Genomic DNA, 141,809 nt, shown 5'->3' on the forward strand with positions numbered 1-141,809 from the left:
ATGTTTATTTTATTTGAAACAACAGGAACAGGATAAAAATCCAAGTGTGAATACATTCTACTGGCATAGTTACATCGGTTTAACTAAAAGAAATTTTTTTGGATGAGTGGGTCCAACTTTTGAGGTGCAGACAAGACCCATTTTACTTGGGGCCTTATCTCACCATTATTTGGTCATAAATCCAGAGTAACTCCACTTAGGTCAATGTCAGAGCAGAATCAGGCCCAATAAAACAGTTTTGGTGGAGGAGATGGTATAAAGTTATATTTAATATTTTAACTTGATTTTTAAAATCAGTCTTGAATGGGCCGTGTGCTATAAATTATTGACCTCAAGCCTGGAGATTTTTCCAAGAGCCAGCTTTTTATTTTGGAATGTGTTTTGATTATTTGTGAGTGAAACAAGGAGAGTGGGCAACTGCTTTGGAAATAATACTTTATGGCCCATGACAATGGTGTATGGCATTTGATTTTCCCCCTAGCCTATTACTGGTTTCCTAAATCCCTTGCTTGCTATTTCTGTTAATACTACTTCTTAAACTGTATTATTTCAGGGGCTGTGGGGGAGGCAAGGGCACCTGGAGTAAATTATGCCTGCCCACAAGTACAATTTACTCCAGATCTGCCCAAACCCTAGGTTGTGTGTATGTTTTTCCAAAAAAACAAAACATGCTGTATTTTTTTGGCTTTTCTCTTTTCTGCTTTCACATTTAGCTAGATTTGGAAAAAGCACTTCCCCAATCCCCTTGTGTATACAATGCTAACCATAGTCAATTTCCATGTATTTAAGCAGTCTGTATCTCACAATAAGGGTTTTTATATTTATTTTTATTTAATTTGGGGGCTAGTTTAGTGAAATGGAAAAGCTATGTACATGATTCATTCCTTCAAGACCTAAGATTGCGCATTACTGAATCTTTTAAAAAATAGTTTTTTGGTAACCCCAGTATTTTCTCCTCCTTCTTCCTCCTCCTCTGCCCGTGCCAGTTCTCACTCCTTTGAGAGTAAGGAGACTCCCTAATTTTGGATTCATTTTGAAGCCTTTTAAAGAAACCTCTCTCCTGAGAAAATAATTGAAATGAGATATTTTCAACCCTCACTCCAAACTGTTGGGAAATCTTCATTCAAATGGTGGCAACAGGAGAAGTAACCTGAACTTAATGGGGTATTTTTTTAAATAATCTTTAGCCTATTTTTCAGAATTTGGGTTATTGGCCTGGAATATCCCAAGTGTGTTATTTTTCTAATAATGTTTTTTATTATTTCAATTTTTTGTAGCACTCCTGTACCTCAGAATCAGGCCTTGCACCTACTAAAAGGTGTTTTCCAGCTCTGCCACCCAACTCATCCTTGTGCTTTTTTTCATTACCCTCTGCAACATTCCATCTTTAACCCTATTTTTTTCTTGTTCCACAAACTGAGCGATTGCATTGGAATATCCCCAAGGCTGATTTTTCAAATAACTTTTTTTTATGGCAAAGATTCTCTGTGTGCAACATGTTTGGCTGTTTGGACAGGCAGCCCCGAAGCATCCCTGAACTTTCTGTTCCCACTCTTGCTCTCTACTCCCCCCCACCCCGTCCCCCCAGTCCTCCTTGCATTTTTTATTTTTATGAAAGGATGTCATTAAGGCTTTTGTTTGAACTGTTTTTGTTTAAGAACTTTTCTCACAATCCTATTTTTTGTTGAGGAATCTGCTCCCTTTGCCCAGCTGTGTCCCTCTCCCTCCAGCTGTGTTGATCTAACTCTCAGCTCCAGACAGCCTGGCGCCAGCCTTGTGAACGTCATGCATTCACACAGGGATGCGTGGCCAAGGCAACCTTTCCGCCGCCATAGCCACCGAACTGGAACCGCACAGCCCAGCCAATGAGAGGCCGGGGAGGTGCTTCAGCGTTCGAAGGGGCGTGGCCTCGCTGGGTAGAATATAGAGCCTTGAGTAGCAAAGTTAGCTTAGTTTCTGGGAATGTGCTAACATTTTTGCATAAGGCTGTTTCCTTTTTTTTTTCTCAACTACAATTTGGTGGGGCTGGATCGTTTCTGGCCTTTTCTGGGAACTGATTCCCATTGAAAGCCAAGAATCAGAATCTTATTATCACTCACAATTTAGGCCAGTTGGGGAGTCATGAAGTCAGTTCTTTTGGCTCAACGCAGCGTTCTGTCTCCCCCCCACACACACACACATTCCCCCCCGGAAAGCTTTGGAGTGCCACGATTTTTATGTTGAGAATGACCTGTGCAGTGTGTGTTTTATTAATATAAATGGGTGGGTTTAGAACTGTGCTTTTTCCTGAGTGCAAACTTTTAACAACAAGTCCCATAAAGCTCATGATAGTGACTGGTGTCTCAGGCTCTTTTTATTCAGCTGGATTTATTTGTAAAGGGAGAAAGTCAGGGAACAGCATCCCCTCCCAAACGATCTTTTCTCCAATTCTAAACGATCACTTCTCAGCCACACAACAATCCCTTCCTCCACCCTTCCCCATTCCCTTTGACTGGTTAGTTGCTTACATCTATTGCAATTTGCATCAGTTCTGTAACTTTGAGGATTTTTCTGTGGCTTGCTTCTCTAGGAATTTCTCACATAAATGGGTGCCAAATGTGCCCATGAGAAGTTTTGTTAAGATCAAACCTTTAATAAACTGAACAAAATAGGGAGATGTCAGGATAAGAAACAGAGTAAAAGTTCTGGTTCTCATCATGTATTTTGGAGTAGGAGAAAAGGAGACTAGGACTGATGATTGGAAGACTGAGATGGCAGTTGCCTGTAGTCAATGTATCATACTGACCTAACCTCAAGCTGTTAGACACTGGACTTCAGGGGATTTTCTTAGGGCTCCATAATCTTGAGGATTCCTGGCAGCATTGCATGCGTGAAAGTGATTTAGAATAGAAGAGAGGACAGAGATATATGCCCAAGCAAATTACAAGGAAGACAGTTCTTCTCCAGTGGTCATCTGGATTCACTTTCTGAACAAGGGCTGGGCTCAAATCCTGTCCCAAATCTTTTGGGACCGGCATTTCTGTTCCCTTATTCACAATCATAACAAGAAAAAAAACTGGTGAAGCAATCTCACTGGAGCCCTGCTTGAGGAAGGCATTTAAGCACATGCTTAACTTTAAGTTTGTGCTTATATCCAATTTTTTGCTTTTAATTGTTTGTGCTTGTGGGCCTGGGACAAATTTATTAATCAATGGATTTTAAAGCCCGGGGGGGGGGGGGGAATTAGAGCAGCTGGTTAAGAAATAAGCAGTGGTTTCTTAAATATGCTGTTGAATTCTGTTCTCAATGGATCCCATTTTTCATCTGACCATAGGCAAAACAACTGGCATGCAATATGTCCCAGGGGTGGGGAAAATAACATATGGAGCTAGATTCACATGCAACACTGGTAGGTTTGGCTACATCTACACAAGTAACATTTGGTAATTATGCTCACATGTTAAGGTCCCGATTCATCAAAGCATTTATGCACATGCTTAAGCCCATCCCTATACAGCATAGGGCTTTGGCCCATTGAAATGATGAAAGGTCTAGGGAACATGACCTGTGAAGGAAGACTGAAAGAATTGGGCTTGTTTAGTTTGGAAAGGAGAAGACTGAGAGGGGACATGAGAGCGGTTTTCAGGTATCTAAAAGGGTGTCTCAGGGAGGAGGGAGAAAAATTGTTCTCCTTAGCCTCTGAGGATAGGACAAGAAGCAATGGGTTTAAACTGTAGCAAGGGAGATTTAAGTTGGACATCCGGAAAAACTTCCTGTCAGGGTGATTAAACACTGGAATAAGTTGCCTGGGGATGTTGTGGAATCTCCATCCCTGGAGATATTTAGAAGCAGGTTAGATAGACATCTCTCAGGGATGGTCTAGATGGTACTGGGTCCGGCCATGAGGGCAGAGGACTGGACTCAATGATCTCTCAAGGTCCCTTCCAGTTCTAGTGTTCTGTGATTCTATGAAATAAATGGGTTTAAAGCACATGCTGTGCTGAATAGTGATGGATTAGTAAATCAGGCCCTAAATGCCAGAAAGCAAATTAGTAGCTGAGCAAGGCACAGAACCCAGGTGATCTGACAGTCAGTCTTGGACTGTTACTGGGCAATGCTACCGGTGTAAATAAGGTATTTGACATCTTTTAGGATATCTGTCACAACAACCTACTGCTTCCTCTAATCATAAGGTGATCTGGAGAAACTAACACTTAAAAAGTCTCGGTCAGCATCAACAGGCCTGTCTTGCACTACTGTATTTTTTAATCAAAATTGCCCTGGGAGCTTTTGCAATCTTTCAACCTGACAGAGCATCTTAAATTCCAGAATCAAAACCAACCAGAAGTCCTGTGGCACCTTAGGGACTCAGGGTATGTCTACACTACCACCCTAGTTCGAACTAGGGTGGTTAATGTAGGCAACTGGAGTTGCAAATGAAGCCCAGGATTTGAATTTCCCGGGCTTCATTTGCATATTGCCGGGTGCCGCCATTTTTAAATGCCGGCTAGTTCGGACTCTGTGCCTGCGGCTACACGCGGCACGGACTAGGTAGTTCGGATTAGGCTTCCTATTCCGAACTACCTGTACCTCGAACGAGGTGTACAGGTAGTTCGGAATAGGAAGCCTAATCCGAACTACCTAGTCCGTGCCGTGTGTAGCCGCGGGCACGGAGTCCGAACTAGCTGGCATTTAAAAATGGCGGCGCCCGGCAATATGCAAATGAAGCCCGGGAAATTCAAATCCCGGGCTTCATTTGCAACTCCGGTTGCCTACATTAACCACCCTAGTTCGAACTAGGGTGGTAGTGCAGACAGACCCTAACAGATTTATTAGGACATAACCTTTGGTGGGTAAAACACGAAGGTGCCACAGGACTCCTCATTGTTTTTGCAGATCCAGACTGCCACGGCGACCCCTCTGAGCCTGAAATCCCAGGGTTCTCTACCAGTTGTTCTAAGAGCACAATCAACTCGAGCAGGCTGGTGCTGCATGGGTGCTGCACCCACGATGCTCATTTCCCAGTCAGCTCAGGCCATGGGAACTTTTCCATTGTTGGATCGAGCCCTGAGAGAAGTGTCTCTTTTGCTTTCTTTGCCAAGGAGGACGTTAGTTCATGTTTCGACCCGGTTGCTTCATGCAGCCTTTCTTTGGAAAACCAGAGTGAAGGAAGAAGCCAGGAGCAATGCTTGGGGAGTGATTATTCTTATACTCACTGGCTAATAATTTGCATAGAGGATATCGTCCACCCAGACCAGGCTCCATGTGGTGTGATTGCTGCTGCCATGGCTAGTCTTGCAGGGCAGAGAGGAATGGATTCTTCTCTCAGCTGCCTGGGCATAAATCCAGAGTAACTCCACTCAGGGGCAGATGACAGTTTTGCGGGGCCCAGGGCAGCACAATATCGTGGGGCCCCCCCTTTGGAGAAAAAATAGAAAAAAGGGGTCCCCCCCCATGCCCACTCCTCCAGTAGCCCCACACTGATCATGTGAGCTACCCCGTCCTCATCCCCTCTCCTAACACCTCCCTCTACACATCTGCCCTCTCTCTCTTCTGGTGCTGGTCCCTCCCCTGCAGGTGTCTGCCCTTCTGCTTCACCCCCAGAATCCCCTGGCACCTGCACCTTCCCTTACCCCTGCATCCTCCTGGTGCCTCCCCCTTCCCTCATTGCCCCTGCGCCCTTTGCCCTGTTTTTCCCTGATGCCCACCCCCTCACCACCCTCTGCCCCCATGCTTTCACACATGCCTTGCTCCATCCCTGCCTTCCTCATGCCCACCCTTCCTTTCAAGCCCTCCCCCCTGTAGCCCTCAATGCCCTTACCCTCTCCTCTCCCAGCATCACCCTGTCCCCCTTCCCACTGACACCTCCTCTCCTGCCCTTTTCCTCATTGTCTGCACTTGGCCCCCTGGCATTTGTCTCTCCTCCCCTTTCTTCTCCTGACCTGCCCCCCTCCACTGAGCACAAGCCCCTTCCTCTGCCATTCACCTTCTGCCTTCCAGTGTGCAGGGCAGCTGCGACCCCGGCCCAGGCTCCAGGCCACGTGCCGAACCGAGCAGTGCAACGCTGGGCTGCGTGGTTTTGAAGTCCCTGGCCGTGACGCCACGCCACGCCCAGGCGTCTCCCCTCTCAGCTGTTGCACGGCGTTTCAGCACACCGCACATGCGCTCCCTCGGCCCCACGTGGCCCGTACTGGCCAGCGCTGGGGATTTTCGAAAGTGCGGGGCTGCAGCGCCCCGCCACAATCCCCCGCCTCCTCCAGCAGCCGCCAGCTGACCCTTTAGCGGACGGCCCACCGGGAAATTCCCGGTATCCTGCTGGGCCAATCCGTCCCTGGCGCTGGCGCGGGGCCTATTGAAGCGCGGGGTCCGGGACAGCCGCCCCGCTCGCCCTGCCCTATATCTGCCGCTGACTCCACTTTGTGTAACTGACAGAGGGCCTTTCATCACCCGCCTGGCTACGATTACATTGTTTAAACAAATGTGTTGCAATGGTAGAAAAAAAATGTGTGTGTCTCAAAACTGTAGGTACTGGGGGTACTTATAATTTATTTTTTTAAAGGGGTACTTTATAAAAACAAAGGTTGAGAAACACTGTTCTGCAGCACCTTAGAGACTACTGAAACATGTAGATGGATCGTGAGCTTTCTTGGGCACAACCCACTTCTTCAGATGAATGGAGTTATTAAAAGTCCAGTTTCTGAATAAATAGGGGATGGGGGGGAGAGAAGGAAAAAGAAGGCAAAAAATAAAAAAGGGGGGAAAGAAATAGTCAATTAGAGTGTCCATGCTGCACTATTTCTATCTTCTTTTTTTCCCTTCTTTTTCCTTCTCTCCCCATCCCCCATCCCCTGTTTATTTAGAAACTGGACCTTTAATAACTCCATTTATCTGAAGAAGTAGGTTGTGCCCATGAAAGCTCATGATCCCATCTCCAGGTTGTGCTGGTCTCTAAGGTGCTGCAAGACTAGTTGTTGTGTTTTAAGTTTTTCCCGTTACAGACTAACTCGGTTCCCCCTCTGAAGCTCAAGGAAATGTAGTTTTTCAAATCCAAGAACTGACCAACCTATGGGACTCATTGATACACCCAAGAACGAGCTGAGGAGGATTAATAAAATCACTCAGGATTTCCATAGGCAAGAAGAGCTCCATCCACAATAGGATATCTATTTATAAGAGTATAAGCATTCAGATTTTACAGCATGAGCCAACCATGGACTGGCATTAGGGAGGTATTTCCCATATGGAAAGAAGGTTGCAAAATTGTGTCTGTGGATTTCACATGTTCCTCTAAAGCAGGGTCACCAAGTCTTCCTGAATTGTCAAAATGAGTCCCCATCTGGAAAAGGTTGGGAACCGCTGCTCTAAAGCATCTGGTACCCACCACTGCCAATGATGGGATATTGATATGGATGGATATTGATTTGGGAATTCAGATTTTCCTAGTTCAGCAGGTCCACTCCTGTGGCTAGTTCCACAGGGTGCAGGGACAATCATAACAGAAGATATTTGTGGCGGCTGGAATGGGAAGTCAGACTTACATTTCAGAGCCTACAGCAAGGTTTGGTTCAGATTCTGTTCAAGGGATGAGCCAAAGCTTGCGGGGAAAAAGACGTCTTATGTTTCTAAATCCATTTGTCTTTCCCAAACCAAAGCAGCTTTGGCAAGTGGGAAAGGCACAGGACGCCAAGTTGAGAATAGTTCTAGTCCTACCAATAAGTGGCTGTGTGAGCCTGCCCGAGTCACTCCATAGTCCCATGCCCTCAGTTTCCCCCAAGGGATAACAATACTGGCCTAACTCCCAGGGATGCTGAGAGTCTTAACTCACAACTAGTCACAGTCAACTTGTAGAACTGCTTGACAGAGGATGGTGTGAAGGTCAAGACTATAACAGGGTTCAAAAAGGAACAAGACAAGTTCATGGAGGATAGGCCCATCAGTAGCTATTAGACGGGATGAGAAGGGTTGGTGGCCCTAGTCTCTATCGCCAGAAGCTGGGAATGGGTGACAAATCAATTGACGATCCCTTTTCTCTTCATTCCCTCTGGGGCACCTGCTATTGGCCACTGTAGGCAGACAGGACACTGGGCTAGATGGACCTTTGCCCTGACCCAGTCTGGCAGTTCTTATTGCTAATATGAGCATGCCCAGAGAATGCCACAGGCAGACAAAGCACAGTGTCCATAACAAATGTCCTTCATGTGACAAACCCCAACATTGCCTAGAGATTCCAACCAAGGCTGAGGCCCCATCCTGCCACATACTCTACAGACAGGTTGCAAGAGACAGTCCCCATCCCAGGGAGCTCACAACCCATCCAGACAAGACAGACTAAGGAGTGTATCCGAGGTCACACTGCAGGCCAGCGGACAAGTTAGGAGCAGATGCCAGGTCTCCTGGGAGCCCGAAGGGTGCTGTAGCCATTCTGCCACATTGCCTTGAACAGGAGACACAAGTACAGGATGCTCCTTTCCCTTCCTGTTTCCTCGTCAGAGATACATTGGAACGGAGCAGCAAAGGCTGCCCTTGCCTGATGGCAGCCTGCCCTTGGCTTGGTTTGCCAAGCCCCCCGGTTCCTTTGAGAAAGGTTGGGCCTGATGCTCTGCACAATTACACTGGTGAATCCTTCCTGGCGTGAGCGGCGTTCCTCTCTGCTTGCTCCTGTGTGAGTGAGAGGTGAATCTAGCCCTGCGCCTGCCTTGGTGATTTATGTTCCTGCCTTAAAGCCTTCCTGTGTCGCTGTCAGTGCCTGTCATCAGCCCCCACGCTTTGCCCCACTCAGCTTCTTTGTCCTCAGACAACGTGTGGACCCCGCAAGAAGCCAACAAACACCCAGGCCAGATAAAAGATAACCGGCCGGGGATAGAGATCTCTGGAGTCTGTTAGTGGGCGGTGTCCTCCTCGCAACCTGCCGCAGTGTAAACACCCTGTGGCACCAGGCAGGGTTTACCTGTTCTCGGATAGCTCAGGTGGCTGGGAGCAGGGTCAGCTTTTCACGTGGAGGTCATCGCTCCAAATCTGGCTCAGGTTAGTACGGATGGAAATTGGACGCCGGTGGCCTGTGTGCTAAGAGTTGGGGGGCCCAGATCCCAGCAGATCAGGCTATGTCACACAAGCTGCCAAGCTGCCTCCCCCCCCTCCACCTCCACTGTAGCTGGACAAAGGACTGAATGGGCTGATCCATCCAGTGCTCTCTCTTCTCCCTTAGGGGTGGTCCATGAGGGAGCACAGGCAGCTTTGATTGCTGCTGTGAATCAACAATGGGCAACTTTGGTCTCTTAGCTTTACAAAGGACACAGAAGATCTGGGCTCACCTGTCCCCATCTACCACAAACAGCCACAGGAACCCCAGGTCTGTGTCAGCCCCCAGCGCTGAGAAACCCAGAGCAGCCTGGCCAGGTACAGGCGGTTTCAAGAAAGCCCCAGCAGGCAGATTGTTCAGAGAGGGGATTAATCCCTAGCAGATATGTCCCCAAGCACACACCCCCTCTCCTCCCACTACTGCTGTGACCTGTACAGAACTAGAGGCGTGGACAATCCAGGGACACAGAGCCCAATTCTCTTCCTATTTACTAGGGTCACTGAGAGCAGAATCACGGCCATTGGCTAAACCAGAGTGACTCCTGATTTACCCAGGGTGAGCCATGTAAGAATCAGACCCACACGGTGCCTGTGTGCGTACCTGGGGCTTGATGTAGCTATGCAGTCTCCTAACTTCAACTGATTTCAGTTAGCTCATTTTCACACAGGGTTGTCTCTTGCTGCCTTTGTTGGGTTTCCAGGTGAAGGAGGAAAGCCAGGAACAAGAATTGGGGCATGGTTGTTCTTAGCTCACTGGCTAATGACTTGCATGGGGTGTCTCCGACTCCACCCAGACTAGGCTCCGTTCAGTGAGTGCTGCTGCCAGGACCAGCCTTGCGGACACAGAACACAGAGGTATGGATTCTTCTCTCAGCTGCCTGGGTGTAAATCTGGAGGAACCCCACTCTGGGTAACAGACAGCAGAACCCGGCACAGGGACACCACGCAACGCAGCCAGCAGAGCTTATCCAATCTCCCATGGCCAACCTGTGTCCAAAGGAAGCCAAACGCCGCCCGGTAGCCTCTGCAAATGGAGGTAAAGCCGACCTGGCTCCCTGCTGAGTGCAGCCCTGGCACATTAAGAGCCTTGTCCTGGACGGACGCTTCCTTTAGAAATAAGGCAGCCTGGCCTAGTGGGAAAGCTACAAGACTGAGACTCAGGAGGGATGGGCCCAGTTTGCTGCGCTGCAGTTTTGGGCTGGCTGAGTTTGGGCAACTTTCCGGGAGGTTAGGAGCCTCCTAGCTAATCAGCAGTGCCATGCTGTGTCATTTTGGGACGTGAGGACAGGCACGATGTACACAAGCCACGAGAAGTCATTCTTCTGCTCTACTGCATCCTCATTAGGCCTCAGCTGGAGTGTTGGCTCCAGAGCTGAGTGCCACACTTCAGGAAAGATGCGGAGAAACTGGAGAGGGTCCCGAGAAGAGCACCACAAATGGTGGAAGGTCTAACGCATGACCTGCGAGGGAAGACTGAATGAATTAGGCTTGTTTAGTCTGGAGAAGAGAAGACTGAGAGGGGACCTGGCAGCAGCTTTCAAAGTTTATAAAACGTTGTGACAAGGAGCAGGTAGACAAATGGTTCTTTTTCACCTCTGAGGATAGGACAAGAAGCAATGGACTTAAATTGCAGCAAGGGAGGCTTAGGTTGGACATTAGGAAAAACTTCCTAACTGTCAGGATGGTTAAACACTGGAATAAATTGCCTAGGGAGGTTGTGGAATCTCCATCTCTGGAGATATTTAAGAGCAGGTTAGACAGACACCTGTCAGGGATGGTCTAGTGGTGGGGAAACCTGTATCCAACTGGGGTTCCACCTGTGGCCCAGGGACCCCCGTTCTGCCTCCCTTTCCCAGGGGCCTCTCATGCACTGGGGCACCGGAGCCCCACACCCTCTACTCCTCCCAGCACTTTCGGCACCCGCAAATCACATGCTTCACGCTCTGTCCCGTTCCTCCTGTCTCTCCCAGGGCTTGAACAGCCACAAACAGCTGATTTGCAGCATTCCAGCTGGGGGCGGGGGGACAGGACGGAGCACGAATCATGTGATTTGTGTGCTCCAAAAGTGGTGGGAGCACAGGAGAGGAGTAGAAAGTGTGGGGCTTCAGTGCCCCAGAGCACGAGAGACATATGGAGGGGTCAGGAGGGCTACAGGTGGAACCCCAGTGGGTTGCCTGTTGCTGTGGTCCACTGCGGGGAAGGGGGCCACTCTTGTGATCCACTCTGTCTTTTTGCTTGCCCATTGATGGCCTAGATAATACTTAGTCCTGCCATGAGCTCTGGGGACAGGACTAGACGGCCTCTTGATGTTCCTTCCAGTCCAACAAGTCTAGACCTTTTTGGATCTGGCTTAAGTGTTTTGCAGGAAGTTGGAGAGAGGGGTAAAGGGTCGCCTCTTCGTGGCAAGTTTTTTGGAAAATGTCTGTCCTCAGCTGCACATTGGTGCATTCCACAAGCAAAGACCATGGGCCTAACCCGCCAGCCCCTTACAGACTGGCCTCATTCACCTCACAGGAAGGAGGAGTCCTTCTGGGAGTAAGTGTTGCAGGCTCTGTCCCTTTGCTCTTTAGAGATGTCTTCATCTGCCACGGAAGGTCTCCAGCATGGAGATGAAATGCAGGAAGTGTGTGGAAATCCCGTCCTCTCCTCTTCCACCTCCAACTCCCATTTCCTCCCAACCTCCCCGTAATGGGGTGAAGCTAAGAGGGGGACCCACTGATAATGGCGAGGGAGGGGGAGCGATCAAAGTCACAGCTGATTCCTGTTTGTCAGTTCCAGGAAACAGAATAAGGAAGATGCAGAGGGCTGGAATTCAGGCCTCTCAAGGTACCTCCCAGTTACCAGGTTAGCTTGTAATCTCTACAAGGCAAGATCCATCTCCTTGTTCTGTGTTTGTACAGTACCTAGCACCTTGGAGTACTGGCCTAAGGTGGCAACTACTAGACCCCAGGAACAAGGGATAGGCAGGGTCTGATCTGTCAGCTGGCCACAGCTTTTGATTGTGGATTGTTATTTTATCCTTGCAAATTCCTAACAGACAGTGGTGGGAAAGCTGGGAGCATCATGCAGCCTGAACCTGGAACCTGTGCAGGATCACTCCACAGTTTTCTCCAGACCTTTGCCCAGTCTAGTTTCAAAGGACTGATTATTAACTGCTACGTCTGCTACACATTCTCCGAGAAGCCTTGTTGTCCCTGCCGTGGGCCAAGAATCTGGCAGCAGCAGGGACAAGGGCCGGAATAATTCAACAGACCACATTGCTCACGGGACCAGTAAAGCCAGGGATCATGTCCCCAGCAGGTGAACTGGCATCTGCTCTGCCAGACAGCCTGGTTTGTGTTGAGGGCAGCTGCTCTCTGTTTGCAGCCGCGAAAACCCAGCCCCAACTCTGCTTCTTTCCTCTGTTGCATTCTATGAATTGTTGCCCTCCGGGGCAAAAGACCCTTGGGGGGAATGCAAGGCGAGCAATAGAAGATGGGTAGCATTGGGATTCAGATCTAGGGGCAATAAAACAAGGACCTAACAGGTCCATAGCTAGAGAAAAACAGATGATAGTCCCCTTCCTACAGGAGCCAGTCCTGCTTCTATTGCATGTATTACAGAAGCGCCTAGAAGTCCCAGCCGTCACATCGATCAGGTTCTGTCATGTAGTGAGACGATCCCTGCCCCAAAGAGCATACAGCCGATAGAACTTCAAGAGAATGGATGGGGAAACTGAGGCACGAAGCAGCCATGTGACTCGATCACACAGGAGGTCAGTTTCAGAGCTGGGATGAAAACACTGGTGTCCTGACAGGTCCCGGTTCACTAGACCACACAGCTTCCCTGGGTCAGAGGTTTTCCTCTCCTGAAAAGAACTCCAGTCATCTTTTCTCACATGCACCTGAGGCCAGGTCTGCACTACAGGAGAAAGACTAGCGCTAAGATCTGCAACTCCAGCTTTGAGAACAGCGTAGCTGGAGTTATTGATTGAATTTCTCTGGCGTCCTCGCTACAGGAGGTTGGGGGGTGGAGGGAAGGGAACACTCCCGTCAATTTCCCTCTCTCTTCTCCACTTGGTGGAGTACCCAGCCGATTTAGCGGGTCTCACAAGGGCAGGGTAGAACCCCTGAAGTATTCACAGAGCGACCATGCCGTTAGTGTCTGAGCACATCACAATCTTCAGCATGTGTATCGCCGCCCCTGTGAGCAGGTCTGGGCTGTTCTCCTCATTGGACCAATAGGTGCAGAGGGACAGAGGCTGAGCAACTTGCCCACAGTCCCACAGGTTAGTCCCCCAGGCACTGGCACCCTCCTTCCTCACTGGACAAATGTCTCATTCTCAATCAGTAGTTGCTCCGAGTGCCTGCGACCCCCTTGGCATGTGAAGCCCTGTGCCTGTGCGTGCATTTGTGTGGGGACAGGCTGGCACGCACAGTGAGGGGGGTGTTAGTGCACACATTCACTCCTGCGCTATGCACGTGGCCATGGGGTTCACGTCTTTGCTGTGCACATTGTGTTCTCGGCCACAGGCTTGCATGGGCTCGCATACGAACAGGGCTGCAGGGATGTACGCCGATGTGTGCACGAGCCCCTGTGCAACTCACACGTTCATTACATGCCCTGCTCTGTGTGCACACGTCTTTAGTGCACGTGCATTTGTGGGGGGATTGTCGTGTCTATTTTGGGGCCTACATCCGTCCATACAAGCATGCATGAGCACAGGGCTGGCTCGAGCCATTCCTGCGTCCCGGGCAGCAGGCGTGCGACACATGCGTGGCTCCGCCCCCGGGCGCACGACGCATGCGTGGCTCCGCCCCTGGGCGCACGACGCATATGTGGCTCCGCCCCCGGGCGCACGACGCATGCGTGGCTCCGCCCCCAGGCGCACGACGCATGCACGGCCTCGCCCCCTCAGCGCGTTGCGCACCTTACAGCTGTAGTCGGGTGCACGGAGCCTGATGGCAGCTCTAAGGGGCGCCTCGTGGCCCCCAGACCTGGGTGCGTGGCGCCTGATGGCAGTTCTAAGGGGTGCTGCTCAGCGCCCCTTACAGCTGCCATGAGGCGCCCCCCATAGGATGGCGCCCCAGGCAACTGCCCGGCTAGCCCCCCCCCCTTAATCCGGCCCTGCATGAGCATGTGAGAGGGCTGGCGTTGGGGTTGGAACCGCAGACCCTCAGTACTGAAAGCAAAAAGAGACTAGACTGTTTGAACTAAGGGAGTAGCTCCTCTAGCTGACAGCTGTAGTAGCTGCTTATCTTTTTGTGTGAACCAGGTACTAGCCAGCGTATGGAGACAGAGGCCCACACTCTCCTAGGTAGAGAGCCTCAGAGGGGTCATGTTAGGCTGTAACTTTACAAACAAGTAGCCCTGTGGCACCTTATCGACTACAAATATATCTAGAGTCTCACGAGCTCATCATCTGAGGAGCGGGCTTTATCCACGAAAGCTCATGGTACCGGATGTTTTTGTGAGTCCCTCAGGTACCACAGGACCACTCCTTGTTCTCCTAGGTAGGTGAGCTCAGCCTAAAAGCACTGTGTCTAGCCCTGAAACTAAGAATCAAGAGAACTGGCTTCCGGCCCCCGTTCTGCTGTGTGACCTTGAACAAGGCCTCGTCCCCTCTCCTGGCCTCGGATGCTCTTTTTCCAAGCGGGGACAACACCCCTTCCGGTTCGCCAGCCTTTGCCCATTTACGTGGCAGGCCAGAGCCTGGCAGTTTGTGCGTACAGTACAGCACCTAGCGCAGCGGGGTCCTGATCTCAACAAAAGCCCCCTGCTGCCACTATGCGAGCCCAACAGCCCATGCTGCCTGTGTGCTGCAGCACCTCCTCTAGCTGCTCCCAAAGCAAGGGGTTAACAGTTCTAATCCGAGAGGGCTTTTTCCTCCCCCCTCCACTCCCCTCCTTTCTCTGCACAGAAATGCTGTTCCCCCCCCCAGATTCCAACATCGGCCCTGCTGTGCTTGCAAGCTGAACCCAGGTGCTGGGGCCAGGCCATTGAAAACAATACCAGAAGCACTTGCAAAAGGGTGGGAGAGCTGGAGGCCTGGCGTCAGCTTGTCTGCCTCTCTCCTCTCGCCCTCCCTCCCTTGCTCTCTGCTGGCTGTGCAGCTGCAGGACACACAATCAAGCTATCAACATTCACCATGCATAATTAGCAATCAGGACCCTCGGCTCCTTTCACAGCAGCTTTGCTCTCTCGCCCCCCCAACAAAAGCGGCTTTATTTTGTAACAACAGATTAAAGAGCAGAGTGAAAAACAGCGTCTCCAGTCATTGGGCAGGGAGTGTGTGTGCGAGAGCAGGGGGGCCCACAGGGAAAATCACGAGTGGCTTTGGAGCCTTTGATTGCCTGTGTGTGGGAAAGAGGAAGGAATGCAGCTCAGAACCATATTGCCAGGGCTGAGCATGGGGCGAGGCGGGGGGAGAAGCTGGGCTGCTCTGCCGAGGCACGGAGCTTCCCAGGGGGAGCCGACGGGGTCCCCGGGCTGGCGGAGGAGCCCGGTGCTGGGACAGGTTGATGCCTGCGGAAGGCGCCCCGAGGCACAGGGAAGGGAAATCCATCAGCCAGGCCCGAAATAGAACAGCACGGGGTGTGGTGATCCTTCCTGACGCAGGCCCCAGTGTGGGAACCTCTGCTCTCGCCTGCCCCTCTCTTCTCCCACCGGGCAAACTCGTCCCCAGAGCCCCCGCTGCTGCCAAACGAGGGGTGGCAATTTGGGGGTGCAGGCCCTCCGTCGCAAGCCAGGGCGGGAGGCTGAGGGGGGGTAATCAAAGACCAGGCCTGAGGCTTCCTGCAAAAGGCTGCACCCAAGCAGTGGTGCCAGCTCCCATGAGTCTTGTGATAACTGGTTTTCCGTAAAGCCCCAGCCCCTGGAGTCAAGTGGAGAAGAGGGGATTTCAGCCTCATTCTTACAGCGTTTCTAGCTCTCCTGGCTGTGGAGAAAGCTCCTAAATAGGATCCCAAGGCAGCCTCCAGGCTCAAAAAGCACAAGGCAAATAAACGGGGCATCAAATCTTTTATCTTTACATCATTTCATGATTTTTGAGGCCAGGCGTGTGGTTTTCAGTGAGCCAGACTCCTGGGTTTTGAACATTTGGGGTTGGCGATGCTGCACCAGAATGCACGGCTGGTTATCCAAGGCCATGGTGTGCAACCTTTTTTCAACCACGACCCCCATAGACTCGTGTCGCAACCCCCAAGATAATCTGAGCGGCGCAGCACTTAGATCCGAGTGGCCAAGGGCTGGGCCTGGCCATTGGCGGCCCCGCGGCGCTTAGATCCGGCCAGCCAGGGGCTGGGCCTCCCCAGGAAGTCATCGGTGACCCCCCTGGGTTGCGCACCACTGATCCAAGGTATGGGCCAGCAGATGGACCTCGGGGCTTCAGGCATCTCTGGGTGTGAACTGAACTGTGTGCAAAACAAGGGTGTGAAAGGTTAACGGGTTACCTGGCAAGCATTAACCCTACTGGCACAGTTACAGGGTGACTGCTAACTGGGGGGCTGGGCTGAGGAGCAGCTCCCCGCCTGCCCAGGGCATGGCAGGGCCAGAACAGCCTCCTGTCTGCAGCGAGCAGGCTGGCAGGACCCCCAGTGGCAGGACCCCCTGCCTGGAGCTGCCCGTGCCAGGAGTTAACAAATTAAACAATTACAATTAAATGGGTTAACTAACTAACATTTTGCGGGGGTATTTCCATGCCTAGTACAAAGCAGTACATTAGAGAGGAGCAGGGGGAGCACAGCCCCCCCCCCCCCCAGTTTGCTTTATCCAGATTGCCCCCAAGTGACTCCTAAGACAGGCAGCCCAAGAGGAGGGGGTGATCGCTTTCAGCAGCACAAGGTGGATGGTGAGGTGGACAGATCTTACTAGTGCTTATGTGTGAACCCCATTCATGGGAGCCCCGCAGCTCCAGCTCCCTGCTGTGCAAGGCCTTCCTAGATCAAGAGAGAGAGAAGTAGCCTGGGGCACAACCCCTTCACTGCTGGGAATTTAACTAGTCCTGGGCTGCCCTCCATGTTCCTCCTGGAAACACCCTGCATGGAGGGCATGTTGTAGGGTCAGCTGATTTCTCACCTTTGACCCCGTGTGCACAGGGGGAGGAAAAACACGCTGGCCAGGGGTTGGATTGGGCTGACTCGCGTCAGCTTGGTGAGTAGCGATGTGAAATTGCGTTTAATCAGCTAATCAAGTAGTCGATGGAATTTCCATCGACTACTCGATTAGTCAATAACGGAAGAAACTGCACAGCTGTAGTGTCTAAGACCAGGCATGAGATGGGAATCAGCTGATTCCTAGCTCACGTCCGGTCCTCCCGCTACACCTCTGCCTCCCCTGCCCCCACACAGAGACGGTGCTGGGGGGAACTGGCTTTTAAACCAGCTCCCGCTCCCCCTGCCCCTTGCTGCCTCTCTCTGCTAGAGGCAGCAAGGGGGGGAAGCGACTAGCTAAGTGACTACTCGACTACATCCCTATTGGCAAGTCATGACTTGTTTCTTTGGGCAGTGCAGGAGCTGCTGTAGGATATCTGCTGTGCTTGACAACATTGAAGTCTGTAGCCACCGTTCCGGTTGCAGAGAAAAGCCCCCACCCCGTTAGTCCAGAGTAGAGAGAGGCGGTGATGCCTGCTTGAGTCTGTGCTGTGAATCACTCCAGTTTAGCCACGTTCACTCTGAACACTAATGACAACCATGTAAATGCTGTTTTCCCTTTTGTCAAAGTAAGGGCTAGTCACATTCTGCACAATCTGCTGCGGGTGGCAGCTGGCCTCAGCCAGGTGTGTAGGCAGGGTTTGGGACAGGGCAGCTGCTTTTTATTGTCTGCGACTGTCTCCTCGCTGGTCCTCAGCCTGGGTGAAATGATTCTCAATCCCGTTTCTAGGGTACAGATTTGTCCCTTTTTTGGACCAGCCCCATCATGACTGAGCCTCTTGGTGGCAGTTTCAGCCCAAGGCCAAGTGCTGACCTGGCCTCTCGCCCACTGCAGTGATCCATCAAGGACAGGGTTGGATCACGCTGGCCAGAGAAGAGGTTCTGGGAATCGTATCTGGCTGGCAGCTGTGCCCAAACCTGGAAGTCAGGCCACAATTATCAGCACCAGCAAGTACAAGAGAAAGACAAAGGGGCAGGGTATTAAATAGTTTCTGGTGGAGACAGCACAGAACGCAGCTGATTTGGGAGGTAGAATTGTACCAATCCAGCCCTGCAGCCATCACCCCACATATCCTCTGCGGTGCGGGTGAGACTGTGTGGGCACACTGCTGCCCTCTACTGACTGGAATCAGACTCACTCAGCTGTGTGTCATAGACTCAAAGCTGCGAGTGGGGCGTTAGCTCTGGTGGCAGGGGTCTTTCTTTCGGAGCATGGGAGGAGGCGAGTTCCAGTCCCACTGTTGGTGCAGTCCCTCCGAGGGCATCCCTGTTTGGAACGGGGATGCTGGGAACCAGAGAGGGCCTCACCCATTTCTCTAGGCAAGACCTACACGGGGTGCACTCATTGGTTGGTTTTTCAAATGTGATTGGAGCAGCAATGGGCCTCAGTTTTATCAGCCCATGCCGGTGTCCCCGGCACCTAGCAAAGCCAGCCGACGCAGGAGGGTTACAGGATGCGTGAGAGCCAGCAGCGAATGGCCACACCTGTACTGACCTGCCACTAACCTTCATGAATTCTTGTGACTTAGGCCCATAGTAACTCAGGACCCGATTCTGACAGGTCTCCAGTCCCCGCAGTTCGCTTTGCCTTCCCCTGAGACAAGCACCCGGGACTCAGCACCTTCTCTCTGCTTTCCTGGAATCTCTGTCAATGTTGCCTATGTTGCAATTTCCGATCATCGAGTTAGAGAGGAAGCCAAACACCAGGTGTTTGCTCGGCCCCTCGTTCCAACCTGCACTGTGGAGCTGTTCTTTTGCCTCTAGGCTGCAAGCGATAGGGACGGAGTGGGCACAAGTCGGGATCCTTGGGTTCTTCGCGGTGCAGTTAGTTTGCTCTGTGCCTCAGTTTACCTCATCCATTATTAATTTCTTTCTTTAGGGAAGTATTTTACAATGTACCTAGTGCTTGCCAAACATCAAGAAGGCTGATGCGTGTTCTCAGTGGCTCACAAGCTAAGGACAGATTAGACTGTAACAGCTAGAGGACCCCCACCTGAGGTTAGGTACTGTACAAACATACAATACCTGCTCCTTGCTCCTAAGGGGGAAAAAAACTGGGGCTGGTGGTAAAGTGTGTCTGCATAAAGAGTGCTCAATGTGGAAGTGTTACCTAGTGGGTAGGGTACCAGACTAGGCGCTAGAACTGGGCACTGCTCTCAGCAGCTAAGGCAAGTCACTTCCCTTCTCTGTGCCTCAGTTTCCCCTTTCACTCTCGAGCTTCTGCTTAGATTGTAAGCCTTTTAGGGCAGGCTGCCTCAGAGTCTGTGTGTACAGTGTACCGGAGGTCTGCTCTCAGCGGGGCTCCAGGTGTTACAGCATGGAACTGGTATTTCATCAGCACCATTCCTACCACCGGAGTCGGGTGAGAAAGGGGGGGTGTTACCACGGCTGAAAAGGAAGTAAAGGTTTTATAGCAAACCCTGGGCATCCTGAATGCCCTCCCCCACCACAGCCCCCAAATCCAAACGGCCACGGGGCGAAGCGAGCCGGATGTGAAAGGCTCAGGCACGGGAACGGCTGGCACCAGGCAGTGTTTCACAGTGGCCTCTGGGGAGCTGCCTGTCATGGCCTCGGTGCACCCGCTGGGACCTTCTGGTCCAGAAGGGAGCCCAAGGAAAAGCTGCCGTTAGTGACATGCAGGGGGAACCTTAAGGGAGCCCAGCGGCGCTTGTGGCTAAAGCTGTCTCTGCAAACCTCCCCTCTCTCTAGCCAGGCTTTGCAGGAGATCAGAAGGTGGGGCGGGGCGGGCGGGGAGGGGGGCAGAGCGAGAGTGATAAGCAAATGTTCGCAGCTGGTGGCCGATTTTCCCAGAGTCCGTTGTTGGGACTCCCTGACAGCTGCTTCCTGTAGCCTGCTATCTCACGCGCTCATCTTGGAGGATGTGGTACCAGCAGCCCAGACCCTGCCTTCTAAACGCTCTGTTTCCTGCACCGGGACACTGGCCTGCACCTCCTTTCTCACGCCCTGCCCGATGGACAGCTGGACTCCTTGGGCCCGCCACACGGGAGCGGCCTGAAGAGACAACCAGGGACTCCCATCTCCTTCCTGAGATCCTCCGCCTAGAATGCCCTTTGGCGTCTTCCTGCGCGGCTGCCCTCAGAGAAAACGGCTGCATTTAGCCTTGACCTCCCGGGCTGGGCTGCTCTGTAGTACACAATGGGGGCGGCTGGTTAGTAGAACGCAGCGAGCGCGGCACCTTCTCATCCATGCGCCCCCTGGCTGATGATTAACCAGCCCATTGGGAGCATCATGTCACGGCATTTCCTTACTGCTCTCTTTTTATCGGACTGGCCCATGCCCACTTCTGGTTTGTTATTGTAGGGTTGCTCAGAGGTGGTTGATGAGCGGCTGTGCGCACACACACACACACGCACACACACACAGTGCAACCCAAACTGTTCTGTTGTGTAAGGCTAGGCACAGGCTGGTTTATTATTGTAGGGTTGCCTGCTAGTGCCCACTGACACACACACACACACACACACACACGGTGCAACCCAAACTGTTCTGTTGCGTAAGGCTAGGCGCAGGCTGATTTATTATTGTAGGGTTGCCTGCTAGTGCCCACTGACACACACACACACGGTGCAACCCAAACTGTTCTGTTGCGTAAGGCTAGGCACAGGCTGATTTATTATTGTAGGGTTGCCTGCTAGCGCCCACTGACACACACACACACACACACACACACACACACACACACACACACGGTGCAACCCAAACTGTTCTGTTGCGTAAGGCTAGGCACAGGCTGATTTATTATTGTAGGGTTGCCTGCTAGCGCCCACTGCCTCACGCCGGTTTTGTTATGTGACAGCGGACGGAGCTGACGCCGTCCCATCTTCGGGAACACAGACTCCCGGAACAGTCCTGCGCAAGACCAAGAGAGAGGAACCAGCCAGACGCCCCACTGAGCGACCCCTTTGCTGCCTGTTGCCTGCTCTCCCGGTGGGTGGAGGAAGGGAAGAGCCAAGCAGCCTGCCGGGGCCAGGGCCAGCGTGACGACAACTCCCAAGGCTGAGCGGCCAAGCAGAGCCTGGGCGATGGGGCGCCTGCTGCCCTGGGTGGGGATGGGGAGAAGAGAGCAGCTGCCATCACAAGCCCCTGGCACGGGAGCCCTTCCATCACCCAGCCCAGCTAACGCATCCAAGAGAGGTCATGCTGAACTCGCGCCCTCAGCCCCATTGCCCTCCCCCAACTCTACAGGAGCCCTGGCCCTCAGACCCATAGCAGGGCCTGGGGGCTGCAGGGCAGGGTAGGAGGAGAACAGTGCAGTGGTGGAACCACAGAGCTGAGAGCCAGATTCTATCCCCAGGACACCGGGCAAGCCCCATCATCGCTTGGTGCCTCAGTTTCCCCAGTTGTGCAGTGGGGATAATAGTGACCTGAGAGGGGCTGTGGGGAGGCAGCTTCACTAGTGCACACAAAGCACACGGTGAGTCCCCCTCCCTTGCCACGGAAAGGGCAGGAATGGCCGGGGAGGTTATCAGAGATGCAGACTTGGAGGGAACTGGAGTCCCACACCCACCTGTGGGGCTGCGCTTTGCCAGCAAGGCGCAGGGATCGCAGGAGGAGGAGCTAGGGACACTCCCCCGGATGCCTAACATGGAGGAAGGCCCGGAGGGAACAGAGTGGCCTGGAAAGTCTCGCGTCCCTTCCGGCAAGGCCTGGCATTGCAGTGGCTCTGCCCCACCCCATCTTCGGGGCTGGCAGTCGGGAATGGCTCCCCAGTTCTGCCCCAGCTGTGGGGCTCAGCAGCCCAAACCAGCCACTCCCAACACATGAAAAGGGGCCGAAGGGGAGACCTTTCCCCCCGGGCTCCTGCGCAGCCGCCTCTCCCGAAGGCCAAGGCAAACCCCAGGCCAACTCTACCCCCTTCCTGGGCTCCACTCCCTGCAGGGCCCCCACTGCCTTTCCACAGGGCCACTGACCCTCCGGCATTCTTCCCTGGAGCCCTCCTCCTTGCCAGCCTGCTCCTGGACAGCCTGTCTCTGAGGCTCCCCTTCCTGGCCCCTGCCCCCAGCTGAGCTCTCCCAGCCCTTAGGGCCATCACCCCTCTCCTCTCCAGCAAGGGACGGCACCATCTCACCACCAGCTGATCAGGATCAGCTCCCAGAACAGCTGATCTGTGGCAGAGGAGGGTGATTTTCCTTAAAGGGCCAGCCCGTCGGCATGGTCCCATGTGCCATGTCCTGGGGAAACGGTGCTGCTCCAAACCGCTCCTGCGCTTGGTGTGTCCCACGGCTGCTGGAGCCCAGATCTCCCCATGGCAGCACGGTTTCTGGGCCAGCCCGCTGGCCCCCTCTCTTGGTTCTAGCTCATAGCAGCGGACCCCGGGGGCGGGAGGCTGAGCACAGAAAAGCTAGGCCAGGTGAGATTTGGGAAAGTAAGTCGGGGAGGGGGAGGAAAACAGAAATGGGGTAAAGGGGCAGCAGCCTCCAAACACGCAGCCCCAGGTCTTCAGCACAGGCAAGCGACTCGCCTAATGGCTGTGCCCCACATCTTTGGCCTCGGGAGCCCACGTGTGTGTCTGCACGCAGAGGCTTGCGCATGTGTATTTGTGTGTGCAAGTATGGTTGTGTACATATGTGTGCTTGTGGATGGGTCCATGGGTGGGTGCGGTGTGCACATGTAGTTATGGGACGTGTGTGCGTGTGCAAATGTGAGCGTGGGTGAGTGCTTGCTTCAATGTGGGCGTGTGAGTACATCCAGCTCTGTTCATGTGTGGGCAGGCTTGCGTTTGCTTGTATTGCCAGGGCCCCTGATGTGCCGCACCAATGTGTGTGGGAATGCAGGGGCCTAAAGACGTGTGTTTGCATGTGTCATTGTTGGGGCATGTTCCAGTGTGTGCATGTGGCTGCCTGGGCATGCCAAGATATTTGTGCATGCGTCAACATTCAGCACATGCTTTCGCAAGCTTGCAGGAAGGGTTGTGATTGTGTGTATGTGAGTGTGGGGGGGGTACATGTGCACTTGTAAATGTGTGTGGGCATGTCACTGTGTGTTAGTGCACATGGATTTCAGTGTCTATGACCATGTGCATTCATGCATGTGTGTGCATATGAAAGCACCAGTGGGGTGGACTGTGTTTGTGCATGTGTGTGCATGGGTGTGTGAGTGCACGAGTGAGCGAGAGACAATTCAATCTACTGTTAATCAGCGTCGCTGTTATTTATTCCTTACACGGGTTTCATTGTGAGGAGAAAGAGAAAACAGTGTGCCCTGCAGGTGTGTGCCTCTTAGCCTCAGCGAGTCTATTTCCAGCTCCTCACCGGAGGTCACGCACAGGTGCTGGGCCACTGGTGACTCAGAAGAACGAAGCTGCCGGTGCCATGGCTCCGGCTGCACACACCTCTGCACTTCCTCCCATAAGATCCTCCGAGGGGCCAGCGCAGATGGCCGGTAGCTAACGAGCAGCAGCCCCCTTCCTGCACAGGGCGGGCGTAAATGAGATCCTGGTGCAACGGCCTCTTGTGACTGGCCCGTGCTGCCCCTGATCAGGTTTGCGAGTCTCACGGGTTACGTCTACACTGCGGAAGAGACTTCAGGGCGCCAGCGCCGAGGCCAGCTCAGATGCCTCCAGTTTCTTGCAGTGTCGAGGTTTTGACTCAGGGTGGAGTCCAGATTCTAACACACACACACACACACACACGGCTCTCAGCAGCCCGAGTCTATTGTCTCCACCTCAGTTTTAGAGCCTGGCCGCCCAACCCGGGGAGCCTAAGTCAGCTGATCTGGGCCAGCTGTGGTCCTGCCAATGGTCCTATCCCAGCACAAACATGTCCACTGGCTTAAAGGCCAGACGGGACCATCGTGATCACCTGGTCTGACTTTGTGCGTGTCCCAGGCCACAGAACATCACCTCCCTCATTCCTGTAACAGGCCCCTAACCTCTGGTTGCGTCCCTGATGTCCTCAAATCTTGAGTTACAGACTTCAGGTGACAGAGAACCCAGCGGCTGCATCTAGATTGGCATGATTTTCTGGAAATGCTTTTAACGGAAAAGTTTTCCGTTAAAAGAATTTTCGGAACAGAGCGTCTAGATTGGCACGGACGTTTTTCTGCAAAAGCACTCCTCACCGGAGGTCACGCACAGGTGCTGGGCCACTGGTGACTCAGAAGAACGAAGCTGCCGGTGCCATGGACGTTTTTCTGCAAAAGCACTTTTTGTGGAAAAGCGTCCGTGCCAATCTAGACACACTTTTCCGCAAAAACGCCCCGATCGTCATTTTCGCGATTGGGGCTTTTGTGCGGAAAACAAATCTGAGCTGTCTACACTGGCCCTTTTGCGCAAAGGGGACTTTTGCCTGAACGGGAGCAGCACAGTATTTCCACAAGAAGCACCGATTTCTTACAGTAGGAAGCCAGTGCTTTTGCGGAAATTCAAGCGGCCAGTGTAGACAGCTGGCAAGTTTTTCCGGAAAAGCGGCTGATTTTCCGGAAAAACTGGCCAGTCTAGACACAGCCAGCATGTATTGTACAATCAGCAAGTGCCCCTTGCTGCAGGAGAAAGTGACTCCCTCCCTCCCCCCAGGGTCTCTGCCAGTCTGACCCGGGGGAAAATTCCTTCCTAATCCCAAATATGGCAAATCCATTAGTCCCAGAGCATGTGGGCGAGCCCCCCAGTGTCGTGCCGGCCACGCCAAGCGCTCACTGCTGTCAGACTGCAGAGCTGTCCATCCAGCCAGGGGCGGCCGGTGACTATAGGCAGACTCGGCCGCCGCCTAGGGCGCCAGCTGCGGCAACCTGCCTCGGGCTGCTCCTGCATCCAGCCAAAGGGCGTTGGCTGCAGCTGGTCTCACAGCTCAGGCCAGGTTTGCAGCCGGGTTCTAAGGAACTGGGGGGTCTTGCTAGCTGGCGGCTACGTGCCAGAGAGCAGGACCATTGAGCACTTGTCTGGTGCTTCCATGAATGTTGGCACCGTGGCTGAGACGCCCCCCAGCCAGCACAGCGCAAGAGCAGGGCATTATGTGGTTAGAGCCACCCCGTGCGCGTCACCGTTACGCATTGGCCACGAATACCAACCTTGTATCAGCACAGGGCCCTCCCCAGAGCCAGGGGCCCTGGCAACACTGCTGAGAAGAGAGATGAGGAGCTTTCAAGCAGTCTGTGGGGAACAGATCCCGGATTGCAAATATGGGCCGGGGAGGTGACATGATTTCCCCAGGGTCCTAGAAGGAGCCAGAGTCAGACTCAAGAACTGCCAACCCCAAAGTGCTGGCCAGACAACGCTCGGGTTTCTCACGCCCACCACTGCAGCTTAGGTGCAGACACGCCCCTAGCAGCCCCCCCTCCCCCAGCAAATGCCCGTTTTCCTGGTCCTGCTGGACTGGAAGGGGCAAGCGTCCCTGTCATAGAGTCCCATTCAGAAATGCAGGAAGCTCCATCCTCCACTAGGGCTTTTGCCAGGTGAGAACGCTCCCACCCCAACAGGCACTGCTCAGCGCACGGATCCTAGCACGGTCCTGGCCCAGATCCAGCGCGGCATGACTGGGTGGCTCTTGCTCTCGAAACAAAGCCAATCCTTGAACTGACTGGGCTGGAGATGAACGCAGCGGCATCACAGCCGGGATGAAATTGGCCTCAGGGGCCTGCTACCTAGAGCCAGCCACATGAGAGCCAAACCCCAGCTCCCAGGCCTACAGGAACTGTTCTCCCTCCAACTAGTGCTAGAGAAGGACCCGGTGCGTGGTCCAGGAGAGGGCAGCATGGTGCGCACGCACACTCACAATTTCTCTAGACCATTACACAAAAAGAAACACAATGCCTGAAAATACAACGCCACTGATGGCGGGAAACATCCTCTGGACACAAATCCCAGGACACGTTTTTTCCTGCACGTTCATCCGAGCTCCCCCAACCCCTTCCAGATCCTGCGAGCGCTGTTACTGCTCGGGAATAGGTGCCTTTTCTCATCTGTCGGTGGAAAAACATTCACTTTTATCTCAGCATTTATCAGCCTCTAATAACCTACTTTATTTTTAGATAAGGTGAAAGCCAATAATCTGCCATCTTGAGAGTATTTTCCACTCACATCTGCATTTGTACAATTTGGCTTCCTGTGGTGGTTAAGATGCTTTTTCAAACTAACCTGAATTGTTATTTCTTTCACTCGTCAGAAAGCCCTTGAAACACACATAGATCTCTATAAATAAGAACAGAGAGAGAGAGAGAGAGAGAGACACCTCAGCCCTTTCGCCGGGCCCTGAAAAACCCCAACCACCTTCAAAGGCGACCCCTCTTTCTCAGAACGCATCAGATAATGAAGCCACGGGCTGGGAAATGGGTATTTCAGATTTGAAGGCTGGGAGGCGCTTAGAAATGAAGTGAAAGGTACCAGGTCCTGTGAGTAGGACCTAGAAAGAAACTAAGGGATGGTTTTGGAAAACCGGGCTGGGGGCAGGGCCCTGTCGCCTCTGTGGCTTTTTATAGCAAACAGAGCTCTTGTAGCCATGTGTTTCTGGCAAGGAAGCTGAGGCACCGAGTGATGAAAGTGAATCAGTCAGGAATGGCCCCTCCTGATGCTCCCCACGCACACACACTCACACACGCACAACTGCCATCAGGTCCAACACGCGCCTGTCGCAGCAGCCCGTGCCGAGCGGTGGGAGCAGTGCGAGAGGACTCACTCTGTAGCCAGGTCTGGAGCTGAACCAGCATCCTAGATGTGGGTTGTGCTCCCAATGTGGCTGGGATGCCCAGGCCGCCTGACCCCCCATCCCTGCTCCCTCCTCCCGTGCACAGCGTCAGCTGCCCAGCCAGCAGCCTCTGCAGCCAGCTGCCAACCCACACCCAGCTTCCTCTCTGACACAAAGTTTCCATTCTCCAACAGCAGGTGACAGGTGAAAGCAATCGCGCTGTGCGTGTGTGTGTTTCTGTGTGTGTGTGTTTCTGTGTGTGTGTGTTTCTGTGTGTGTGTGTGTGTGTGTGTCTTTGTGTGTTTGTCCATTACAAATACGCCTCCCCAGGCAAATCACTTCCTGCACCCACAGTGTCTTCACTCCAGTACAATCTCCTCTCCCCAAACCTCTCCCATGCCCCGTGCCCCAGGACTGTCTCCCCCCAAGTAGGACAGTGGGAAGCAGCACGTGCTTGGGAACTGGCCCTTAGCTGAGGGGCTCTGCCCCGCCCAACACGCCCTTCCCCTTGGCAATAGCCGGTCCCCGAATGCCCTGTTCCAGGGCAGTGCTGGCTCCCATGTGACCCACCTCCCCTGCTCCCCCTGGGGCCCCGCCGTGACTCAGGCCTGGAGCTTTGGGCAAGGGCCAGAATCACACGCGTCTGCCCCTTTGTGCTTGGGATTCAGCACCCAGGGGCTTCGCCCATCTCAACGGCACGTCCCCAGCGGACGCGTCGGAGCCACCTCCCGCCCCGGGGGAGCAGTCCGGGAAACACGCTGCGTTCGGAGCTGCTCACGGCCAGGCCTTCAGCTCCATGCATTGCGGTTAACGCCCACGGAGGGTCTGGCCCCACAAGTCCTCCCCCGCCAGTCCCTTGTCCGGGCAGCACCTGACCCCTGTGCTGCCCATTGCTGAGGGCGAAGACAAGAAAGGCAGGCGCAGCCTTGCAATGCGCGGTGATCGGGGGCAAGGCATTGGCCTGGGAATCAGGCCACCTGGAGTCTATTTCTGGCTCTGCCACTGCCTTGCTGCATGGCCTTGGACATGTCTCTTTCCCTCTGTGTGTGAGACAGAACGGTCCCCACCCACCTTTGCAGAGGTCTTGCAGATCTCCTGCAAGGTTCCAGCCAGGCCTCCACATGGGCCTCGGCACACCGGCAGGAGGCTTTCTTGGTGCGGCGTGGCTGGAGAGGAGCAGCAGACTGACATGGGAACAGCAAACTGGCAAATGGCAGCCCAGGGGCATTGGTGAGCCACTGATGGGCATGTGCTGAACAGCCGGGCAGCCCGCCCTGAGGACCTCGCTTGAGGCTGAACCAGGTGGTGGCTGCCCTGCAAGAAGGCTGTAGCCCTGGGGGATCTGCTGGGAGGATGATGCTGCAGGACCGGAGGGCCGGGGGCCCTTGGCTGTTGTGTCCTGGGGCTAGAGCTTGCTCCAGAGAGCAGCACTCACCGTAAGCACATTCAGGCTCTGCTGGGCGGTGCGGGAGGAGGGGAGTTTAGGGCTTGGACGATTGAGGGGGATGATGGAACTGGAGCAATTTAACCCTGGCTCTATTAAACAAACGGCACAAGGGCAAGCAGCCTCCTCCAGAGCAGGCCAAGCCCAGGGCAGCCTGCCAGAGGCGGGAGAGAGGGATCCCATTGTGTAGCAGGGCGGGGCAGGGGGGAGAAGGGTGCAGATGCAAATACACCACAGGCTGCAATGAAGAGAACCCAGACTTGCCCCCCTCCACCACCCGGGTTCCCTGGAGGAGCCAGAGCTCAGGGATTTAGCTCAGCAACATACGGGACAGGGCTGCTAAAATGTGTTTGTGTTGGTCACCGTGCACCCGCTGCCGTGGGCTGGGGATGCACAGTCCCAAGCACGAGGGTTTCCAAGCGGGAGCTGGTGCGCGCGGGGAGTCAGCTTTTAAGGCCCGGCTCACCCGCTAACCGCTTCCCCGTTTTCACTCTCGCTTCCCTGCAGGGGGGATGTAGATTTGGAGAGGAGCTTTGGGCTCCTGCTGCGCCGGGAGCCTGGCTCTCCTCCTACCCACACTGCCGCTGTGCCCCAGACTCCCCTGAGCAGCAGCTGATGTGAGCAGGCTCCAGACGCAGGAGAGTGACCAAGGTGGGCTTTGCAAACGGGTAAGCATAGTGGTTACACGTTTCCACGCAGCGGGGCAGGCGGGAACTGACCGTGAGCACCAGCTCCTGCCTCCCCCTCCCCCTCCACAGGAGCTGGTACGTGCAGGGAGCCAGCTTGAAAACGGGCTGCCTGCATGTACCGGCTCCCGCCTCCTCCTCCTGCTGCCTGCGTCGGAGGTGGGGGGGGGAGGCAGGTGGATTCACGGCAGCCAACACGCAGGAGGAGCCAGCTTAAAAGCCAGCTCCCCATGGGCACTGGCTCCCGCCTCTGCCACCCTTCCTACCTCTGAATCAGAGGCAGCAAAGGGGGTGGGGTCATGTAACCATTAGGATTAATCAATGAGCCCAGGCTTATCGGTTAATCATGTAAACATAAAACCATAGAACCATAGAGCTGGAAGAGACCTCGGGAGTCATCAAGTCCAGCCCCCTGCACTAGGCAGGACCAGTCCCAACTAAATCAACCCAGCTGGGGCTTTGTCCAGCCAGGATTTAAACACCTCTAGGGATGGAGATTCCACCCCCTCCCTAGGGAACCCATCCCAGAGCTTCACCACCCTCCTAGGGAAATAGTTTTTCCTAATATCCAACCTGGACCTCCCCCACTGCAACTTGAGACCATTGCTCCTTGTTCTGCCATCCATCGCCACTGAGAACAGCCTCTCTCCATCCTCTTTGGAACCTCCCTTCAGGAAGTTGAAGGCTGCTATCAAATCCCCCCTCACTCTTCTCTTCTGCAGACTAAACAAACCCAAATCCCTCAGTGTCTCCTCATAGGTCATGTGCTCCAGCCCCTCATCATTTTGGTCGCCCTCCACTGGACCCTTTCCAATGCATCCACATCCTTTCTCTAGTGGGGGGGCCCGGAACCGGACGAAATTCTCCAGATAAACAGGTACACGCTAACCTCCCTACTCCTAGGCGTGTGGTGGGAAGGGTGCCCGGAGTGCAGGTGTGAGCGGGGGTGGGGGATGGGGCCAAAGAGGGCTGCAGAGGGGAGAAGAGCTGAGCTGGAGGGGGTCTGAGCGTCCGTGGGGCCCTCACCTGATGCGCAGAGGCCCCTTTGCCTGGCCAGAGGTGGAGTGGGAAGGCTGCTGTCAGGGCCTGGCCTGTGATTGCCTTTGGGTCCGGGCGAGTGGGGCTAGCAATGGGAGGGGGAGATGCATGGGGGCCCTCAGCCAGATGGCAAAGGGGGGGAGCCCATTACCAGCCAACTAATCAGCCCCCAGGCTAGCCAGGCACCACACAGTGGGGATAATCCCCTGCCACATGGGTTTTTAATGAGCTGGAAAGGAGCAAACACAGATGAGTCCTCAGTGGACAATCAGGGCTGGGGAGACATCCCTGTCTGAGGAGTCCCGCTTGCCCAGGGCTTGTTCAACCCACAATGGGCCATCACGTTCCAGAGGCTCCTTGCTATTCCCCTGGCATGCCCAGCGGGGCCGATTCGCCCTGCAGGCCCAGTCTCAGGAGGGTCAGGGTTGCAGGTGTGAGCACAGCAGGCAAGAGGCACTCGGCTCTTGCAGGCCTGGAAAGACCCTGAACTAAAGAGGCCAGAGGCTCTGAGGCGCCCCTTGCTTACAGCAGTGTGACGCCGAACGGCACGGTGCCCCACGGCATCCCTCCTGGCGGACAGGGGAGCACGGCCTCAGCCCCACGTGTTTCATTGCCACCTCTCTACAACACGGCCAAGAGGCGGCAGCCAAAGATCAGGGCCCGGATGTGCTCGGTGCTGCGTAGATACATAGCGCAAGGCCGGTGCCCCTGCCCTCACTATCCAGACGGGACAGAGCAAGGGAGAATCTCCCTCCTCTTAGCTAGACAGGGAACTGAGGCAGAGTGAGATGGAGAGGCCCACAGGACCCACGCAAGGTTTCATAGATTCATAGACTAGAAGGGCCCTGCAGTTGGGACGGAAGAATCCCAAGCAGTGTTACAGGCTGGGGACCAACCAGCTAAGTAGTAGTTCTCTAGAAAAGGACCTGGGGGTTACAGTGGATGAGAAGCTGAACATGAGTCAACAGTGTGTCCTTGTAGCCAAGAAGGCTAATGGCATATTAGGGTACATTAAGAGGAGCATTGCCAGCAGATCCAGAGATGTCATTATTCCCCTTTATTCGGCTCTGGTGAGGCCACATCTGGAGTATTGTGTCCAGTTCTGGGCCCCCCACTACAAAAAGGATGTGGACGCATTGGAAAGGGTCCAGCGGAGGGCAACCAAAATGATTAGGGGGCGGGAGCACATGATCTATGAGGAGAGACTGAGGGAGTTGGGTCTGTTTAGTCTGCGGAAGAGAAGAGCGAGGGGGGATTTGATAGCAGCCTTCAACTTCCTGAAGGGAGGTTCCAAAGAGGATGGAGAGAGGCTGTTCACAGTAGTGACGGATGGCAGAACAAGGAGCAATGGTCTCAAGTTGTGGTGGGAGAGGTCCAGGCTGGATATTAGGAAAAACTATTTCCCTAGGAGGGTGGTGAAGCACTGGAATGGGTTACCTAGGGAGGTAGTGGAGTCTCCATCCCTAGAGGTATTTAAGTCTTGGCTTGACAAAGCCCTGGCCGGGTTGATTTATTTGGGATTGGTCCTGATTTATTTGGGGCTGGACTTGACCTTCTGAGGTCTCTTCCAGCTCTATGGGTCTATGGTTCTATGATTCTAGAAGGGCCCATTGTGACCAACCAGCCAGACCGCCTGCCTGGCACAGGCCAGAGAATTTTCCTCAGACTCGATCATGCCTTGTAGAAAGAGACCTAATCTCCTTTTAAAGTCTCAATCCCCGGCACCTCCCTCAGCCCTGGGTCCAGTGATTCCCTGCCTGTCCTGCCAGGAAATGGCATGTTCGTTTCAAGGCTGAATGCAGCAAACTTTGACTTCAGCCGTTGCATCGTGTTCTGCAAAAGGGAGAAGCCCCTGCTCTCAGCTGTGCTCTGCCTCGTGTCGGTCCCTAGGACGCTATTATTTGTACCCCAGTCACCCTGGCAAAAACCAGGACCTCCTTGCGCCACACCCAGTAGAACTCACAGCCTGAGACAAAGGAGATCCGGGTGTTTGGAGAGGGATCCATGTGCAGGCCTGTGTCTGCCTCCTGTCCCTGCTGATCAGCATGGGAAGGAGAGAATGGTGGAAAGGGAGAGAGCGGATGTAGCTGGCTGGCTACCACATCGCCCTCCCTTACAGCCCTCTGGACACTGCCCTCCAGAGATGACTTGACAACCCTGGACAGCAATGAGGCAGCGGGTGTGCTGTGACCTGAGGCGGCCCGAAGCGGGCTGCCGGCAGCTGGCACCCCAGGCGGAATGCGCCATCGGCGCCCCCGCCTCCACAGCCCTCAATGGCGTGACGTCATCTTTGGGTGCCCCATTTAACGAGGCGCCCTAGGCAACGGCCGAGTCGGCCTATACGCACAAGCCACCCCTGGCTGTGACCGCTGTGCAGAATGCTCTTCCTAACGATCTCACTGTTTCCTTGGTCTCCTCCCGTCTGTCGTGTCCCCTGGATGTCTCTCCTCCTAGCCTTAGACAGAAGCTGTTTGGGGTCTTTTCCATTTGTGTTTGTCCAGCACCTAGCACCATCCCTGACTGGGACCCTTTAGCGTTACTGCAATACGAATAAATAATAATAGATCAGCTGTCAAAAAGAGGGATTCCTCACCCCAAAAAACACGGGCCTGGTTCTCAGTTACACTCAGGGTACATTACACTGGACTGGTCGGATAAAGAGGCATTAGTGTCCGCCAGCCAGACTTAATTCATAGGAACCCAATAGGGTGCTATCGATTAAAAAATGCACAAAAAAGGGGGAAATGTGGTGCTTTAATTCCACAACTGACCTCACTCAGAGCCAGGGTGTGTGTATGCCTTTGATGTAGTGTGTGTGTGCACGTGCGCGTCTGTGTGTATGGGGGGGACAGTGCTACTAGGTGTACAGATGCATGTTTGAGCATCTGGGGATGGGCACATCTCATGGTGTGTGCACTACTGTCTGGCTAGGCACGTGTGTGTGTTACTATGTGTATGAGGGTGTGTATTACTGTCAGTACATGCCTCTGTGTGCACGCGTGTGTCTGTGTTGATTTTTACTGTTCCTATGTGTGTACAATTTGCTGGCCATCTGTACTAGGCTGGGAAGAGGTGTGTGCCCATATTATTGTTTGTACAGGGAGGTGCGTGTCTATGTTACTGTCCATTTTTCCAGTGGTGTGGCTCACGGGGTGGGGTGTGAGTACAGCATGTGTGTTCCTCTGTATTTGTGCTCTTACTGCAACCAGCATGCAGCTGAGCCCAGGACCGCGTTGGCTTTGGGGGCACAGACCTTTGCCCAGTTGTTCCCAAGACCCTTCAGGTATTTCATCCCCTCCCTCCCTTTCTAGGTAAGCGCTGGGCTGGGTATAACCCACAAGGGAGAAGCCTTTGGCAGCTTTCTGCAGATGAAGCATCCCTCATTAAAAACAGCCTCAGGCCGCCACTCTAGGCCTGATCCCTAGCTGCTGCACCACAATCCAATCCCCGCCTGGCCTGCAGCCGCCTCGTCCCTCCCGCCATGGCTCTCGCCGAAGGGAAGACCACAAATCGGTTTTGGATGGGCGAAGGGGGAACAATTCAGGCCGAGACCCAGCAAGTTCTTGGGGCAGACGCTGAACCCCCTCTTGCAGGAGCCGGCCCCCCGGCTGCCCTCTTGGGAAGTGCTCGCCTTGCCCCAAAAGTGACCCCCCCCCAATAAGAAATGGAACAGTGTGTCAGGGGAGCAGGGGGCAAATAAAGCCCCGACTTTTTGTTTGACAGCCATTGAAACGAATGGGCTGGGATTGTGCTGAGCCGGCTGGGAACCGCGTTGCCGAAGGGAGAGGGGAGTTGAGAACTTCCACCTGGAAATGAGGAACCCAGCTGGCCCTGACATTCCGGCATCCTCATGACTCCAGCGAGTCTGCCCTGCCATCTGGAACACGTATCAAAGACAGCGGAGGCTCCCGCCAGATTGTCGCCCTCCGAGGGGGTCTGGGCCAGGCTCTCACCCCCACCCTGACCCCAGCGCAATAGCCCCTCCCCCCTCCTCACAGTGACTTCCCCCTTTTGCTGTGCATATGGAGAGGCCTTTACGCTGGTGCCCAGGCAGGCTCCCAGGAGGACTGTGTGTGGAGGGGCCACTGGGCTGCCAGTCCAGTTGCTGGGAGCCTCCTCCCAGGCATGGATATGTCACCTAGAAAAAGCACTGCTGAATGAACATGTGGGGTTGGCACAGAGGTGGGGTTTGGTTAACGCTGATTTTACTTCCTGAGCAAGGCAGTGTCAATCCCAAAGCACTTTCAAAGGAAGCCACTATAATTATCCCTGTTTTACAGATAGAGAAACTGAGGCACAGTGCAAGGCAGTGACTAGCCTGAGGTCACTGGGAAAAACCGAGAACAGGCACCAAGTCACAATCCAGTGCTCTGTGTAGCAGGCCACAATAATACACAGAGGAGCAACTCCCTGGAGCAGCAGTTCGGCTCTTTGCCCGCTGGTATTCCCTGGAGCAGATAACTGCATTCCCCTCACTTGCACACCCCTCCAGCCCACCACTGTTCACCACAGGTCACTATTCTAGCCAATGAGGCAGGAATTTTCACGGAAGCAGCAAATGTAAAGCAACTAGAAGAGAACATCTGCAGAAGGTGGATTTTTTTTTAACCTCGTAAATCACAGAAATCGTAGAAATGTAGGGCAGCAGGGGACCTCAAGGGGCCATCTAGTTCAGTGTTTCTCAACCTTTTTTTATAAAGTACCCCTTTAAAAAAAACTAAATTATAAGTACCCCCAGTACCTACACTTTTCAGCCACACAAATTTTTTTCTCCCATTGCAACACATTTGTTTAAACAACTTAATCATAGCCAGGCGGGCGATGAAATTTTTGGGTGTAAAAAGTACAAAAATAATAAAGCGCTGTAAAACTTAAAACAAAAATTCAGTTTTCTCCAAATTTCAGATGCGTTGACGTGCCCCCCAGACTGCTCTCGAGTACCCCAAGGGTACTCATGCCATTGGTTGAGAAACACTGATCTAGTCCATAAGAGCATTTGCATTTGCATCCTAGACTTATGTGCATCATCTCCCAGGATAGAGAAGATGCTGTGAGGCCTCCATGTCTAACAGCATAATGGGAATACTGAGTGACTGCAATTAGCCCCATACTGGGAATCACCATTACGCTTTCACCTAATTACAAGGACAAGAGGCCACTGGATGAAACTGAAGGGCAGCGCCCTTTTAAAAAGAGCCAATACATGCTTTATTTTACACAGTGTACATTTATCCTGCGGAACTCATGGCCACAAGGTCTCATTCAAGCCAAGAATTTTTCAGGATACAATAAAGACTCAGGCATGTCTATGGCCGAATGAGAAAATCCAGTTACGTTTGGTAGGATGGAAATGTCTATGGGATATAAAGGCGCATTGTTTCAGGGCACGAACCACCCACTCAGTGACGGAGATCAGGAAAAGTTCCCCAGGGGCAAGCTACTATTGTATTATTGTTATTTGTATGAATGCTACACCTCGGAGCCCCAGGCATGGACCAGGCCGCCATTGTGCAAGGCGCTGTACACACAACACAATCCGTTATTGTTCACACAGGGGGGTCTTGCTCCTTGCATTGAAGTGGCTGTTCCTGGCCTGGGGGCGGCTGGCCTGACCCAGCCAAACGATCCCGACATTATTTCCAAACGTGCTCGGCACATCCTTTGGGGGAAGAAATCAATGGCAAGGCTGCCCAAGCAGAAAAAGACTCCAGCGCGGAACCTGGGAGTTGGGGTCTTTGCTTGGCTCTGTTACTCACCCGTGATGGAGCTGAAGGCGTGTTCGTGGAGAAGGGGGCTGGTTGGGGGGCTGGGCCTCGGGAGATGTCGATCCGAAGATAGTCTCTGCGATTCCAGCCAGTCACTGAATGTCTCTGAGCCCAGGCTCCCCATCTGTAAAGGGGAATAATCATTGTGATGTGTTTGAACGTCGGTCGCCCCTTGCAGCTCAGGTCCCCTCCCCCTCGTCGTGCGGGGCGCTGCGCAGGCAGAAGAAAAAGACATTCCCTGCCTCAGCGAGCTGACGCTCCAAGTGACACCTCTAGTCTCGCTGGGGCAGAGACTGCCTCTCGCTAGGTGTCTGTGCCGCGCCCGGGGCCCTGACCTGGGTTGGGCATCCCAGCGCAACAGCCGTGTTTTGCTTTCCTCTGCCCTCTAGGCATCAGCAGAGTGGCCCGTTTCCAGGCACCTGGGCAGGCAGGGAAAAGGTGTGTCGCTCCCCAGGTGCTCACGGCGCAGAGCTGCTGACAGGGAAAGCACCGGCGCAGGAAAGGAATGGAGAAACTGAACTCCGGCCAGCCCTGCAGCTGCTCCGCTCCTGGGGGAACGCCGCGCTGCCAGCTCGCTTGTTTTACTTCCCCCTTTGGGCGGTGCAGCTGGAGCCGTCAGGAGAGAGGCCCTGGGAGCCATGGGGTGGGAAGGAGGCCAGCAAAGGGAGAGACACAGAGGGGCACGGCTCCCTCAATTCAGCCTGCCCCTCCCCAGTTCATTGCAACAACAGCAGCTTCCACAGCTGCCAGCCAGACCTTTCCTCAGGGCACCAAGACGGAAAGCCCATGGTGGTGCCTCCAGCTCCCTCGCTTGCTGCCTGGCAGCCCACGGGAGCTCGACCAGCTTCCCCTGGAGCCAGTGGGACGACTCGGGTTGGGCACCTATAGGTCACCTTGTGGGGGATGCTCTCGGAGCCTACAGGTCGGCAGGATCAGGTGGGCGGGCCTGGGCACCCCCCCACGTGCTGCAGGGAGTGGGGCGTGGCCGTCAGTATGTGACACGCATCCCTCTCCGTCAGCCCCGAGCCCAGGAGGCACAACCGGTCCCTGGCCCTTGCCAGACCCTCCAAAGGGCTCTGGGGCTTTTTGCCTCCAGGCACTGGAGTCGTGGGAGAGTTTTCAAGCTTTTCTCCGTGACGGCAAAGAGCAGCAGCTTCCCTTTGGCAGTGCTGGTGGAGTCCCGCCCTTCCCTGCGCCGGTTCCCGGAGCTGAGGATTGAAGAAAAAGCCGCAGACCCCAAGAGACTTGTGGTAAAATCACGTACTGCGGGGCACTGCTGGAAAGTAGGAGAGCTGAAACCGAACCCGGCTGATCGCTTGTGCCTGGTCCCACTGCCCTATGCAGGAGCAAGAGGCAGTGTTTGTGGCTAACTTCGCACCTTCAAAAATCACAGACAGGCTCCACCAAGCCCCAGGCTGGTTTAATAGCAACTATCTTTTCAAAGGGGTTCTGTGTGTAGGCTTACCAGATGGGTGTCAAAAATATACCGGACATGTGTGATTTCAGAACGGGATGGGGGGAGGGACCGGCCGGGAGGGGAGCAGGGCTGGACGGGAGGAAGTCAGGGGGAGCGGGACTGGCAGGGGGAGATTGGACAGGGGGCGGGGTGGAACCGGCTGGCAGGAAGCTGGGCTGGCTGGGAGGAGGTCTGGGGGAGCAGGGCTGGCCAGAGGAGATTGGGGGCAAGGAGGGGAACCAGGTGGCGGGAAGCAGGACTGTCCGGGAGGCGGTTGGGGGGAGTGGGGCTGGCCGGGGGGAACCAGCCGGTGGGAAGCGGGGCTGGCCCAAATCCCGGGGTGCTGCCCATCCCGCGCACGGTCCTGGCAGGGTGCACAGGTGAGTCCAGCCCCGGGGATTCCATCACGCCCCAGCCCCGCCCCCCCCACTGCATAGTTGCATACTGCCAGGCAGGTAGACGTGCTCACACTGTGTGAATGTGTCTAACAGCCAGGCAGTACGCAATTATATACTGATAACTCCTGATAATAATAAAACTTACTTAGAAAATACCAGACATTTCTATGTCCGGTATTTTCTCAATTTGTTTCCCGGACAGAAAGCTGAAATCCCGGACTGTCCGGTTCAAAACTGGACACCTGGCAACCCTATCTATGTGGGGTCCTTTTTAATTCTCTCCTGGTTTTGACCCTTCCAGTGGCACTCGCTTCTCTACAACCAGGAAGGCTAGAAACTTGGTATTTCTCATCAGCAAAAGTTGAGCCTTTCAGCCGCTCTCTCAATTCCAGGAGCTGGGCTTTCAAAAATACACCAAAAATTACAGCTCAGGAGAAAACTAATGAGAGTTAGCAGCACTGTGCTGTTAGCCACAGCAGGTCGGCTTCATTCCACTCCGGTTAATTACATTCTGCCCTCTGAAAATTTCTCCCTGCAGTGGCACTTGGATTCATTTTCACTTCCTGTTCTAAATGGCTGCATAGATAAACAGCGGCTGCTTTCCACCTCAGAGGTGGCTGCATTTCTGGGGTGTGCAATGAGCAACCCACCTCACAGGGTTATGAGATGAAAACACTTTGAGACCCTTGGATCCAAGGACTCAGATAGGACCTGGATGATGAGCTAAAATGGGACTTCAGGGGTGTGGGAGAAGGGGGGGGAAGTTGACTCTGGGCCAGGCAAAGTGTCAACAGTTCTCACGATTTTATCACAAGTCTTGTGATGTTTGGTTTTGGTTGTTTCGTAAGGCCATGACTATGGGACAAGCTCAGCTTTCGTTTATTCTAAAATAGACATTTTTCCTAGCCCTTGTGGCTGCAGAGAAAAGCTTGAAAGCATGCCCCCACAAGTGAACAAAAAGAACCCCAATTGTCTTTTTTTTTTTAATCTCATGATTTGTAAGACAATCTCGTGATTTTTCAGCGTAAACTTTTGGGGCTGGTGCTACTGAAATCAGCTCCTTCTCCATCTCCCCCCCCCTCCCCAAAATCTGCATCCAGCAACTGAACGAGATTCAAATCATTTTCTGGAGTGTGTGATCATCAAACCTCCCCCTCCTGCTCCTTTTACTCTCTGGTGTTTTTGACTCTACCTCTAAAATCAAGCAATGAATTTCATGCAGCTGCAGCCCCAGGTGTTTGGAGGCAGAGAGAGAGCATGGGGCAGGAAACGGGGTTGCCAGTTTTCTCTCTCATCTTTTTATTTGAGAAGGCCGCGTCACTTTCTAAAAGAGGCGCTGGTGAGGTGAAAGATCAGGGAAGGTTTTTCGAGGGGGGAGGGAGAAGCAGGGGGATCCTCCTTCATCCCTCCCCTCTGCTCACACCCCAAGCCACGGAGCAGTCCCCAAGGCAGCCTTGCGGATGGGGGTAGAGTCACTGCTGAAAATGCCCATCAGCTGCTTCCTCAAAGGGGCATTTGCTGATGAATGCACAGGCCTGAGTCTGGGACCATCTGTCCCTATGAGTGAGGCTGCACCATGCATGTGACTGGATCTGGCCCTACAGGCCTGCCCGCCCAGACATCTGTCCCTGTGTGCATTACCCACTGGGAAGTCCAGGTCCTACATCTGCAGGCAAGCCTGGAAGTGTACGCACTTGTCCCCCAGAATGTGCGTGCAACTGCCTGAGCATCCGCCTGTGAACACAGGCCCCTGAATGAGCAGGCCCGGAACACCCCTACTCTGCTGAGGACGTAAGCTTGCCTGTGGGGTGTGGCTGTCCCTGTACCATCTCTGCGCCTGTGGCTGCATTCCTGCCAAGGCACGGGCACCCACACCTGCCTGTACACGCACCTCTGTGGATTCATGCCGCCGTGAGAGCCGGTGCAGGCAGGAGGCTGCGTCTCTGGGCAGGCAGACAGCCGGGTTGATCAGAAAGGCCCCCAGGTGACTCTGATAGAGGAATCAACCAGCTGATGGCCGGATCCCTCTGCTAGCTGGCCCCACGCTGAGCCACATCAGAGGCCAGACCACCGGCCCTGAGATGGGAGCAAGGACCCCAGTGTGTGAGAACCAGAGGGTTTGGTGGTTCAGGATCTGGGAGGGCTACGCTGCAAAAACGCCACATCTTGCCAGGTCTCAGAGCCCTGGTCCACAGGCGCGGCTCGTGGGGATTGTGCTCTGGGGCTAAAAATAGCCATGTCAACATTCAACGGGTGGAGACTCCCTCGTGCACCCAAGGGTGAAAAGCCCAGGAGGAGCCCAAGGGTGAAAGCCCAGGAGGATCCTGGATGGGGGCTGCCAGAGCACGAGAGGGGGTCCCTGTGCATCCGTTGCTCAGCAGCATGCTGAGGGGCAGTACGACCGGCATGTCTCCCCATCCGCAGCAGAGACAGGGCCCCACGGCCATAAGCTCTGAATCTCCCACATCCTCCCCCCCGCCCACTGTATGTCTCGTCATTCTGCCCCGGGGGGGCGGGCGCTCCTGTTACCCCCCATTTGCAGGCAGGGAACGAAGGCCCCGATAGGCCAAGGGCCAGATTCTTTAAGGGGTGTGGGAGCCTGTGGAGTTCGATGGCAATTAGGCACCTCACAACCTTTAAAACCAGGCCCTGAAGCACGGACTTAAGGCCGTGCAGGAAGTCGGCGTCAGGGCAGGCCTCGATGCGAACCACAGAGCCATCCCTCCAGAGCAAGGTGCCCTGCTCCTGTACTCACGGGAGGGACTAAGGGCTCCGCTTACCCTGAAACAACCAGGAGGCAAAGGGAGGCCGGCAGGACACTGCAAATCAGAGTGGGGAACATCCCCAGCCATGCACCAGCTGCAAGAGTAGGGGACCCCCCTGCCCAGCCTCTAGTTCCTTGCCAGGCCCAGCTGGGCCCTGGAGCCACCCTCCGCATGATCTGAAACCTGCCTTCTCACTTTCCTGCTTGCCCTCCCCCGGATTTTTCTTTTTCTTGATTTTCATTTCATTTGCTGCTCAGTTCTGGCCCAAACCTGGCTGGAAAACCACAGCAGCGTGTAAAGCACTTGGGGGAGTCCCCCCCTGCCACTTCTTCATACCATGGCATCACGACTGCCCACACCCCTGGCATCAGACGGGATGCTCAGCTGCTGGCTGCCCCCGGCCATCACATAGGTCTGGCCACAACGCCAGGGCTCTCACAAGAGAAATTTGCTTCCCTCACTCACGGCTCCCATCCCCGTACTATCTGGGCACCTCACACGCAGTGCAGAACCCCAGCCGCAGGGTCAGGCTGAGCCCCGTTCGCCACAGGGAACAGGCAGCCCAGAGTGATTGAAGGGCAAAGAGCTCAGGGCCAGATTTTCAGGAGGGCCCAGCTGCCAGGAACACTTCCCACCAGGTTTTCAGATGAGCCCAGGACGCAGCGTGTTCCGCCTGTGGCACAAGGCCAGTCCTCCCTTGGATGCTCCGCCAGCGTGGAACACCTGACCCGCTACGATTTGCCCAAGGTCATGCAGGCACCGGGGTTCACGCCTAGACCCCCTGCTCCCCACTCTGGTGCCTTGCCCATGCCTGCCATTCTCCATGGCACCCATATGTTCGCGGCACCCTCTGTGCCCGGCTGTCAGGCTTTGTTCGGGAGTCAGATGCTCTAACCGAAGCAAGCAGCTGGACAAAGAAATAAGAAATCTACAGGCTGCTTCCTGTGGCAAGGACGGTGCCTTGTTTTGTATCTGTGCAGGGTCTGGGACTGGTGCGCCGCACTAGAAAGTGAATAATTGTATCAGTGAAACACTGAATGAACCACGGCTGCATTTGTTCAGGCCTTGAAACCCCCCCCCCCCCCCAATCTCCTGCGCATCGACTTCATCGCAGGGCTGGAGAGGAGAGCGAGATGGGGAGGGTGAGAGAGAACTGATGAATGAGGCAGATAATGAGAGCAGAGGGCCGGTGAATGAGAGCGAGCGAGCGAGGGCGCCGGCGCCGAGGGGCGCGAAAGGAAGTGGTGAACTTCTCAAGTGTTTGAAATGACAATAGCGAGATTGCGAGCTATATTAGCAAATCTGTATAAATAGCCACGGAGGTGGGGTGGGCCCCGGCTGACAAGCAGGGCTGCCGGGAGGGGCTCTCCGCACCACAAACAGGTGTTTGGAGGGCAGGGAGGATGCTTGAGCTTCCCATCCCAGAGACTGATCACTCAGACATGGTCTTCAGCCTGGGATCGGGGCAGGAGCAGCCTGGGATCGGGGCAGGAGCAGCCTGGGATCGGGGCAGGAGCAGCCTATTCCGGGTGGTCTACACTGAAAGCTTAACACTGGCACAGCTGCACCCCCGGGGAGACACAGTTATGCCAGGCTGAGCTCCAGTGTAGGCAGCACTAAAGACTCCTTGGCTACCCGCTCCTTGGGGAAGTGGATTAACTACCCCTCTCACGGCCAGGAGCAAAGACTCTGAAACCCTGCAGCTGTGCCCCTGTAATGATTCCTGTGACAACCCCCTCCCCCTGAGAGCTGACAGGCCATTGCAGACCCTCGGGTTTGGGGAATGTTCCCTGTGAAAGCAGAGAGGAGGGTGGGAACTGGACAGAGCTTTCCCGCAGGGGGCTCCCATGCCCAGCTGCCTGGCTGCTGGGGGGAAAAGGGGGAGTGGGCAAGAGGAAACTAGTTACTCCTCTCCCACTGCCCACCAGCGACCCCCAAAAGGCACAGGAGGGAACTGCGCCCACGGGGACTCAGCTGCAAGGGGGTAGAACAAGGGAGGCTGGGAGGCCAGGCGGGGTGTTTCGTCCTGTCTCTTCCAATTACGGGGCTGTGCGGCCGGCGCCTGGCACGCAGGTGCTTTCTGTGTCTCTGGCTGCCCAGACGTGGTTCCTCCATCCCCTTTCAGCGCGAGAACTATGCAGCCCGCCCACTGGAGTGCAGGTGTGAGAGCGCATTGCCTGCCAGCAGCCGGCTCAGCGCCCTGCTACCTGGAGCCAGCCACAGGGTCAGCCGGGGGCCAGCGGCTGCCGAAAGGTCACGCGCTGAAACAGGAGGCTGGCACCTGTCGGGCCTGCGGCTGCACCACCCGGGTTGGGCCGTGACTCCCACCCTGCCCAGCGCCTCTCTTGTTCCCCCTGGTCTGACACCAGCTGGGCTGGGGCTGAATCACTCCCGTGCGAGAGAAGCATCCCCAGAGCGTGGGACCAGCAGGAGGGAGGACTGCAGGGCGGGGGCCTAGGCAACGGGGCGTGTGACACAGACGCGGCCTGTCATGGAGCAAACTTGGCCTCTTTGTGACACAAAGCCCCTTGCGATAGCCCCCAGCAGCACCTCACACACACAGCGCCCAATTCCTCTCCACAGCTCCCCTCTGAGGGAAGGGCAGATGGGGAAACTGAGGCCCACAGCAGCGATGTGTGAGACAGTGACTCGCCTGGGACAGAGTAACAAATAGAACCCCCCGTCTGAGGGCCAGTCCAATGCCCGACCCCCCTCCCCTCCCTCGAGACCAGCTCTTCTCTCCCCTAGGGGCCCTGGTACAAGCCCCCTGTGATCACCCACTTGGTGCCTTCCCAGACTTTTCCCACTGACGATGGCCAGGCGCTTGACAAGCATTTATGCAGCAAACCCCAGAGGGCCCCTCCCAGGGGAGACCTGGACACGGGGAGGGGAAGCGACTGCCCAGGCCAGGCAGCGTGCCGAGAAGAACCCAGGAATCCTGCTCCATCCCTATAGCCAGTCTTCCCCTCTTACCCACCTGAGCCCTTCCATTCCAGCCAAGGCTTGAGTGATGGTGGGCGGAGCCAGGGGCTTTGCCTTGGTGGGGCTAAACAGGCTACAGTAACTCCACCGTCCTCTCAAACAAGAACTCAGTGAGTTAGCCATCACCTGGCCACAGTAGTTAGATGGCCCCGCCAATGTCTTACACCTGTGAAGCAGGGATGTACCACTATCCCCATGTTAGAGGGGAAACTGAGGCATGGAGAGGTTAAAGAACACCTGAGGCAGAGCAGGAATTGAACCCAGCTTTACCTCAGGCCTAGGCAAAGCTCCAAGCACCAGACCAGCCCCCTTTACTTCCTCCAGCTGGTGTATGAATCGTTAGTGCAGGGGTGGGCAAAACCACTCAGCAGGCCAGATGCAGCCTGCCGAGAGCTTAGATCCGGCCCATGTGGCTGTTCCAGGCCCCGCCCCCAGCGCACTGTCTGGGAGCTGAGGGGAAGGCCCGGGCCCTTTAAACTGAACCGTCCCCAGCTCCCAGGCCAGGAACAGCGAGCCCTTTAAATAGCAGGAATTGAAAGGGCTCGCAGCTCCCGTTTCCCCCTAAGGTGATGCCTGGGAGCTGCAGGGGAGGCTCCAGCCCTTTCAACTCCTCTATTTAAAGGCCCCGCCCCTCCCATACAAGGCCCCGCCTCTTCCAGGGTGGCCTGCGTCCACTTCAAAAATTTCTGAATTGGGCCCCACTCAAAAAGTATTGCCCACCTCTGCATTAGTGTAGGGCCGTGGTCCCCAACACGGTGCCCATGGGGACCTTTGGCGGCGCCCGCCAAGTGCTCAGGGCTGGCCTGGCCCCAGGCGCGCGGCGCTTGGGGGAGTGGGGGTGAGAGAGCGCTAGCCCCGGGCGTGCGGCGCTTGGGGGAGTGGGGGGGAGAGAGCGCTAGCCCCGGGCGCACGGCGCTTGGGGGAGTGGGGGGGAGAGAGCGCTAGCCCCGGGCGCGTGGCGCTTGGGGGAGTGGGGGGGAGAGAGCGCTAGCCCCGGGCGCGCGGCGCTTGGGGGAGTGGGGGGGAGAGAGCGCTAGCCCCGGGCGCACGGCGCTTGAGGGAGTGGGGGGGAGAGAGCGCTAGCCCCGGGCGCGTGGCGCTTGGGGGAGTGGGGGGGAGAGAGCGCTAGCCCCGGGCGCGCGGCGCTTGGGGGAGTGGGGGGGAGAGAGCGCTAGCCCCGGGCGCACGGCGCTTGAGGGAGTGGGGGGGAGAGAGCGCTAGCCCCGGGCGCGTGGCGCTTGGGGGAGTGGGGGGGAGAGAGCGCTAGCCCCGGGCGCGCGGCGCTTGGGGGAGTGGGGGGGAGAGAGCGCTAGCCCCGGGCGCGCGGCGCTTGGGGGAGTGGGGGGGAGAGAGCGCTAGCCCCGGGCGCGCGGCACTTGAGGGGAGAGCGCCGGCCCCCGGAATGCAGCTATGGGGGGGCCCCGCCCCCCGGGCGCCCGGCAACCCCAAATGGTTGGGGACCACTGGTGTAGGGTGCTGGATCAGCAACCCTAGCAAGCAAGGTCCTCAATTTACTCCCCGGAAGGTAAAGCAGGCAAACGGCCAAACAAGTGTCCATCACGTTCGCCAACCCCGCCCACCTGGGACCAGCAGCATGGCGCTTTCATGATGGAACCACCAATCCCCCTAGAAACTGGATCGAGGCCCATTGAGGGGCTAGGAAATGCCTAGACCTTGAGCTGGTCCCCAGCTGGCTGTCTATGAACGTTCCTCTTAGAACCCTGGTCAGACACACACATCGCCGCCTCGACTGTCACCGATCCAGAAAAACCAGGCGCCCAGTGATCCATGGTTATTGGATTCTCCTACAGTAAATGGAGTGTTCACTGGAATCTTAATTGCAAAGCCTCCTGGAAACCTGCCTGTTCCTCTTTAACCAGACCTCTGCTGCCCCCTCTTCCACGCCAGGGCTGCTGCAAGCAATGGCAGAGAGACTGCAGAGCCAAGGAAAGCCCAGATTGCAGGTTTCTGTGTAGCACTGGCAAGAGGGGGGAGCTTTGCTCCAGGGACCAGGAATCTCAGCCTTTCGAGGCTAATCTTGGGGGGGGGGAAGTGGAACAAATTTCATCCCTGTTTAAAGGGGCTGTCGCCAGTCACTTTACTACCGGGGAGCCCCACCTGCCTTTGTAGACATCGATCCAGTGTTTGCACCAGCGAGGGGCTCAAATCAGCCCCCTCTTCGTTAACTGCGGCACGGAGCAAAAGGATGAGGACACCGTAGGGCCCAGGGATTAGAAAGGAGGGCACCCGGGCCTGGTGCTCTGATCCAGAGACATCCTGCCGGAGCCACCGTTAACATCCCAGGGTAGTCCAGAGCCTGCTTTGTTAGTGCTGAGCAGGGGTGCTGTCCTCTAAGGATCGCAGTGAATATGCCCCCATGGCAGGGAGGGGGCACCAACCACCCCAGCCCAGACAGAGACCTGTCTTTCGCCAGGTCCAAAAGAAGCACGCAATGCCGCACGAAACATGCTAACTCCAGAGTTCCCAGGAGGAGGAGGAGGGGGAGGACCGGCCTGGGAACCGACTCAGTCAACTACTTCCATTGTGCTAGCTTCAGCCAGAACTTTGTGGAAAGCCAGATCTGTGCATGAATGGAGATTGTGCCTCAGTCCCGGGGTACTTGGGGTAGGCTGCACTGAACAGTGCTCTGGACTCCAGCAGCATCTTCCCCCGAGGAGCCCAAAGCACCTTAACATTGATGCTCTTTTTCGTTAGTACATGTTACTACAGCACTTCTGAGACCAGGGATGGCCCAGCACCAGGGTTCCCTGTAAGCTGGGCGCTTGTGCAGCCGCTCAGGAGAGAGTCCAGTGCTGCCCAGCTGATTGGCAGAGCGCCCACCCCTAGGATTTCTGTGTTTCTACTGGTGGTGCCCATCACACGTGCCTCTGTGCACATCGAACAATTTATTCCGCTCATGGATGGAAAAGATTAGAGGGAGCATCGCCCAGGACCCCATGTGCTAGTGCTGTGCAGATACAGAATGAAACGTGGCATCGGCCCTGAAGAGCATGACTTAGCCCCATCTGCCCCCAGCGAAAGGTCTGAATTGTTACCCCACATCGTCCATTGCGTGCCCTCGGGCAGTCCCAGCACAGAGGGAGGGAGTGAAGCAGATGCAAAGCTGCCCTGGGTTGTGATGGACTCACTCTGCCCCAGTGTCAGCGACACCGGGCAGAAGAGCAGGGACTGGCACCTCTAGACTTTGCATCCGTCTCTGGGCCTGTTTACACAGCGTGACTCCTGCGCCATAGACCTGCTGGTGTAATGCACTAGTGGCGGTGTAGCCTATGCCGCCGGCAGGGGGTTTCCCATCGCTGCAGGAACTACTCCTCCCCGAGGGACGGTAACTAGGTCACCAGACGCTTCTTCCATCGCTGTGGGTGTGTCACACCCCTGACTCAGAGAGGCGGGGAAGGGGCAGAGACTGGTGCTAAGACAGGATTTCTGGTGAGACTGTCCCCCCAACCTGGCACGCAGCAGCCGTCTGCTCCCCCTTTTGCTGCAGGTTTCTCTTCTGATTACAATTACCCGAGACCTTACCAGGGCTGTGTGGCCTGCCAGGCAAGCAAGCAGTGCTGAGTTCTCCCCAGCTGCTGGTGGCATAAGGGGCTATTTTGGGTGCTTCTTTTCCTTTCCTGATTGCTTGTTGTTATGTTTGACGGGGGACCTCCCAGGACCCACGCTGTGCAAGGCTGATGCGTTTCCTCCCTCACAGGTGTTGCGGCTGGTATGGCGTGGTCAGGGAATTGGATAGGGTGGGTGTGAGGCAGGACTGGCAGTCTTGGCATTGGAGGTTCCTTGAGCACAGGGACAGCCACACCTGAAAGGGCCGGTGTGATGGACCGTCCCCACCATGCTTTATGAAGTGGACTTATCAATGCGACCTAGCAATCTCCATGTCATAATCCGCTGGGTCTGTCTGTCTTATTTTGGTGTACACATCATTCTTGTGTGTAAGGTTAGACATCTGGAGTATGGAATGCTTTATGGTTTTAAATGTGTAAATGGAAAGCCATCGGGGGTGTTTCCAGTACCCGGATGCCACAATGTCTGGACAACCGCCTGTAAACGGTTTCTTTTGCCTTTTAAGTCTTAGCAGTGATTGGTCTTAAGAAGTCACATGTCCACCGCACTGGGAGGGGCAGGCCAAGTAATTGTCTATGGAAAGGTGGTATCTATAAAACAATAGGTAGCTGGGAGTTTCTTGGTCTTTGGCTGGCATGGCCCTCCCAGGAAGGTGAACTAGGCTATGTCTAGACTGCAGGCTTCCTGAGCAAGAAGCTTTTATTGGAAAAGATCTTCCGCAAAAACTTCTTGCACAGGAGCACGTCCACACTTCAAAAGCACATCAAAAAAGTGATGGGCTTTTGTGAAAGAGAGCGTCCAGACTGCACGGACGCTCTCAAAAGTAAGCTCTGATTGCAATGCCCAGAATGGCCACCAAGGCACCTGTGCTTTTTCCTTTTTCCTCTTTCCGCGCAAACCCCCCTCTTCTCCGTCCACACATGCCTTTGTGTGAAAGAGCTCCTTCACAAAAAGGTGTTCTTCCTCGCAGAATGAGGAATACCCATGTCGGAAAAACCCCTCTGTTCTTTCGATTTTTTTGCACAAAAACATGCTTGAGGTGTGGACGCTCCACAAGTTTTTTTGGAAAAACGGCTGTTTTTCTGAAAAAACTCTGTAGTGCAGAGATAGCCCCAGAGACCCCAGGGAGAGGGAATTTCCCTGGTTTGGAGGCTTAGCTGGAATAAGAACAATTTTAGGGTGAGTTTGTAATAAATCTACTGAGATTTTCGTGTCAGAATTAGCCAACCGTTTTCTGTTATCTTAAATTTGTAACCTACTTTGCTCTGCCTGTTCTCACTTATAAGCACTTACCTCCTACTGCTTGAACTTAATAAAATCACCTTGATTTACAATCAAGCCCAGTGTAAATAATTGTTACCAGGAGGAGCAATAGGTGTGCACATCCTCCTTTCATTGTCAAAGGGGGCTTGCCTGAACGATTCATTTGGGGTGCTGATCCCATTTGGGGAGGGCGTCCCAGGAAGCTGGGCCCTAAACTGCACTCTCCTTGGACCTGAAGAGGTTCAGTGTCTGTACTGCTCGTCAGGGGGCAGGGATCTCCGCTCTGTGCCTGGACTGGGGGAGACCATGGAGCTGGCCCAGCAAGACAGGGTGCTGGGAAGCCCCAGAGAGCAGGAAGGCGAATGTCAGTGGCTTTTTCAGCACTCGAGGAAGCCCCCGCTAGGGGTATTCTGTGACCGCGTCCCGGCACAGCCAGACCTTGGCTTGGAAGGCAGTGTCTACACCTCAGAGCCTGCAGCGGCATAGCTGTGCCAGCAGGGCTGGATACAGCAGCGTACAATTCTGAGCGACTGTGCCTGCATGCCACATCTGCAGTCCTTCAAAGGCACCGCCGCTCGGTCCTCGGCTCCTCAGCGGTTGCCTCTTTGGGGCAGAGCCCCACGTCTCCCTCCCGCCTGTCCAGGGGTTTTCCAGGCTGCATAGTTCCCTACCTACGCTGTGATACTGCCGGCAAGCCAGGCGGCCAAAGCAGGCCAGAATCCCCACGTTGCGCTCTCGCCAGCGACTCTGCACAGCTGTAATTGCTGCTCGTCCCAAGCTCTCACACAGCCCTGAGGTGAAAGCATGACAGAGAAATCATCAAAACCAGGAGAAAGTCCTACCTACACACCAGATGCACCTGCCAGTCTTATGGGGCCCCACTAGACCCAAGCCCTTCCAGCCTTTTCCAGGGTGGATGCCGGCCCCCGGCGACCCAGAAGGTCCTGTCTGGATGCTGGGCCAGAAAGAAAGCAGTTACAAACGTCTCTTCTTTGCATATTGGTCTCCTCTCCGATCAGTATATGCCGCCTGCCCAGATGGTGATACCCAGTGATTTTTTTGTAAGAAAAAAGGTGCTGCTACTCTAGGCCCGTAGTGAGCAACCCATGGGTCGCGACCCCCAAGGGGGTCATGCATGTCTTTCTGGGGGGGTCACCATTAGCAGTGGGCATAAGCCCGGCTGCCCGCCATGCTGCGCTGCTCAAATTACCTTGGGGGTCGTGACACGAGTACAATAAGATATGGGGGTCATGGTTGAAAAAAGGTTGTTCACCGCTGCTCCAGGCTCAAACTAAAAAAAAAAAAAAACCCCACGCTGCGGGCCAAAATGTGGTTGTGGTCCCTTTAAGAGCCAAAGCGTCGCCAGAAAAAAAATGCCTCGTGTCTTGAGCAGGCTTCCGTCAGGAGACGAGCAGCACCAGGAAAGCAGGTGCCGGTAGGCAGGGGGACATGCCATTCTTTTACTGCGTGCTGGGAAAATAGGTGATAGTACATCATTCCGGGCCATACCGCCAAAAAAAAGCACAGGTGATACCTTCCCAGAGCAGTTACCACCTGAGTGAATTTGCCAACTCCTCCTCCTTCTTAGTTCTTGGGGGGCTGTGGTAACCCTCCTCCTCCTTCTTAGTTCTTGGGGGGCTGTGGTAACCCTCCCCCATGGAATTCTAAATGACCCTGCCCCCCCAATGACAGATCCACTGAACACAGTGAGCGCCCCACGTTGCTGCAGGAAATCGGCCTGTCACCGCAGTGTCTATGCTGAGGTTGCTGTTGGCACAGTTGTCAGTCAGGGGGTGCAAAATACACCTGGGGAGCCCACTGGTTTGGTGACACAAGCATGAGCTGCTTTTGAGGGAAGTGGCATCAAACCAAACCTCCTTTCCGCACCCAATTAGACCGACCCCAGGCATTCAGGCTATGTCTACACTACGAGTTTTCATGGCAAAATATGCTAATGAGGGATTCATTTGCATGAATTGCAATCTCATTTGCATATTTTCTGCTGATCCGTTTTTGCGCAAAAACAAGCAGTGTGGATGTTTTCTTTTTGCGCAAAAACCCCCTTTCCCCGCAACATTGGTAAACCTCCTTTTTGGGGGGCATAAGGATCTGGCGGGAAAAGGAGCTTCTGTGCACAAAGAAAACGTCCCCACTGCTTGTTTTTGCGCAAAAATGGATCAGCAGAATATATGCAAATGACATCGCAACTCATGCAAATGAGTCCCTCATTAGCATATTTTTTACCGAGAAAACTCATCGTGTAGACGCAGCCACAGAGAATGAGCCGGACGTATTTGGGCAGGTCTCTGAACTGAGCTAAATGGCGGGTCTGTTTCTCCTCGCCAGACAACCTGGCTGGAGTCAAAGCAGCTCCATAGAGACCGAGGGGCCTGCGGCCTGACAGCCCTCCACCCAGCCCTCTTCCTCGTGAGCCGCTGACCCCATCTGAGCAGTGAGATCGAGGAGACGCCCACAGCATGGAGGTTGCTCTGCACAGGCCATTCGGCACATACAGGCTTCGTCTCCCCATATCCTTCCCTTTGGTGGCGATTTAAACGGGCAGCGATCCATCCAGGCCAGAGCTTTGCAGAATGCCTCTCAAAGCCAGCGTGCAGCTCAGTGCCCGGACCACCCGCCATGGCACTGGGACAGGACCCTCTGAGGAAAGCACCTGCTGATGGCAGACCCGGTGCAAGCGATTCAGCAAGTGGCACAGTGCAGAGGAAGGAGATGGCGGCTCGTGACAGAGGCGTTGCCCAGCGTGGCCAGCTTGTACGTGCGTGCACTCACCACTGGGGTGCCTCCTTGGGGCTGGGTCAGAGGATTCACTCTCTCTTAGTCTGGCACCTGTTTCCCTGGGCTCCCCACTTCTCCAGCTCCTGGCCCATCTCTGGCTTTACCAGCCTCAGTTTCCTCCATTCATATGGACTACTTCACCCCTCTTGGCTTCTCTCTAGTCTCTGTAGCCCAGGGCTGGATTCCAAGACTTCCCCTTCCTCTAGAACTTCTCCTTGTCCCTAGCCAACTTCCCTCTCTCTTAGCACCTCCCTGCACCCCTCTCTTCCTCTCCACTTCCTGGCATGACACAAACCCCAGCCTGCCCCCTGCTTAGCTGGGCTTCATCATTCATTAGATGTTATTAGACCCTGGCTCTCCGCCAGGTGCAGCCTGCCAGGTTAATTGGCCCTTTTTAACTTGCTCAGGCCATGCGGGGAGAGGGCCTCACCCCATTACCCAGCTCTTGCCATTGTATCACAAGTCTTGTGTTATTTGGAGTTTCTCTTCAAGACCCAGCTCCTGGAGTCATGCGATTATGTGACTGTCTCAGCTGCCAGTCAAAAAAACCCTGAAGTTTCTAGCTTGAAGTTTTCAAACTTTTCTCCAATCACATGAGACCCCCGCAAGGCCAGTAACTGATGACACGTATTAGGCTCCGATTTCTAAACCAAGCCCATCCTTTATTCTTTTGCAGCCTGAGTTGTTACTTTTGAATGCTTGGGAGCAGCGATCCTGGCTTGACCCAGCCATTTGGGGCAGGAGGGGAAGCAGGCTGGGGCCAACTGAAGTCTCAGCAGGAATGTTGGAAAGGCAGATGATACGCTACTCAAAGGGGAATTTAGCACGGTGATTAATGTCCTTACTATTGCAAAAGGCAGGACATTGAATCAAGAATCAAGCCTGCCTGAGAACCTGGGCACATGCTGGGGGACTAGTCCCTGCTGCCGCAGAGTCACTGCTATTGGTAGCCGAGTGAGCCATGTTCAAATGAGCTCAGGTATGTCTACACCTGCAGCAATCACATCCCGACTGCAGTGTAGACAGAGCCTACGATGTGAGGGTTCTGACAACTTTAGAGCTCTCCAGGATCACTTTTAAAACGGAAACGGAGCCTCTGTTGATTGAAACCATTTTCAGTTCCAGGTGGTTCCAGGAATCAAAGTCTATTGTCTGCCATGGGTATCTACAGTAAACATAAGGAGGTGTTAGTGCCATTATACAAGGCATTGGTGAGACCCCATTTGGAATAGTGTGTGCAGTTCTGGTCTCCCATGTTTAAGAAGGATGAATTCAAACTGGAACAGGTACAAAGAAGGGCCACTAGGATGATCCGAGAAATGGAAAACCTGTCTTATGAAAGGAGACTCAAGGAGCTTGGCTTGTTTACCTTAATCAAAAGAAGGCTGAGGGGGGACAGGATTGCTCTCTTTTAATATATTAGAGGGATAAATGCCAGGGAGGGAGAGGAATTATTTAAGCTTAATACCAATGTGGACACAAGAACAAATGGATATAAGCTGGCTAGTAGGAAGTTTAGACCGAAATTAGGCGAAGGTTTCTAACCATCAGAGGAGTGAAGTTCTGGAACAGCCTTTCAAGGGAAGTAGTGGGGGCAAAAGACCTAACTGGCTTCAAGATTACGCTAGATGGGTTTATGAAGGGGATGGTTTGATGAGATAACATGATCTTGGCAATTAATTGATCTTTCACTATCAGTGGGAAATAGGCCAATAGGAAGATAGGAGTTACTATAGAGAACTTTTTTCTGGGTGTCTGGTTGGTGAGTCTTGCCCACATGCTCAGGGTTTAGGTGAATGCCATATTTGGGATCGAGAAGGAATTTTCCTCCAGGGTAGAGTGGCAGAGACCCTGGAGGTTTTTCGCCTTCTGTAGCATGGGGTAAGGGTCACTTGTGGGAGGATTCTCTGTATCTTGGGGTCTTTAAACCATCGTTTGAGGACTTCAATATCTGAGATACAGGTGAGTAGTGGGTGGGTGAGATTCTGTGGCATTGTGCAGGGGGTCAGACTAGATGATCATAATGGTCCCTTCTGACCTTAAAGTCTATGGCTGTGTCTAGACTGGCCAGTTTTTCCGGAAAAACTTGCCAGCTGTCTACACTGGCCGCTTGAATTTCCGCAAAAGCACTGACGATCTCATGCAAGATTGTCAGCGCTTTTGCGGAAATACTATGCTGCTCCTGTTCGGGCAAAAGTCTTTTTCCGAAAAACTTTTGCGCAAAAGGGCCAGTGTAGACAGCAGAGATTTGTTTTCCGCAAAAAAGCCCTGATTGCGAAAATGGCGATCGGGGCTTTTTTGCGGAAAAGCGCGTCTGTATTGGCCACAGATGCTTTTCCGCAAAAAGTGCCAATCTAGACGCGCTTTTCCGAAAATGCTTTTAACGGAAAACTTTTCCGTTAAAAGCATTTCCAGAAAATCATGCCAGTCTAGACGTAGCCTATGAGTCTATCTCCCGGTGACAACAGGGCTCTCTGAGTCCTTGGTGGCTTTGTGAACCCCAGAGTCCACTGTGGGGGTGTCACATAACTAGCCTGGAATCCTTTTCCCCTTCATTGTTGATGCAAAGGGCCAGATCCTGCTCTGAGTTTGGCAGGTTTACGTCTGTCTGCCCCAAAGCCAACAGCAATCGCCACAGGAGGGGCTCAGGCAGCATCCTGGCTGGTTTGCACAGGTGTGCTAGGACCTGTGGCTTCTAGTGGGCGGTTTGTGGGGGAGGGTTACCCTGCTTTTCCTGGAGTGGGTGGAGTGTCTCCAGCCTAGAACTGTCAATCAGGATTGTGCTATTTGGGCTCAGACACCTGCCAGGCAAGGGCAGCACCAGCCAGAAAGCAGCCTGCCAAAGCCCATGCAGGGAGGGCTAGTGAAGAGAGCACAGGGCTGGGTCCCGGGAGGCTGAGGTTTTATCCCCAGCGCTGCCAGGGATCTCAGGCAACTCATTTCCTCTCCCACAGCAGCGCTCTGGAGCAGGGGCTGGCTCTCACTGCGTGGCTGTGCAGCTCCTGACATGCTGGGGCTCAGAGCTCTAGGGCAGCACTGCTCGAATATAAATAACATGGTGAGGCCAAGGAGTGAAATGGGCCCCTGTGACGGAGCTCCTGTAATGAACATTTTGAGGCCCTGGGCAGGGCATCCCAAAAGCAGCTTCCAGGAAGGTGGCCCCTGCAGCATCATCTCAGCACCCACCTGGCAGCGTCTGGGTTCCCTTATCAGATTGGAACCCTGCCCAGCTGGGCAGCAGAGCGCTGGGAGTGAGAGCTGCCTGTCTCCTCGGGTTCCTCCGCACGCAGAGCTGGGGGTGATGCAATAGGCTGCAATGCTGGAAGGATGGGACGGGACTGAGAGGGGAGAGCAGCTGAAATCCCCAGCCCCTGAGCCAGAGCCAGCCTGGGGGTAAGGCTCAGACTCACAGCAGGGGAGAAGGCAGCCGGCTCCTCACCAAGCCTTGGTCATGCTCGGGCCATGCGAGAGACAGCCAGTGGTCACCGATGCACTGTGAACGGGCCTCAGCCCCACCTTCCACTATCTCCCTATAGGGCCTCGCTGGGGGCAAGGCTGGCCTGAGATACTCTGGACACTCCCTCCACCCCCACTGCAGGGCTGCAGCTCCTTTTTCCCCCACTGAGAGCTACCTGGGGAGCGCTGCTGCCAGGCGGCCCATAGCAGCTGGGTTTGCATTGGAGAATGCAGCCACCTGGGTAATACCCCCCCCCCCCATCAGTCCAGAGACAGAAGGGCAGAGCAAAGGGGAATACAGGCAGGAAGTGCACCGTGAGAAGGGCATGACAGCAGAGCTTTTACTTTGTTACATTCCCTTGCTCCATATAGGCCGGCGCCTAGCCCAGCTCTCCCCTAGGTAGGGAAAGTGCCCATGGAAGCATGGCCTCCCGGTTAAACCAGAGGGCTGAAAGACATCTGTATCCTGCTCCTGACTCATTGTGGAGGTCACAGCACCACTCTGTGCCTCAGTTTCCCCATCTGGCTGCGACAATTATCTGCCCCGGGTAGTGCAGGGAGGATGAATTGGCTCATGCCAGAGACCCCCAAAGCTGCTTTTGCATTTTGTTCTGTTAATAGGGATTAAGCTCCCCCTCCTGAGTGTTTCCTTTTTAAAAATGTTCTCTAATGAACCCAGTGCTGGTGTAAAGGGGTGAAGTGGACACTAGAAAGTGAGGGCTATGCCCCTCCCCCATAGCAGGTACTGCCCCCAGCTGAATGGGGGGGGCTCTCTAAGCCGGGAAGAGGGCATGCTGTGTGAGCCCCGCAGGGCTGGGTGGGGCCCCAACGGGACTGCCTACCAAAGGACCCCACACAGCCACCCCTCCACCAAAACAACAGGAGAGGGAAACGCCACCAAAGAGCCGGGATCGGGGAATTACTGCGCAAAGAAATGCAAACACTGGAGCCGATGCTCCGACAGAATCCAGCAATCGGGAGCAGGGGGGGATTCAGCCTCCCCCCCCCATTCCTTGACCTCTATGCTCCCCCGCGTGACCCCTCCGAGGGGAGAGCCAGAGAGCCAACCTGCACCGAGCATCTGCAACCCGAACCCCCGTCCTCCAGCGACCGATTTGATCCGCCACCAGCCCGCTCCCCTCCGGGTCCCCGCGCCCCCAGGGGCGAGCACGCGCCATGCTCCCCGGGGATGTGGGAAGGGGTCGCGCTGGGCCAGGCCCCCCCAGCGCGCGCCAAGGTGGGCTGCCGAGGGAGCATCCGAGCGGCTCCGTCTGGCGGGCGGGTGGCCCGGAAGCAAGAACAGGGGAGGTGGAGGGGGGGGGGGGCGCTGCCGGCTCCACACAGGACGTGCGTGGGCGTCAGCGACACGCTGCCACTAGCCCTGCGCTAGCCCCGGCAGCTGCTTTCCTGGTAGCGGCGGCCGCGGCGAGCGGGCACGTGGGGCGCGCCGGGGAGGGGAAGGGCGTGCGTGGGCGTGCGGGGAGGGTGTGGGTCGCGGCTGGTCCAGCGGCAGGTGAGTGGGAGGCAGGGAACGGGGCGCCGAGGAGCAAACAGGACGCCGCAGAGATCAGATTACTCACCTCCAGCTGCAGAGCGCAGCAGCTAATAAAAGACTGAAGCTTCCTGTTGTTCCCTCATTAACACCCTTCCCCCCCTCCCCAGCCCCACTGTACAGCTGCAGAGAGCGAGGCAAGAGCGACAGGCACAGCCCTGGGACAGCGCGTGCCGAGCAGGCCTGTCCTTAACGCCCCCCTCCCCCAGCAGGGCCTGGGCCTGGCCCGAGACAGCGGCGGTGCTCGGGGCCGGGCGTGCCCGGGACTGGATCAGCGTGCGGGGGGCCTGCGACGCAGAAGGACCCAGAGCCATTCCTAGAGACCGAGCAGCAGCTGCCAGGCTTGTCCGTGCTACTGGCCCATCCTCTCCCACCAGGGCTTTAAGCGCAGCCTCCCCTCGCAGGGACCAGAGTCCCCCGGCCCCTCGCGAGCTCGGGTTAAGCACGAGTTTGAACGATGAAATTCTGGCAGGAGCCTGATCCCCGGGCTCCCTGCGGACCCCCGGCCTGCCGCAGTTCGCTCCACCTAAGGCAGCTCCAGAGGTGCGGCGGGGGATGGAATAGGGTCACAGTGCCCACGTTGCCCCCCTGCTGCACAGCTCCAGGGGGCCACTCTGCCAGCAGCACTGGGGGGGGCAATTCGCCCTTGGGGGCGTCTGGGAGTGAGAAGAGGGGAGAAAGGCCCAGTCCAGGAACCACCCACAGCTGCTCTCCCATAAGCAGTTTCTAGGGGGTTTTCCTGTAACCTAGGTTCAGATCCTAGCTCCATCTCCTCCCACACAGCCAAAATCCCCCTGCCCTTGTGTCCCTGGTTGGCCTGGGCAGCCAGGGTCCTGAGATGTTACCCAGAGATTCACCACTACTCCCAGAATCAAAGAAACCCCAGACTGGGTGAGGGGCCCCTCCAGACTCCGTTCCAGTGCTGGCCTTATTGGACCCTCATGAGTTTGGTGGTACCCACACTCCCACCGGAGAGCAGGCCCCACTGGGGTAGGTGCGTTAGACACGTGCCCTGCCCCAAAGCGCTACCCACCGCCCACTAGCGAGCCAACACTGCCAGTGTGGGTAAGTTATCCTTGGAGCTGACTGGGGTAGGGAAGGGAGGAATTGAGGCTTCACTAACAGGCTCCCAGAGACTTTCTAGCACAGGTCTTTCTCCAGTGCCCCTCCTACTCTGGAGTCTATGGACCAGAAACAGGGAGGGGGACTTTTTCCATGATCCCAGAAGAGGATGCAGGCTGCCTGACTTACCTCTGCCACTAGGCTGCACTGCCATGCAAGTACTTCAGCTGAACTCAGGGGAAAGTTTGGAGCCAAAAGAGGTCCCTCCCTACACATGGTAAAACAGCCCAGGTGCTCTCCCCACCTCTGGAGAGAGCTACATGCCAGCAACTCTTCCCTCCTCACCGCAGGCTATGACTCACCCTCCTCCCATCTCTTGTGCACCTGTCTCTCACACACACACTTCCTGTTGTGAATCACCTGGAGTTTCCAAGCATCACGGGGCATTTGCGCTCTAACCTCAATTGACAGGCTGTTTTCCTGGGGCAGGCACGTGCTCCCTTCTTGAATTTAGAGGACACTTGTCAGCCGTTTTCTTAACTGGTGACTGGTGTAGAGACACAAGCGGGGAGAGGACCAGCGGCTGTTGCCAGTGGGGAAAGGACAAACTCCCAAGCCAAAGTGCCAATGGAGACTTTAATGATTCTGAAATCACCCAGTCTGCCAGACCCCCACTGCACTGACAGGGCAGACAGGACGGGCACCGCGCCACTGAGCCATGGCCCGGCAGGCAGGGCACAACACAAGAGGCCTGGATTCAATTCTCTGTGTGTGGCCAGCTGTCCAGAGGCAAGGCTGGATGTTGAACTGGTAAAGGCCAGGAGTCGCTCAGCCGCTTGGGATAACAGGGCAGGGGAGTGCCCCAGCTGGGGGTTCAGAAGTCCTGTAGGATGGAGCTGAGGGGGAGGGTGGTTGGTCCAGGTGGGTACCCAGGGCCGGTCCTAACCAATTGCTGGCCCCTAATCTGCGTCCCGTCATTGCCCTCCTGCTAGACACCTGCCTGCTCTGCCCCGCTGTGCATCCAAACTCTAGTTCCTCCCCACCCCACAGGCTCAGGAATGGGGGCTACCCCAGGTCTTGCTGTTCCTGATGCCATCACGCCCCTTTTGCTGACACTAGTGCCATGGAAGCATCGTTCAGTAGGCAGTGCCCAGGAGGCCGGGGGGAGGGGGGGAGGAGGGAGTCCCTTTGTGCCTCAGTTTCTCAGCAAGTAGGGATGATACTTTATTTTCCTTTGGAAGCCCTTTGACATCCAGCTGCAAAGGCCCGTCAGCAGGCAGGCGCCAAGTGTGTGTGTGTTGGGGTGGTGACTGGGCAGGCCTTGCTCAGTGCAGGGAAATGAAGGAATGCTGGGATCTAGAGCAGAGCATGTAGTGTGCAGAGGCCAGTGCCTCAAGGCCCAGCTGACAAGCATCTCGGAGGGAACTGTGCAACTGTAGCTGTGGCCGAGGAAGGAATCTAGAGCTGTCTTTGATTGCACCTAGGGCAAGGACTATCTGCTGCGCCCCACAGGCCCCTTAGCGCCAGGGTGGCAGTCAGGTCAGAGTGCAGGAGGGGGCTGTGAGTTGAGGGAGGGGGGTGGATGTGGGATACAGATGTTAGCTATCGGATAATTGAATAGTCATGTAACAGCATGACATCCTTGCAGTTACACAACTATTTGATAGTCCCAGGGAGCCCCCTGCCACCTTGCACTCAGAGGCAACAGTGCGGGGTCGCAGCAGCAGCCCTTGTCCATGGAGTGAGTCCGAACTCCCTGACGACAGGGGCTACTACTGCAAAGCAGCCTCTACCCCCTCGTCCCCCACTGCTGCCTCTGATAGAGGAAGCAGTGTGTGTGTGTGGGGGGGGGGTACAGGTGGCACTACGGAGCTTGTGCTGCGGGGAACCAGCTTTTAAGTCTGCTCCTCCCAGCACTGGCTCCTCATTCCCCACTTTTGCCGCCTCTGATACAGAAGCAGCAAGGGGGAGGGCGGGGAGTGTGAGTAGTAGACAAGATTAACCAATAAGCCCAGGTTTATCAGTTAATTGTCTAGTCAACTACTTGTTCACATCCCTAGCGTAGGAGGGAGTGTGAGCTCTGGGGTGGGGCAGAAGATGAGGCATTCAGGGTGTAGGAGGGGGCTTCAGGCTGGGGCCAAGGGGTTTGGAGTGCAGGAGTGGGTGCAGGGCAGGAGGTGGTGGAGATGCAGGGTCTGGGCGGGGACGTAGAGTGTAGGAGGGGGCTCAGGGTTGGGGTGTCAGGAACTTACCTGGGGCAGCTCCCATTTGGTGGCACAGGCCCTGGGAAGGGGACGGGGCAGGTGTCTCTGCACATTGCTCCACGCTTGCCTGCAGGCCCTGTCCCCGCTGTTCCCATCGGCCAGGAATCGTGGCCAACGGGAGCTGCAGCGACAGAGCTCCAACCGAGGCAGGAGGAGCAGGAGTAGGAAGGAACCACAGTGTGCAGAGCTGCTCCTCTCTGCCCAGGAAGGGCTGCCTGGAGCAAAGGACCGTTAGCCTGTGGCCCTGGGCCCCTAAAGCCCTTTGTGAATCTGGGCCCGCAGGCAGGGATGGGCGAGGGAGGGAAGGGGGCTTGGGTAGAAAGTGATGAACTCCAGAAGGTGCAGGGAAATTCCTCAGTCCATTGGCAGCACAAGCACCATGCCCACCTTCCGGGCTCAGGGACACTCTGACACAGGGGGCAGGTGGCTGCCGGCTGCAGCAAGCTGTGTGCTTCTCTGCTCCCACCAGGCCTGGACAAAGCCCAGCCTCAGAGGTGCTCAGGCATCCAGCGCTCCCACCTGCTCCAAGAGGCAGGGAGTGGCCCCGAGGGAACTGGCCAGCAATTGTAACAGCTCTAATGGCACCGTGTGCACGGGGGGGGCAGCCCCAAAGATGTGACAGCAGGAGCTAGCAGAGCACAGAGAAGCCCACGCTGCTGTGCGCACACACAGGTCCATGGGCCAAGTTCACCCCTGCTTGTAAGTTCCCTGGCTGCAGGGGAAGTGAAGTTTGGTTCACTGGCTAAATGCCACAATTGCCCCTTTTTGGCAAACAAAGTCCTTTCTCATCTCTAAGGGCCCCCACCCCCACCCCCACCTGCATGGCTCCCTAGGGCAGGAACAGTTTGATCTTTATCTCTGACAGGAAGGGCTTGAGCTGAGAGAGAAAAATCTACTGCTAGCTGCTCAGTGTAGTAGGCTCTTATACTCTTAGGTGATTGGCCTCTAGAGAGGGACATGAAATGCCCAGTGAGCCCCACAGCAACTCTAGAATGGCAATTCTCAGCCCCTGAGGCTGGTCCAGCCAGCTGCATCCTGCTCAGCTCTGGCCATTCAGCTCTGACATCCCCTTTCGACAGGGGCAGATAAGAGTGCCGCGGGGCCCCGGGCAGTGAAATTTTGCGGGGCTCCGCCTTTGACACGGCGCATGCGCGGGGCTTTGGGAAGCGCGGGGCCTGGGGCAGCCGCCCCGCTCGCCCTGCCCTAAATCCGCCGCTGCCTTTCAAACTCTCATCTCTTCACTTCAGCTTGTCCTTTGTTCCATCCGAAACTGAGCACCAAGCTTGGAACCAGGATGCCAGGGGTCTGGTCCCCACCACATTGCTGCATGACCCCACCCAGGCATATCACAGGCCAACTCCGTGCCTTGGTTTCCCACAGCAATGTGTTACTACGGGGAGTTACACCCCCTCGGCTCCAGGGCTCAGTAGCACTGGTCCATACGCATCTTTTCCCACACATAGCCCACTTAGGAGGGACACTCTGGAACTATGTAAGCTCAGCTAGTCAGACAGTGGGGATGGGGCAGCGTGTGCAGAAGAAACAAAAATCACCGCCAAGATTAGGTGAGGCAGTTTTTACAATGCCTGCTCTGATGTGTATTACGGTAGCAGCCAGAGGCTAAGCTGAAGTCAGGGCTCTGCGGTACTAGGGTTTGTACATGGTAGGAGACAGTCCCTGCCCCAAAGAGCTAGCATCAATCGCCAAGGCAGACAAAGATGGTGGGAGAGGGAATTAATGGACCCATTTTACAGACAGGAAACTGAGGTGCAAAGGGGACACGAACACCCCCCCGACTGAAAGCCCCACATGGGGGGCTGACTTTGAAGCAGGCAGGAACTTGGCTTGTGCGTCACTGCACAGGGCAGCCCCATGGCCGCGACATAGGGCAGGCAGCAGGACTGAGGACCAAGTGGAAGGGAGCTACCACTCTGCCCCAAAGGAAACCAACCCCATGAAACCCCCAGGGACTAATATTCCCAGACCACGGCAGACCTGCACTGGCAGCCAAAGAGAACGTGCAGGTCAGCACACTAGGATACTTAGCATAATGGGGACCCTACGTTCTGACTGCCCCAGACACACAGTATGGGAGGTCAGAGACTAACAGGGATACCACAGAAGGAGCAGTGCGGCTAAAGCACTGGCCAGATACTCAGGAACCCTGGGTCTATTCCTAGAGCTGCTGCTGGCTGGCCTCAGAGGAGTCACCTCTCTCTCTGTGAGCCTCAGTTTCCCCCTCTGCAGAACACTTTGAGAGCTGCTCTGGAAACAACAGGTATTATTGTGTGGTGCTGCAGCTGCTTGAGCTACAGAAAGGTGTAGGCAAGTGCTGTGCAAGCTGCCAGCCTCCCCACAGTCTCTACGCCTCCAGTTTGACCAGGTCCAGCCCTGCCCTTTGCACCCAGAGCCCTCATGGAGCAGAAACACCCCAGGGTGCAGGACGACAACTGGCTGCGGGCGCCAGGCTGAAAGCCACCCAGCTCACTGCCCCGGGGACCCCAGCTGTGATTCACAGGCACAGCTGTGACATGCAAACCAGCCCACACACCCTGAGCATCTACTCCATGGGGACTGCTGCACCTGCTGAAGGAGAAATAACCTGATTAACCCATTAGAAGCTACAGGCCCGGTAATACCTGTCCTCCCAGCCTACAAAACAGAAGCACAGAGCTCTTCGGAGGGGAACCAGAACATTTAGCTGTAACTGGACCGAGACATTTGGTTGAAATTGTCCCCCATATTCAAAGCCAATGATAGATGGAGGAGGGAGACGCACCGAAAAACAACATGAGTCAATATCATTTTTCTGGCAGACATAAAACCTCGGCCTGCATTCTTGGGCCAGCTGCTCAAGGATACCGGGGCACCTTCCCGAAGGAAGCCAGGCAACCGGCAAGCTTTAATGAAGAGGAGCTCTGAACCAGCGGCTTCTGAGCCGGTCTCCCGCCCTCCCCCAAATAAAAGGCATAACACGCTCCCCATGCTTAGCTGAATTCAATCAGGGAGGCCTTTATTAAAATTTTGCCCCCTTGGCCACCGTCACAAGCTGATTCTCAGGCCCGCCAAGATCCCTGGAAACAGCCTTGATTTCTTTTTAAAACATTCCCCCAAACCTTGTCCCCTACAGATGCTTTGGAGGGTCTGAGTATTGAAGGAGGCGCTGTGCAGTTTGCCAGCCATTGAGGCAATGAGTAGAGAGCGCCACCTGCTGGCAGTGCGCCGACATCACCGCCATGGGGGAGCCAAGACCGGAGCCAAATTCCTGGGCAAGGGCTGCAGGAGCTCCCCCACGCGGGGAGCGGGACTCAGGAGGCAGATGCAGCAGTTGCCCCGCTTGAAGAGAGACGGGCTCGGTTTTAAACCCAGCTCGCTGCCATTTTCCTCCCCCTCCAAATACTCCATCACCACCCTTACTTCCCCCTCCTCCACTTCTCTCTCCATTAGCAGCCTTTGCACATGGGCCCAGAGCCACGATGCTCCTGTGAGGACATGGCCTTGGGATTTCCGTGCACACTCAGACCGCGCCTGCAAAGCCAGCCGCAGGCCGAGAAAAGATACAGGGGCAGGCCGAGAACATGAGATCAGCGCTGAGGTGCTAGAGAAGGAGGCCGGCCTCTGGCACAGTTTGGGAGCAGGGTCGGCCCTGGGAGTCCCCCACCCTCCTGGAGAGCGGTGCTCTAACGCCGGTGGTGCTGGACAGCTGTGTCCTCCTGGGATGAAACGTAAGGCAGGGTCACTCCCCGTGGCTGGGCCCCGCCAAGATAATTCCTGCTAAGACTCAGGACAGACAGGCGCCACCAGCCTTTCGAGGGAGCTTTGGTGGGTGGTCGGTTTATGGCTCTTTACCTCCTACACACCAGTTCAGTCTGCGGGCCAAGAATCACAGCTCCTCGCTGCTGAAAGGAAGAGTCCCGGGGAGCAGGCCTGGCAGAGACCACACTTAGAATTGAGCACGACTGCCCTCTGGTGGACAGAATCTGAATTTTTCCTTGGGTCTGTCATAGATCCTATACTGCTCATGGGGATTCACCTATGGCTCTAGTGGCAGGAGTCTGTGCTCTCAGGACAGAAGCAGCCCTACTTTGAAATTGCTAGTGGCTAAGGGGTGCAGATGGCAAGAGCTATCTAGGGCATGGCTCATCTGAATCCCAGTTAACTCCCCATTCCTCTGCGCAAGGAGCACTTTACACCCACGTGCTGAACAGGCAACATCCTGTAACTGCAACCCCAGGTATGAGAGCTGTGAGCAAGCCAATGCCTTTGGCTCCTAGCAGCTGCTGTGTAATATCCCCATTACCCTGAGCCCCTCTAACATCACATCTCCCCCATCCAGCCCTGACACCGATTAGAAGCAGCATCAACATGCAGACACCAACACATTCATCAGCCCGGCCACAACCTGAGCGCTGCCATCAATAAATCAACCCTTTCATTTATTCAGTGCAGCCCAAGAGATGCTGGGTCGTTTCAGAGGATCCAAATGGCACAGGCCAATTAAGGAGGCCAGCCCCACCCATCTGAGCATCAATTTAAATGCCACCTCTCTGCCCAGCAGAGTTCAATGCATGTTCACCTGCCGGCAGCAGGCAACTCTGGCGCAGAGCCCAGGGCCTCTCTGCTTCTGCACTGCCGCCCCTGTGGCTTCTGGTGGAACAAAACTCTGCACCAAAGAAGTGACCCACCTGGGGGGTGCCTGCTGCTGTCACAGGAGGACTGGCCCTTTAAGGGGGGGGGCTGGGCTCAGCCCCACCTGTATGTCAGTTATCTGCCTTCCCCGTGGTGGGCTCAGTTATGTGCAGGGACAGGTGGCGAGACATGATGGGAGCTCGGGGCAGGCTGGTTAGGTTAGACAGAGCTGCAGGGGCTCCAGGGATGAGGCAGGGCCAGGGAGAAGTAGACGACCCCTCCTTCAACTAAAGGGCAATGCTGGGCTGGAGCTGGAAGAGTTTGTTCCTGCCCCGTGCTGCAGCAGAGGGTACCAGGAGGCCCAGAGAAGCCAAGAGACATGCACATAGGGCAGGGGGGGGCCTGCAGATTCCTGGGGAACAGTCAATGAATGCAATAAGTGACAGGGAGGTGGGAATCTGGATGCAGGGTGGGACCTCCTAGGACCTGATCAGCTAGGGCAGCCCCAGCAGCGAGTGCTGGAAAAGCCCTGGACTAGCACCGCTCCCCCTGGGCTAGCTGGGGCTTGGGGCACGTCCCTCCTCCCCAGCCCCCATCTAGTGGCGGGAGAGCACAGAGAAAAGGAGAGGGCGCCCTCTGCAGGCAAGCAGGTAGCAGCCTGCGACAGCTCCCCTCCCCTAGTGGGCTCACAGACAGGAGGTAGAAGCATGTGCAAGGGGCGAGACCGTGGCAGTGGAAGGGCTGCAGGGTGCCAGTTCCAGCAGCCTGGCCAGTTCCTGTGTCCATGTCTCTAGGGCAGGCTCATTCTCTGGACCAGCAGGGATCCAGGGGCTTTGGCATCACTGACTTCCCATGGGAGGGGAGGAAAGAGGCCAGGCTCAAGCCCCAAGAGGGGAGGCTTCCTGGGCTGTGGTTTAATGGCTCCAAGTCAATGGGACCCTGCAGAAGTGGCCCAGCTCCTCCATCATCAAATAGGGGAGGGGGTGAGGCCGTAGCTGGCAGGCAGGGGAGGGCTGCAGCCTTCCCAGCCTTGTCTAGCAAACCCAGGTGGGCAGAGGACAGTGTTTGCTGCCTGCCACCAGGTCCCCATATCCCAGGCCGTCGCAAATCCAGCAGCAAAGGAGGCTGAAAACCTCAGGCCCTATACGCTAGAGGTTGCCCAGGGCCACTGGGTCTGCCCTGTCCTCTAGCCAGCCCCACTGGCCCAAGTGCAAGGTAGGAGGGGGAAGAGTCTCTTCTTGCCTCTGCTATGGCAATGGAGGAAGGAAACTCTCCATGCAAGTTACCTCCTCACCTGTGCTCCAGCTTCCCAAGGAGCCGAGGTGACCCCCAGTGACATGCAGGAGAGAAGGGGGTGGTGGTGCAGACAGATCAGCATGAGGAACCAGCAGCACAAAGCCAGGAGGCTATGCAGGATCATCGCCAGCCGGCTGTCTCCGATGGGCCCCTCTTCAATCAGGGCCAAACGGGTGCAGGAACAGACCCGGCCCAGAGGCAACAGCAAAGCACCCAGGCCCAAGGGGTAAGCTCTCAACTCTGGTGCCTCATTGGGGCTCAGACCCAGAGCAGCCCTTGGACATCTCCAGTGCAACAGTCCAGCTCTCCTGAAACGCAGGCAGGAAGGGAATCAAGCGCTAGTTTGCCCCGTGCTCAACCCGCCACACCGGCTCTGCTGGGTCCGAGGTGCCCCGAAAAGAAAAGCCACCTGGGCTCACAATGGTCACTTAAAATGAGATGCTAGGCTGCATCAACAGCTCGATGTCAGAATGGCGGTCGGTTTCTAGCGGAGTACCCCAAGGTTCGGTTCTAGGACCGGTTTTGTTCAATATCTTTATTAATGACCTGGATGAGGGGCTGGATTGCACCCTCAGCAAGTTTGCGGATGACACTAAGCTAGGGGGAGAGGTAGATACGCTGGAGGGCAGAGATAGGGTCCAGAGTGACTTAGACAAATTGGAGGATTGGGCCACAAGAAATCTGATGAGGTTCAACAAGGACAAGTGTAGAGTCCTGCACTTGGGACGGAAGAATCCCAAGCATAGTTACAAGCCGGGGACCAACCAGTTAAGTAGTAGTTCTGCAGAAAAGGACCTGGGGTTTACAGTGGATTAGAAGCTGGATATGAGTCAGCAGTGTGCCCTTGTAGCCAAGAAGGCTAATGGCATATTAGGTTGCATTAAGAGGAGCATTGCCAGCAGATCCAGAGATGTGATTATTCCCCTTTATTCGGCATTGGTAAGGCCACATCTGGAGTATTGTGTCCAGTTCTGGGCCCCCCACTACAAAAAAGATGCGGACGCATTGGAGAGGGTCCAGCGGAGGGCAACCAAAATGATTAGGGGGCTGGAGCATATGACCTATGAGGAGAGGCTAAGGGAGTTGGGTCTGTTTAGTCTGCGGAAGAGAAGAGTGAGGGGGGATTTGATAGCAGCCTTCAACTTCCTGAAGGGAGGTTCCAAAGAGGATGGAGAGAGGCTGTTCTCAATAGTGACAGATGGCAGAACAAGGAGCAATGGTCTCAAGTTGTGGTGGGAGAGGTCCAGGTTGGATATTAGGAAAAACTATTTCCCTAGGAGGGTGGTGAAGCACTGGAATGGGTTACCTAGGGAAGTAGTGGAGTCTCCATCCCTAGAGGTGTTTAAGTCTCGGCTTGACAAAGCCCTGGCCGGGTTGATTTAGATGGGATTGGTCCTGCCTAGAGCAGGGGGCTGGACTTGATGACCTTCTGAGATCTCTTCCAGTTCTATGATTCGGGGATGGGTTGATGAGAGAATATGATCTTGGTAGCTAATTGACCATTCATTTTCAGTGGGAAATATGTCAATGGAGGGATGATAGGAGTTACTGTAGAGAATTTCTGGGTGTCTGGCTGGTGAGTCTTGCTCACATGCTCAGGGTTTAGCTGATCGCCATATTTGGGGTCGGGAAGGAATTTTCCTCCAGGGTAGATTGGCAGAGACCCTGGAGGTTTTTCGCCTTCCTCTGTAGCATGGGGTACAGATCACAGCTGGAGGACTCTCTGCATCTTGGGACCTTCAAAGTATTTGAAGGCTTCAATATTGGAGATATAGGTGAGAGGATTATTCTAAGAGGGGTGGGTGAGATTCTGTGGCCTGCACTGTGCAGGGGGTCAGACTAGATGATCATAATGGTCCCTTCTGACCTTAAAGTCTATGAATCTATGTTCCCATGGCAACTGCTGGTGGGTTGGAAGGCCCTGGCTCCTAGATGCACTCCCTTCAGGGCTCCTTTTCGGCTATTGGGCTGATGGGACAGGCCACACCGGTCCCCTTCTGGCCACAGTAACGCCTGGGGGTCTTGTGCAGATACTGCTGGTGGTAATCCTCTGCATAATAGAACTCCCCGGCCTCCTGGATTTCAGTGGTGATGGGCCCCAGCTGCTGCTTGGCCAGTTCCTGGCAAGAGGAGACAGGAAGAAAGGATGTCAAGGGCAGTGCTCCTGGAAAGGGAGCAAGCAACTTCTCCAGCTGGAGCCAGGCAACCAGGGTGACAGGATTTGTGTGGGAAGCCGACACGTCTGACAATGACCCTCGATCCTGGCCCGGTTCAGGAGCTCAGGGCAGAGGCCATGACAAGATCTGGGGAAAGGAAACAGCAGGGACACCACCAGCAAAATCCAGAGGCAGCGAAGTCAAAACAGCTACTGCTTCTCCTGACACGAGGCCCATGTCCACTTCCAGGCAGAGGAGTGGGACACAGGGACTGGCCCTGGGCCGATGCAGCAGTGGGCAGGGACCCTCAACGGCGGTGGAGGGAGCATTTTCTATTCACTTCCATTCGGTGGCCAGCAAGTCCCAAGAACCTAGCAACACACAGAAAGCGGCACGCCGGGGGAGGGGGGACGGGGCAAGCAGTAGTCATGAGCCCTGTTGCACATTGGTCGACAGCCCTGGACAGGTCAGCTGGAGAACTGGAAATAGAATCCAGAGTCCCCTGTGCTGACTGCAATGCAAGTCCCCTGAAAGGACTTAAGAACGGCAGCAGGAATTTGCAGAGCTGGCTAGATAGAGACCTGCCCACAACAGCCACTCTCATTGGGAGACCCTGGGTGTTAGCATCAAACTGCCTCTTCCACCAGCACAAACCCTGCTCTAGAGCTGCCACACGCCCAGCCCAGACACCTCAGCGATGGGCGCACCATGAACATGGGTCAAAGTAAAGCATCCGGACCTGATGAGCACTATCCAGCTGGCCATAAAAGACATTTAGGACTAGGGCTGCACACACTGCCTGGGACCCCTCCTAGCACTGCACCCCTCTCCCCCTCCCATTTCCTTAGACAGACACTGTTCTATCTCTGAGCTAACGGGAACTGTGCAAACGTTGCAGTTCATGAAATAGACCACAAGGGGGCCACGAGACACCCATTTTCCTAACTGGTTCTAAGCCTGGTGGGTACTAGGGATGCTAAAATGAGGTTATTTTACTAATCGATAAGTCGATAGAATTTTTATTGGCTACTCGATTAGTCAATAGGGTAAGGCCTCCGGCTCAGTCCCGGCTCGTGACCAAACCCCACTGCACTTTAAAAGGCAGTAGGAGGCGGGCAGCCTGCTCCCAAGGGTGTGACTGGACGCTGCCGAGCCGTGCTTAGCGATTTCTGCCCCACCCCTTTCTGCGACTGGGTATTTCACAGCTTACAGGCAACACCATCAGCCTGTAGCAATCCTCCCCACGCCATGCTGCTCTGTCTCCCCCTAGTGGCTGGACCACAGAAGCAGTTTCTGAATCTACTAGAGATTGGACCTCCCTGGTCCGGCACCATGGGGACCTGACCAGCCCAGAGAGAGAATTTGCCGGACCAGGGGAGGTCACCTGCCAGCGGCCCCCAAACCTATCGCTCCCAGGGAATGCCAAGGGACCCCAGCCCCACATTCCTGGGAGCTGCCATGGGGCTCCAGCCCTCAGCTGCCACGGGCTGCTGGGGGAATCCGGTCTTGTCCCAGTCCTGGCTGGCCCTCCTGCCCTTAGGCTCCTGGGCTCTCTGGTCCAGGAGCACCCGTGGTCCTTCCAGACCAGAGAGTGCCCGTTTTCAGAGCTACAACCTGTACTGCAGCTGCTCTTCTCACACGATGGGCTCAGCCCCTAGCAGAGGCAGGTATAACTCAAGCTTTTAGATCCAGGTCTACGGCTTGAGCCCTGTTCTGAGGGCCTAAGGGCTCAAGTTCTCTGACAAAAGCTTCTCTGGGGCAAGGAAAAGGAGAGGAGGATCAGCACACTACTTCCCTTTAGGGGAAACATCTCCTACATCCACAGGGGAGTGTTTCCTCCTAGATCCCAGCATCCCAGCTGGCTTCCACGAGACCCAGCAATCTCTCAAGGGCCACCAGTCCAGGCTGTGCCGCTCTCCATCCGGAGCAACCTGCTCTGCAATAGCACCTATCATCCAAGGACTTCAAAGGCCTTGACTAAAATGTGTCTCCGAGCATCCTTTGCCTCTCACCCGTGTCATGCAGCATCTGGGCCGCCCCGGGTGGGAGTGAAGGATTGTTAGTGCCACTTTACAGAGAGGGAAACCCACTTGCCCCAGGTCAGCAACACCGTTCCCTGGAAAATTTTCCATCCGTGAGCAGAGTGAGTTTTGTCCTGTGCACCAGTATTGAGGTCACATGCGCTTGTTTGGACATGTGACACCATGGCATTCATCGTTCCTAATACATATCTCTATTTTAAATTGTTATGGAAGAAAGCCCCACTTACTGTGCAGATGCATTAGCTCCTGCCCCACCTTCTGCCCTGTTACACAACTAGCCCCACTGGCTCCTCTTTCACCCCCCACTGCTCCTCCTGACAGGCCCACAGCCCCAACTCCCAGCAGCTGCAGCCACCCGCCACGTGGCCTCGGCCCTGGCGGCAGCCACCTCCCAACATGGCTTCTTCCCTGGCAGCAGCCAGAGCAGCTGCCTCCCACCACAGTCCTGTCCCCATCCCCACCCACCACGTGGCCCCGGCCACGGGAGCAGCCACGCCACTCACCATCCAGGTTCAGGAGTGCTGCTGCATGACTCTGCAAAGGAGGCGGGCGGGTACAGAATTTTTGTGCGCGGCCGCGCAGGCGCGCACCTTCTAGAGAACATTGGTCAGCAATAGCTCCCAGGAGTCCCCGTTCTCAGCACCTGAGCATTCTCCCTCAGTAGGGCTCAGCTACAGTCTGCTGCACTAACCACTAGGGGCTCTCCCTGAACTTTCCTACATTGCTCATCTCCATAGGCTGTATCTGTCCTGCCGATGAAGCTTGGGGTCTGAGCCAGCCTGAGCCCAAGCCCCACTTCCACCCTCCCCCCCCCCATTAGGCTGACTTGGGTCAGCAAGCACTCAGGACTAGGGATGTAAGTGAGTAGTCGACCAGCCTAGACTTATCGGGTAGTTGAGTCACGACTCAATTACTTGCTCCCCACCCGCCACTTGCTGCCTTTGTATCAGAGACAGCAAGAGTGGGGAAGCAGGCGCTGGTGCTGGGGGGAGTTGGCTTAAAAGCTGGTTCCACCCAGCACCGTCTCTGTGGTGTTGGGGGTGGGGACAGGGGAGGCAGAGGTGCAGCGAGCTGGGACTGCTCAGTCCCGACTCGTGCCATGTCCTGGACCTCTGCGCCTCTGCATTTTAAATGTAGTAAGAGATGCCCGGGTCTGGGACCTCTCCCTGCTGCTGCTCTGCAGTTTAAATGTAGTAGAAGCTGGGCTGCCTGCATGCCTGGCTCCTACTACATTTAAACTACAGAGCAGCAGTGGGGCCCCTTATAGACAAGACTCATAGACTTTAAGATCAGAAGGGACCATTATGATCCTCTAGTCTGACCTCCTGCACAGTGCAGGCCACAGAATCTCACCCACCCCTCCTAGAATAATCCTCTCACCTGTATCTCAGATATTGAAGCCTTCAAATACTTTGAAGACCCCAAGATGCAGAGAATCCTCCAGCTGTGATCTGCGCCCCATGCTACAGAGGAAGGCGAAAAACCTCCAGGGCCTCTGCCAATCTACCCTGGAGGAAAATTCCTTCCCGACCCCAAACATGGCGATCAGCTAAACCCTGAGCATGCGGGCAAGACTCACCAGCCACGTAGTTCACACAAATTGTATCAACTCCACAATTAGTCAATTACCCACTTCTTAACATCCTTACTCAGGACACAGGTCTATTTTCATCAGAGCCCAAACCCCTCTCTGGCTCAGGTCTGCTCTGCACCCTGCCATTCTGCAGTGAGAATGCAGGTGAAGCCGCAGAGCTGAGTCACAAGGTCTCACAGCACGGCATAGATGTGTTAGCACTAGCAAGAGCGCCAGTGTCAGCAATTGTGAACCCAGGTTTCCAATGCAGTGCGGATACTTCAGCATGGGCTTGGAAATGCCGAGTTCACTCTAGGGATATGAAAGGTTACCTGGTTAACCTTTAACAAGTGATGCTTACAGGTATGGGGACTGGAGCAGCTTCTAGCCTGTAGTAAAGGGGCGGCACTAGCCCCTGCCTGCCATGGCCAGGCTGGAACAGGCCCCTTGCCTGCCCCTTGTTAAACATCACGTTTAACCGATTTAACCAATTAAATGGGATTTTACATCCCTAGTTCACAACCCGGCCTCACTGCACATGCAGACACATTCTCAGACTGCAAGTCCTCCAGAGCAGGGTCGGTATCCAGCCATGGCTATGCAGTGCCTGGTACAACAGCACACCCAAGTCTATTGGGCACTTGTGAAGGCTGCTCAGTACCCCAATCCCCATTTGACAGATGAGGGGAAACTGAGGCAGAGATCAATTTATGGCAGAGACAGAACCCAGAGCTCTAGCTGCTCAACCCTGTGTCCTGGCCCCTGGACAGAGCTCCCTCAGAAAGTCTGCATGGGCTGCTCCCAGAAAGGAGAAGCACCTCCTGTCAGAGCCACTGGTGACCACCCACTGAGCCAAGCCAAGGTGAGTGGAGGTGCTGAAAACGGGGTGTTGTGTCAGGGCAGGGGTATCTGCTAAGATGAGGATCCAGAGGAAGGGGAGGGGCTGCCTAAGAGGCGAGTGGGGTTCGTCTCCAGTTGGGTAAAGCCCCTTGCGGCTCCCATCAGCGCTCGCCTGTCAGCCAGCTCTTTAATGCAATTAACGATGCGCCCCACATCAAAGGAGTCAGTGGCTCTGGAGACTCTCCAGCAGATGTGCAGGGGGGGAAGGGGAATGGGGGGGCAAAGAGGGAGGGAGACTCGTTTCTTCGGGGCCCAGAACAATGCAGCTTATCTTGGGCAGAATTAATTCACATGCAGCAGGGATGCTGCTGTGGGAGCTGATAAGGAGGCCCAGTTAATTAACTGGAACCCAGTGGGGCCTGAAGTTGGGGGAGGAGCTGTGGTAGCAAACCAGGGTAAGGGAAGGGATTCAACCCCCCTGCTGCTGCAGAGATGGGAGAGGTGGGGGGGGGGGGGCAGGGGTTGGAGAGCAACAGCCTCTAGCCCTGAAGCAAGGGCAGGCTCCCCCACCCCCATGCCTCAGCCCTACCTTCTAGAGCAGCCCATGGCCATACAAGAGTGTCTATTTTGGGCCCAGACAGGCCTGCCAATGGGGAGAGGAGTGGGGACGGGCAAAGAGGGCAACTGCCCTGGGGCCTGGTGATTCAAAAGGGCCCAGAGCTCACCGGAGCCCCTGGCCCTTTAAATCGCCGCTGGAGCACAGTGCAGCACGCTCCAGGCAATGCTAAGGGCTGGCTGCCCCAACCCCGCCCCTTCTGGCTGAGGCCCTGCCCCTTCCAGGAGCCGCCCCTCCCACTTTGCCCAGGGGCTCGGCAAGTCTGTCGATCCCATTGTGCCCAGATCACGACATGAGCACTTCCTCAACCCGTGTCAGGCCTCAGCTCCTCCCTGCTTGGTTAACTCTCCTCTTACCCATGGGCAGAGACCAGCACCTCACTGTCTAGGAGAGGGGCCTCGGCGATTCCTGCGGAGGCAATGCAGGGCTGGGAGGAGGGCTGAGTTCAGTGGGTGGCTAAGGGGTCAGGTTAGATAGACATCTGTCATGGATGGTGCAGCTGGAGCTTGGTCCTGCCTTGAGGGCGGGGGGCTGGACTCGATGACCTCTTGAGGTCCCTTCCAGTCCTATTATTCTATGATTCTATGAAACACAAATCCTAGGCTCTTATTAGCACTTTTCATCCACATACCTGAAAGAAGAATGGCAGAGAGAGAGAGAGATCAGAGGCATTACCCCCATTTCACAGGTGGGGAAACTGAGGCACGGAGTGGGGCTGATTTGCCCCAGATCTCACAGCCAGGAACAGAATCCAGGCCAGGGGAAGGCCAGCGGCTGCGCCCTCCTCACCATGGCAGCAGAGGAAGATGCCACACGGCTGGCCCAAGCAAGACACCTGGTGCAGCACTGACAGCCTCTCTCCTCACAGAGGAGGTGGAGCCTGGATGAGGAGTGGAGAAGTTGTGGAGACACTGAGTCCCAGGAGGCATCTGCCAACCACGCTGCTCAGTTCCTTCAGCCCCATTAATAAATGCAAAGTTGCTGCTGTCACTGAGCACAGGCCCAGCCGAGCGCCCGGTATGCACAGCTCCCTAGAGACAGGGAATGTATAAATAAGAGATTGTTCCTGGGGGCAGCGTACTGGCCCCTCCCTTGGGACTTGGGGACGGAAGCTTTTTCCCCTTGCCAGGGAATAGCTTTGCATGGTTAATAGGCTGCGGGAAGCGGAGCTGTTGGCACAGAGCCTCATTACATGTCACCGGGGATCCCCGAGACGTGGCTGGATTCTGATCTCCGTCACGCTTCTGGAAATCCAGAGTCAGCCCCTGGAGACGGAGCGGCTGGATCCACGCCAGCTCAGAGCCAGCCCACCGTCACCGTGGAAACGGGGCAGAATTTGAGGAAGGCCTTGTAGGGCTGGGCTAGGCTGGGCTGGGCGAGTGCCGACGCTACGCTGAGCACCCACCCTGCGCTCCTGGGGCTCAGCCCCCCTCAGAACTGGCTCCTACCTGGATCTATTGAGGGCAGGTGATTTTATGGCAAGATCTGCTCACTCCCAAGAGTCTGTGGCCCAGCGCTGAGCAGAGAGATCAGCAGTTGCCCCTTGAGCTTGCAATTGAACAGCCCAAAACTGCGCAGCCCATTAGAGACTTGCTCCGCCAGCTTTGCCCGTGACTCCCCTCACTCTGCCCCGACACACACACACACACACACACACACACACACACACACACACACACACACACACACACACAGTCTGCCTGCCACGTGCCGGATTTAAACAGGTCGCCTTTAATTGTCCCAGCCATGGCGGCTGGGGACAAACTGCTTAAGCAGGGAATCATTTACAGGGGATGCTGCACCTGTCTCAGTCAATGACCTTCACACCACCCCCCACCCTCGCCCCGAGCTGTCAGTTGCCGTGGTGGCAGGTTGCCAAGGAAACCGCCCCCCCCATCATCAGAGAGGCACGGGGACCATACAGGGGTAATTAACTAGCCAGGCTTTGCCTCCCTTTTGTCCCCCCCGCAGGCTGCTCAGAGAGCAGAGCCTAGCCACAGCACACAGGGGCAGCAGCTGGGGATGCGCTGACACCATGAGGGGAACAGCGCTCCACCCTCTCAGGTTCCCAGCATTTGTTGCACCCACAGTCCGAGATGCAAGGCAGCTCCAACATGAGAAGCCTCCTTCAGCACTTCAGCAATGGCCCCAGACTCAGTGCAGGTGCCGGGGCAGGCGGCCAACAGAGTCTGCACACTACAGCAACCGTGCTCCAGACACCAAGTGGGGTTCTGCAGAATGGGGGATGGCTCCCATTGCTTTAACCAGCCTGAAGCAGCTCCCTAGACATGAGTGTTCACTCTGAAGCCTACTGATGACAGATACATATGGCAACGTGGTTAACTATCTCCTTTCCCATTTTAGTGGCAACATCTGGATACCCTGGGATGCTGAGCAGAGTGTGGGACCAAGATCAGTGTGGATGGGAAAGACTGATTTGCCACACTTGCCTCTGCTACAGATCTTTGGGGACAGAAGGTCTGTGAGAAGAGCATCCCACCTCATTTACACCCACAGAGGAGTGGAATGCAAAGAGCAGCTGAAGGATGAGACAACACGGAAGAGACACTAAGCTACTTGCTTTGCCCCACCCTACCCCAGAGGAATAACCTCTGCTCCAAACCTGCCTGTTGGTACGTTGCCTTCGACCTCAGGGCAGCCTCCCTCTGCTGGGCTCCGAACGTGTGGATGACTGAGCGATACTGGGTGCCGACGTTCTCCTCTTGCTGCATGCCTGAGAGACAGCCAGGTACACACAGCGGGTTAAGGGGCAGCAGGTACCACACGCCCAGGCACACCCAGCGTGCCGAAGAGAGGCACCTACGCCCCCCCAAAAAAAGCGTTCACACTGAACCTAAGGGCCAACCTCACCCCTGCTGACACAGACAGTTGGATTCATTTGGCTCAGTGCTGACTGCTGAGTTTCACTGGCTGCTTTCTGCTCCCCTATTCAAACAAACTGTAATGCAGTATCAGTAGCCTGTAGGAGTTCCAACTATCACGGTAGCACCGAGATCAGGGACCCCCCCTCCCTGTGCTAGATGCTGCACAGACACATTGCAAGACAGTCCCGCCCTCACAGAGTTTGCAGCTAGACCAGACAAAAGGTGGCTCATTATCCCCATTTTACAGATGGGCTACTGAGGTTCAGAGAGATTTGACTTGCCCCACGATGACACAGGAAGTCAGTGGCAGAGCTAGGAATTCAACCCAGATCCCCTCAGTCCCAGTCTAGGTCCTTAACCACTGCGCTCTCCTTCCCCTCTGAACAGAGACAGAGTAAGGGACGAGAGTGCTTTGAGCAATGCAAGGCTGGCATCCTTGCCAACTGTGCCTAGCCACAGAGTAGGAGCATGGGAAGAGCCCCTATGAGCTCCCCTCAGTACACTTAACCAGGAGGTTTTGTGGCCAGGTAGACTAGCCATCGATGTAGCCTTGCAGCCTGTTTAGGTCAGTGTGGTCCACGTGAGTTGGGGGAGACGGAGGCACAGCGGGAGGAAGGCAGGATTGGAAGCAGGGAGCTCCTGGCTCACTAGTCCCACTAGGTCCTGCAGCAAGAGAGGGTGCTAAGCCCTTCTCACTACGTTCTGAGCTTCCCTTTCCCTCAGCCCCCCAATGGGCTGCACTACCAGGGTCACCAAGCGCTAGGATTGCTAGATGATTTAACAAAAATACTGAACATCCCCATCCTCCAAAAAAGCCACTTGGAAAAAATTCTGTCGAGAAAAAATAAGGGGGGGGGGCAAATTTGTTAAGCAAAAACAAAACAAACAAAAAAAGAAAAAAGGGGGCACTGCGCCTTTAAAGGGCCCTGCACGCCTCACTCCCCCAGCCCCAGCAGACAAGGCAGGGGGAAATTGTCCCTGCCAGGCTTCTGTCTGAGGGAAACAGGAAATACCGGACATTTCACATGGCTGGTATTTTCTGTTTTTTTTTTTTTTTACTGGATCGGGGACCCAAATACCGAACTGTCTGGGTGAAAACCGAACACCTGGCAACCCTACCAAGCACTCCTCCTCTCAGCACGTCCCCTAACCTGTTCCCTGAGATGGATTCTCCATCTCTGTTCTCCCCACCCTCCCAGGTCCAAGCAGACAACTGAACACCAGGCATCCGCTCAGCTGCCCCCACCCTACAGTTCTGGGAGGGGCCACAGATTCTCAGAGGATCCTGCCATAACCCACTTCAGGGGAAGGGAAATAGCATCATCCCTGGCCACATGCCTGGAGTAAACCGGCAGAGATCCACCAATCAGTGGGGGTCAGGCGCCCAGCCTGCAGGAACCAGCAGAGCTCCCCCGGACTCAGTGGGGGTCAGGTGCCCAGCCTGCAGGAACCAGCAGAGCTCCACCGGACTCAGTGGGGGTCAGGTGCCCAGCCTGCAGGAACCAGCAGAGCTCCACCGGACTCAGTGGGGGTCAGGCGCCCAGCTGGCAGGAACCGGCAGAGCTCCACCGGACTCAGTGGGGGTCAGGCGCCCAGCCTGCAGGAACCAGCAGAGCTCCCCCGGACTTAGTGGGGGTCAGGCGCCCAGCTGGCGGGAACCGGCAGAGCTCCACCGGACTCAGTGGGGGTCAGGCGCCCAGCCCTACCCACGTGGGCAGGAACTGCAGAAGGGAGAGCACAGCCCCTGAAGTCCAATCAGTGGCATGGCTGTCCGTGCGCCCTCTCCACCTGCCAGGACACAGCCGCTCCGATTACTATTCCCATCACAGCCTGGGCTGTTCATCACAGCTGGGTACAGGCCTAATGCACCCTCGGAGCTCCTAGCCAGCCCAGGGGCTCCAGCCAGTTATTAATCTGCATAAATTACGGCACTCTGGCTGGTCGCGCACTGGGAACGGTGCTCAGTGCAACCACAGGACACCCTCAGAGGTGTTACTGGGGCAGAGGAGCAGCTGGAGGCCCAAGGGCGTCCTCTTAGCCAGATGGTCCGGGGAGGAGGGGCGGGACTGGCTTTAGGGACCCTCAAGCTACTGGGGTGATGACAGTAGAGCAGCCCCTCCTGGTCCAACTGCCCCAGAGAGGTTAGAAGCGCTGCGAGTTCAATCACTGGGATGGTAGAATTCCCGGCTCTATCGCTGCCTGGCCTCTGTGCCTCAGTTCCCCCATCTGTGATGCTGAGGCACGTGCACAGAGTGCCGTGGACGAGCAGTCCTGTAGCAAGTGGGGACATGGGCCAAGAGGAGCTGTGTCCGGCTAGACGTGTCACCACTCAGACCCCTCAACTACCTCTTGTCCAAGAGCTTGCAAATCCTGCCCGGTCCCTGTGCTCCTCCAGCCTCCTCTCCCCTCCATCCCAGCAGCTTCGGGCCCAGTCACTGAGGGGGGGGGGTCTGAGCTGCGAGACACTATTCCTAGGGCAGCCCTCCATGCAGAGGGCACTGGGCCTGCAGCCAGCAGGGAGGGGAGCCATGCGAACCAGCGTGGGAACCACCCTTTGCTCCCACAGAGCTAGGCAAAGGGTGTGCCGAGGCCAAGCAGCTGCTTGGGCTCAGAGGCCTGTGCTTGTCCTTCAGCAGGGCCCAGACCCCCCAGCTGTTTGGGAAGCTCGAGCACCCAGCGGGGAGGACTTGGCACAGCAGCGGGTTTGATGCCAGGACAGTGATTTGCACCCATGGCCTCCGCTCCTGAGGCCAATCAGACGGGGGAGTAAAGGCACGAAGGGGCCTGGGACTTCCCTCTGCGACAGGCGTGTTAGGAGTTTGGGGGGCCCATGCCCAGGAGCTAGCCTGCTACCATGGCAACAGAGACAAGCCCAGGACATCCAAGTGTCATGGGGGGGGGGGGATGCAAGGTATGAAAGGCACAAGGCCTCCCTCCCCCGGGGCATAGATCAGGGCCTCCATGGAGACAGCGTGCTCCAGTGGGTAGTGCGGCGGGCTGGGACTCAGAGCCTATTCCCAGCTCTGCCACTGGCCTACAGCGACACCATCCCACTAGGCCTCCATTCGCCTCCCAGCCATTCCCCTGCCGGCTGCACGGGGCGAGGTCTGTCCGGGTGGCCCAGCTTTGGGCCAGCCCCCGTGGGAACACGAACATGCCACCTCCCAAGCAACTGCCACAACGTCACCTCGTGTAAACCCTGAATTCTGTATTGGGGGTAGGGTGAGGGTCCCTCCAATGCGGCAGGGCCCAAAGGTGGCACCGGCCATGCCCCCTCCCCAACACCCCCATCCGCCGCGCGGACACACGTTGCCGGTTAAAACACAAACACGCAATTAGAAGCCAGCCAGCGACATGCAGAGACTGCTAATCTCCTCATTAAAATTATACTTTGGTGCAACGGGGCCCCAGCCCAGTCTCTCCCTCGGCCCCCTGCCTGCTGCCGACGTGAGAGGCGTTTCAAAGAGTCCTTCCTGCCCTCCCCCTCCTTATTCTATGCCCCCTCCTCTGCACAGCTGAGCCCCTCCCCCCGCCAGCTTCCCGAGGCCCCTTGTCAGCTGCAGCATCCCCGGCATACTGCAGAGCTGTCCTGGGGTCGGAGCCATTTAGCAGCAGAGACGCCTTTGGGAGGGGGAGTGGAGACCATGCGATTTACAACAGAAAGAGGCTGAAGGCAGGGTGAGAAGAGGGATTAACAGCACCTGGACCTGGTCCATGTAGCATCCCTCCTCCATGTGCTCCTCCCCAGCCCTGCAAGACACAGTGACTAGCAGGTTGTGGGGAGCCCTTCTGTCCTGAACACCGATGAGTAGCTCTGCTTCTCAAAGGCGCAGGGGACCACCGGCACCGCCTGCACTGACAGACCACCCAGCCCAAGCAACGGCCTGGGGGTCCCAGAGGATCCTCCGCTCCCACCACAGCCCACGGGCAGGGAGCTTGTAGCCCACACCAGCCAAGGCTTGTAGAACTCGGAAGACCTGGGATCAATTTCCAACACTGACCCAGACTCCTGTATGAGATCTTAGGCAAGTCATTGCAGCCTTCTGCGCCTCAGTTTCCCCAATCCGCAAAATGGGGGAGAAGAGCCTTGCCGTCACCCTGTGTGTTTGGATGCTGAGCTCTGCAGACAGAACCTGCTCTCCCGGCCACAAGTCACTGGCCAGGCCTGGCGTAGGGCTGCCCTGATTCGGCTACACATCCCTCTGACTTCCCTGCCCAGGCACGCAGGCGACACGCCCCCTTGAGCGGGGAGAGTCTCGCTCATCCCCAGCCACTCCGTACGGACAAGAGGCACGGTGGCAGCGAGCGACGTCCATCAGTGTGGACGGGCCCTGCAGCCCTTTAGTATTCCTGGGGCTGCGCTCACAGCGCCCTGTAGGGGCAGGATGGACACCCCAAGACCACTGCAGAGATCCAGGTCTGGGGGATGAAGATGGCCCACGCTCCTTCTCAGCTGATAGCCGGGGTGCGCAGGGAGCTACAGCCAAAAACCTGAGTCTAGACACTTCCAGGCTGGTTACAGAGGCTGCCTCTGGCACCACTCGCTGATCCTAAGGGTGCCGAATCCCCCCACCTTACCTTGGGTGGGGTTGTGGTTCTCCCAGAAGGCTTTGAGGAGCGCCTCGTAGCTGGTCTTCTGTGGGTCGTACACAACCCTGACCACTTCTGCGTGGCCAGTCAGACCTGGGGGAGGGGAGAGAGGTTAGCCCGTGACGTTGCCGAAACCCATCGCTGTCTGAGTGACAGCCTGTCCTGGGGTCACAAGCTTTGGGTTTCAGAGCATGCTGGGCTCAGTTTGAACCATGACTGGTAGACTCCATGGCTCACGGGACCCCTGATTAACACAGGCAAAAACCTCCCCCTTCCCCCCCGCCCCCCAAATAATCCTTAGAGCCAATCTTTGGGGTAGACATCCCAGCTGGATTCTAAAACTGCCAGTGACGGAGACGCCAGATCCGGCACAACCCTGGGGAACCCATGCCAGGGGTTCATTCCCCTCACTGCTGGACACATTCGCCTTCTTTCCAGTCTGCGTGCAGCCATCTTCAGCACCCACCCAGCGCTCAAGCCCCCCTCCCCTCAAAAGGCAGATGGGGCGCAGCTTCACAGAGGTAAAGTTTGCCTTTCACACCACACTGAACACTAGAACTGGAAGGGACCTCGAGAGGTCATTGAGTCCAGTCCCCTGTGCTCCCGGCAGGACCAAGCACTGTAGATCATCCCTGGTAGGTGTCTGTCTAACCTGCTCTTAAATATCTCCAGAGATGGAGATTCCACAACCCCCTAGGCAATTTATTCCAGTGTTTAATCACCCTGACAGGTAGGAAGTTTTTCCAGTGTCCAACCTAAATCTCCCTTGCTGCAGTTCTGGTTCAGGTCACAGATGAGGAGAAGCTGAGCAATTCTAGGCCTAGGGCCCATCCCAAAATGTGGTGCCGCCTCTGCTCATCCTCAGAAGCAGATGGTGGTGGGGGAGGAGGTAGATCTGGAATGGGAGGGGGTGGCGGGGCCCTGAGGGAGCTGGGGAGGGAAAGCTGCACCTCGCAGGGCTCTCAGACCCTGGTGCCCATGAGCCCGGCATTGCAAGAAGGAAAATGGGGGGAGCACAGAGCAGAGATGTAGCAGGGTGGCGGTACAGTGCGGGAGAGGGAACGGTCTATCAAGCCTGCAGGGCAAAAAATGCAATGCCAGCTGCGTCTCAGGACAGCCATGAGGCTCAATGCTTCCCTCTCTCACTAGGGAACGTCCATTCGGGTCTTTCTGCCACAAGCCTCCTCTGCTCGCAGCGTCACCCTGAGCTTCCACCCCTCCGCCACAGCATTCAGAAACCTACAGGCAACAGCTCCCCAAGAATGGCACCACCGCTGGATAGATCACAGAGGCCTCCCACTCCAGCACCCACTCTCCAGGATTTCCATTTCACCCTTCACCCCAGGCATGGGACCCTACTTCCCAGCAGGCAGGCATCTGTCCCATTTTACAGATGGAGAAACTGAGGCACAGAGCGGGGCAGCGACTCACCCAAGGTCACATCCTAGGTCAATGGCAGAACCAGAATCATCCAAGATCACAGCTTCCCAACTCCCAGTCTCCTCCTCTCACCACTAAGCCACACTGTCCTCCCGAGCAGTGACTCGGTCCTGATGTTCCATCCTCCCTGCTCTAGCAGAAAGAGCACAGCCCTTTCCTAGTCAGGAAGAGAAGCCAGCTTCCCCATCTCCAACCACTGGGCCAGGCTCCCTTCCCAGAATCCTCTGCTTCGGGAGGTCGGTGCTTGGGACACTCCACAGTTAAGAGCTTGCCTGCAGCCAGGGAGGCAATATTTAGAGATTGCCAAGTCTGCGTATGGTTCCTGGGGGGCTGGGAGCCCCTTTGGCATCTGCACCCCTGGGAGGCGATGACCATGCTACGCGTGCAGCTGAGCGAGCCGTGCCTGCTGGGAAGCGCCCTACATACAGCGGGCTGGGTGGGGCTGGGGCAGCAGCCACCACCAGGGGCTGTTTTGGAGCAGGAGGGGGTCTGCAGGCAGGCACTTGCTCCAGGAGCTTGCCCAGGAGAGGCTCTGCAAACAGCAGCGTCAGCAGGTAGCTGCTCTCCCTGACGTGCCCCCTTTGGCAGCTGCTGCAGGGCAGGGCGAAGAGGCAGCAGCCTGAACTCCCGCTGGCAGCCGGAGCCTGTTATCCCTGCGAGGTGCACAGCCCTGCTCCTGCTTCTGGCTGGACAAGCCCCACCGGCCTGCAGCAGGGAGTCTGGCTGCTGCATCCAGAAAAGGACGAGGCTTTTGTGCTTCTCACGTGGCTAGGTGTCTGCTGCCACTGGCACGGGGGCAGCACTGCCCAGACGTGTCATAGGCCAGGTTTAAAGGACCGACAGTCTGGTCCACCACAGGGTTCTCTGACTTTTACTTTCTGAGGCCCCTCCAACATGCGATAAAAACTCCCCTGCCCACAGATGCCACAACAAGGCTTTTCCTGCATGTAAAACCCAGGGCTGGCACTAGGGGGAGTAAGCACAGCAAGTGCCCAGGGCCCCATGCCACGGGAGACCCAGCAAAACTCAGTTGCTTGGGCTTTGGCTTCAGCCTTCCATCCTGTACCCCAGCGAGTCTCACACTGGCCTTGCACTCTGGTTTACTTTGGTGGGCCCCCTGAAACCTGCTTCTGCTTCTCAGGGGGCCCCTCATTGAGAACTGCAAGTCTGTAGGGTGGGGTGCTGAACTGGGATTCAGACGCCCCAAGTTCTCCGCCACCGAGCCATCGTGTGACCATTGGCAAGTCACCGCCTTGTGCCGCTGATTTCCCCATCTGCCCTGCGTGTGTCTTGCCCGTCTGTCTGTAAGTCCTTCAGGAACCTTTTGCTGTAATGCAAAACTGAAGCATTTCAAGTCGAAACCAAATGTTTTGATTTTGTCCAAACACGGTTGTTGGTTTCTTTCCAACTTTTCAAGTTTTTGCTCCGATTCAGAACCAAGCCAAGTCTCAAAATGGCTGTGAAATGCAACTTCTGCCCCTGCACAGCTGCAGATCTCGTCACCGTGGAAGGCATTCGTGGCTGCCAGCAACCAGCGCCGCGACAGTTACCGAGAGGGTGGAAACTGACAGCTCTGCTCACCAGAGGGCAGGGGCTCCGTGCGCCCGTCACTTTCCATTCCAAAGTTATCCCAGTGCATCTGAACACCCCCCTCCCTCGAGAAACGCCAGCACGTTGAGGTCAGAGAGCAGCGGGTTCGTGTCAGGGCCATGAAGGAGGATGCAGCTCTGGGCCAGCCGTCCCTGGGCAGCCGTTAGGACTGCAGCATCCCACAGGGGACACCGATGTTTCTCAGACACGCATATTTAGAAAACTAAGCCCAAAGGTCCAGCTCTGGCCAAACAAGGCAGCAACAGAGACATTGTGGCCATTGTGCGCTGGCTTTTTCCGGTGCCGCTGATGCAGCCGGGCTGGCGCTGGCATTGGTGCTTAAAGCTGCGATGAGTGCTCAGCCATCTCTCAAGTCGTCTATTAAACAGGAGCTCCCCTTCCCACCGGCACTTGCGTTCCCGCGCCACCCCTCAGCTGGAAGAATCCACCTTCAGTACCAAACATGCCTGGCTCTTTGCAGCTGGGCTCTGAGCGGGCCCCACGCAGCTGACTGATCTTACTCGGGCATGCGGAAGGGGAAGCAGTGGCGTGACTTAGCTACGTGGCTTGGCCAGTGGGTGGCAGAAGCAGAGCCCAGGCCTCCTGACGCCAGGGTGCCCTGCGCTTCTCTACTGCGTTTAGTTCCACTGCTGCCAGCTGCACGACTTGCCCAGTCCATGGTGCAGTGGGCAATGATGCTAGAACTCCATGGAACTGCTGGTGAGCCACAGCTGTGTCCTCCGTGCCAGCTGCCGACGCCCAGCAAGGGCCTTGCCTCTGCAAGAGGCTTTTAAAAGCCAAGCAGCACTAGGCTGTCCAGGAGATGCTTTCCCGCTTGCCAGCTGGCTGGCTGGCACCGAGGGTGCTGCAGCAGGCTCAGGACCGGCCCCAGCCACCGAGCAGCAGAGGTTTCTGTGTAGTGCAAAGCCGGGGAGATGCTGGCGTTCTCTGCACCCCCCCGCAAGGGCAGTTCTGCTCCACACAAGACATTCTGAGCCTTGCATCCGATTATACCCTCCTCAGGAAACCCCCCACCATGGCATCTGCCCCTTGGGATCCACCACAAGCTCTACATCACCCACCAGCCCAAGATGGCCACCCGAACACCCCCTCCTTGGCTCTTGGGTTTTGGATGATGCTGTGGGCTAGACTGCCAGCCCACTCCACTTTCCCTCCCCCACCCCAAAAAACATCTGCCCTACTTCCTCCCTGGGCCAGGGTCCAGCTTCCCCACCTGCTGGGCAGGAGAGAGGTTCTCTTGCACTGCTCTGCTCCTCCAGGCAAGTGGCAGAGCCAGGCATGTCCTTGTACTTTGGCAGTGCTCGACCAGGGAGCAGAGCAGGAGTGGATTCTGCTCCCTGCTCAAAGTACGGTGCCAGCAGCGTGCGTGGGAGGGGAGAGCCGGGGTAAGAGACAGGGAAACCGAGTCACACAGCTGCAGCTAAGACGATCATCAAGATGACCCTGACTGACTCTAGTGACTGCCCCACTGGCAGGGGCGAGGAGCCTCCTCCTGCTCTAACAGGCTCACAGGAAAGTGCTACCAGAGAGGGACAGAAGTGGGAAGGACACCACACAAAGCTGCAATCACTGTAAGTCAACCCCCAAGTGCAGGAGAGCGATGCATCTCTGCTGTCTACTGGAGAGGGTCACAATCCGCTCCCAGGAGTATCAGCTCTCTACTGACTGGGACAACAGCCAGGCTGGAGTTTCCTGGATGGGCGCCTGGGATGGGGTGGACTAGGCCCCCACATCCCTACTGGAGGCCTTTCCACACCCTGCCCAGCGCTAGGAGCAGAAGAGAGGTCCTCCAAGCAGAGTAGAGTGGCAGCCTCTGCTGCAGCCAATCAGAGTGCAGCAGGCCAATATAAAAGAAGCTGCTGGGCCAGGCAGACCTAAGGGCTGACGGAGAAAGAACAAGTTAGGGACTATTTAGAAAAGCTAAACATACACAAATCCATGGGCCGGGATTTAATGCATCCGAGGGCACTGAGGGAGTTGGCAAATGTCATTACGGAGCCTTTGGCCATTATCTTTGAAAACTCGTGGAGATCAGGAGAGATTCCATCTGATTGAAAAAAGGCAAATGTAGTGCCCATCTTTAGAAAAGGGAAGAAGGACAATCCAGGGAACTACAAACCAGTCAGCTTTACCTCAGTCCCCGGAAAAATCATGGAAGGGATCCTCAAGGAATCCATTTTGAGGCACTTGGAAGAGGGGAAAGTGATGAGGAATAGTCAACATGGATTCACGAAGGGCAAGTTGTGCCTGACAAATCTGATTAGCTTCTATGATGAGGTAACCGGCTCTGTGGACATGGGAAAGTCGGTGGATGTGATATACCTTGACTTTAGCAAAGCTTTTGATACAGTCTCCCACAATATTCTTGCCAGAAAATTAAGGGACTATGGATTGGATTCATGGACTGCAAGATGGATAGAAAGCTGGCTAGACTGTCGGGCCCAGCAGGTAGTGATCAACGGCTCGATGTCAGGTTGGGGGTTGGTTTCTAGCAGAGTGCCCCAAGGATCTGTTCCTGGACTGGTTTTGTTCAACATCTTTATTAATGACCTGGACGAGGGGATGGATTGCACCCTCAGCAAGTTCATGGATGACACTAAGATAGGGGGAGAGGTAGATACGCTGGAGGGCAGGGATAGGGGTCCAGAGTGACTTGGACAGATTAGAGGATTGGGCCAAAAGAAATCTGATGAGGTTCAACAAGGACAAGCGTAGAGTCCTGCACTTGAGACAGAGGACTCCCAAGCATTGGTACAGGCTGGGCACCGACTGGCTAAGTAGCAGTTCTGCAGAAAAGGACCTGGGGATTCCAGTGGATGAGAAGCTGGATATGAGTCAACAGTGTGCCCTTGTAGCCAAAAAGGCTAATGTCATATTAAGTTGCATTAGGAGGAGCATTGCCAGCAGATCCAGAGATGTCATTATTCCCCTTTATTCGGCTCTGGTGAGGCCACATCTGGAGTATTGCGTCCAGTTCTGGGTCCCCCACTATAGAAAGGATGTGGACACCTTGGAGAGGGTCCAGCAGAGGGTGACCAAAATGATGAGGGGGCTGGAGCGCATGACCTATGAGGAGAGACTGAGGGATTTGGGTTTGTTTAGTCTGCAGAAGAGAAGAGTGAAGAGGGATTTGCTAGCAGCCTTCAACTTCCTGAAGGGAGGTTCCAAAGAGGTTGGAGAGAGGCTGTTCACAGAGTGACGGATGGCAGAACAAGAAGCAATGGTCTCAAGTTACAGTGGGGAAAGGTCTAGGTTGGATATTAGGAAAAACTATTTCCCTAGGAGGGTGGGGAAGCACTGGGATGGGTTACCTAGGGAAGGGGTGGAGTCTCCATCCTTAATGGTTTTTAAGTCTCGGCTTGACAAAGCCCTGGCCGGGTTGATTTAGTTGGGATTGGTTCTGCCTTGGGTAGGGGGCTGGACTTGATGACTCCTGTGGTCTCTTCCAGCTCTATGATTCTCCTGCAGACAGCTGGGTAGAGAGATTACAAGACTCTCCTCAGCCACCGAGAGTCTCTCACAAGGGCGGAGCCCGTTACAGCGCACAGCGCTCAACATCCTACAGCACAGTTAGTGGGTAAACAGTGCATCTGGCCAGGGACTGGTGCACATGCTCACTGCCTTTCCCCTTCCCTTGAGAGGCTCAACAGGCATGTAGCCCAGGGGACTTAGATTTCCAGAAAGCCTTCAACAAGGTCCCCTCACCAAAGGCTCTGAAGCAAAGTAAGGTTCCAGGAGGCAAGAGGGAAGTCCCTCTCATGGATCAGTAATTGGTTAAAAGACAGGAAACAAAGGGTAGAAATAAATGGTCAGTTTTCCGAATGGAGAGAGGTAACTAAGTGCATCCCCAGGGTTTGCACTGGGACCAATCCTATTCAACGTATTCATAAATGATCGAGAAAAAGGGGTAAACAGTGAGGTGACAAAATTTGCAGGTGATACAAAACTAGGAAGATAATGAAGTCCAAAGCAGACTACAGAGGGATCTCTCAAAACTGGGTGACTGGGCAACAAAATGGCAGATGAAATTCAAAGCAGATAAATGCAAAGTACTGCACTTTAGAAAACACAATCCCAACTATAAATGTAAAATGATGGGGGTCTAAATTAGTTGTTACCACTCAAGAGGGAGATCTTGGCGTCACCATGGATAGTTCTCTGAAAATGGAATAAATTGCCTAGGGATGTTGTGGAATCTCCCTCATTGGAGAGTTTTTTTAGAGCAGGTTTGGTAAACATCTGTCAGGGATGGTCTAGAATGGTGTTTGGTCCTGCCGTGAGGGCGGGAGACTGGACTTGATGATCTCTCAAGGTTCCTTCCAGTTCTAGTATTCTATGATCCACTCAACATGCAGCAGAAGTCAAAAAAAGCAAACAGAATGTTGAGAATCATTAGGAAACAGAGAGAGAATAAGACAGAACATATATTGCCACTATAAAAATCCATGGTATACCCACATCTTGAATACTGAATGCAGATGTGGTCGCTTCATCTCAAAAAAGATATACTGGAATTGGAAAAGGTTTGAAAAAGGACCACAAATATGATTAGGGGCATAGAACAGAATATTTTCTGTATGTGGAGAGATTAAGAAGACTGGGACTTTTCAGCTTGAAAAGGGAGACAACTAAGTAGTGATATGACAGAGGTCTATAAAATCAGGGCTGCTGCAGTGAAAGTAAATAAGGAAGTGTTATTTACTCCTTCCCATAACAAAAGAACTAAGGGGTACCAAACAAAATTAATAGGGAGCAGGTTTAAAACAAACAAAAGGAAGTATTTCTTCACACAATGCACAGGCAACCTGTGGAACTCCCTGCCAGAGGATGATGTTGTGAAGACCAAGAATGTAATTGGGTTCCAAAAAGAACTAGGTAAGTTCCTAGAGGATAGATCCATCAATGGTAATAGCCAGGATGGGCAGGAATGGTGTCCCTAGTCTGTTTGCCAGAAGCTGGGAATGGGTGACAGAAGATGGATCTGTTGAGGACTCCCTGCTCTGTTCATTCCCTCTGGGGAACCTGGCATTGGCCACTGTCTGAAGACAGGATACTGAATTAGCTGGGCCTTTGGTCTGACCCAATCTGGCTAGTATTATGTTCTGGTTTTTAACAGCTGTGAGGCACTGAGATCTTTGGCTAGAAAGTGCTAGGGAAGGGGAACAAATCTGAGGATTTGTCCTCGGCTTCCACAGCTCTGGCTAGCAGTACACACAAAGCCTGAGCTTGGAAGCTGCCTAACTACAGTCTGGATTCTCACTGCCAGCTCAGGGTAGACAGTGGGTAGCGACAGCAGAGCATAAATGTCCCCACCTGATTGTACAAGATCTGAGACTCTTACATAAACCTTACAGGGAAATTCCTAACAGGGATGAGGATGCAGTAGAAATTATTCTAAAACCCACAGAGTTTAATGGAAAACAAGCTTTTTCCTATGGGCCGTGACTCACTTCTGTGGGGGACTTTCCCTCGGGGAATATTCCTTCAGCTAAAATTAACAAGTGGGTGTATTGTGGGGCTGGGGAGAGGCGCTGGATTGGACAGCCTCTCAGACAGAGGCCCTCTTCCCCCACAAAACAGGAGCAGGGACTGTGCAAGCGTCCCCAGCACCACCCTGCTGTCTGTCCCCCGAGCCCAGCCAGCAAGCCAGCCTGCCCTGCCACAGCACTTAAATGCTGCTCTACAGTGTTCGGCCAATCAAACCTTCCACCCCTCCGCTGCCAACAAGGGATTCAGGAAGCCAGCAGTGGTTGTGGGATTTGCAATCTCAACCCCACCACTGTTAGGAAGTGAGCTGAGGCTCAGCAAACTCATTTCACATGTTCTGCCAAAAAGCACTGACAGCAAAGATTTTCGACTGTTGCCTACCTGGGTTGGACCAGCGGTAGCTGCCTAGCCACTCCCCCATACACTCCCACCAGCTCACCGGCCCCACCCAGCCCTACCACGCTCCTGCCAGCACCCCTGCACAGACACATGCACCTGGAGACGCCGCCTCTGGTCTGCCTGTGCAGCCGTTTCAGTTGCTCCTTACATGCGGAGGGGTGGGGGTCAGACGCTTTCTCTCCCACTGCATTAGGTTAATACCCAGAACTGAGACAACAGACGTGGATAATATTTCTTGCAGACAGATAATCCTACGGTGAGCGGATGTTTTTGCAGATAAGACATGAACCCGTCTGTTCAGATTTCGATGTGTTTGAGGGGCAAGGGGGAGGGGGAGGGGGAGTGAGAAGGGGAAGTGTGTGTGGAGCAGGAATTAGCCTTCCTAACAGATACAGTAGCACACTGATGAAAGCCATGCCATGCCATGCCATGCCACACTGCAGCACAACTTGCTGTTCCCTAACGAAATCCACCTCTGTTTCATGCTAACAGCCACTCTGGACAATGGCTCTAGACTCATGGTGTCCAACACACTAGCCTCATGTGACTAGTTGGCCATTGAGTGTGGCTAGTTCGCATAGTAATCAATAGCCACTAGAGAGGCTACTGCTGCAGGGATCTCTAGAGCAGCAGTTCCCACCCGCTGGGCTGCAGACCTCTGGGGGCCAGGCCACGGTGGCTCTGGGGGCCAGGGAACACCGCTCCCATGTGGCTGTTGGCGGAGAGGTGGGGCAGGACACGCTTCTCCCAACCAGCTCCGGGCAGGGTCTCTTCCCGGACGCGGACAAGCACTTTGCTGCACGGTGGGAGAGCCACGCAAAGCCCGGCATGGCAGCCTTAGAGCAGCCACGATCCAGGCAGCAGGGCTCAGCTGAGAGGCAGCACAGGGCTAGGTGCGGGGGGCTCTAAAAGGCAGGAGGTTGGCACTGCAGGTTCTGGGGGCAAAGCTAATACTGGGGGGCTCTAAGAGGTGGAAGGCTGGCACTGGAGGGCTCTGGGGCCAGGACATGACACTGGGGGCAATGGGGTATTCAGGACGGCGAGCTTGTACTGGAAGGCTCTGGGAGTGGGACTAGCAGTGGGTGCAGGGCTGGCACTGTGAGCCCTGGAGAGGGTTCTGGGGGGAGGGTTGGGTGCAGTGGGGTTCTGGAAACATGTGGTTGGCACTGGGGGTTCTGGTGCTGGGGGGCTCCCAGGGGCCGTGAGCTGGCACTGAGGCGCTCTGAGTGTGGGAAGCTGGCACTGGAGGGGTTAGGCGCAGGGGACTCTGGGGTCAGTGACTGGCACGGGGGAGCAGTGAAGGGGTGGGGGGGCTCTAGGGGTTAGGGCAAGCACTGGGGGCCGGGGCTTTTGGTGCACTGGTAACATTTGTGCAAATTTGCATATTCATAGTTTGCACAATGAACGTGCAAATAAAATACTACCAGTCCACCAAAAGTTTGTGAATGGGTTTGCCAGTCCCTGGTATAAAAAAGGTTGGGATCTGCTGGGCTAGAGCACTGAACAAGACAGTCCTGGACTTTCCCCAAGTCTCCAGCCCATGGAAACAGTGGGGCACCATCAGCTATGGGACAAGCTCCTTCCACAGCCCTGGGCCTGGGTCCTACACTGGCTTCCCCGTCACACAACCCAGCCCGTGACCACTGACTGCTTGGGGAGCTTCACAAGTTGCTGTCCGGGAGTGAGACCTGTGGCTCAGAATCCAGCAGGCCCCCTGGGTTTTAGCCTGGGCCGAGGGTGTCACATTACTGGATCTTGAGGGGAGCAGCCAGATCACTGCTGCACCCATAGGTGGGGGTGTTGGCCCCAGAAAATGGTATAAAGGGGGCCATGTGGGGTGCTGAATAGAAGCTTATTATCTGATAATCCTATGTAAGCTATTTATGTGGTTGTATAATGTCTGTGGGTGTAGTTAGGAATCTGTAGTCTGTGTGGATACTGAATATTTCTCTGCATGTGGTTGAGCAGTGGGCAGAGCCCGGGCCTGTGGACATGCTAATTAGCGAGGCCCTGTGGGACAATGGCACTCAATGGGCCAAGGACACACCTAAAGCATGAGGGCGGACACCTGAGAGCGGCCAGCAGAGAGTGAAGGAGGACCAGGTGATCTCCTGCAGCCAAGAAGAGGCCAGGAAGGAGGTATAAAGAGGCCATGTGGCCGACGCCATCTTGGTTCTCAGCTCAGCACTTCATCCCATAGGCAGCATTGCAGGGATCGAAGAGCCCGGAAGACCTGTGAACCCATCCTGATGCTAGGATGTGCAACAAGAACTTTTAAACCAGCAGCTGTAACATCTCTGCTAGAGCCTGCATCGAGGACTTGGAGTTTCGATGCATGTAATGTAGGATTCTTTAGCAACCTTACCCTCGTGCTTTTCTTTCTTGTAATAATAAACCTTTAGTTGTTAGATGCTAAAGGATTGGCCCAGCGTGATTTGTGGGTAAGGTCCAAAGGGTAAATTGACCAGGGATCTGTGGCTGGTTTCTTGGAATCGGACAGAACTTGTTCGGGGTAGGTGGGACTGGGTGCTAGGACCCCCCACCTGTGTATGAGGCCCGGGGCCATCTGGGGCACGGATATTGCTGGGGTGTCAGAGGGGTTTTGCTCAGGAGGCTTCAGGCAGGCTGCTGGAGCGCTCTGTGGGACTGGTTTGTGGCCGGTTTGGAGAGGTCACCAGTCTGGGGACTGTAAGGAGCCCCGAAGTTGAGCAATTCACCCTGAGCAGACGCCCTCAGCTGTGCCCAGACACGGCCCGGTCCGTCACAGAGGGGTGTGGGATATTTGTGTCGGTTGCACAGCTCCTTCAAGCCTGGATCCGCTTGCTCTGGGGACTGAGGAAATGTAGCAGGACCCATGCCAATGGCTCAGCCCCATGCAGACTGGCTCGTGGTTGCTCAGCTGAAGGACTCATCAATGGGATGTTCCACCCCTTTAGCGCAGGCTGGGGCTGTCTCTCCCCAAGACAACCCAGCTCAGGCTGTCTCTCCACCCCAAAGAGAAGCATCCTCTGACCTAGCCCCCCCAAGCATCAGAGCAAGCCCCAGCAGCTGCCGGCCTCTCTATTTGGGTCCCTGCCATCAGACCATCTTGGAACGCGCCGCGCCCGATTGGTTGACATGGCTGGCTCCTCCCCTGTTGCTCCAGCTGAGCATCAAAAAGCTTCCTAGGCCAATAAAGCTCTCAAAAGAGGGGTCCCTCCGCCTTTTAAAGAAACAGGGCACTAAGGGCAAGCCAGGCTAGCATCTCGCTGCACCGCGGATGAAGACCAGCACCGCCCCAAAGTGATGAGAAAGCTGGGTATGTCATGTTGGACACGGCTGAGCCACTGTGGAAGGGGAGAGAAAAGCCACAAACTGAAGCCAATGGACTTCACTGAACCACTAAGCCACCCCTACAGAGACGGCGTTCGGAAGATCGGCGAGACAGCATCGCACGGGTGCATACGAGTCCCGAGCCAGGAGCCCAGAAGGGACGGCTGCTTCTCCTGCCACCTACACACCATCCCCGCCACATGGGCTCCGACAGCCTGGCAGTGTCACTTAAATGTCATGCTCGCCGTTCTGCCGCTCCGCACCCTGCTACCTCCCCATCAGTTCTCATCCACTCAGCCGGCTTGGGGCTGCTCAGAACGCAGATGGCAGATCTCCGAGACGACGCCATGTGCTAAAGGGAGCAGCACTGGCAATTCGTTACATGACACTCTCCTTCTGTGGGGCCAGCTTTGGGAGGAGCCTTGAAAGTTAGAAATCTTGACCTGCACCCAATGATCATTAGCCTCAGAGGGGCAGCCATGTTAGTCAGTAACTTTAAAAACAACATGTAGTCCTGTGGCACCTTAGGGTCTGTCTACACTAGCCCCCTAATTCGAACTAGGGAGGCTAATGTAGGCGGTTGAAGTTGCAAATGAAGCCCGGGATTTAAATATCCCGGGCTTCATTTGCATCTTCCGGGGCGCTGCCATTTTTAAATGTCCCTTAGTCCGAACTCCGTGCCCGCGGCTACACACGGCATGGAGTAGGTAGTTTGAATGAGGATCTCTTGTGGAACGAGGTTAGAGATCCTAATTCGAACTACCTACTCCATGCTGCATGTAGCCGCGGGCACGGAGTTCAGACTAAGGGACATTTAAAAATGGCAGCGCCTGGGAAGATGCAAATGAAGTCCGGGATATTTAAATCCCGGGCTTCATTTGCAACTTCGAATGCCTACATTAGCCTCCCTAGTTCGAACTAGGGGGCTAGTGTAGACATACTATATATAATTTTTTGTTAGTCTCTAAGGGTATCACGAGCCTTTGTGGATGAAACCTACTTCTTGAGATGATTTTGATTGATGATGACCTATATATATATATATAATTTGTTGTTAGTCTCTGTGGTGTCACAGGTCTACGCATTGTTTCCAATGATCATTAAAAATCTTACAACACTTAATCCTGGAGTCCCAACCCAACTGAACTGGTAAAGTCCATTCTAACTCTTTCAACTCTCACTGCAGTTTCAACTGAATACAGCACTTCACTCTTCCCCCTGAGCCATCCAGTTCTACCCCAGAAGCAGCTGCAGTTCAGTGGTAGCCGACACAGTTACTGTATAGTTTGAGCACGCTGGCATTGTATAGACCAGACGTGGCACCACAACCCCCTGCCCCAGCTCGCAATCCAATGTTTCACCCAAACTGGGGCAGGGTCAAGGTGGGCGTATGGATGCAGAAGAGGATTCTGGCCTGGGGGAGGAGTGTAGGAGGGGATACAGGGTCTGGGAGGGAGTTACAACCTGGGTGAAGGGATGCAGAGGGTTTGGATAGTGACCTGGCACAGGAGAGAATGGTGACATAGGGCAGGGAGCTGCAGGTAGGGTAGGGGTGGGGTGCCAGAGGTAGGCTCGGGCCAGGAGGTACCTTACCTAGGTGGTTCCCAGCCAGCAGCCCTTGAGGATCCCTGGCTGGCTTCCTGCCTGCCATAATCCCAGGCTGCTCAAAACAGCTGACTGTTCCCTGTAGCTCTGCTCCAGGCACCCAGGGGTGGGAGAAGAGGTTTTGCATGCTGCCCCCACCCTCGGTAGAATCTATCAGCTCCTATTGGCCATTTTCTGGCTGTGGGAGCAGTGTGCAAAATCTCCCTCTTCCTGCTGGTGCCCACAGCAGAGAGCCACAGGGAGCAGCCAGCTGCTTAAAGTGATAGGGGCTGCTCTGTGCCTGAGGGTCTCCGTGGGCCAGATCTGATGGCTTGGTGGGCTGGATTCGGTCTGCCGGCCACATCTTGCCCATCCCGATCTAGCCCAATATCCTGTATACTGAGAGTAGCCAGTGCCAGGTGCCTCAGAGGGAATGAACAGCACAGAAGAGATCCATTCTCAGTTTCTGGCAAACAGAGGCTAGGGACACCGTCCCTGCCCATGCTGGCTAAGCCACAGATGAACCTATGCCTGGAAAGCAGGGATGGTGATGACTATCAATTGAACATGAGCTGCTCATGTGACACTGCCATCAAAAGGATACTAGAATGCATGACCAGGGGGATCGCTAGGAAGAGCGGAGAGAGGTTATTTTAGGTCTAACGCTGGTGCATCTGCTGCACTAACCCTGTGCCCAGTTCTGGTGCCCACAATTCAAGGTGGACGTTGAGACACAGGAGAAGGTTTGGGGAAGAGCCACAAGAAAGATTACAAGGTTAGATAAGCCGTGATAGACTCAAAAAGCTCCATGTGTCTAGGTAACAAACACATTTGGGATGACTTGACCACAGCCTATAACAGGGCTGGGCAAAATATGCTCCAGGGGCCAGATCCAGCCCATGAACCACCGGATCTGACCCCTGGAACACCCTGGCACACAGCTGCCATGGATTTAAAGCACAGTCCGGCTCTCTGCTCTGGAGGGAGGAGGAAACTTCATGTGATCTCCCCGCCCCCAGCCCAATCCTCAGCTCCTATTAGCCAGAAAGAGCCAGCCAATAGGAATTGACCCCAGCTAATCTCTCAACTCCTATTGACTAGAAACAACCAGTCAATAGGAGCTGAGAGATGGACATGGGGCAGCACAAGCCTTTTCCCCCTCCCCAAACTGAGAGGTGCGTGGAGGGAACAGCCTGCAGCTCAAAGTGATCTGGGGCTGCAGGAGGCAGCCTCTGTCTTCACAGACAAGGTCAGCTCCCAGACTACTGCACTAGGCAATGCAGTGTGGGAAGGAAGTGGATCTGGGGTTTACAGTGGATAAGAAGCTGGATACGAGTCAGCTCTGTGCCCTTGTATCCAAGGCAGCTAATGGCATATTAGGGTGCGTTAGGAGGAACATTGCCAGTAGATCTAGAGAAGTGTTTATTCCCCTTTATTCAGCACTGGGGAGGCCATAATTGGAGTAGTGTGTCCAATTCTGGGGACCCCACTACAGAAAGGATATGAACACAATTAAGAAGGTCCAGTGGAAGGTGACCAAAATGGTTAGGGGGCTGGAGCACATGACCTATGAGGAGAGGCTGAGGGATTTTGGTTTATTTAGTCTGCAGAAGAGTGAGGGGGGATTTGAGAGCAGCCTTCAACTTCCTGAAGGGAGGTTCCAAAGAGGATGGAGGGAGACTGTTCCCAGTAGTGACAGATGGCAGAACAAGGAGCAATGGTCTCAAGTTGAAGTGGGAGAGGTCCAGGTTGGATATTAGGAAAAACTATTTCCCTAGGAGGATGGTGAAGCACTGGAATGGGTTACCTAGGGAAGTAGTGGAGTCTCCATCCCTAAAGGTTTTTAAGTTTCAGCTTGACGAAGCCCTGGCCGGGTTGATCCTGCTTTGGGCAGGGGGCTGGACTCGATGACTCCTGAGGTCTCTTCCAGCCCTAGGATTCTATACCTTGGAGGTGCTGGCCAGGAGATGCTTAGGTAAGCATCTCCCAGCTACACCCTGCCTCTGGCACCCTTGCCCCTCCCACACCCTAACTCCCTCCCCTAGGTCACCATCCAAACTCTCTGCACCCCCCTACCCCAAGTCACAACTCCCTCCCAGACCCTGTACCCCCTCCCACATTCCTCCCCCAGGCCAGAATCCTCTCCTGCACCCAAACACCCTCGCAGACCCAGCACCCCAATCCCCTGACCCAGATCACAACCCCCTCCTCCACTCAAACTCCCTCTCAGACCTCACACCGTCCCCTGCACTCCAGTCCCTAACCATGTGTGCCGTTCTGGACCCAGCCTCCATCCTAGACCCCGCACTTCCTCCACCAAAAAGCACGGCCCTTGATCACATTCCAAAATCTTCAAGTGGCCCCCCACCCAAAATTATTGCCCACCCCTGGCCGATAAGAACCTACGTGGGGAAACTGGAAACGAGGTGGACATTTTTAACGGTGACGGTAACCAACCATTGGAACAATTTATCAGTGGCAATTTGAACATCAAGATGGGATGTTTTTCTAAAATAGCTGCTCTCCTTGGAACGGGGAAATCCTGCGGCCCACATTATGGAGGAAGCCAGACTAGACGATCACTGAGGTCCCTTCCAAGCTATGAATCGCCACACAATTACATCCAGGCAATAGGAATGCTGGTGGCCAAGTGAAGCTACAGCTCCCCAAGTGGAGCAGACGCATGGTGTTACCTGTACAGATTTCTTCGTATGTGGGGTTCGGGGTGAAGCCTCCTGCATAGCCCACCTGGGTGGAGAAGACCCCTGTCAACTTCCAGAACATCTTCTCGGCACCCCAAAAACATCCCATGCCTGGAGAGAAAAGGAGACAGAAGATGAATTCAATGCAAAGGGCTTCATCTGAAACCAGGGAGCAGCAGTTTGTCCTCAGGCCAGTCCTTCTAGGATACAGCCTGCTTTGGGGCAGTCGTTTTCCTGCTCGCTTGCCCACCCATCTGCAACACCTGTGGACTTCAAGAAGTGGACCACGCCCAAGCCACAGGGCCAGGTTTGGTCCCTAGCTCAGCATGTGGAGCGGAGCTGGTTGGACACCAAATGAGACCACACCTCACCCACCACATCTTCCCCCACACCTCAGCGATTCATCCATATGGCCCATTCTGGTCACAGTGGCCAGGTACAGTTCTGGGCCCCGCTTGAAACAGGAGGAGCGGGGGGCAGCCAGAGCTCGCACCCAACCAAGGCCCCACTGCCAACTTAGAGACGAGAGAGAGAATGATCCACAAACCGAAAATGGCCATCTGCATGCCCTCCGGAAAGGGTGGAAGCACTGTGTTCCCGCTGACGGCATGTGTGGCTGCAGAAGGAAAGAGACACACAAATAAGTCCCTTTGCCAAGTCTTCAATAGTCACAGTCCCTAGTTCTTATCTGCCCTCCACCAGATGATCTCAAAGCACTTTACCAAAGGAGGTCGGTATTTCTGCCTGCCTTTTACAGAGGGGGAAACTGAGGCACGGGACGGCAAAGTGACGTGCCCAAGGTCAATCTTGCAGGCCAGTGGAAGAGCCAGGAATTGAACCCAGAAGTCCCAGTGCAGTGCCTTATCCCCATCAAGTTATTGAAAACTAGCTCTGAAAGCTTTAGCTGCCTGCCAGAGAGGGGCACAAGGAATCCCAAGAGTCATTCCTGTCCCAGACCAGCAAAGGCCTGGTCCAGATGCATCCACCTCATAGATTGTGCTGCATCAGGGGTTTTCCAGCATCTCCCACTGGTCATTGCGGTAGCCTCTGCCTGCAGCCAGCCTGGGCCTGCTGTGTGTAGAGGCTGCTTTGTGGCTTCCCCTACCCCCACTCCCTCTGACAGAGGCAGCCCGGGGGGCGGAGGAAGCGGGAAGCAGGCAGCACTGGGGAGATGATGCTGGGGAGAAATAGCTTTTAAGCCTGCTTGCCCCCCCGCCCCCCACTGCCTCTGATACAGAGGAGAGGGGAGGGGGAGGAGTGAGTAGTCAACTAATCAACTACTCTTTTACATCCCTAGCCAGGAGTGTAAGCTCTTTGGGGCAGGGGCCATGGCTCTACATGCTGCCCCAGTCCCGCTTGCTGGATGGCAGATCTGCTCCACCGGGAAACCTCAGCCTACTTCTGCGCCTGGCTGTCAGGCAGGGCCCGCAATTCCCTGCCTCCTCCGCCTTTCCCCAGGCTCCACAAAGTCACGGAACTCTCCCTCCTCCGGGCTCCCACGTAGAGCCCTCAGCAGCTCCGCTGGCCCGAGAGCTGGGAGCCACGTCTGTGCCAGTGACCGCACCACACATGCTGCCTGCTTCGCACGCAGGCCAGGCCCCAGCAGCAGCGTGTCTTGGCTGTCACCTGGGCTCCACTTCACACCCCAGCAGGCTATCAGGCGACGGGAAACCCGTCCCTCAAGCCCCACGGAGAAGGCCCAAGGGGCACTCAAGATCTGGGCAGCCCCATCCTGATTCTCTGCAGCACAGGGGTGCATTTCACCTTCAGCACCCAGCCTAAGGCTGGTGCCTTGGAACGATCCCAAGAGCGCACAGACCTGGAGCCCTTCAGTCACCGAAAGCCTGGAGTTCTGGGCTGAAACAGCCGGCGGAGCCCTGGGGAGGGAAGTCAGAGGCTGGAGACTCCTGAGGCTAGTTAATCCCACCAAGGACTCCGGGTCCCCAGCCTTTCGTCCTGTCCATCTTGCCTCACTGACCAGTGTATGGAAAGGGCGTAGCCTAGCCCACCTGCTGGATCCCTGGCCAGGACTTCCAGAGACCCTGCATGGGGCCCACCCAGGCTGCATTAACCAAGAGCCAGAGAGAACCAGCGGGTCTGAGCCCAGTAGCCTCAGTAAGGAATCCTCTTTCGAGCCCTGGCTGCTGGGGCAGCCCCACCAGACACATGAGCAGCTGGGGAAGGGTCTGAGTTCCTGGGCATGGCGGGGGCGAGGGAGTCAAAGAGTATTGTAGGAACCACCAGCCTGGAAGGTTCCCCTGGGTCCTAGAATCCAGCCCCCGCTGGGGCAGGTCACTCCACCATCAATCCAGGCCCATCTATCTTCAAACTAGCCGGGATATTTGCCCAGATGCTGCCACGCAGCCCAGCAGCCGCCCGGCCCCAACTGCTGGCTGATCCCCAGCCCAGGAGCTGCTGTCGCAAGCCACCCTGTGACGGGGGATTAGGCTGCCTGGCCCCAATCTGCTCCTTTGTCTCTTCCCCAGGTCTCTATTTTAAGCCTTTGTATCTTCCCGGGGCCTCATGCTCACTGAGAAGCCAGGACAGCTTGTGCAGAGAGCACTTCCCCCAGCTCCTCAACAGATGGGAGGCTCTGTTGAGAGCCGGCCTGGGAGAGATCAGCTGAGCCTCACAGCTTGGGTGGGTGGGGGAGGCGGCGCACAGCCTGGCAGATTAGCACAGCTCAGCTCGTGCTCTCTACATGGGTACGTGAGCCGTGAGTCCTCGTGGCACGCAGGAAATCGCCGTCCTGAATGGCCTCACGTGTCTCCGTTTTCATGGAGGGGCAGCTTCCCCGGAGAGGAGAGCAGGGGAGAAGGGTCTGTCTGCGGGGCTGCCTGAGGAGGCAGAACTGGTCCCTCTTGGGAGCAGGCTGCCGGATGCTCGCTTTGATTGGACACAAGGAGCGGAGAAGGGAGAGAAAGACAGAGCTGCCTGGCACTAGATGGGGCCAGTGTGGGCAGGCCCCATGCAGACTTCCCCCACACACCTCTCTCCCACCCCACAGCCCCACCATTCCAGTCCTGGCGCCCTCCCCGAGTTCTGCCAACGCCCCTATGCCCAGCCTGTAGCCCCTGGTTATTCCAGTCTATAAAGTGGGGAAGTGGTGGGACAGGACTAACAAAACGTGTAGATGGTATCGTGAGCTTTCGAGGGCACAGCCCACTTCTTCAGATGACGGGAGTTACGAGTTGGGGACGTGTACACTTTTGAAGTGTCCCAGAACTTTTGGGTGCCTGCCAGAAGAGAACTGGGCTGAATTTCCCACCACGTGCCAAGCTGGTTACAGCTGGTGGGAGCAGCAGGTGCTCGGAAATCAGGCCCATGGAGTCGCATGTTTGGTACCCAGAATTAAGGGACACTTCTGGAGAGGCTGGCCCAGGGGACTCGCCCTCGGTCAGACAGCAAGTTAGGACCAGAGCACGATCCGGAGATGCCTGCCTCCCAGGGCAGCGCATTACTGGGTGTAAGGGAGGGTGGCCAGGCCTGAAGGCAAGGGTTGAAAGGAGACCTTTGCCTTAAAAGGCCTGCAGGCTCCTCCTTCCAAGGCCTCCTGGTTCCTAGCGGCTACACAGCCAATTCCGCAGGACGGGGAGACCACTTCCAGCACTTGCTGGCACCAGACACCGCCTCAGCCTGCATGCGCTTAGCCTCGCATGTTCTCCTGACAGAGACTTTCAGACAGGACCTGGGATCCGCGGGTCTAAGGATCCTCCCCGCTCCCTGCTGCCCAGCTTCTGTGAGGTGTTACTACGGTGCAGCACGAGCCGGCCCTGGCACGGAGTCCCACCCCAAGGGAATAGCCCCATCCCATCCTCAGCCTCCACCGCCGCAGAGCTTGGGCCTCCTGGGGCCGCGTTCACCAGCTCGCTCTGCAGCCGCCTACAGGGACACCGAATGGGCGGACGGGTGCAGCGTCGAGAGAGGAACGGCCCAGTGGGGCCGTACGGGACCAACTCCACAGGGGCCTCCCGCACCGTCCCCCCCACCCCCTCACCGTGCGTCACCGCTGCCAGGACAGCAGAGGCTCCCAGACTTCAGAGCCTGGGCAATGCCAGGGCAAGGGCCACGGGAGCTTCGGTGCAGGGGGTGTAGCCATCTCCCATTGCACGAGAACGCACCCTCCAAAACTAAGGAAGAACCTGACCTCTCGCAGCCCAGCCCCTTACAAGGAGGCCCCGGCCCCAGCCCCCACCCCGGGCCCCAGCTCCCCCGATCACATACCCAGACTGGAGCCATTTTATTCTGCTTCCAAAACACAGAGCTGCAGCGAAGCTTGTGTCTTGTCCCGATTTTCCTAGCTGCCCTGGGTTACCTGCTAAAGGCTCCAGCGAGTTCGGAGCCAGATGTGACTAGACTGGAGAGACTTGGGAGGCCGGGGAGGGGAACGGACACAAAAGCTCAGAATTGGGCTCCGGTGTGCGAGGCGTTTTGCTGGCAGCGCAGCCGGCCGGCTTGGCAGCTCACAGACGATTCCTTCCCTGGCTCCGGCTCTCCCCCCTTTTCTGAGGAGGATGGGCAGGCGATGTAATTTCCTTGGCCCAAATTCAATTCCATCAGCGCAGGAGTCCGCCGCGCTCCCCAAACACCACTCCCGGCTCCGCGGAAAAAAACCGCACACGCACACACATACACACACGCACGCAACCATCAACAGCCACCAACAATAGGCGGGAAGGCAAGATGTTTGTAGCATCCCCTTCCCCCACAAAAGACTTACTTTAAGCCCCCCCCAAAAAATAACCTCCTCCTACCGTCAACCTCTCCTCCTCCTGCTTTCATTCCCCTCCCCATTGCACTGTGCCCCCGAGCACCATGCCACCCCAGCCTTCCCTGGCACTGCTGCCAAGCAACCTTGGCATCCCTCCAGCTGGTGCCAGCTTTATTCTCTCTCTCTCCCTCTGTCTCATGCCTTCCTTGCCAACCTCCATCCCAACTCCTAGCGTCTCTGTCCCCCAGCCCCCTCCCACCACCACCCCCCGGCTGTTTCCCTTGCTTTGCAGATCCAGGGAGTGAGCCAACAAAGTAGGAAGAATCAAAAATTCCCAGCAACTAGTTTACTTAAAAAGAGAGAGAAGAGAGAAAAAAGCAGCAGTTCACCAACCTCTGAGTGCAAGCCTCCCCCCACCGCGCAGGCCAATGCCCGTCTGACCCCTCCGAGATGCCCGCCTTGTGCCCGCTGTCTCCAGGAGCTTCCGAACGTCGGGAAGGGGGCAAAGAGAGGGGGCGGGGCAGAAGAAGGCGACAGAAGACCAGGCAAGGAGGAGGCTGACGGGAGCTGGAGATCTCGCATCTGAGTGGTGCCAGGCGTTCCCCTCCCTCCCCCCCCCCCCGCCCCTCCTGCCATCGTGAGAACATCCGCGGGCAGCAAAAGCAGCCAGTCTTTTATATGGCACCAGCCTGCTGAGGTGCAGAGCATCATGGGACAGGGAGAGGGGAGGAAAAAAAAAAAAAGAATGGGTGGGGGGAGATGGAGAGAGACAGGCAGAGAAGGAATGAAAAATGACACGCAAGTTTCACCTCCCAGGATGGCCAATTGGTGTCTTCTGAGAACAGGGCGTAGACCCTCCCGTGGGATTTAAAGAAAGGAGAAACCAAGCTGCTGCCGGCCCTTCCTAGGTTAAAGGAGACCAAGGCAGAAGTCTGGGCTCCCCATAAGCCATGGCCACTGGAGCTCGCTTCTCAGCAGCTTTGTCCCGCTGCAGATCCACACACCTTCTGATTTGGAAATGGTGCTCTCCCCCACGGACGCCTGCAGAGACAGAAGCCATCGGTCCCGGACGGCAAACCCTTTGTTCTCGCCACAGCTGCCATTGCTCATCTCTGAGCGGCAGGCCATGGACCTCTGAGCGACTGCAGCCCCTTCCAGGGGCAGGAACAATAAAAGACCCCATTTTACATACACCCCCTCTGAAGGGAACCGCCAAACTTTTGGGAAGAGGAGAAGAACATCCAGGCCAACTCACCTGCCATTCATTTTAGGAGCCACACTGTTTGTGAAAGCATCTGTAGCGCGATTTACTATCTTGTTGGCCTTATTAACAGCACTGGGTGTTGTTAAAGCAGAGGATGGTTGCAAAAACCCCAACAAACAGGGCCTGCTTTCCTGCCACAGCTCTGACCTTTGCTTGTGTTTCAGAGGACTTAGAACTAGCCTGGTCAGTTTCACCCTGGTGGCTAGTTCGTTTCGCTTGCTCAGGGACAAGGAGTTCCAGAAGCCCATTTCCACAAAAGCTGAAAATCATGAAAGCTTTTCCGTTCATTGAGAGGCTGAGAGTTTGGCTTTGCGGTGTCCTTTCTTCCCCAGCCTTCCTGTACTCTCACCTGTTGGCCATGTTATTCCGCACCGTATACCTTCCTATCTCTCAGCGGAGATTGGCTGCAGAGTTGACAACTCTCATGATTTTAACATGAATCTTGCAACACATTAGAGTGTTTCTTCTCAACCCCCAGCTCCTGGACTCCTGGGATGCCGTGAGACTCTCCCCTCCCTCTAAAAAAGCAAGTTCCTAACCCTCACGGGTGTGGAGTAAAACAAACCCCATGTGCTCCGGTGCCAGCGTGCAAATAAAGAGATCCCCACCATTTCTTAGGTTTTCAGTATCAAGACTTTGAGAGCCAATCACATGACTGCAGGGGTCGGACTCCTCCCCCTCTGCTTGAAACAGGTCTTGCTGCAACCGCTGAAGCGCAGGAGGGAATTGGAGGAGGGCTGGAGTAAAGGCGAGGAAAGCCAGCTGACCACAAAGGAACAGAAGTGGACATCAACAGGGATCACTAACAACGTTTGCTCTGGATACGTCGATGAGAATAAAACGTGGAGAAGGGATATTAACCTCACGGCTCCAATTACTAGGGGCAGGGTGAGGCCTAATGCGGGGGGCAGATTAACAATACCTGTTGCGGGGTGCATATGCCTTCCTCTATGGCAGCTGGCGCTAGCCACTACAGGAGACAGGTCCCTGGGCTAGGTGGCCCTCGGCTGTGGGTCCCTCTATGCTCCTGGAGACCCAGCAGGCTGAAGGACAGACTGACTGCCTGAGCTGGGGGAAGAGGGGAGGAGAAGCAACTCCCCATTGCACGGATACAGTGATCAGAGCACACAGATTCACTGGGAGCCCACTGAGGGGGCATGCACTGGCAACCAGCCCAGAGTCCAAGCAAGGCTAGAAGCAGATGCAGCCTCGGCGAAGCGTAATGCCTTCGCTGCCCCCTGCTGGCCAGTAATGGCAGGGTCAGGGCATCTGCCTGAAGGGCACCAGCAGCCCTGAGCCAGGCACCACCACACCCACACACTCCCCTCCCGTCGCCCTGCTGAGATGCCCCAGCACACCCGGCAGCAGGAAGAGACACGCTGCCTTTGCCTGGCTCCGACCTGGGCGAACAGCTGCGAGGCAGCGGGGCTCCGTGCCAGCTGCCCGAGTGACAGAGCAAGTCCCCCATGAAGCCCCTCCAGCCTCACACCAGCATCCGAGTGGGAGCCAGCCAGGGGGTGGGGGTCATCCACCTTTCCCCTCATGAGAGCAGAGGTCTCCAGGGGCAGAAAGCCAGCCCCCCGCCCCTCCCTCCATGCCCCAGCCCCATTCACTCAAATGCTATTGAAATACAAGCCAGCTGCTGGGGGGGGGGGGGGCGCAGCACTCACTGACCAGTCCGACAATTAGCCATGGGGGCCGGGGAGAGCAGCCAAAATTTCCCTGTGGTGATTGAGGAGGAAGTTCTATGGAAATTAGGAAGGTGGCAGCTAAGATATTTACTTATTCCCACAATTTAAGAACTAAGGGGTCATCAAATGAAACTAATAGGCAGCAGGTTTAAAACAAACAAAAGGAAGTTTTTCTTCACTCAGCGCCCAGTCAACCTGTGGAACTCCTTGCCAGAGGATGTGTTAAAGACTAGGACTTTAAGAGGGTTCAAAAAAGAGCTAGATAGTTTCATGGAGGTTAGGTCCATCAGCCAGGATGTGTAGGAATGGTGTCCCTAGCCTCTAAAATGGATGACAGGAGAGGGATCACGTGAGGATTACCTGTTGTGTTCCCTCCCTCTGGGGCATCTGGCATTGGCCACTGTTGGCAGACAAGATACTGGACTAGATGGACCTTTGGTCTGATCCAGTCTGACCGTTCTTATGCTCCACTGCAGGAGAGTAGGGAATTCTCTGCCTAGTGACACCTCGCTATCACTACCTGGATCTCAAAGTGCTTTGCAAAAGGAGGATAGTCTCACAAGCCCCATTTTACTGAGGGGAAACTGAGGCAGAGCTGTTCCTTGCTCAAGGTCACCCAAGAAGGCCAGTGGCAGAGCTGGAACCAAGGCCCAATCCATTGCTCAATTCACCAAGGCACACTGCCCCTCTAAGTATAATGTAAACACTATTAATAAGCTCACCAACCATCTAAGACCACTTTGGCCATAACCAACCTGCCTGCAAAGTCCCAGGAGTCCCAGCTCCCAGAGCTGTCTAACCACTGAGCAACACGCCCTCAGCCCCGTCTTAACCAGGACTGGAGTGGGGATCGACGGAACATGTGAGCAAGTACAACACAGTCTAATGCCTAGCGTAGCAGCCCCGACACTAAGCTTCACCCCGCCCGGCTCTGTCCACGTCAGCATCAATGCTGCTTCACCCAGGGTTTTAGATTCTGCTGGCCAGCCTGGTGCTACACTCTTTCATGTCCCAGGCACACCAGGCCTGGGTACAATGTCCTCATTCTCTCTTTCCTTGTGCTCTCCTGCCGTCTGACCTGCAGTCTCCCACACACTGTGTAAGCTCTGTGGGGCAGGGACTGTCTCTGGAGTCTGTGTCTGTGTGGCCCTAGCACAGGAGCTGCTGCGCACTTGGGTGAGATGCCTAACAACAGTGCACCGTGCCCAGCTCCCTGCAGCCCAGGTCCACGACGGGCTAGTTTAGGCGCAGCTGCAGCGCAAATGGATAGAAAGTGACACGGTCAGAGGCTGAGCACGCTCACACCTGGGATACAGAATAGTAATAGAGATGTAGCCGTGTCAGTCTAGTCTAGCTGAAACAAAAACCAGGACTTTAAGTGCTACATAGTCCTGTTATTTGTTTCACCTGGGATGCAGACACAATGCTGCCAACATCTGGGATTGGTCCTGCCTAGATCAGAGGACTGGACTTGATGACCTTCGGAGGTCTTTTCCAGCTCTGTGAGTCTATGATCTCAAGCAAAGAAATCAAAGCTGCCTCGCTTGGCAGGGGACAGAGTTCACCCAGGCTTGGCGGTGCGTGTGCCGAGAAGTGTGCACAGTTTTAGAACTGTGGCTTGATGCTTTCGGAAAGCCCCCCAGGAATGGTAAACCTGACATTCCCCCACCCTTCCTCCAAGGGGCGCTGCCAAGTGCCAGCTCTCCATGCAACGCACTGCAGGGGCCATCCTCCCAGAAAGCGGCAGTGGGGCTCCATGGGCCCCAGAGGGCAGCGCCCCCTTATGGCTCTCTTGTACACAGCCCCCCCTGCACACTCCTCCATCCCTTGCGCTTGCCAAGTCTCCTGAATAATCTAGTTGGAATAAGCTTACAAGCACTTGGGAGGAGATGGCGGAGGGGGCAGGGAGGAAGGCTTCTGGGCATCCTGCTCATCCTTTCATTCCTCTGCCGTATCCTAGCAACGCCATCTGTTGCCATGGAGAGCACAGCCCACCCTCCTCTCACTGCATCAGCTGGATGGGAGCCCGTTGGCGATGGGGCCTCATTCCGCAGCACAGCACAGCTCACAAACAGGGGGCAGCCCCTCCTCCTGGGAGGACCACCTGGAATTCAGCAGTCCCCCCCCTTTTTCTCCAGAGCATGAAGAGGGGAATGACACAGGAAGCAGCCTCTCTCGCATGGATGCTCGGGCCACATCGGCCGGGCCTCACAGCACAGGAGGGCTTAAGTGGATCAGCCCTGCTGGGAGCATCCTGCCCATTCCCCCCCCCCCCCCCGCCTGCCTCTTGGAGGGTATAGACATGGGGGCTCCCCCTGTGCCACACCAACTGCCTTGCTCTCTCCACCCTGCTCTGCCCGCAGCCCCAGCCCTGCCTCCCCATGAGAGATGTCTAAAGTTATCCTGTTTCCCCAGCCACATTGGCAGCTCCTCTGTGGCCCTGCTGCGGTGGCCCCAGGAGGAGGCAGGCGGGACCCTGGTCCCAGCAGGGGCGCTCCAGCCCAACCACGCTGTTAACGGTTATCACAGTGAAACTGTTTGTACACCTTTATTCCCCAAGGAGCTAACTGGCTCTGCTCCCGCAGGATGGGGGAGCCTCCCCTCACGGCAGAAGAGGAGGCAGCTGCTACCGGGACATGGAGCCGTATGGCCGGATGGGGGTGCTGGCCCCCAGACGCTGCTGGTGCAAGGCAGAGAGGTCCCTGGCACAGGAGGGATGCCAGGCTTCGGGAAGCAGGACATGCCTGTACGATGCACTGCAGACTACAGAGCCACCCGAGGGAAGCTGCTGGAAATCAAGGGAGGTCTAGGAAATCACGCCAGGCCCTCTGCCCCAGGCATCTCACTTCCCTCTGAGTCACACCAGCCCCCCCCCATGACTGGCAGCAGCTGGCACACAGCTCCCTTTGCCCCCTCCCCCCCCCGGGGCTCCACCACACCACACCCAGCTCATTAGCAACACAGGGTGATTACCAGCCAACAGGGCTGACGTGGAACATGAGCTCCCTGGGTCTCTGCAAGTTGCCAGCAGTCAACCACTCACCACGCAGAACCCTCTGTCCTAGCTGGGCACCTTGGGGAAGGCGCCAAAGACACAAGCTGATTCAGCCTCTCGTCTCCAGCTCCGGGCGGGGGCCCAGCAGCACAGGAACGAACACTGGCATTGGCCACATTGGGCTTGGACCCGTGCCACCCACATTGGCCTGGGCTGGTGTAATCCCCTGGGGGCGCCGGCTCTTCCTTCCAGCCGCAGGGCTTTCCATCTGCAGTCAGGCCTTTCGGTGAGATTTGTTAGCCCGCTGGTTGCCCCTGGCGGTGCCAGTGCTCAGAGTGTGTGTGAGGCAGGGAAGGCTGCTGGCAATGGAACCTGGGCCAAGGGCAGACTCCAAGCTATGGCTCTGCTTGGAGAGGAGAGTCGCACTGGGGGGCACCCAAGTGCCAAAGGCATCAGCTCTCCAAGCAGATCCTAGTGCCAGAAAAGGGACCTCTTTGTTCGGGGAATAAGCTGAGCTCAGTGACTCAGCAAGGCCTGGACTCCTGGCCTGCCTCCCAGCTTCCTCGCCGGGAAAGGGCAACACAAGGAGACTGGTCGCTGCAGGGGCAGCGTTCATCCTGCCAGGCATGTGATACAAAAGACTCTGAGCTCTCCCTTTGTCCAAAGCAGCAGCAGGGCTGTGTGGCTCGTCCCATTGTGCCCAGGGATGCAGAGCTCACACAACACCATTCCCTTGTGGATCTAGGATAGGAATAGTCCCCAGAGACCCCCCACCCCCGATACACAGCAGTTTGGGACAGGAAGTGAAGAATGCCACAGCCAAGCCACACAACAATAGGGCAGCATTTCAGGCGCCAGGGCACTGTGCCAGCCTGGGGACGGCGCTCATGAGCCTCCCTGGCAATGCGTATGGAGAGTGACCACTGGACTGGCACCCGGAGATGGGGGTTTAATTCCCCGCTCTGCCAGTCTCATCATGTGACTCTGGGTAAGTCACTGAATAGCACTGGATCAATTCCCCCCTTTCCTCCTCCCACCCTTTATCTGCCTCGTCTATTTCAACTTTACTTTCTTTGGGGGCAGGGATTCTCTGTTCTTTTGCAGAAGACTCTCCATCTGTATGTACAGCACCCGATGCAAAGGGGCCCACCTCTACCTGCTACTGGCTTACACAGAATAGATCAAACCAGCTCATGTCTGCCAGGACCACAGGGCCATCCCGAGGAGTCTGCGGGGGAGAGAATCGCCTTGCTGATGCACCAAGTACACACCAGATGCGACCACCTTTGCTTTACATCTCCCCCTGCTCCGGTTCCTACATCAGAGCCCCATTGCTTGACCCTTTTAGACCTAAAACCCAGCTGAGTTCCCAATGCTCTTCAGGAGAAAAATGGCTATCAGGGATGATGAATTTCTAGCTTTTTTCCTCAGGCATGTGAGTTAAACCAAATATTTTGACAAGAATCTAGAGAAAAGATTCACATTTCCTCTCTCGCGGGAGGCACCAGATCTCCAGTCATCCACAGAGTCTTCCAGGAGCAGACAAGACCTGGATTTTTAGTGTTTAAAAAAAAGCCACCAGAAAAAACACAACAGAACAAACCTCCTTTGCAGGCCTTCTTTCTACATCGCCCGGAGAAGAGGAGGAATGAGAGAAGGTTAGAGGAGAGAGAAGCAGGGACTATATGAGTGGGCACACATCAAATCCAGAGTTAGGTTAAGACTTGTTAGTCTCACCACGGGAAGAGTGATAATGTAGAACTCTCCTGCCGGATGGACTTCCACATCCAGGGACTGCAAACTCCTTGGGGTAGAGGCTGTCTTTTCATTCTGTTTGTAGAATGCTCCTGATGTATAGATTGATCGACTGCACTCACGATTCAATAATAAAAATGTTCAAGAGACCAAACAAACAAGCATAGCTAATTTACTCATAGACTTTAAGTTCAGAAGGGACCATTATGATCATCTAGTCTGACCCCCTGCACAGTGCAGGCCACAGAATCTCACCCACCCCTCCTAGAATAATCCTCTCACCTATATCTCAGATATTGAAGCCTTCAAATACTTTGAAGACCCCAAGATGCAGAGAATCCTCCAGCTGTGATCTGTACCCCATGCTACAGAGAAAGGCAAAAAACCTCCAGAGCCTCTGCCAATCTACCCTGGAGGAAAATTCCTTCCTGACCCCAAATATGGCGATCAGCTAAACCCTGAGCATGTGGGCAAGACTCACCAGCCAGACACCCAGAAAGTTCTCTATAGTAACTCCTATCATCCCTCCATTGACCTATTTCCCACTGATAATGAATGGTCAATTAGTTACCAAGATCATGTTATCTCATCAAACCATCCCCTTCATAAACCCATCTAGTTTAATCTTGAAACCAGATAAATCTTTTGCCCCCACTACTTCCCTTGGAAGGCCCTTCCAGAACTTCACTCCTCTAATGGTTAGAAACCTTTGTCTAATCTCAAGTCTAAACTTCCTACTAGCCAGCTTATATCCATTTGTTCTTGTGTCCACATTGGTATTAAGCTTAAATAATTCCTCCCCCTGCCTGGTATTGATCCCTCTAATATATTTGCTGCCTAAAGGCAAAGTAGTACAATACAAAGAAGGAGACACTTGCACCCGACTTTTGGGAAGCAATTCTGATCACACAGTGTGTTCACCTCACACAGTAGGTTTGCTTTGAAGATTCACCTTCAGAATTATTTTCATTTAGAATAGGGTTGCTTACAAGCAAGGAGCACTTCAGACCTCACTTAAGATTCAACCCCCATTTCATACCAGCTCCTAATCTCGTTTACCACATTCCAAAGAAGCTTGGAGCAGTGGTCCTTCCCAGCCTGGCAAAGATACACCATGTCTTTTGATGCTTCCTCCTATTTTCTAATGCCAAAGCTGACTTCAACTTTGAAAAGTGTTGTGGGATACTTGACGGGGCCAAGCAGAATTGTGGGAGGAACACATGACTTTCAGTCAACTCAACTTCCCAGGACCTACATCTGTGCATGACACTAATATGAGATGCACGTAATACCTAGACATCGTATACCCCACATTAATAACTGCAGGCACTGGCTAGTGCATGGTGTCCTGGCCCAGCTCCCTCCTTTATAGCAATACCAATAATAAAAAGGGAGTGACACCTAAAATGTGTCTACACAGCAAAAAACCACCACCACCACCCCTCATGATGGTAGGGAATATCAGAGCCAGAGTCAACTGACTCAGTACTAAAAACTGCGTCGTAGCATCTGGGCTCCAAGACCGTCTGCCTTCACTGGGTTTCCAAGGCCTGAGCCTGAACATTTCTGGTACTGTTTTAGCCCAGTGGCAGAAGCCCACTCAGCTGAGCCAAGCCCAGACTCTCGGGGCATGCTGGGCTTAGTTTTCACTGTGCAGGACTTGCCCTGAACAGCCTGCAAAGCCTGTGGACCCTTGAGCTCAGCAGAGTCCAAGGGCACAATCTAGGCCCTGGTTATTTTCAGGTCCCCTTTAAACCAAAGAATCTGAGACATGCTGCTAAGATACTGGCCTACACCTCTGAAAGAGGAGGGGGTGCTAAATCCCCACCCCTGAGCAGTGAGGTCTCCCCCTTCCCCAGCAACCGTTGCCTGGCCTATCAAGCTGAGGCCCTGCAACTCAGTGCACCTTACATCTGCTCAGAAAGATTAAACATGTTGCACAAAGTTACACATCCCCCTCTCCCCTCCTGCTCCTCAAAGACAAAGGAGCCGCCTGGGAGTTGAAATGTGTGCACACAATGGAAGGGGGAGTGCGTGGGTTGCATGGGGGGGGGGAGCACGCCTCCTGAGGAAGGGCAGTGTCTTAAAGACAATTTCACAAGCCCCCCCAGCCAAGATTGGGCTGAGTGAACCAGTCTGGGAGGGAGGGGGAGCTGGAGAGAAGCCCCTGCTCCTCCAAATCCACTTTCCAGCCACAGCCTATGAACTTGGGTCATAAGAACCTTTACCATAGAGCCTTGGGCTCCACCCCCGTCCCACGCCAGCCTCCCTCTCGGAGCTCATTTCTGGGCCAGCCTGCACCTGGAGTCCACCGTGGGAGAATTTCCTGCCACGTTCCTCCAGTTGCAACTGGCCCCTAACCCTGACAGCCTTCCCCCCGCAGCAGCCCACGTGCAAAGTACCTGACACGGCGAGTCTCTGCGCTCTGCCCGGCAGGGCTACCTCCCGGCTGGGGAGCTCGAGTTGACCCGGCATGGCTGCAACCACCAGCCCCGAGACAAGCAGAGCTGCACGCAGGGGATCAGACTGCCCCTTGGCCAGCGTCCGCGTGCAACTAACTAGCCCGCAACTTCCTACCACAGTGGGCGTGGCCAGATGGGAGGAGCTAGGGCAGGGGGCGGGGCTAGGGGGACCTGGGCTCCCCTCCCCGACCCATGGGAAACTCTGAAGAAGTGCATTTTCACAGGGGTCCTCTGTGCGCTGAGTTTTCTCCCTTTAAGGCGTGTCATCGTGGGTTTATTTGCAGGGCAACCCAGGGTCTCCTCTGTCACCCAAGCGGGGAGGGGGGAAGCTCATCAAGTGCTCACAAAGATCCTGCGGGGGGGAGCCCCGATCCTGGACCTGTGGATCCTCGGGGCAGGGTATGGAGCTGATGGGCGAGCAGGCTAGCACGCTGGCGTGGGGCGATTTGCTAAGTCATCGCTCGAGCTGGGTGGGAAACGATGGATCCTTTTATGATATTGAAAAATGCTCCTGAATTGAGACAAAAAGTCAAACTCTCAGAAATCTTTGCCAGTGGAAAATCTCAAGGGGGGGGGGGGGGAAACCTGGTTCGGGTCACTGGGAATGTTTTGTTTTGCTCCTTTAGGAACGTCTTGATTATGACCGATTTTTAATGTTTAAACTATAATTGGCTTACAAGTGGAACGGACATATCACTTCAAGCTGGACAAGTGAGATTTTTGTCATTTAAAAAAAATCAAAACAAAACATTTTGGCGTTGTCCAAACTTTGTTTTACCCCTCCACGGTCCAGAACCCTTTATCGACCCCCCTGTGTCTTATGAACAGTCTCCATATTTTCTGACTGCAAAAGCCTGCCCAGCTCTGGTCCCTGCTCCCTTCTGGAATGTCCAGACCTACAAGTCTGGGCGAGCAGATGCGATTTTCAAAAATGACTAGTAACATTTGCAGCCTCAGTGGTTGAATGGTCGTCATAAAGAGGCCTGCTTTTCAGTGAGGGTGCCCGTGCTATTTGTCAATCCCATTCAAGACTGGTCACTTAGGCTATGTCTACACTGCAGTTATTTCAGAATAAGCTATTCTGGAATAGTTATTCAGAACTAGTTTATTTCAAAATAGCACATCTACACTGCAGGGAAGCCTCAAAATTAGTGGAAGGGCAGTCCATAATGTAGACATGTTAGCTCGATTTACAGCCCCAGAAGGAATAACTTAGAATGGCCCTGTTGAGGGGCTGTTTCAAAATAGCAGAAGTGGAGCATCTACACACGCCTTATTTCAGAATAGGCATTATTCTTTGTAGAATGATGTTTACAGAAGTTGGAATAAGCCCTCCGTTATTTCAAAATCATTTTGAAATAACAAAATTGCTGGGTAGACACTCGCATAGTTATTTTGGAATAACAGCTGTTATTCCAAAATAATTTTGCTGTGTAGACACACCCTTAGGAGCATCTCTTCCTGACAAGCCTTAGATTCAAATATATTCTGTTTTTCATTGATCTGTTCTTTGATTGCATGCAGATTGCTGGTAGATCAATAGTAATATCGAAGGATGATAGTGTGATGATGGTGGCTGCCTTCTTGGCTAGCTCATGGGGGACCTCCAAAGCTTCTAGCATGAGCTAAAGAGTCAAAGCTCTGCAGGTAGGGACTGAAAAAAACTCCTATCTATGGACTGACACCCAGGTAGACTCATACCACGTGCTCATCAGACAGTTACAGTAGCACCTCTACAGTGCATCATGGGTTTGTGGGAGGGTTATGAGCATTCTGTAATTATTCTTCACAGCACAGGCAGGGTCACTATTCCCATTTCACAGCTGTTGCAGCTGAGGAGTAGAGCAGGAAAGGGATCTGCTCATGATCCCACAGCATGTCAGTGGCAAAGCCAGGTTGGGACAACATCAGACATGGGATTTTCCTCTCGATTATTAATCTGTGCCTCTTCCTGATTGTATCATATCCGGGTATTTACTCAGATATTCAGCATGCAGTTTATCATTCTCCTGGGGGCTGGATATAGTGGTGTTAGATTGTATATGAAGATGTGACCTAAACCTGTCTCCTGGTTAATCTTATGCATGTTCTGAGAAGGTCGATTGGTAGAAATCCACATCCAACCCAGGGGCTTACTGCTCCCAGGTCCAATTTTAAACGAGCCTGTCTGCTCCAGCCGCTTACTGAAGGAATCATAATTCTCTGTTGGTGACACAATCGTCTCCATGACAACTAACAGTGATGTCACCAGCAGAGGATTATGATGTGAGGTGGAGGAAGAAGCAGCGGGAGCTGCAGGCACACTCTTAAGGAACAAAGAGCCGGCTTGACATGCACATATCCCTGCTGGGACGATGCGGGGAAGGGGTGGGGTGGAAGACAGACATGCTACTTAGCACTTTCCTGAGCAATTTACCAGCAAACTGGTGTAACTAATGAAAGACGTGCTCTAGCAATTGAACAAAGAGGCTGCCTTACCCAATGGTTAGCGCACTGAGCCAGGCCTCGTGGGCTCAGCCACCCCACCTCTTCCTCTGTCTTGCTATTTGACATTGAGCAAGTCACTTCCGTTTCCCCCATGTAAAATGGGGGGGAGGGAGGGAGCACCTAGGTCCAAGTGACCCATGTGTAGATTAGAACTAATCTAGATGCTTTGCGAGGGATTAGATCAGACACCTCCGGAGGTGGTGTGAGTGTAGCTCATGTTTGTGAAACACTTGGGGCCCGCTGCATTGAAGCCACTTAGAATTGATGTTTTCCCCTCATTAACTTCAGCTTCTGTTTAAAATCAGCCTCTGGCTTGTCAGACTAAACATGGCCTTAATTTAATTCCTAGCCCATGTATCAAATACCAGATGAGATCTAGTCAAAATAAACCAAGATTCACTGATGGTTTGGTGGACAAGAAACTGCTCTATTTCAACACCCATTCCCAACAGGTGAGGTACTTGGGACTTCTGGATCTACAAAGATGGGTGGATCCTGGCATAATGTCAGTGCGCCAGGATAATCCCAAAGTCATTTACTCTAGTGATGCCGTATTTAGCCAGGTAGCTGTTAGGATTCCGTTTCTGAAACTACGTCTAGACTTCAAGCTTCTTTTGGACGAGATCTTCTGAAAAAGCTTCTTCCGAAAGAGAGCGTCCACACAGCCAAAGTGCATAGAAAAAGCCATCTGCTTTTTCGAAAGAGAGCATCCACACTGAATGGACGCTCTCTCACATGTAAGCTGTGATTGCTATGGACAGAGTGGCCACCAGAGCACCTGTGCTTTTTCCCTCTTTCCTCTTCTTTCAAAAGAACTCTCTCTTCCCCATCCATACACACCTTTTTCCAAAAGAGCTCTTTTGGAAAAAGGCTTCTTCCTTCTACACAGAGATTTACCAATGTCAGAAAAACCCCTCTGTTCTTTCGACTTTTTTTTCAAAAGAACATGATTGCAGTGTGGATGTAAGTGAAGTTTTTTGGAAAATCAGCCGTTTTCCCAAAAAAACTCTGTAATGTAGACATAGCCTGAGTCTTGCATGATGATAGGTTTCAGAGGTAGTTGCGTTAGTCTATTTCAGCAAAACCAGCTAGTCCAGCGGAACCTTAAACACTAACAATGTTATGATGTAAAAGCTTTCATGAGCTGCATCTCACAAAAGCTTATGCCATAATAAAATTGTTCATCTTTAAGGTACCACTGGACTCCTTGTTATTTCTAAGTCATGCACCTTTAAACCAGTAAGAACTTTGCTGGCTGCAGAGTCCAGAAACAGTGTTGCATTCACTTTAGATCAGTTACAGGAGGGAAGCCCACACCATGCTCTCACATTCATGGAGACAACATTTGTTCTTTCTTGTGGTGTTCATTTACTCTAAGTAAAAAGCCATTAAGACTGAAAGTATCTGTTTGCTCCTTTCCCTAATGCCAACCTATCAGGATTAGTCCTATATCCTTTAGAATAGTGATAGAAATGTAGCCGTGTTAGTCTGGTGTAGCTGAAACAAAATACAGGACTATGTAGCACTTTAAAGATTAACAAGATGGTTTATTAGATGATGAGCTTTCGTGGGCCAGACTCTCCCAGAAAGTGGGTCTGGCCCACGAAAGCTCATCATCTAATAAACCATCTTGTTAGTCTTTAAAGTGCTACATAGTCCTGTATTTTGTTCCCATATCCTTGATTCTTTAAAAGCAGATACATACAATGAAATTAAAATTAAAATCCATTGATGCTGCTGAGCTATTTTTAAATGCAGATTTTCCTGCTCCAATTCTCCTCCTCCATCAAATAGATTGTAACTTTTCCCTAATAAGCAATAGACTCTCAATATTGGTAACACATTCCCAGTGGGTCTGGCTGGCTCAGATGCACCAATATATCCTGGAAAAGTAGTGAGCAAAAATCACACCTATCTCATGCTTGGTTGATGACTGATGTGAAACATGTTGGCTGAATCTAGACTGGCATGATTTTGCGGAAATATTTTTAACAGAAAAGTTTTTCCGTTAAAAGTATTTCTGCAAAAGAGCATCTAGATTGGCAAGGATGCTTATGTGCAAAAAGTGCTTTTGTGCAAAAGCATCTGTGCCAATCTAGATGCGCTTTTGCACAAGAAAGCTCTGATGTCCATTTTAGCCATCGGGCTTTCTTGCGCAAAAAATTAAGGTGCCTGTCTACACTGGCCCTCTTGTGCAAGTATTCTTGTGCAAGAGGGCTCATCCCTGAGCGGGAACGTGAAAGTATTTGTGCAAGAAGCACTGATTTTGTACATTAAAAGCCAGTGCTCTTGTGCAAATTCAAGCGGCCAGTGTAGACAGCTGGCAAGTTTTTGCACAAAAGCGGCTGCTTTTGTGCAAAATCTTGCCAGTCTAGATGCACCCGTTGAGTTTCTGCTCGACCGGCGGTCCACACCACAAAATGACAGCAGTTCTAGGGGTTTGATCTAGTAGGGTGCTGTGTGTTGTCCATTCCCAGTGGGGCCTGCATAGTCCTGAGAACCAGGCCTGGCCTGAAATGCTGCGTTCATTCCTATAGACTCTAGCACCTTGGGTGACCAAGTCCTAAGCGCCATCCTTGGGTGGCTGTTTTAGCACCTAGTGCCAAGGACTGACTGCCCCCTGGGGGCTGAGCTTGGAAATGCTTCCGCCAGGACCCATTGCGGGGAAGATGCAGCATCTCCTGGACCCAGGAGCAGGATTCTGGAGGGAGGCGGGGGGTACTGCTTAGTGGTTTCTCCCAGAATTTTTATTCCCACATAGGCCTCCCACAGCTATCGCTATCAACTCCAGCAACCAAACCCACGGGAGAAGATGGAGGCCTGGAGATTCAATCATCAGCCCTGTTTTTCAATCATTACCGAGGCTGTGACCCAACGGGCCGGACCGTGCTCCCCACTGCTCTTACTCAGCAGTTCAGCCAGACACCGGCCACCCTTGGACTTTCGTGTCAGCTGTTTTGTTTCCTTCTCTGAATTTCATCACCTATTAATTCCCAGTCCAGTTCAACTGCCTCTCAGCCTCTAGTCTTTGTCCCTCCCTCTTGGCTTCCTGCCCTGTCCCTCCAGTCTTCAAACCCCCCGTATCAGTCTCTGCTGCTGGCTACCTTATCTTACCATTAAAGCCCAACAGATCTCTCCCCCAGCCTCCCCACCGTGCACAGTCTTATTTTCTACTAGCCATTACAGGTACCCAAACAATTTTCATCTCACGCCAGCTCCCCCCGTGACCGTGTCCAGCCAGTGCTAACGTACCAGCTGTGGGAGCTTCCTCCGTGCCAATCCCTGACCCAAGCAAGGCGTGCTTTGCTAGCCCCGCATGCCCACGCTCAGGCCTCACTTTCCCCTTCCTTCTTTCAGCTCCAGGGCACAGTGTTGCTCAGACAACAGCCTTTGACCCCAGTCTGTTGTATAAACCCTGCCATCTTTTTTCCTTTCCTCTTTGTTGGATTTCCCCACAATGATTGTGCCTGGTGGCCTGGGCCCGGTCCTCCCTGCATGAATGAGTGTAACCATGTCCTATAATTTCCTAGTTGCTGTCGAAAGGCGATTAATAAGGGTTCTTTGTGAGTGCTTAATAACACTCTGCTGAGAGAGAGACAGACCCCTTTGCAGCCTGTCGCTTTCTTCCTCTGTCCCTTCCACGTGCTCTGTTAATTGCACTTGTAACTCCTTTGTTTCTATTTCATTCTCTCTTTCTTCCTTTTTTTTTTAATTAAATGAGATCCTGGAGAAGCCCAAAGCCTTGAAAAGGCAAGTCTCAGCTGGAGCACTGGGAGAGAGGGCCAAATGCAGCCCAGGTGTAAGTGGGAGCTTTAGCTTGGGTTGTCCTGAGCTAGCCCTGTGGTGCTGCAGGGATGCCGGCGGATGGCTTGCTCCAGCTTTCCCGCTGAGAGGTTCAGTGGCTCACTAGAGGACTGATGTCAGAGATCCCCTCTAGCCATCTCTCTGGACTCGGGTGTGCCCTCTATCTGGCCCCACGCTACAAGCCCCAGCAAGCCCCCACCATGGGCCAGCCAGACCACTTAAGAGCAGGAAGCCCCATCCTCTGCATGGACCAGCCCCAGGAAGTGGCTGGAGAGGGCAGGAAATTGGGATGCTTGCTCTTACCACGCACACAGCTGCACACACCCGGAGACAGAGACACATGTTGTGCACGTCCCCGACCACACGCAAAACAGTCAGAGAAACACACACCAGCCCTCCAGCTACACACAGACAACCGCAGACATACACTCACACCCAGACCTGCACGCATGCAAACAGTGCCACACACTGCTACAAAGATGAACCCCCTCCCCTCAACACAACAAATGGGCCAGATCCAAATGGGCCACTTTTAGGGCCTGATCCAAAGCCACTGAATTTCCCATGACTCCAACAGGCTTTGGATCAGCCCACAAAGGGCACAAGGGGGCTGCCTTTTCTCAGCCCTGGGGTGAGAGGATGGGGAGGGGCATTAAAACTGTATTTGCCGATGGCAGGGTTTGGTTACAATGCCCAGGACTGAAGGGCTGGCAAAGGACAGCTGAAAGGGCTGGGCTATTTACACCAGTGCCTGGCCTTTACCCTGCACTAGAGCTGGGCCTCAAAACCCAGGATGCAAAGCAGAAGCCGCGTGAGCCATCACTACCCAGTCGTGGTAATCAGCGCAGCTGCGTCAGCAGAGTCCTTCCTGCACAGAAGCACGTGGTTGCAGAGGAGGCAGATCCTGGTGTAAATCCAAAGTATCTGCATTGCGTTTCCTCTGGACTGAGACCAGCAGGGCTGAGAGCAGAACCCAGCTCAACCCCCTCCACAGCAGAGAGATCAGGGGGTAAGATTGATCTCCAAGGGCCTTAAATGGACTGAGATTCCTGTCTTCCTTTGTACATGTTTCCTCCTTCCCTTGCTGTCCTCCCACACGCTCCCCTCCCTCTCTCCCCCCGCCCCCCGTTATAACCAGGGACAAAGGAAGAAACAGAGAAAAGCAGCAAATAAATAAAATTATGGGGGGAGGTACCTGTGAATCAATTTAAAACAAAAAGAAGCAAAGACAAAAGGGTTGGGGGAGAAGGGATGAAGGAAACGCAGGAGCAAAGCCCTTGCTTATGCCCCGCACAATGGAAACCAAGCCAGACAGCTCCAAGTTCATTAGATTCTCCAATAATATTGAAATGACATGAAAAGCATAAAGGCCGCTCGGTGGGGGAGGAGGGTCGGGGGAAAGCTGCATAGCGGGAGAAACTGTGTCATTAAAGGAGCCATCAATGGGAAATTGCATTGTGGATTAAATTGCAGGGTAAAAGTGTGTTAGGTGGGGGGGGGGGGGAGAATCTTAAATTCAAGTGATTATTGCAGCTGAGAATGAATTAAAATCCCAGCGCAAGCAATTTAGGTCACAAACAACGTGCTCAGAAAATAACGCAGACGGAGCAAGCGCTTGGTGGGCTCAGAGGAGCGGATCTTTTCCGGGGCTGGCAGGCGCTGGGCGCTGCATAGCGACTTAGGGTCTTTATCAAGCTGCCTCCTTTTGCCTTTAACTCTTTTCCATTCCTGCTCCCTTCTTTCCTTTTCACTCTCCTCTTTTCTTCTTCCTTTCCAGTCCCGTTCTGCCTTCCTGGCCACCCCCAATGTCTCTGGAGGGCCGGGGGTGAAAAGGAGCAAATCCAGATGGACTGATGCATGTGGATCTGGTTCTAAATTTTTCCAACAGGCAGGTTTTTGTGATCTAGGCCTCTCGTTCGCCTGTTCTGGAAATGCCAGTGCCCAGGCTGGGCTCAGGTTGTAGATCCTCCTAGCAGTAGGGGAGCTTGATTCGGCTGCCTCCTTTGATAAAGCCAAGAACAGAACAGGAACTTGCTTGGAAAGCCTGAACTAGACTCATGCTCCGGATGAACATAAGAACATAAAAACATAAGAATGGCCAGACTAGGTCAGATCAAAGGCCCATCTAGCCCAGTATCCTGTCTGCCAACAGTGGCCAATGACAGGTGCCCCAGTGGGAGGGAACCGAACAGGTAACGATCAAGCCATCTCTCTCCTGCCTCTCTCTGATAAACAGAGTCTGGGGACACCATTCCTTACCCATCCTGGCTAATAGCCGTTAATGGACTTAACCTCCATGAATTTATCTAGCTCTTTTTTAAACCCTGTTATAGTCCTAGCCTTCACACCCTCCCCTCAGGCAAGGAGTTCCGCAGGTTGACAATGCGCTATGTGACGAACTTCCTTTTATTTGTTTTAAACCTGCTGCCCATTAATTTCATTTGGTGGCCCCTAGTTCTTATATTATAGGAACAAGTAAATAACTTTTCCTTATTCACTTTCTCCACTCATGATTTTATAGACCTCTATCATTTCCCCCCTTAGTCTCCTCTTTTCTAAACTGAAAAGTCCTAGTCTCTTTAATCTGGCTTCATATGGGACCCGTTCCAAACCCCTAATCATTTTAGTTGCCCTTTTCTGAACTTTCTGTAATGCCAGTATAGCTTTTTTGAGTTGAGGAAATGCATCCAAGTCCAGAAATGTCCACGTTTTCCACTGGCTCTTTTGCTTCCTGCTGAGGCCAGAAGCAAAAGTGTCTGGGAGAGGGACGTGCCAGTATTCCTGGCCTGGCTGGATGCAGAAGTCACGTGCTCTAAAAGTCACACCCGTCTTCCAACTCCAGGGCATTTACTCCCAGCAAACATCTGAACCTTGTGCTAAGTCTGTAAGTCTCTGGCCAGGGGGAGCCATGGAAGTGGGTGCGGCACAGGCTTCCTGCTCTGTTTGTAGGCCCAAACAGCAGGGTTGAGCACAGCTCGCCCGGGTCTAGATCGGGGTGAGTCTGAGACTTCAGCTTTGCTAAGAGCCTGATTCCATTGATATCAATGGACAGAGTCTGGTTGATTTCAGTGTCTGAGCAAGGATCTTGCAGGGACAGAGACAGCATGACGGGATTGGGTTTCTGGCTTGCCTGAGCGTTGGTTTAGCTTGTCTCCACAGACAGACTCTGATGGCACCCTCTGGGCACATCCAGATCCCGGGGTTGCAGCAGTGCCCACCGAGACAGCCATCTTCTGGGGCCCAGCGTTGTTACAAGGCGCTGGGGCTCTTGGGTTACTTCCAAGCACCCAGCACTGCATGGGGGGACGGAGTTAAGCGGATCTCCTGGCCAGCGGCTGCTGCAGTGTCCATGGCCTTCTTGGTCATTGGGAAGAACAAAAGTTCAGCAGGAACCAATGCAAAGGGCTCCGTCCTCAGCTGGGGTAAATCAGCGAGATTCTGATTTACACCAGCCCACTGAATCTAGACTCAAATCAATGGAAAGACGGCAGGTCACTTCGGTGACCCGTAGACCAGGCCTGAGACGAGCCAGTCCCCCCCTCTTCCAGTGCAGTGTGGTTCCCTGCTGGGCAGGACAGATACCTTGTTCCCCTGCCCCCACGCTGCTGAGGGTTGACACGATCCAGAGCACAGCACTGTGCATCAGGAGACCCATGTTCCAGTCCTCGCTGTGTCCCTGTTTGTGTCACCTTCGGGGGGTCACTGCACTTCTCTGCATCTGTTTCCCCTCCCCCCTTTTGGCTCTTTGGGGCACAGACTGGCTCACTCTGGGTTTGTACAGCCCCTGGTGCAATGGGGCACAGATCTCAGCTATGGTGGGTAGGCGGTGGTAATATGACATTTCTCACAAGGGCAAGCACATTAAAAATGAAGATTAACAGGGCCAAACCCCAAATTCCTATCCCGGCAGGAAGAATATACAATCCCGTGCAGCTTGAGCTGAGACCTGGGCAACTCGTGCCACTTGTGAGCCCACAGAGATGTCAGCAGCCTCCACTTTTCCTCACGGCAGGCTTGGTCTTGCTTGGCATGAGATAAAAGATGCTGCCTGCAGCTGCTTGTCACTAACAGGTTAAATTCACACACATCGGGTGGATGGGAGGGGGGGACCCAACAACCTAACAACAGGGGTGGCCTCATTCTGGTTCGAAAGGCGACATTGACACCCCCGTGTGACACCCACCAGCCCACCGCTAAGCTCACTCTCTCACTTGGGCTTCATTTGTCTGCCTGCCAGCCTCCTCCTCCCTCTCGCCTGCTCTCCCTCGCGCTCCCCCTCTCTCCACCAGAAAGCAGCAGCTTGGAGAGCTCTGCAGTTCAGACATTAAGGTAATTATGATGCAGTGGGCGTTGGGGAGGGGGGTGGGGGAGGATGGGGGGGTGGAATGGCTATACACTGTCCTGCAATGCCCTATTGTTTCAACTACTCGATGGGAAATTTGGAAAGCGGGGCAGAGGCTTGGGGGGTCTAGTGGGATTTTCTGGACTCATGCAGGACCGGCTGTGATCTGGCTGCAAATGCCTCCATGGAGGCTCTGGAGCTCTTCATATGGGCAGGGGCGGCTGCATGCCTATAGACACATCTCTAGGCGCATGTACAGCCTGACTTGGCTGTGGTAGCCTAAGGAGTTCTCCCAATACGTGTGTCTTATGGTTGTTGGATGTTAGTCCTCCTTGTGCTCAGCAATTTATTGGCGTCTTCTCCACACCCAGCCATCGGCAGCCTAATTTGCCTTATCAGCCGATTTCTATACGTTCTCTTTAGGTGCCATTGTTCATTCTGCCCTGCCCTGTTCCGATGCCTTCACCGCTTCTTTGCAACCTTCTACATCCTGTCCCCCATCCCCTCCATTGTTCTGCTCTGCCTTGCCCCTGTACATTCCTTCCAGAGCCTTAGCTAAGCTACCTGCATGTTCTGCCCCAGCCACCTAGCTATATATAGGAGCATTCAAGTAGTACAGTAAGATTGTAAGACCTTCTCCCCTCCCCCCACCGTGTCTTGCTGAGCCTATTGTTCAGCTGAACAATACCCATCCATCTTTCCGCTGTCTCACTACACCTCTCATTCTCAGTGTGCATCCTGGCCATCCCATTCTGCCTCTCTGCCGGCTTACTACAGATGCTCTTGTTCTATGTATCTCAGCCTGCACCAATACCTATACATCCAGCACCATCACAGCCTAATCTTTCAGCGACATTGGGAGTGGCATGGAGGGGTTGGGGACTCAGGGGAAATACTCAATTTCGCAGGATTCCTTCTGCAGCACTATGAAGGCAAGAGCAAGATCCAAGGTCCCCCTTCAGAAAACGCCCCTGCTTCGTAAGTGACCTAAGGCAAAGCTGGTTGTAAATGGGTGCCAGTGGGATTTCATCCTGTTTCAGACATGCCAGAAAGGGGCCGAGGCAGGGAAGGCATCATGAAGATCTGGCCTTGCAAATGAGAATCAATTTCTCTCCCCTGCTGTCTCATTAGCTAGGCTTTGCTCAGGCAGCAAGCAGCAGGTCAACTTAAAGGAACAGAGCAGTGAATGGAGAGAGAAAAGTGCGCACAGAATGCACCAGAGATCTGTAACAACAGAAGGCCATTCCGGGACCCAGGAATGAGCCACTAGGTGTGATTATTATTAATAATAATAGCGCCTCAAGGCCCATTCAGTGAGGTGCTGCACATCATACTCAGAGACAGTCCCCAAAGAACTTCCAGCCTCAGCAGAAAAAGGAAGGGTGATTCTTAGGCCCATTTTACAGATAGGGAAATGGAGGCACAGAACAACTTGCCCAGCATGTTACATGGAGTTTGTGGGAAAATTGGGAATTTTCAGGAGGGTCCCTGGTCAGTGGGGAAAAATAATTTAAAATACCAGCCCCCCCACACACCTAAAAATTCCCTCATCTGGCCCCAATTCACACCACAGCTCATAGCCCAGCACCCCAGGGGCAGAACCTAACACCCCCCCCACACACACACACATCATACATCCTGGGGTAAAGGCCAGACCTTTCTCCCTTGGGCCTCCCAACCTGCACCCCCCCAGGTGCTGTGAAGGTGGGAGCCTCCCAGTTCCATAGTGCACAGTGCCCCAAAATGCTTTTATGCAGCCTGGGGGGAAGGAGGGCCCAGCAGGGACGCTGTGCAGGCTGCCAGTCCTTGCTGCAGCGAGCAGGCAGAGACCCCTCCAGAGGTGGGGAAGGGGCCAGATCCCCCTGAGGGGAAATGGGCCTGTCAGACAGAAAGAGACAAAATGAAAACACCAATGGAATCGGCCAGGAGTCTCCTGCTTCCCCCTTTGCTGCATGGCCGATAGCCTGCCCTGTGCGCCTCCCTGCACTCTGTGGCTCTGTGCCCCCGCCCCCGCTCTCCGTTCGCCCCATTGCCCCTGGTCTGTCTGCTGCCCACAGGCCTGCCCCCTCCGCTTCAGGCACAGAGAGCTAAGTGAGGAGCTGAGTGACTGCGTCTGCTTCAGGAAGGGCCCAGCCAGGCCAGCACCATGGAGAGCTCCTGGCCTGGGAGGTAAGGCAGAGATTGGCTTTAAGGAGCAATTGATTTTTGTGCAGTAACACTGGCCCTCTGCTAGCAGTACTGAATTGAGGCAAGCCTTGTGAAAGCGCACACACACACACACACACACACACACACACAGCTCTATCAACACACACACATACATACACACACGGTTCTACCAACACAGGCACACACACTTCACTCTACCAACACACACACACACACACAGCTTTACCAACACACACGCACACAGCTCTACCAACATACACACACACGGTTTTACCAACACACACACACACACACAGCTTTACCAACACACACGCACACAGCTCTACCAACATACACACACACACGGTTTTACCAACACACAAACACACACACAGCTTTACAAACACACACACACATGGCTCTACCAACACACAAATGCACGCACACAGATCTACCAACACACCCACACAAACACACACAGCTTTACCAACACACACGCACACAGCTCTACCAACATACACACACACACACGGTTCTACCAACACACACACACACACACGGCTCTACCAACACACACACGCACGCACGCACACGGCTCTACCAACACTCATGGCCTCCAGCCCTGGGCTGCTCACACCCACTTCTGTTCCCCCTCAGTCCTGATCTGCAGCAATCCTGCTACTCTGACCCCTCTAGAACAGAGAGCGCCACGCACCCCAGCGTGTTCCAAATTCTACAGGGGTGTTTCAGGGACATGGACAAACTCCCACTAGGAACAAGGCTGAGACCACCAAATGCACATCATAGGTGGTGCCAGCCGCTGTGAGCCCAGCTCCAGCATCTCAGCCTCCTCTTTCCCCCGCTCCTTTCATGGTCCAGTAGGTCAGGTCACAAACAGGGCCTCAGGGGCACTAGTCCTGGCGCTGTATGATCTTTGACAAGCCCTTCCTACACTTTGTGTCTCAGTTCCCCCCCCTCCCCCCCCGCATTGTGCTCTCTCCCCAGCTCTGGGAGCCATGGATGAAAAGCCTCCTCTGCAGCCCTCAGTCCCATGCCTTTCTCTGCAAAGAGGATTTTCATTTTAGTCTATTCTTAGCCCTGACCTTCAGGTTCACCTAGAGCCTTCTCCCAACCCAAGGGGGGTTTGATTTGCACTCAGTCAGCACATGACAGTCAGCACATGCCACATTCACTGTCCTCGGGGAATAGTTAAAAAAAAACCAACATCACAGAACTAACTGAAAACAGGGCTGGCAAACGAGATGGCTAAAGATGAAAAGATGATTGGCAGATTAGAAAGACCCATTTGTCCCTAGAGTTTTGCTGTTGGGGGAATAATTATTTTCCCCAGAAAATCTTGCAGCCAGATTTTCTACCATGTTCTGCCCTGGCTTTGCCTTCTCTGTGAAATGCAATTAACTTGGCCAATTGTTTGCTGGAGAAATTCCAATGTTTAAAATGCAAAGGCTAGGGAGACGGAAATACGGAAACTGGAGATGGAGGGGTGGCAGGAAATTGGGTGCTGGGAGAAAAAGGGAGGGAAGGAGAGGATCAGAGGAAAAGGACAAAAATTGGGGGAGGGGGGGCTCACTGCTTGGTAGGTGAATCCATCCATTAATATTCTTTGTGTTCCATTCTTCCATGCCGCACCTCTCAGTCATGTGCAATGGGAGGCGTAATTAAACGCAGCACAGCTCGCAGAGATGAGGCTGGGGGTACTGGCCTGGAGAGAGTCAGCTAGTGCAGAGTTCTTACTGCCTTTCCACTAATGGGCCAGAGATCAGAGCTGTGGACACGCTCCCTCTGGCCCAAGAGGGTCTGCATGTTGGGTTAGTGCATGTTGCCTAGGAAGTGGACTAAGCCAAGTGGAAAAAAAAGCCATTCTTATACTGGAATAAGTGTCCATGTGGGGAATGATACAGCAGGCCTAGCCTGGTGTAACTGGGGGAAAAAATCTCCTGTGTAGCCACATCCTTAGCCAAGGGATCCAGCCAAGCCAGGAAGATCTAAGCAAGTAGGACTGCCCCCTAGCCCCATAATGCCCCCTGCCTCTGGGACTGCAGTGGAGAGGGGAGAGCAGTATGGGGGCGAGGCTGGGTCACTGATCGCCTGCTCCCAGAGTTAAACTCACACCCGGCTCCCCGTGGAGGCCATAGGAACTGAGGACTCTGCACAAGCCTGAGTCCCAGGAGGTTTGCCCAGCCCAGGAGACTGATGAGCAGGTACCTGCTGCTCAGCCCAGAACTCTGCTAAAGCTGCCTGCCCCAGGCTTCCCTCACCAGACTCAGCCGCAGCAATGGAAACTAACAGGAGACCTTCTAAGCCCTGGGGGATGGGGCAGTCCAGGGTGGGACTCAGTTTGGGGCCATGGAGGGGGCTGAGCATCATGCAAATCTCCTTCCGTTATCCAACTGGCTGTGCCATCCCTGGCTGGGAAACCCAGCAGACAGCAGCTGCTCTGTGCTCTTCCTTTGGGCCTGCACCTTTATTATGATTTATAATCCAGAGGACCCCACCCACACCCCATTGGGCCAGGCCCTGCACAGACACAGGGAGAGAGTCAGCCCCGAACCAAAGGGCAGGGCAGCCCTGGGATAACAGAGAGCAGCTCTCACGATGCCCGTGTGACACACCGAGGTGTAACAGCCCTCCCCCACAGTGTGGGTCCCAGCTGGTGTGGGCTGACACCCCACCTCCCTGAGCATTGTCCGAGGAAGGGAAAAAGAGAGCATCACGCTCCTCCCCATCTGACAGCTAGTCTGGGCACTGGCTGCATCAGCTGATTGCAATGCCTGGGGCAACAATCTTTGTCCCAAAGTTTCAGCTGGTGCAATGGGCATAGCTCCACTGAAGATAACAAAGCTGCGCCAATTTCCACCAGCTGCAGATCTGGCCCTTGCTTCCCCAGCAGCCAGGGCAAGAGAAGCAGGCCAGCCAGAGCCTTGGCAGAGCAAGGGACAGCATCCCCTGCTGGGTAAGGACTAGGGTCCGTGGCAGGCAAGTCATTGCAGGGGGAAGGAACACAGCCAAAGGCACCATGGTCATGACAGCCCCCTAGGAGGGGAAGCGATCGCCCCGTGCTTCGATGCCATGGACCGGCCCAAAGAGGGAATTAGACAGACGTGGAAATTAAGTGCACCCACAAAAAATAAAAGCCATCCCATCTGAGAGAGCATGGGCAGGGCTATGACATCACCAGTAGCCAATCAGGAAACTCCATTCCACCCTGAGTCCAAAAAGCTGTTTCAGAATAAAAGTCTCCCAAGCATCTTTCACCCAAAAGGTGAGTGGGGGCTGGGCCAAATTCATCCCCTGGTGCCAGTAGCGTCCCAGCAGAGCTGGATGGGAGCTGGGTGGGTGAGAGGAGAAGATCGACGCCACCCCGAAAGGCTGATGCATGACAAGCGCTTCCTAGGGACTGAAAGCTGCTCTTCCCTCCGTGTCGCAATGCCCCAGCGCGGTGCGCTGCCTTTGCGAGCGCTCGCCCACCACCCTCCTCGGGGCAGAATCTGTTGGGAGCCAGATGTGGGGCGAGGGGGGAGAGGAAGACATGGGGCAGCAAACAGTTATCCCCACTTGGCTGGGCTTCTAACTGATCAGGGTTTAGTGCGGGATTTGCTCTCCCCATCCGCTCACGAACCTGACCTAAATCTGGGAGGCTTAAAGAGACAGCGTCCTTTAAAAGCCATAAATGGGCAAATGATTTCTTTATTTCCCCCTTGCAGAATGTCTCCTTTGCCATCACTGTCACCACCAATCCCCCCCCCCCCCATGCAGCTGAATAACGGGGCTGCCTGGTCCCTGCAGCCCATCGCTCCCTTCCCAAATTCATTCCTGTCGCAATGGCCTGTTTGGTTCCATTGGGTCCAACCCTGACCTCCATTGTGTGGAGGCAGCCGGAGTGAAGGGGCCTCGTTTCAGTTTCTGGCTTTGTCACTGATTCCCGGGATGACCTTGGTTAGGAATTACTCTGCCTCCGTTCCCAGCTCTGCATGGGGGCGAACAAGCCTCATCTCCCTCTGAAAGGTGCTTTGAGAGCCTCCTCTCTGAGCAAAGCCCCTGGCGTGGGGATTTAGTCGAGCATCCGAGAGGATTTTCCGATGGGCTCCCTGCGTCCCCACCCTGCCCCAGAGCTGGACTACACACACGGTATGAGGGTGAACTGGCTGCTCCCTCTAGGCCTCCCCGTCTCTGCCCTGTTTCCCCAACCAGAGGGCCACCTCTCTCCCTGGTGGAGCAAACAAGCTGTACCTACCACCCAGGCAGCAGAATTTACTCGGCACCTCATGGACAGCTCAGCAGAAAGGTCTCAGCTCCCTTGTGGGGGATTGTAGATCCTGTTCCCCATCCACTGGAGTGGGTGTTCAGCACCTTCGATCCCCTTGACTACAAGGGCAGCTGCATCGCAGTGCCCTGGGTGCTGAGTTTGAGTGTTCGGAGTCATCCCGAATTGTCCTCTCCTGCCCATCGAGAGGGAGGCTAGTTCCCCGGGCTTCCCAGGCCTTCCCCTGGCTGATCACACAGAATGTCTCAAAGGGACCTAATTCTGCCTTCACGATGGACTAGCCCACCCCAATGGACTTCAGGAGCCTTTCTCCTCTTACGCTGGTGTCTCTGGCTCATCCATAGACTGCAGGGAGCAATCCTTCACCCAGGCCCTGCGGTGGGGTGGGCAGGGACCCAGCATCTATCACCAAGGTCTACGGGTCTTGGAACACAGGGCCTGACTGGCCTTAATTTGTGCCCAGGCTCCCCGCCCCTCCAGCCTTGGCACCCCCAGCCTCCCTGGGCTTGCCACGTCACTTACGAAAGCAAGACACCTGCTTGGGTGCTGGCACCTCTGGGCGTCAGCGAGAGGGGGGGGGGCCCACAGACGGTAACGACAACTGAGCAGGCAGGAGGCGAGTCATGGCAGCTGGGAAACCTGCCAGCCTCCCGCGGGCTTGTCTGTTTATACCCGGTTCCCACCCAGGCCTGCGCCTTTCAGAGCAGCTTTCTCATGGATGCTGAAGGGACACACCGGCGGGGGGAGGCTGAGCGCAGGGTGCCAGAGGAAGAGCCCAGTTTGTACGTGAGCTGTGGCTAGATGGCCCAGGCGCAGGCGAGGGAGGAGACGCGAGTGATGAGCATTAACTTGGTTCCTAGGTAGAGGTCTGGAGGGCGAGAGTGGCAGCACATGGGGAAGCTCCTGTAAGAGACCCCGGGAGGAGGCACGGCTTGGAGGCTGACGCGATCGTGAACTATTGGACTTTGGAGCAACAGAAATCCTGGGGCTGACGAGGGCTCCGTAATGCAGAGCCCCAAAGAGCTAACATTCTAAATCCACGACAGGCAAAAGGCGGGAGGGGAAACTGAGGCAGCGAGAAGGGCAGTGACGCCCCCAAGGTCACCCGGCAGGAATAGGATCCACTGAGCCCCTAGGCTAGTGCCCCTCCCCCCACCATCTGCTGCTCCAGGGGAGCAGAATCGTTCTTGTTACGTCTTGCCTGCAGAACGCTCCTGCATGGCGTGACTGGCGATTGCGTCTGTGAAGCCAAAAGGGACATTTTCTCAGCATATGGAAAAATACATTTCATTCCCCCAAGCAAATCGATTCCACGCTGCAGACACCGAGCCCAGCCCCTTTACCGTCCCCTTTCTTTGCAAAGAATAATAGTCAGGCGGAAACTTAGGGCTGAAATATTCATCCCAGCCCTCCCCCCCCCCTTCAAGATGAATAACTGAACCAGAGGGCCAGTGAACCGGAAGCCTGATCAAGTCCGTCTATGAACAGGGCTGTTATTTGTAAGGCCAGGCCTGCGGAGGGGTTCAGACCCGCAGCGCGGAGTGTTGAGTGCAGCTGGTGGACAAACCGAGCCTGAGCCTGCCCTCGATTGTCTTGAAAAGAAATATTGTGGCTGTTGAGTGCTCTCCAGAGGCTGGTGCCGAGCGACCTCCTCTGCCACAGCACCTCAGCCCTGGCCTGCAGCACTCCACATTTAAAGTAGGGCCCCTCTCTCCTGACTGCAGCCCCCTCTTCCTCTGCAAATGCCCCTTGCTGCTGACCTGCAGCCCCCTTGCTAGGCCTGCTCTGGGCCCCCGCACAGCTCTGCCGACAGACCAGTCCCGTGGCCCTAGCAATGTACCTTGGTCACCCGCCTTGCTCCTCCAAGTCTGGGCTCCCTACCCAATTTAGCCCAACGCCCCTCAGTCTGAGCCTACCTTGTGACCAGAGACAAAGGGCCAGATTCTGCGCTCAGTTACTCCTGTGGCATATCTGTCTGCAGGGGCATTCCTCCAGCTTCACACCAGCACAGCTGAGATCAGACTGTAACCAGGGGCCAAGGTTTGCTACAGGTGAGGGTGAAACCACCGGCTCCTCCCTTGGGGGGGGGGGGGGGGGTTGCACCAGGCACTAATTTGGACAGTTTGACCTGCGGCCGTTAGCTGGGAGTTGGAGGCTGGGCCCCCAGTAGTGAAAGGCAAGTGTGGTAACCCAGGGCCCCGCCTGCCAGCACTCATTAGACTCCAGACTCAGGAGTGATCAGTATCTGGGGGGGGGGGGGGGGGGAGATTTGCCTTTCCCATCAGCAAATATTAAAGCCTGGATCTTCCCTGGGGCTGAGCACCTGCTCATCACTGAGCAGGATCAGGCCTGTGGCCCCCTCTCTGTTCAGCAGGGGGTTGAGCTCATGGAAATGGTGCAATGCAGGTGGGTTCGTTGCTAGTCATTGAAGCACCCTTTACTCTAGCCCAGCAGAAGGGCACCTTCCATCCAGGACAGTCCCTTGCACAAGGCACTGGAAGGAGCCCATATCTCCTGCCAAGCCAGATCAGCTTTCTGTTCGCTTTGTTCCAAGCCTGATAACCCGTAGCCCCAGCGCTACCTCTTGGGGAAGGCAGCTTGATGAGGCATGAGCCAGGCTTTGGCCTCTTTCTGTGTGCCTGCTCTGAAATCCTACCTTGTTCTCTCCTGAAACATCAGCAGAGCTTGCCAGTGCAAAGGGGCATCCTCCCCCGAAGCAGATAAGCCCCCAACAGAAGAGATCCCTTTGGTACCTTCCCAGGGCTATTAGGCTGTGTCTAGACTACATGCCTCTGTCGGCAGAGGCATGTAGATTAGACAGATCAGCAAAGGCAAATGAAGCCGCGATTTAACTGATCGCGGCTACATTTACATTTACAGCTGATCAGCTGTTTGTTGGCTCGCGCGCTAGTCTGGACGTTCCCCCTGTCGACATCAAAGCCCTTTGTCGGCAGCCCCGTTATTCCTCGTGGAATGAGGTTTACGGGGCTGCTGACAAAGGGCTTTGATGTCGACAGGGGGAACATCCAGACTAGCGGCGAGCCGACAAACAGCTGATCAGCTGTTTGTCGGCTCAGCGCGGCAGCCATGTAAGTGTAAATGAAGCCGCGATCATTTAAATCGCGGCTTCATTTACCTTTGCTGAACAAACAAATCTACATGCCTCTGCCGACAGAGGCATGTAGTGTAGACGTACCCTTAGATAGAGGAACCCCTTTTATTAATGTACAGTCCCCCCCCTCCCGCCCCTCAGTCTGCCTAGAGCAAGCTCATTTCTTACCCCTCCAAACTCAACGTCCCTTGTGAAAAATGAAGCAAAGCAACAGTATCTACCATGGCGACTTGTTTGTGCTGACTTGGGTTTATTGCCTTGGTCAGCCCTTGGGGGAACGCTGGTTTTCAAGCCCACCACCATGCCAGGGTTTGGGAAAGAAGAGAGCTCCAACCAGCCACAAAGAAAGGAAAGGGAGTGTAGATTTAGCAGCCACTCAGAAAAGGCCCCTCCTTGCGATCTTATTGTCTTATGACGTAGTAAATTAAACTTAGGCTCTTTGGTGGTGGGGAGGCGCCAGAATTGCCATTATTCGGGGTGTTTCTATGTTAGGAGTTTATGTTTCAATTATTCCGGCATTTCATTTGTCTCTTCAGCACCCTCAAAGGCTCTGATGGCCTAACAGAGATCTATAACTAGTGTTAGTCACAAAAGATGCCCATCTCACGCGCCGGACTGCCCAACCTCACTGAACGTCACCCCAGCCACAAAACCCAAGGGCTGTGTCTAGACTGGCAAGTTTTTCCGCAAAATCATCTGCTTTTACGGAAAAACTTGCCAGCTGTCTACACTGGCCGCTTGAATTTCCACAAGAACACTGACGATCTCATGTAAAATCGTCAGTGTTCTTGCGGAAATACTGTGCTGCTCCCGTTCGGGCAAAAGCCCTCTTGCATAAATCATTTGCGCAAGAGGGCCAGTGTAAACAGCACAGTACTGTTTTGCGCAAAAAAGCCCTGATGGCTAAAATGGCGATCGGGGCTTTTTTGCGCAAAACCGCGTCTAGATTGGCCACGGACACTTTTCCGCAAAAAGTGCTTTTGAGGAAAAGCGTCCTGCCAATCTAGACGCGCTTTTCCGAAAATGCTTTTAATGGAAAACTTTTCCGTTAAAAGCATTTCTGAAAAATCGTGCCAGTCTAGACGTAGCCAGGGGGTCCGCTCTCTCCAATAAAAGCCAGTACAGAGCAGCAGACCAAGTCATCCTTGCTGTTCATGCGTGCCTTTAGCATCACTGGCCATCTGTGAGTGCAGTCCAGCACACACTTCTGTGCGGGGGAGTATTGTTCTCACGGTCATATGCTAATAGAAATTAGTATTGTTTTTAAATTACCATGCCCAAAAGGTGCTAGGCATTTGCCTCACACACAAGCTCATGGTCCCAGCCTTGAAGAATAAATAAGCCCAGGGAAGGGGTAGCTTAGTGATTTGAGTATTGGCTGGCTAAACCTTAGATTGTGAGTTCAATCCTTAAGGGGGCTATTTAGTGATGTGGGACAAATTGGTCAGGGATGGACTGTGGTCCTGCTGTGAGGGCAGGGGGACTGGACTGGATTGGATGACTTCTCAAGGTCCCTTCCAGCTCTAGGAGACAGGTATATCTTCCTATAATATCATAATCAAAGGTCCCAGTTCTGGAAACACTTTAGGCAAGGAACCTGGTCCAAAACCCACCAGTGTCAATGAGATCCTTGCCATTGTTAGTCAATGGATTTTGAATTAAGCCTCAGCTGAGTAATTTGATGCCGGTTAATGCTGCTTGGACAGGTATACGCTTGCAGGACAAGAGCCTTTTGGCATAATTTACTACCATGCAGGTCATTAATGCACATCTAGACTGCAGTAGTTTCAAGCTGCTAATCAAAACAGGGCCTGTTTTTTGCTGGGCGCGTGTAGTGAAAGTCACTGCTAAACTGTTTACACTGCAGGTCCCTTCAGCTGAACTAAAATGAAAATAATTATCTAGTGCAGTGGTCCCCAACCTTTTGTGGCTGCCGGGTGCCCGGGGGCGGGGTCACTCACATGCTGGGTGTCTGGGGACAGGGCTGCTCACGCGCCACACTTCTGGGGGTGGGGCCACGCATGCGCCATGTGCCTGGGGCCACCCACGCACCGCGCGCCTGGGGCCAGCACTGTGCATGTGCCGTGCACCCAGGGTAGGGGCCACCCATGCGCCCTGCACCTGGGGTCGGCACTGTGCATGTGCCACACACCGGGGGCGTGGCCAGCCCAGATGTTTCGGCGGATGCACATAAATGCCCCGGCAGGTGCCATGGCGCCCACGGGCACTGTGTTGGGGACCACTGATCTAGCGGCTATGAGGTATTTCTAAAGTGCTCATCCTGAGATCTGGGCTGCACGTAATGTGGATCCGATGGGGGTAAAATAGTGAGCGTCACTAGCAAGGGATGAAGCGGAATAGAATGGGAACCAAGCAGGCTGGCTGGCAATATTAATGAAAGCATCATGTGATTGCTTGGAATGCAGCCAGGCCAAATATTTTGGAGGGGCTTCACGTGTGAGTGATGAAACAAATCTCCTGAGGTTTTCTTGCAACTAGAATGTGACTATGTTGATGACAAGTCCACAGGGGGGAATGTGCTGCTGGTTTGGAGATTTCTGTGCATGCCTGGCAGTCCCTCTCCCCCCCCCCCCCCCATTGCTATAAAAAGACTGATTCACAGGAGAGAGTCATCTCTCTGTGAAATTCTCCCATCTAATTCCCGGCTCCAGCTAGAGACCCAGTCTTCCAACAGTCACAAAGCAGCCACGCTGGAGTCGCCAGGACTGCTAGCAGGATTCATGGCTACACCATCAAGTCCATGGGGTGTCTGCTTCTACAAATCTACCGTGTTCTGGTCCAGCATGACCTCCGTCTGCCAGCCATGGGCAATGACCCGGGCTAATAACGTAATAATAATGAAGACAAGGTGCAAAGCCGGAGGGGCACCGGGTGCGAATGGGCCACGTGGCAGCAGGCTGCTAAACCCCAGGCTTTTGTGACTAGCCCTTCGTCGTGACTAAGCAGAGCACATTGGCAGCTCCGTATCCAGCCCCCCGGTGGGCCCCGGGATTCCCCCCCAAAATGGTGAAAATAAAAAAGAGAGGGCCCTGCTCACCCCCTCCGCATCCCAGAGCACCAGGGTGACGTCTAACACGAAGGCCGACAGAAAAACCCTTTCTAAGGCGGGGTCATTGCTGTTACCTCAATGGCGGCTCAGCAAACTATCGCTCTGGCCTTTGCTAAGGGGCCTGCTGCTGGACGGCGTCTAGTGACTGCAGCGGATCAGCTCCAACACCCCGTCTCAGCCCGAGGGTCACGCAACTGAACTCATTGGTGTGGCATGAGGGTGGACGCCTGCCCCTTCCCTATCTCAGCCTCCTGTCTCTCCAAATTAGGTCAGGTTTGTTGCAGATGCATCGGCTGGCAGGCTGGGTGGGAACTCAGCAGAATATCTCCAAGCTAGGAATGCTCCACAGGAGAACCAACCCCCTGCCTACCAGGGTTGCTTCAAATGATCAGTGATAACCAGCTCTGAGTGGCCCTGGCAGATGTAGCAGCGCTAGCGGAGGATGCTGAGATCCCTGTTTGTTCCTCTTCCCAGCTCTCATGTTCTCCTTGCTGGGACTGTCATCGATAATGTTTAAATGGTCGTTTTAATCCCAGTCCTTGTGTGTCTATGGCCCCCTTTTCTCAGAGGTCCACAAAGAGCTTTAAAAACATCCATTCAGCTTCCCAACCAGCCTGTGAGAGATTTGGGCCCCTTTTACCGCTGGGGAAACTGAGAATGCGAGTGAGAAGAACAAGTGACTTGCTCAAGGTCGTCCAGTAAGTCAGTGGCAGAATCAAAGGACGTAGTTTTCCAGCCATTCCTCCTACCCACAAACAGGACTAAAACCCCAGGACCCAAATGCCAGTCCCAGACCTGGGAACAGAACCTGAGGGTCCTGACTCCCACTCCTCTGTTGCTCCAGCCATGCCCTGAACACCCTTCCTTCCCTTTCGCTAGATTGAAGCAGCCGTCGGCAGGTTTCAGTTTCTAGGAGCAAAACGCCCCTCGGGGACACCCTGAGCTACAGAGCTGAGGCCCATGATCCACTCAGCCTCCTCACTGCAGAAGCCTGGATGCCCCCTGTTGCTGAGGATACTGCGCCTGCGTGCAGCCTTGCTGGATCACGGCAGGCCTGCAGAGCTCATCTGTCAGCTTCAGAGCCTAGCGTTGCCTGCAGATGAGCACAACCTAGCTCCATGGATTCTAGGGACCATTTTGCCCATGGACTCTAGTCTGGCCTGACTACCATAGGCCAGGAATTTTCATCCTGTTACATGGGAGCCGACAGCCTGCGTGAGCCCCTGAGCAAAGTGTGTATGCAGGGGGACTCCACACTCCCAGAAGGGGTGGGGCCTCGGACAGGAGGGGTAGGGCTGGAGGCAGCCAGCCCCCAGAGCCTCATGGCGCATGCAACATGACGCTCCAGCGGTAATTTAAATAGCCCGGGCTCTGCAGTAGTAGGAGTGGTGTCCAGAAGCCCTGGGCCCCTTTGAGTCACCGGGCCCCGGGGCGACCGCTCCTTTGCCCCCCACCATCAGCAGGCCTGCCCCTGTAGCAAACCCAGACCCTGCAGTCCAGTATAATATCGACTTTCGGAGGCTTTAAAGACAGGTGAAACCCTGCTCGTCTTGTGCGATCTCCTGTGATCACCATGGGATGTCACAGCCACTCCCCCAAGCCTACATCGGGCCTTTCGGATCCTCCCTCGCGGCCGTTGCAACCTGGGACTCTGGACCGTGGTGCGGCTTTGCAGCTGGCTGGGTTCTGGGTCTCAGCCCCACTTCTCCCCAGCATTCACAGCACATGCAGCGGACCCCAGGCTTGAGGAGGGCAGGGCCCTGCGGTGGTGACAGCATGATTGATGCATCCCGCTCTCGGAAGGCTCATCCCAAAGAAATGAATTACAATTATTGATTAGAGTCTCATCTGCCTGAGCCAGGCCTGGGTGGGGGAGAGCTTGGAGGGGGTAGAGGGGGGAGGGGAGGGGAGGGAAGCAGGAGGAGGGGACAGTTAATTCAAAAAATTAATTGCTGTCAAGCGGATTCGGATCCCAATCAATCAAGGTCAGGGTGCTGCGATTCCCCGTCCATAAACATGTGCCGTGCTGCACTGCAGAGCCGGGCCTGCGGACATGCTAATTGACTGGCTCTGCTTCCTCGCCCAGGCACAGCCATGGAGATGGGGGAGGGGGCTCTAGAGCATCCGCCAGCCCTCTGCAGGCCCCCATCACTTCCAGCTAAAGATACGCATTAGACAATATCTGCTCACCACAAACAGCCGCATCCCTTCCCCTCCCGGCCCGGCCCCGGCCCGCCAGCATGAGCCACCTGGGACTGGAAAGAGGTTGCTGTAGGGCCGACAGACAGTGCTGCTCATGGCTGGGGGGTGGGGGAGGGAGACAGTGAGCAGCAGGGCCCTGATTCTGAGCTGGGCTGGAACCCCGCAGCCTCGTTGCCGCGTTGCACGGGCAGGATCAGGCCTGCAGATTCTAAAGCAAGGAAAGTGGAGTTAGAGCCGGCGGGGTGCAAATGAACATTTCGGCCTAATCGCATATTCGTAGCCCTTCCATTTTAACGAGGCTCCCTGGCCCTGGCAGCAAAACAGTCTCGGGATCCTGGATCCCACCTGCTGGCAGGGCAGCTCCTGGAGCCAGGGCAGCAGCCAATCGGTGCTCAGCAATAGCCGGCCTTGCCCATCAGACTCCCTGGCGGACATGGAACCTCAGCTAGGAAAATGGATCCATTGGATCCCATAGGTAGCGATGGCCCAGAAAAATCCTGGATGCTTTGTGAGCTCACCAGGGTCTCGTGGCAGAAGCAAGGGGACGGGGGCTTGGCTTTCAGGTCTGCTCTGAAGGGCAGCATCTCCCACAAGCTGCACTGCCAGGTCAGCATCAGTGACTGGGCGCGCTGCTATGCCGCAGCCACAGAGGCTGCTCCTGCTCTGGCTGCCACAGAAATCCTCTCCCCTCTGGCGGGCATGACAGCTACAGCTGCCATCTGTCCTACTCTCCCTCCTTCCCGGCCTGACTGCCTGCCCCACTGACCCACGTTAGAAGGGATCCAAACCTACACCAGGAAGATGCAGGGCCTGATTCCCCATTGCTTTGCACCCCGGGCTGGTCCCTTCCCTGGGGCCAAGGGAGCGTGGAATGCTATCAGGTCAGAGCAGAAGCAGGCTGCGTTTGCATAGGGATAAAGGAGGATCTGATCCCAAGTGTCGTGTGCCCCTGCCTGGTGCCTCATCTGGTTAACTACCCCAGTGTAAACAGGGTGTAAAATGCTACCAAGCAGGAATCCTCCACTCACCCCCCTCTCTGGGCTGCTCTTTCCTCTCCTCCCTCCCTGTAGCTGTTTTGTCTATTTCAGTCCTCAGCGTTTTAGGGCAGAACTGTCCCACACTGTCGATATGTGCAGCCCCTGCCACAGAGGGTCTCAGATCTCCCATTTCTAGCATAACGGATGTTCCTCGGCTACTCCCTAGATTTTCTCTTCTGGGACCATTCCCGCGTGCACAGTCCGTAACGTGGCCAGATTGTATTGGCTTCTCTGTTGAAATAATTTTGCAAAAGAACTTCATGGGCAGCTCTCCAACCGGCTTTGCCGTCTTGACATCAAGACAGCTAGGACCCATTTACACTGGTTGTGGCTGTGGCCCTGCTGTACACCTTTGCACCAGAGAGCCGCATAGAGCCACAAGGAGCCTGCTCTTTCCAGCTTCTTCTGTCATCTATAACTCCCTGCTGCTTTGTAAGGAGCCTCTCTCTGCTCTGCAGCTGCCTCCTGTAATTGTGTTTCCGTCTCTGTACACAAGAGGTTACAGTTCTCACCTGTATTACAGTAGGCACCAGAGAGCCAAGCTGAGATCAGGGCCCGGTTGCTAATCGCAGGACATGTATATAATAAGAAGCAGTCTCTGCCTCCAAGCATTTACTGGCTAAACTGAACCAGGAGCAAAGATTTGCCTCAGGTCAGTCCGGTACCCGTCTCGTACCTTGACCACTAGATTAGGGGCTGTTGTAAGAAGAAATTAATCTTTAGTTAGCCTGTAAGCTCTGAGAAATACTGGTCCCATTGACTTCAGTGAGGCTGGGCTTTCATCCCATGTCTTTATTCCGCAAGAAGCATCTAGCATGCTTTTGCAACAGAGCTAATAATACATTATCCCATCAGATACAGTCACGTTTTACCCTACCCCTCTCCCCCACTTTAGCTCACATGCAATACAGGAGCAGCTAAAGTCTCCTAGTGTTTCCTGCTATCCAAGGAGTCCGAAAACACACCTATGCCCCCAATGATACCATTCTACGTGGGCAGGCTGGGAGGGATTCCTTTGCTGAAGTAAACACTGTACTCAGAAAATGTTACAGGGTTAGTGACAGTGATTTAAAGTGTTAATGTTCATGATCATATGGTGCATATTAAAGATGTATTTAATTAAAACAGTGCACCCTGGAATGGGGTTTGCCACCAGTTAACACTGCAGAGTTCAAAAGATTTGCTGTAGCGCACTGCAGAAATCAGGGCGTTTTACATAGAATTTAGGTCTAGCGAGCTTCACTCCAAGCACCAGTCTTGTTCATCTAGACAGCAATGCGCTAGCACCAGCTGAACGTGAGCATAGATTTCCTTTAAAGTTATCTTTAAAATATGTATCCATATGAAAGTGAAATACATTTATTCACTAAATAAAACAGTGATCTATTTAGTATTACTATACAAACCAGTGTGCAGTTTTTATAGGCTAGAAAGCTATTATTAATTTACAGGGACAGTCAGGAAAGAAATAATATATTTAAAACGTGTGTGTGTGGGTGGGTGTGTGTGTGTGTGTGTGTGTTACCAAGAACACCCTTAGAATGCGAGTACAGAAAGAACTCTGAAAATCTAATTTCCCTTTCCCTTTTATTTTGCCTGCTTTTATTTTAGTTATTTTTTTAATTCCACAAGATAAGACAATGAAAATAGCATAGTTGATTTGGGGTCAATTTCACTCCCTGATTCTCAGGCAAAGACACAGGGTGACTGCGTTTGCAAAGACTGCAGGAGAATTATTTAAACACAGATCCTGCACCGAAAATTGGGGGCCTAGGTATACAAACGAGCTATTGTTCCCATGTAAAACAAATTGTGAAAACATTACTATTAATAGTATCATTTATTTTTAACCAAGCGTGGCATTTTCTAAAGTACTAAGAATTAGCCTAACTCTGCTCTTGCTGAAAAAAAATTCTACTCAAACTCAAATTATTGGGCCTCACTATTGTGTGGCCAATTCTCACATTTTATCCCCACTCCTATGATATTTGGTGGTTTTCATAAAGCTCCCAGCTCCTGGAATAAAGTGATTATATGCGAATCTCAGCTTCCAATTCAAAACAAAACAAAACATTGCTAGTCCTCATGAGTATTGGGGCCGGGGGGAGGGGGAGGGACAAGCAAGCCAACAAAACCCTGTAACTCCTGAAGGCTTAAAAGGCAAATAAAAATAAACTAAAAATTATTTTTGGAAATCTCATGGTTTTGGAGGAGTGGGACCGATTCATGATTTGTGAACCCTTGGCATTAGCAACGCTGAGACAGTCCATTTTAAATAGCAGAGTATAATGCAATAACGAGGACAAGTGACTATGAGGCGTCTGTTGTATCTGGACACAGCTGGCAAGGTGAGGGTTGGACAGTAAACAACGTGCCACTATTTGCCCTTCCCGTATTCCAAAGACACCTGCCAGTAAGGCCCCAAGCAGTTATGGGACCTGCCCAAAGTCAAACAGCAACTCAGCAGCCCAGTCATCCCCAGACAAAATCTTAAGCCAGCAGATGCAGCAACCGTTACCCTTTAAAACTCCCGGACTGTGGCTCAGGGACCAGGCTGTGCTCCCAGAACCTTTCCCTATGAGGGCGATTTCCCTATTAAACCAACCTAGAAAGCTGCTGTGGTTGGCTTGATTGTTTTGTCTTTCAAGGAATAATTCCAAGGCCCCTTCTTCATTGGCCAGAGATTCACCCTCTGACTCCAAGCTCATGATCTCTCCCCAGGGGCCTGCAGCCCACCCCCATGTGGCATCCACTCAGCTTGGCAACGGAAGCTGTTTCTAATACCCAGAGGGGCTAGGATTGATCCAACCAGACACAGGCACTGGGTGGCCAGAACACAGTGAATAAATATTGCAGTGACATGGGGCTTTACATGGTCAGTGGCTGCATCTATATTACTCTCTAACCAAGGACCTGATCCACAGCCAAATGGGCTCAGCCAGCATCTTCCCTTTGCCTTCAATGGGCTTTGGATCAGGCCTCCAGGTTCCCCACCACCCACGAACTCCTCCCTCCTGCTTTTTATTAGCTCAGATCTGTTCTATTTGTACCGAAGGCCCGTGAAGCGTGACAGAGATTCCATCCTTGCTGCTTAAGAGGTGACTCAGTCACTGGTCTCACCCATAAACTCATCCCTGCGATGTTAGTCTTTCTGATGTAACAGCTGAATTCCAAGCAGGTCCTGGGGGGGGAGGGATGCGGGAGGGTTTGTAGCCTGCACCCTGGAGCTAGCTTTTGGTTGGTTTCATTTTGGGGATGCTCCTCCTGGAAGCTGCCAGTGCCTGGGTCTATGCACAAGCTGCAGCTGGGCTTAGTCACTCGTACCGGAGTGTTTTGCAGAGATGTTGTTTGTTTTGTTAACGTGAAACTAGGGAAACTGACCAAACACACCTGCAATCGATATAAAGGGATGGAGCCAAACTCCCCGCTTGCTGCAGCAGTTTAATCCTAGTGTGAGTTAATCTCCAGGGGCCACTGGGTGCAACTGTTTTACCTTCACTATGGACTTGCCTGGTGGCGCTTTGCTTCTCTTTGTCCGCTTAGTGCGCTCGGGAACTTTGGGGCTCCCTTTGGAAATGCAGCTGACATCTGTAACGAGCTAATCTTCGGAGCGCAGCAATTCATGCCCTGGGTTCGGAGGCAGGGGGCATAACCGGGACTCCTGCTGCCAGAAGCAGCGATGGGAACGGCGCCGTAAATAGCCCAGGGCAGTTTAGAGAGCAGAACAGGGTGGTTTGCAAGGGGAGGGCAGCATTTTCTATCTAAAACCATAATCGCGGGTGAAAGAACCGGTCATTTTGGGTTTCCTATGTCCGTGGGAGATCGCCGAAGATTTAAATGTATTTACCGGAGGCTTAAAAAAAAACCACCGGACAATCTGCAAAGGGCGGAGAACGTGAACCTGGCACTAGAGCAATAAAAACCAAACCCAATGCGGAGCCGC

At 54.6% G+C, this 141,809-nt stretch overlaps 1 protein-coding gene across 2 annotated transcripts; it reads right to left on the minus strand.

The window, feature by feature from the left end:
- Window positions 1-35,155: 35,155 nt before the first annotated feature.
- Window positions 35,156-111,495, minus strand: LOC102454183 (peptide methionine sulfoxide reductase MsrA-like). Of its 2 annotated transcripts, none has more exons than XM_075908988.1 (6): window positions 111,320-111,495; window positions 97,049-97,117; window positions 96,493-96,612; window positions 79,955-80,059; window positions 75,119-75,225; window positions 35,156-35,881 (listed from the first exon to the last, which is right to left on the minus strand). In XM_075908988.1, exons 1-6 carry the CDS (start codon window positions 111,390-111,392, stop codon window positions 35,741-35,743), a joined length of 615 nt encoding a protein of 204 aa, XP_075765103.1. In that variant the 5' UTR covers window positions 111,393-111,495; the 3' UTR covers window positions 35,156-35,740. The 2 variants fall into 2 exon arrangements, with proteins under 2 accessions (XP_075765103.1, XP_006112028.2); XM_006111966.4 differs by lacking the exon at window positions 35,156-35,881 and adding an exon at window positions 66,491-67,384 and having other exon boundaries at window positions 111,320-111,492.
- Window positions 111,496-141,809: the final 30,314 nt, after the last annotated feature.

This window comes from Pelodiscus sinensis, chromosome 25, assembly GCF_049634645.1.
Source record: "Pelodiscus sinensis isolate JC-2024 chromosome 25, ASM4963464v1, whole genome shotgun sequence".
NCBI classification, from domain to species: domain Eukaryota; kingdom Metazoa; phylum Chordata; order Testudines; family Trionychidae; genus Pelodiscus; species Pelodiscus sinensis.

Coding starts and splice junctions, on each gene's coding strand:
- LOC102454183 (XM_006111966.4), bottom strand. CDS start 111,392: ATGCCGGGTCAACTCGAGCTCCCCAGCCGGGAGGTAGCCCTGCCGGGC. Junction 97,118..111,319: donor GCAGAGACTCGCCGTGTCAG/GTACTTTGCACG, acceptor TTCCTTCTGCAG/CCACACATGCCGTCAGCGGG. Junction 67,385..75,118: donor CGAAGGCAACGTACCAACAG/GCAGGTTTGGAG, acceptor TCCTCTTGCCAG/GAACTGGCCAAGCAGCAGCT.